This window comes from Sciurus carolinensis, chromosome 3 (genome assembly GCF_902686445.1).
Source record: "Sciurus carolinensis chromosome 3, mSciCar1.2, whole genome shotgun sequence".
In the NCBI taxonomy this organism is placed as follows: Eukaryota; Metazoa; Chordata; class Mammalia; order Rodentia; family Sciuridae; genus Sciurus; species Sciurus carolinensis.
In genome coordinates this window covers 147,894,508-147,997,772 of record NC_062215.1, presented here as the reverse complement: position 1 = coordinate 147,997,772, position 103,265 = coordinate 147,894,508, and the positions used below count along the sequence as shown (strand labels likewise).

At 39.9% G+C, this 103,265-nt stretch overlaps 1 protein-coding gene across 1 annotated transcript; it reads right to left on the bottom strand.

The window, feature by feature from the left end:
• Positions 1-10,038: 10,038 nt before the first annotated feature.
• On the bottom strand, positions 10,039-79,992 carry LOC124980255 (aldehyde oxidase 4). The gene is made up of 35 exons (XM_047545630.1): positions 79,935-79,992; positions 79,250-79,303; positions 75,915-76,011; positions 73,325-73,433; positions 70,532-70,658; positions 65,475-65,536; positions 63,151-63,234; positions 62,497-62,577; positions 61,249-61,393; positions 60,913-61,005; positions 59,033-59,188; positions 51,540-51,626; positions 50,392-50,501; positions 48,140-48,324; positions 46,280-46,442; positions 44,135-44,227; positions 43,273-43,442; positions 42,837-42,951; positions 42,150-42,272; positions 40,427-40,523; positions 29,440-29,564; positions 27,430-27,563; positions 26,317-26,404; positions 25,918-26,004; positions 25,535-25,726; positions 24,066-24,293; positions 22,218-22,313; positions 21,564-21,692; positions 16,952-17,026; positions 16,108-16,160; positions 15,638-15,752; positions 15,385-15,451; positions 13,174-13,358; positions 11,234-11,401; positions 10,039-10,092 (listed from the first exon to the last, which is right to left on the bottom strand). Exons 1-35 carry the CDS (start codon positions 79,990-79,992, stop codon positions 10,039-10,041), a joined length of 4,005 nt encoding a protein of 1,334 aa, XP_047401586.1.
• Between the last annotated feature and the right edge of the window lie 23,273 nt (positions 79,993-103,265).

Genomic DNA, 103,265 nt, shown 5'->3' with positions numbered 1-103,265 from the left:
CTCAGGGTTGCTCAGAAGTAAGTGGTAAAGCAGGAACTAAAAGCAAGATCTCCTGGCTTAAAATACCTCTAAGTATAAATAGAGACCCTTGATCAGAAGAAAATATCATGCTTGATTGCTCTGAACATCTCCAGTGAGGTGTCTACAATAAAACCAAGCACTCATTGTTCTTTCACTGAAGTATGCCCAGGACTTGGTGTCGTAGGTTAGTGAAGCAAGTAGATGCTCCTGGTTTCAGGAGAGGTGGCAAGAGCTCTCTGTTCCCCATACTTCCTTCATGAGGTGATGGAGCCCCATTACAGCAATTCCTTTTTGCTAAGAACACTCACTGCATGACAGTGTGTCAGGCCAGAAACTGCAGATACCTGGTGTCCTCCTAACTGGGCTAATAGGGAAGATCTCTTTCTCCGTTGGTTCAGATAAGGTTTTAGCACCTTTTCCACTAGAGAGGTATTCCAGAAAATACTCCTAAAATGGAGTTGAAGCTTTCAAATTTTTTTACAATTCTAATGTCCAGATCCTCAGGCACACTAGGCCTAGTGGACACAAGTGTGTATGTGGGTGTTTCACATGTAATGAAATGGCTGAATAAATTAACAACAGGTTCATGAGAAGTTGTGAATCTGGTGTGAGTGAGTTAGGACCTTTGAGTTGGCTTTTTTGATCATGTCCCTCCTGCTCAAAAACCCCCAATAGCTCTCTGTGGCCTGGAACATAAGGTCCAAACTCAGCCTAACGTGCGAAGCCCTCCACAATCTGTCCTTTTTCTGACCTCAGATGCTCTTGCTCTGCAAAACAAAGCAAAACTCAAAACAGCTACACACACACACACACACACACACACACACTACACACACACACAAACCAAATAAATCAAAGCAAAACATAGCAAAAAATGCTACTCCAGCTAAACTTCTCTTCTGCTTAAATCTGCATTTCTCTACTTAGAACCTTCCAGTGCCTCCCATTGCACTAAGCAAAACCCTGCATACCTGTCCTGGCAGACCCATGAGGTTAGTTCTGAAATAGGGCTCCACTTTATGATTTGAATATAAACCTTGCTGCTCCACCACTGGAGGATTATTTTAAAACTGACTTTTTTTTTTTTTTTTTCATTCCTCTTCTTCCTCTTCCCCTGACTGAGGGGAAAACAAGGTGGACATTCTTCTGGTCCTAAACCATCTATCCTTCTGTTTCCTGCTCACCTGAACAGAGAAACTTTGGACCTGGAGTGGGAAAACAGCTCTTTTAAGAATGAAGTTGAACATTAATCACATCTACTGATAATATCTGGAAAACAGCCCTTGTGTCCACCTTTCTAAAATCCTCTCTTCCCTTTACCTAGCAGTTAGGATAGTGGCCTCCACGACGAGTCTTGCCTTTCTCCTTTGCTAGAAAAGCAATAAAACCTCTTTTTCCTTTTCTCAAAACCTTGTCTTTTTATTGAATCAGCATCGGGGACAAGGACCGAGCTTTCAATACCAGCCTGCCTGTCTTCCAGCATATCTTCCACCACACTCTCCTTTGTTTGTCTTCTCTGCCACGTTGGCCTTTTTTCTGCTTCTGGAATATGCTAAACTCCTGTCCCAGGCCTCTGTGCATGTGATTCACTTCATCGTGACTTCTCTTTTCTCAGACTTTGGCATGGCGATGCCTTCTTGTTATTTGGGACCAGGCTCTTCCCTGATCGCCCAATCTCAAGTAGCAGCCCCGCCACTCTCTTCTCCCACTTGGATTCATTTTTATCCATAGCACTCTTTACTTGCTGACATGGATGTTGTTTACCTTTGTGTTTTCTGTCCCCACCAGGATGGGGGATGATGTGACTTTCAATTCACTGTGGTATCCCTGTGGCCTGGATGGTGCCTACCACAGAGTGAATACCCAATAAGTGTCTGTTGAATGACTAGAGATGGTCCTTCCACATCTGCAGTGATGACACTCCTGTCCCTGCCGCTGTGATTGCCCTGCCTCCTTATCCACCCTCAGAAAGCAGCTCCAAGCCTCCCGCTTCTTCCTCTCAGTTCCTGCAGAACCACCAATTGAAACTTCGCTTTTCATTTAATAAATCTCTGATGTGCCACTAATTAGTTTCTCATACTTTCAATCTTTGTCTCTCATTTTCCCAACTAGGCAACAAGCTCTTGGAGATCAAAATAGCTACTTGCATCTCCCATAGTGGCCAGGGCAAATGACAACGTGTTCATTGAAGGGGTGAGTAAATACTTGACTGATGACCCAAGATACTTTAAAAGAAGGAGACATTAGTGATCAGCTAATAGAAACCTCTTTTTCCTAGACATTGTGCATTTGCAGACTCTGCTAAGTGTCAGAGTGACAGGGAACAGTGAATCTACCCATTTCATTTCTCTGAAGTGTTTAAAAGATGACAGCAGGCAATTAAACCTTTATACCTTTGACAAACACTAAACAGAGAAACTAGCCTGGTTTGGGGGACAAGGATCAGGCAAGTCATCTGAGAAAGACACATTTAGGCCTGAAAGATGAACAGGAGTTAATTTCTTCAGGGTTGAGTCCAGAGGGGAAGCAGGCAGAGGCGGACGGAGGTGGGCGTGGGGAGAAAGGAGCATGTGGAGACACAGGCCTTTTCTGTGGTCACTTCCATTTAAGGGAAGATGACATCGGACTCGGACTGCTTTTAAGGGTCCACAATCTGTTCACCACCTCGTGCTTCCCTTTAAAGGAGGGTAACTTGTGCACACAAAGGGCCCATAGTTACTGCTGGCAGGAGCTGGGAGCCGCCGGAGACTGGAAAGCATAAACCATGGTGCTCCCAAAACATCTACTGGAAAATATCTCTCAGCAGCGACATAAAGCACAAACATTTAGAGTAGAAAAACAGTTCTGGAGAACTAAAGTTGGATAATGGTATTAGATTTGAATTATATAAAAGTACTTTGGATTAGGAAACCAAATGCATTAATTGCTGGGAAACTGAAAACTGATCCTGAGTTGCTTTTGAAAGTTGTTTTTCAAATTTATTTGGGCCAGGAAACCTTTGAGTGAAATCTTGTGAAGTGTAAACAGATGAAACAAAAAGGTTGCTGCTCTAGCTGAGGGGATTGGGAGCGAGGTCTGAAGGCCTCTGGCTTTCTTTGCTTTAAGAAACGCCCAGGGCTCTGGGGAGCTTAGCTTGGAAACCATCCACTACAGAGTGAACAAAAGATTGTGGAAGCAAGGCAGGACGTGAGAGGTGGTTTCTGCCAAGTCCTGGGACTCTCAGATCTTACTCAAGACAATGGTCAAAAGCAGTCACTTTTGTTTTCTTTCTTTAGCTTTTTTCTTTAATGAAAAAGGAAGACCAAATTTCTTCACTTTAAAATGGATTATTCCAGTGGGCCAGAGAAACTCCTTATATGTTAACAGGTGCTTGGATGTTTGTTATGAAAAAGGACTTAGGATTTACTGTTAGCTGATGGAAGAATTAATATTGGTGTCAACTACCCTCCCCAACAATTCAAACAAAACTTCCTTCTGGAAAAAAAAAAAATAACACATTCTGCTCACTGATGTCAACAGAAAAGTACTGGCAGTGGGCTTTGGTGTCACTGGGGCGCTGCTTTCTGTGTTGAGTTCTTTGAAACCCCAAGATGGAGCAAAGGTAAACAGACAGACAGTGAGCACTTTTTAGGACCTTGAGGGTTTGGGTGGATCATTAAATATTCATGTTTCAGACCTTTCCCTCTTCACTCTTCGGACAATGAGGTCCCTTCTCTTCCCTTCCTGGAAACTTTTTACATGTGGAAAGTTGGACACCAGTGAGGCCCTGGGCTCTCTGGGAGAGAGAGATTCTTTCCCATAGGCTGAGGGAGTGCCTGGAGATCAGCAGCCTGAGAACAGTGAATCTGGAGAAGAGCTTGGTCCTTGGGTGGGGGTGAAACATGGAGAGAAAGCTTGACATTGGTGTGATTAGGTCAGTGGTGCCAAAGGCGGTGCCTGAGCCCTTCCTGCCCCTGAGTCTGGGTGAGTGTGAGAAGCAGGGAGAGTCCCAAGGCTGGTGGGCTTCCTCCCCATGCCTCACAGGGCCCTGGCAGCCTTCCTACTTCTACCCTGCCTGGGGTGGGAATGGATTAGGACCATTCTTTTTTCTACAGCCTGTGGTTGTGGCTCTTAGGGTACTCCAGTATCTAAGCTGAAGCCCAGTGAGCTGACAGATGCAGAACAAATTTAATGGGCCTTTTAGAGAGCCTTGTGTACCCAATGTGATCTTATTTGGGAACCGGATCTTTAGAGATGTAATCAAGTTAAGATGAATTTATAATGGATTGGGGTGGTGCCTGAATCCAATGACTGGTATCGTATGAGAGAGATGGAGATTTGGAGACAGATGGATGCACAAGGAGGGAAGATGATCTTGTGAAATGGAGGCAAAGATTGGAGTGATGTGTCTACAGGTCACAATGTGGCAGGGATTGCTGGCCACTACCACAAGCCAGGAAGATTCACAAAGGTTCTTCCCTTGAACCTTCATAAGAAGCTTGATACTTTGATTCCAGGTTTCTAGGAATAAATTTCTGTGGTTTTAAGTTATGCAGGTTGCTTGGGCAGACCTGGGAAACTAACACAGGTCCCAGAACCAGAGGCAGGATCAAGCAAAACAGAGAGGACATACACCTAGCCCCAGAGAACCGTTGGAGGAGAAAACTGTCAATCTGAATTTAAAAAAGGACATTAACTGCAGCCCCTGAAACACTTTCTAGAGTAAAATAGACCAGCTAAAGAACAGTTCAGTAGATGAGGATGATCATGGTTGAAACCCAAATTAATGACCTAGAAAACAAAGTACAGGAAATATGTCTTTGCACAGAGCAAGATAGCAGAAGAAGAAATCATGAAAGGCAGGATGAAAGACTTGGCACCAAATGCAATCCACCTCATGCTTGAGTTGCAGAGTTAGGGGCAGATAAAGGATAAGCCATCAACACCAGGTCAGATAACATGTAAATTGAGAGACAGTTTACTGTGGAAGAGAATGGAAAAGATTTAGACTCTATTGTTGAACAAAGAATCAGGTACAAATGGATTTATAGATGAATTTTGTATAATCATTAAGAGAATAACAATGGTATTTAAACTCTCCCTGGAATATATAAAGGGAAGTTCTGCCAAGTTACTCTTATAAATGTAATAATTTCAATACCATTCAAGATAGTAGAGAACACTGTAGAAGAATACCACTTATGAATATAGATACAAAAATTTTAAGTAAAATACTAGTAAATCAGGTCCAGCAATGTATCAAGAGATAATATATCAAGAGAGAATTTCTGGGACACAAGAGTGGTTCAATATTGGAACCTATTAAATTAAATATCAGAATTATTAAATCTGACTTGGAATATTACCTTAAAAAACAAAGAAGGAGAATTGTGGTCAAATCAGTAGATTCTATTAAATTACTTGATAGGAATCAGTAGCCATTCTCAAGAAAAACTCCAAATCACAGAAAATGGGAAGAAACTATGAAATCAGATTACTTAGAAAAACCAATAGCTAATACTATCCTTAAAGGCAAAGGGAAAAAAAAAAAAAAAAACTTTTGTTTTCAATTAAAATTTGAGATTAGATAGGAAACATGAAGAGGAGAAGACATCTAAATGGTTAAGAGCAGGTAAATTGGGAAGGTACAATATAAATTTTAGAAAGTCAAATGGGAATCATAAAGTGCCCTTTCTTATTCTGTAACATATTCTCAGATGTTGTAATAAATGTAACGAAATAATGAAAAAGTGAAATAACATATAAATTTATATAAACATTGGTGGAGAAGGAAACAATCTAGTGATTGGCTATAACATAAATATTGGAAAATATAATGCTCCAAAACATAGACCATGTAAAAACAAATCTCCTCTTCCAAAAAAGTATAGACTCTACTCATGAGACAAAATCTACACAAATTGGAAGACATATAATTTTCTTTAATGCAAAGTTAATATAAAAAGGCAATTCTCTTAAAGGTAATATTTAAATTTAATACAATTCTAATTCAAATACTACCTAAGTTTTTAGAGGTGATTGGATAAAATGATTTTTTTTTGGTATGAGACCAAGTAGCTAAGACAAATTTGAAAAACAAGAAGATCATGGGAGCACTTGCTATGGCATTCATTAATATAGTATTGGTATAAGGATAGATAACTAGACCAACTAATATCATCTAGAGTGCATATGAATTTAATAAATGACAAGTAGGAAGTATCTTATAGAATATTCCTTAGCAAGTGAATGAAATGATTGGACTGATGACTGAAGTTTTTGGACTGTAATTTTTGAGAAATATTAGATATTAAATAGCTATTAACATTAGAAATAGCACTTGGGTATTCCTGTGGTCTTTTGGGATAAATTTATGCTTTCTTACAATGCTGATTCCAGGTCATCTTTGTGGACTCAGGGCATGGGTCTGTAGAGCTCTGCAGATAGGCTCTTTAACATTTCCACATGGTCACTTTTTTATGTGGACAGAGTCAATTTTTTGACTAGTGTCAATTTCACATAATGAAATTCAGGTAAAAGAATTTTCTCTGCAGTTTTATTTGTAATTAATAACAGCACTGGCCAGGTGCAGTGGTGCACGCCCGTGCAATCCCAGTGGCTGAGGAGGCTGAGATAGGAGGATCTCTAGTTCAAAGCCAGTTTCAGCAATTTAGGAAGACCGTAAGCAACTCAGCGAGACCCTGTCTCTAAATGAGGTACAAAAAAGGGCTGGGGATGTGGTTCAGGGGTGAGTTCCTCTGGGTTTAAACCCTGCTACAAAAAATAAATAAATAAATAAATAAAAATAACAGCCCCTACACTCAGTGTGCTGTAATTGAATTTAATAAAATACTTTTGAATGAGTAAGGAAAGAATATAGTAAATCTACGACATGGAATTTCTGAGACAAGTATTAACTTAAAATGGCAAATGTTACATATTATGTATATTATGTATTTCTTTGAATGCAAAACTAATCTTATTTATAAAAGTAATTCATCCAATGCGTAAATGTGATTTGCTCCTTATATCTATGTATGTGATAAATTGACAAATCAGGAAAAATAACTCTGATAGGTCTGGGTGGTAGATGTGGTGAGCTACCTAGATCCCTGGAGGAAGGATTCAGGCCCAGCTGGGGAGTGGGATCAGTATGGGCTTCCTGCTACCTGAATGGGGAGCCCCCTTCCTCAAGGTTGTGCCCTTCCTGGGGCAACTCTGTCATTGAGTGATGCGGTAGTACATTGCACTCTGCAGCTCTGTGGAGCGCTACTTTGTTCCAGGGCTTCCTACTGTGTTCATGATGTTTTGAGGGACTGCATTGCAGTTCAGCTTCTTCTTCTGACTGATTCTGCTTCTTCAACTTTTCTTTACTGGGTGTCAATTTCTAAGAAATGTTCTGCTTCCCAAACTCTGTCTCAGGGTCTGGAGAACTTGACCTGCAATACTATATGTTCTGGGTAGTGTAAAGAATATGGCCAATTTACATCACTGAACATATCAAGTGCAGAGGATTTAAAGATTTTTTTCCTTAAAGAAGCGACATGGATCTCCATGCTGCCCTGCTCCAGTCCTCTTTCTGACCATTCCCAAAATCTGAGCATCTGTAGGCTCGAGGTGCTAAACTGAAATCAAATCCATCCTTACTACTATTCACTCAACTCCATTTTCCTGGTGTCTGTAAGGTGATAGAAAACTGTCCTATTGTGAATTGGTCCAGGAGAAATAAGACATCCTCGGGCCCACAGATATGAAGGAGAAGCGCTGCATATGTAGCACGTGCCATGTAGAATTTCTTTTTTGACAAAATCTTACTAACTCCAAAATAAAGCAGCAGGAATGATAGTTTCTACTAGTAATAAGCACTAACAGTTTTGCCCAGAGTTAAGGATCACATGCTTTTATCTTTGAGAGTCCTTGATCATTTGCTGAATCCACTGGTTAAAAAATTACATCTCTGCAATAACTTTAGAATTAGAGAGACAATGACGTATGTTTATCTCAATCAATAATATGGATTAAATGTGTAACATAATTAATACTATAAATTAGTAATTTCATTTTAAAGGCATAAGAATATTAATCCTGTGTTTGAAACTTGCTATTCTTTAAAAATGCTTCCCATCTCAATTCTTCCAGTTAATTAAATACCATTTTAATTATCAGACTTAATTTTATAAAAATGCAATTTCTGTGTTACCAGAGACCTCAACCCTTTAGTCTATGAAATATAATAGTTTTGTAATTAATTTGTTCATGACAAATGTGTCTTCCTATTTCATTGCCAGAAAAACATAACAGTGACCTTATTTTTTGTTTTTCTATCTTATGTTTTTGTGTGTTAGGTTCCATGCAATGTAGATTATTGCATGAATTCAAGTATACACTTTAGTGTGTACACATGTGCACATGTACATACACATACACATGCTTCTATTGGAATAAGAGACACTGGTCTGTGGTCATGTTCTTTGGAAACAAATTTTTCTACTGCTAGTCCTTTCTTCTGATTTGGTCTCTCACATGTATAAGCAATTGCTACACATTTACTCTTCCACCACAAAATTACATTAATAAATTAAAGTATACAGAGTTTGAATAAATACAGATCTTTAATATCTATCACAATGATCTCTGACAAGTGATTTAGTTCTTGTATTTGTGTTTTCAAACCTCACAGGGGACTAAAACCTTATCTGGCATAAGACTGCATTTCTGCAGGAAAACGCAATGTAAAATAACTAGGAAATAACCAAAAAAGACCCTTGAGGATTTTGTGCCCCTTTGATGACAAAAGGAAAGTGGTTCTGATTTCATCTTTCAGATGCTAATCTAAAACAGGGACTCAAGAGTGATTTGATATAATTTTCTTTTACTCAGTGTGATGTTTCAGGTAGGAAGATGTAGTACCATGTACATGGCTCATGGTGGGTAAGAACCAGTTGGAGGCTTTGAATGGTGCCTTCGTCTTAGTATTGTGCTGCAATAACAAAATACCCGAGGCTGGATTCTTTATAAAGAAAAGAGGTTTATTTTGACTTACAGTTTTGGATGATTGCATCTTGTAAGGATCTCTGCTGTGTCACAACATGGCAGATAGCATCACATACTGCGAGTTTGTGCAAAGGATCACACGGATAGAGAGGAAGCAAGTGAGGAGGGGCAAAGCTCACTATTTCTTAGGACTGGCTCTTGTGGAAACTTGTCTACTCCTATGAGACCCAATCCATTCCTTGAGGTCAGAATTATTCCCTTCACACTAATGACCCAATAACCTGCCACTAGGCCCTTCCTTTTAAAGGTTCTACCACCTTACCACCACCACACTGGGGACCAAGCTTCCAGCACATGAACCATTTGATGACAAACCACATCCAAACCAGGGCAGCTGCTTCTTCCTAAAGCCCCTTCTAAATAGGTCATATAGGAGTGACAGGAGCCTCAGGACTGTGGTGGACTTGCAGTGCTGGGGACAACACTTGACCACTCACAAGAGCTGATTATGAGCATTTCTTCCAGTTCCACATTTAGATTCCTAAAGTGGTGGCTTGGAATTTGCCATTGTGGGAATATTTATACCATGGGAATTGGAAAGCACTGTAAATCAGGGTTTTCCCCATGTGAGCTGGTTATTTTCAGGAGGCATTGGCCTTGGGGGAACCCAGTCCTGATAGTTTTTGGTGTGGATGATTTTACCAAGCTTTGAGCAGATTTCTGAAGAATAAAGCATGAGTAGTCTCTCTTGAGTTGTTCCAGGTTAATGAAAACCCTACCATGTTTTAAAATCATGATGATATAGATATTCAGGATGATAAAAACTAAAATTAGAATTATACTTTCATTATAATTCTGTTTCATTATACTTCTGGTGAAATCCTAAAATGTAATCATGCAGGCACCTAAATCATAGATAATAATTTGAAAATGCTAAAATTATCTTTGACAATCAGGAGTCAACCTATATTTTGCTGTGATTTGAGATTTTTTTTTTTTTTAAAGATCAATCACATATTATTTCATTTTCTTGAAAACACAAGATTAAGACACCTGGATGGACCAAGGTGTAAATGTTGAAGGGTCATCTCTGGGAATCTAAAAAAGATCAAAAAAAGGAAGATAATTGTTAATAAAGTTTTATTACATGGAAAATATAATAATTTAAAGATAAATAATGTATTTTTAAAAAGGGAAAAATCAAAGTCTGTTTTATCCTTATTAAAATTATGTAATTTTCACATTTGTTTCAATTCTTGAATCATAAACCTTCTTATCCTCCTAGACTTATGTTTGGGACAAGATGAATCTTACTTAAAAGCCCTGTAATTTCCAAAGCATAATGTGCAACCTAATTTTATATGACAGACTCATGCTGTAGTAAGCAGTTCAGTAGAGGAATACCTTCTGATGATGATAGTTTGAAATATATTTTTAGCAGATGGCAAATTAAACTGTATTTTATTAGTGTGTGATTGTAAGGCAAATCAAGTTGTGTCCAGGTCCCTGATATTTTCATTTAAATTATTTTTCTTAGTTTACCTAACAAAGACATTCTGCATAATGACCAGATCTGATAGCTAGTAAATATAATTTGGTTATTGAAATAATCAAAATGCCATACCAACTGCATTTTGATAAAATGTTTAAAGAAGCAACCTACCCATTCATCTTCTATTACCACTGGCTCAATATACTTTTGTTTTATGAAACAATTAAATCATAATTTGAAGGGATTTGCACACTTTGCAATTGCTTTGAAGCATATTGGAAGTGGTAAGTGGAGGCAAAATGAGACTTTTCAATTTAAAAACTGAATTTTTTTTTTTTTTTGTGAGAGTTGAACTCAGGGCACTTGACCACTGAACCACTTCTCTAGTCCTGTCTTTTTTTTTTTTTTTTTTTTTTTTGTGCTGGGGATCGAACCCAGGGCCTTGTGCTTACAAGGCAAGCACTCTATCGACTGAGCTATCTCCCCAGCCCACTCCAGCCCTGGCTTGTATTTTATTTAGAGATGGGGTCTCACTGAGTTGCTTAGTGCCTTGATTTTGCTGAGGCTAGTTTTGAACTTGTGATCCTCCTGCCTCAGCCTCCCGAGCCACTGGGATTGCAGGCATGTGCCACCATGCCTGGGTTAAAAACTGAAATTTTTAAAATTTAATTTTGTTGTGGTTATCAAATCCAAACCAAGAACCTGAAAACCCTTGTAAGGGGCAATTATGGCAGGGACCTCCATTACCATTTCAGTAAATTGATCCACACAAGTCATTCGAATCAATTCAGGAGTTGCTGGGCTACTCATGGCAAAGGTCTTGCTCAACCCCCTCTCTCTGCGGGCAGCAGTCACTGCGTCATATATGGCAAACAATACAGAGGACCCCAAGAACATTCCGGCCTCACCCAATCCCTGAGAGAGGTACAAATGGCAGTTAGAAATGCATGGATCTTTAAGGATTAATTTATGCATACATACACACATGCTCACCTCTTCTGGCTTTATCAGTCCCAGAGTGGAATGCCTCTGGATTGCTGGGTTGAACTCCCCCACAGCAATTCTTTGGGTGTGGGGGCTCCTGAAAGTAGCTGATGAGAATGTCCCAGGACACCAGGATATCTGGCAGTTAAAAACTCCTGTTTTCCCTCCCAGGTGAAGTCCTGAAGACCAAAGTCCCTGCTGCCCTCTCAGATACTCCAATCCTGGCTTTGGGCCATCGTGTTTTAACTTAAAGCCAAAACAAAATGACCACAATCTTTGTAAGATGGGCTTGGGGACAGTGACATGGTTGCTTCTTTGTGGACTTTTTTGGTATGTAGTTAGATGGGCGTGAATTAACATTATATTTTGAATGATTCACCAATGCTGTTTTGTTCTGATATTTCTTCTTTCTTTCCTCAGGGTAGTCTGGTCTGTGCTTCTTGTCTGGGGCCTTGGTGGAGGGAAGCAGACAAAGGTGTTTCCAGACTTTGGTTATCAAAAACCAGGTTACTCTGAGGAAATATGGAAGGAGACAGAGGGGCTGGTGGGGGAGGGTCCTCTGAGGTGAGGAGGAGGTCTAGTAGCAAGGTGCTGAGACCTTGAGCAGGGTCATGCTCTGTGTCAGGCTGGTTTTTAGAGGTGCCTTTGGCCAAAGTCTGGTGGAGAAGGGAGACAGAGGCCTTTTAGGCAGGAAATCTCGTCTTTCTCCCAGCCCTGACCTATTCCTAGGAAATAAAGGGAAACCCCCAAAACCTGAAGTTAAAGTTGCCACCTGTCTGGCCAGATGTGGGCTCAGAACAGAACTCAAGTTGGAGAAATTGTCGTTTTTACACACTTATGTTCAAGAACCCTACTGGCCACAGGTGTTTATTGGCCAGTTAAAAGCCATGTCCTCTAGGAGGCAAGGAGCCAACACCTCCGTATCAGTGACTATTAATACTTGAGAGCAGAGTCAGGGAGCAACTTGGCTGAAAGCCCATTTGGATTTTGAGACGGGAGGGTGAGGATGGAATTGAGGCTGTGGGACAGGTGGGAGGGGTACAGAAAATCAAGCTCTGGGCTGATGTCATTTGCCTGCAAGGTCAGTTTATCTCCTGGTGGCACTTAACCTAATGAGCCAAGATGTTCAGCTCCTCCTTGACCTTTCTTATTTGATTTAGATTTCTTTCATGTCTCAAGAGTGAAGAGGACGCAGGCTTCTGGAGATGATGAGCAGCACTCGGAGAGAGCTTGTTTTCTTTTTTTGGGATTTGCAATTCAAAGGAACAAACAAATTCAAAACAGTGCTGGGGAACATTCCAAGAGTTCTTGAAAGAGGGAGTTTTTAGGAGGTTTAATTTGTGTCTCCTCAAATTCATATGTTCAAGTTCTCATCTCCATTGCTCAGAATGCGTTTTTGCAGATAGGGTCTTTAAAGAGATGATTAAATTAAAATGAGGTCACTTGGGTGGGCTCTAGTCCAATGGTGTCCCTATTGGACAGGAAAACTAAGGACCCAGATGGGAACAGAGGGAAGGCAATGTGAAGAAATAGGGAGGAGAAGGCAATCATCTACAAGCTGAGTAGAGAGGACTCAGAAGAAACCAACTCTGCCAACATCTCAATCTTGAACTCCAGATTCCAGAAGTCAATCTGTTGTTTAAGCCACCTGGTATTTGGTTCTGGTGGACCTGGCAACTAATACAGAGGTCTCAAGTTCTTACCTTGGATGAGTAGATGGCAATGGGGTTTCGGGAACGCACCAAAGTGACATAAAATTCTTCTGGTATCTCGGTGACGGTGGGAATTTTGTAGTCATCTGGACCCCGAGAATGAAGTACACCTTCTGGGGAGTATTTCAGCTCCTCTATGGTATAGAATCCCATGCCCTGGATAAATGCTCCCTCAACCTATAGTCAGAAATTTCATAGGTGAGATTTGGATGATATTGGTTGAAAAATTATCCCAGTATGAAAGAAAATCAAGCTCTGTACTACAGGGAACCATTCTTGCACATACTGCAATGGACTTTACAAAGGGTTCTTCAGGAGCAGATGCTTCCGCCTTGCCTGGTCTTATCCTCAGGTACCCCATGTACCTGATGCTTGCCCAAGTTCCAGGTAGTTTCTCAAACCCACCCAGTTCTTTCCCACTTCCAAGTCTTTCTAAATGCAGTTTCTCCTGATTCTCTTCACCCCTGCCCACCTCAAATTCTCTTCCTGGCAAACTCCTATTTACTCCTCCTCACCCATTACGTTCTAGGTGAAGAATAACCACTCCCTGGAGCCTTTTGAATGTTCTCCTAGTTGGCTTTAGCAACTGCTTCTTCTAGGCTCACTGCATTTTGAACACATCCTTATCCCCATCTCCCTCACTATTAAGCATACTGAGGCCTGGTCTGCTTCTGTTCTATTCTCAGCACAGTGTCTCATACATAGATTTCTCAATAAATGTCTGTGAATTAGATAGAAAAGAAGCTACCATTAAAGGAGCATGAACTAGAATGATGGAGCCGGACACGATAGTTGATTTTACTATCTGGATTCTTTGCTTCCCTTTATAAACTACTGCGGTGAGTAGATCAATGTTAAACAAGGTGGGTTGGAAGAAATAACTGCATTCATTAAAAGTCATATTGTTTTACTTATAAATTATTATGCTTTGAGAAAAAAGGTTCCTTTCAAAGGGAGTGTCTGTCTGGAAGTTATAAAAATTGAAGGAGAGTTACAGCTTGAGTTTACTGAAACTTCAAATTTTGGAATAAGGTAAGCACATTTAAATGCTACATTAGGAAATGACAATATCCCTAAAGGAAAAGATGAGAGCCCAGGGATTCAGTCTAACACTTGTGTTTTCCTTTCCTTTTCTGATGGGGCAAATGTAGGATTTTTCCTAATCAGAGCATCTCCCCTTTTCCTTTGCAAAGGTAATAAAGAGGCAGGAATAAGCTGGGAGAAGGGGGAAAGAAAAGGAGAGGTGGACCAGGGCCTGGGGCTAGCTATAGTTCTTAAAATTTATGTATTTAAGATCCACTTTGGGTACAAATTTCAGTTCTCAGGCTAGCAAAGTTATGATGGTGCAAGACTGAGCCTCAAGTGAGCCAGGAGCCCAAATTTCCTAGAAACACTATAGTTGCTTTGGCTACAGAGAGACTGAGGACCACAGTTTGAGAAACACCAATGGGCCAACAAAATTATTCCTTATAAAGTCTATTGGTCAAGCTAGGTAAATTGGTCCATTAGGATTTAGAATGGTGGGATGTGATTGGCAGATGAAAGCACCACATATCTCTCAGGGTTGGATGCCAAGATACTCAGTCTCCAATTGCTATTGAGGTCACACTAAGGACCAGTCACCTTGGCCTCACCTGGGAGCTGGTGAGCAGGTCTGTGGTGGGTTGATGCTCTGGTCTGCTAGGAAAAAGCAGAGCTGCCCCAACAACTGGGAAAGTTTTAACTCTAAGTTTAAAAAGACTTGAGTGAGTTAATTTTATTTGTTTGTGAGTTACGAATTAGAATTAAATTTAAAAAAAGGGGCAAAATTGTGCTTAAGCATTTTTTCTATTTTGTTTTCCCAAATTGTGCAATGTTTAAATTCAATATTAATATAAGCACTAATGTAACTTAATTACTATGGATCTGTATAAAGTTTTAATTATGAACATAATGTTCATTGAAGAAAAATTAGGAAGTACAGAGACTTACAAAGCAAAATAAATAATATATATTCTTGTCAAATAGACATTCATTGTTAACTTTTTCTTGAATTTTCTTACAGTATTTTATCTATCTGTGGGTGTATGCAAATGTGCATATATATGTGTAATACATAATATATGTTGCATGAACAGGGTTTGGATGATACTGGAGAATTGTATACTGAATGAATTGCTGCTAAACAGGATTGACTAAAAGTCCCTGTGGGGATGATACACATCTGTCCAATATCCAGGGCTGGGTTTATGCTGAAAGCAGCATCCATGAAGATGTCAGTTCTAAGGAGCTGCACCAAGAGAAAAGATATAATGGACAATATAATTTATTTAAAATAGGTTTTTTACTGAAGTTGTATATCTGTCCCTGGTTATTCCACCTAGAGGATCAAGTTGGTTATTATTTACAGCATAGGAAACGTATCACTGTTTGTGTTGACCCTATAAAGATGGTACATATAAATGTCGCTTTTTACCTTATGACCCCCAGTCAGACAGTCAATTTCAACCTCAGAACAGGATGCTCCATAAACAAAATATGGATATGCATCACCTTCCTCCTTCTCCCAGTCCATATTTGTCTGGTAGCCTCTGAGAAGAGAAATCAGAAGTCAGGGAGAAAAAAAGTACTTTCCCGACTATCAATCTGGTCACCTGGCTGTGTGGGGTCCTGGAGACCACAAGGCAGAAGACTGAGGGCCATGCCTGCAGGCTGGAGTCCTGTTCCCCCTTCTGTTGTAAGGGGACTGTGGTCAGAGCTATAAGAGAATTGCTGCAAACTCAGGAGGAGATGGACTGGTGTTTGCCCTTCCCCAAGGAGGCTCTGGATTGTTCCCCTTCCCCCAGTCATCTCCTTCCCCACCCCCAAAGATCCCTTGACTACAGGATTAACACCCACCACACATCACCCCTGCCCAAGTATAGCCAAAGTAATAACATTCTTTACTTGAAATATCCAGTAGCTGAGAGACTGATGGATTCTTCAAAAGCTTTTGCAATCTGAAAGAAACGATTAGTTAAAAAGAAAATATAAATTTAGGGAAAGTAATTAAAAAATGCCATCCATTCTGGGTTTGTCTCTTGTTTATATGGGGCTCCGTGCCCATATTTACCTGGAGTGAGACTCAAGACTGAGTGTGAGGTATGGGTCACAATTTACTAGGGAGGTGCTTAAAGTATCAGAGAGCTGTACTATTCAAACTGGGATGTGTAAAAATTTTACTATATTTTACTTTTTTTTAAATTAGGGAGAGAAGTAGGTTACATATTTATGTGGTTAGGTATTTAGGTATGTACATAGGATATATAGGTATGCATGTATATATTTTCACCCTGCACTGACTTGATATATAGTCTCACTATAAGATTATGTCATCTTCCCTGCAGCTAGGTAAGCAATAATATTAATAATGATAACTGTAATAACAACTATGAAAAGTAGAGCAATCCTTGGATCTTATCATTGCTGTTTTTTCCATTGCACAGGCGAGAACACCAAAGCCCGAGACCCTTGTCCTGCTGCCATAGAGACAGCACAGGGGCAACAGTCCCTGGAGTTTTACTTCAGAGCTCATGCTGCTATTATGCTCTATAAGATATTAGGCTCTAAAACAGAATCAGACTGCAGTGAACCTAGGTGTCTCTTTCACCTGAATTGTAAGATAGAGAAGTAAACGCTAACACCTAAGAATTCTTGAATGGTTACTACCTGGCAGCCCACACATCCATGACTCATACCCATGTGGGTGTCCTTGCCTTTTTCTGACTAGGATAATAAAAGGAACACTTACCCATTCTTCCCATTTTCCTTTAGGGTTTTTCCTGATGATGGGCTGAAGACGGGCCATGAGAATCTGGCAGGCATTCTAGAAAGAAATGTTTGAAATTACATCAGAAATAAAAGACAGAGGGAATAGCAATATGTTGGTTATTTAAGTCACTTTTGATGGAGCCTGCCATGTTTTTGAACTTGCTTCCTTACTCATGTAGGAGGATTTCTTAAATTTGAGAAATATGTGGAATCTTTTCAAAGGAAAAAGATCTTCTTGTGAATTCTACAGTGTTGACTTATTTTTATTATAATGTTTAAATATATGTTAACATAAAGCTAAGCAGAGTCTCCTTGGAGTTATAGCTCTTTTGTAACCATAAAGCAAAACCAAAATGACAGATCATGCACACCAACCTATATACTAATAAAATTCAAAATAACAACATGAATTTAAGTGAGAGATGATGTGTTGGAAGTTAAATTGCCATTTGGAGTGTGGAAGTATTGACTGCTAAGGTGCAGGTGCTTTTGAGTCCAACATGCTTACTCTGTGCCAGTGTGAAGGATCAGTTTTCTCTCCACTCTTCTTATTTAAATGGCCATGAGATTTTCACTTGTACTTTATGTCCTGTCATCATCTACTTTCATTGGGCAGGAAAATGTCATTCATATATGAAGTCTATCTCTGCTGTTTCTTTTTTTTGTTGTTGTTGCCTTGACTCAAGGTAGTTTTGGTTCCAAATGTGGACAAATATAATCATGATATTATTCCACTTATACTTGAAATATGTTTATTTTAATTTTTGAAAGATTTCTATTGAAATGAAAATAAAAATTATTGAGGTAGTTTCTTGAACTTTTACACCTGATCCCTGGGAGTCGGTAGATTCCAGCTTGGCTTCCACCTTTAATTCAAAGGTGAGTCCATTTGTATCTCTGCTCTTTCTTACTCATCTCAGTCTTAGAACACCGTACATGCCTCCTCTTGGCTTCTGTTCCTTCTTTTCTATCATCTTCTCTTTGGAAAATGGTCTATGGTTTCTCGTGCATTGGGGAGATTACTGCTTTCATAGATCTTTGTTGGTCCATTCAGCTTTCAATCACTGACCTCATTACAAATGGATGCCTTCCAAGAGAATGACTTATACAAGGCAACCTAACTCCTAGATTCCCCACATCTGTACAAATATCAGATCTTCTTCCCATTATCTTACTCTTGTTAGGTTGGTAGTTTAGCCATGAACAGGTGGGTAGTGGGAAGGCAATGAAGGGCAGTAACTTACAGGAAGGACATCAGACAGAGTCATCAAGTCTGTAAGTCACAGGACTGGGAATAACAGAAAACTTTGTTAAAGCAGACAAGCATCAGGAAAATGGGTTCTGGTTCATCAAAACTCCTCAGACAAGTTAATTATAACCCCTTAAGGAAACTATTGTTCAAGACTTTATCTCTTGTGACCAGGTCTTCATAACCCTCCCCTGTATCCAGGTCATCACTACCCTTACAAAGAAAGATTGCTGAGGGTTATGCAAAGGGTTAATAAACCACCTAGGGGTGTATGGGAAATTGAATCAAGAAAAGAATGGACCCGAAAGCTTTAAAAACTCAGACTCTGTAAGAGCTATGCTGTTCTCTGGAGGTGACTCGTTCAATACCTATATGGTGTGACCTTCTATCACTCTCTCTAGTGAAGTTCTACCTGTTACAACTTTCTTGAAATCCTCCCTGCCACTATAGAGCCACATGGTGGCCCCAGCTCAGCCGGTCTCCTTGGCAACACCCTGCCCACCAAACTCCTCTGCATGACTTTAGAGTCAACAGTTCGTGGGTCTCCTATGATAAGCTCACCCTTAATTTAGTGAGATATTGCAGTGAAACTTTGCCATTCTTTAGTGACTCTGAACTTCTTTTTAAAAAATTATTTCATGAACATTATTAATTTATTAAAATTAACATTGTTATGAACACATAAGGAAAAAATGCTCCCTAAAAGATGAACTGTTACCCATCATTAGGACAAAACTATTTTCAAAGGATAGGGATACAGGAAATAGTTTCACAGTTCCGTTTATATGTCCATGAGATCAGTGTCCATCTATGTCTGGGTCTCTGCAGTGCACACCAATCTACCTGCCAATAAAACTCAAATGAGGAGTGGGCTCCCATGGATGAGGAGGCCCAAGAACATCTCCAGTGGCCCCCTGGATCTGTATGAACTCGGTCCTCCCTTGTTGGCCAGTGATACAGCCCAGTGGTGCCTTCATTTTCTGTAGGTACAGCAGCTATGGCAAATTTGGCCCTGAATCTGGATGCCTTTCTAGGCATTCTTTCATGTCCACTCTTCTCCTGCCCATGGCCCTCAGGATGGCATGAGCAGCACAAGAGTCCCACTTCAATATGTTTTCTTCTGAAAAGATGTGAATGTCACTGAGGCCTTGGACAACACTTGTGCACGCAGTCCCAGCTGCCTGGAATGTGCTCTTTTCACACACAAGCCAATGCAGCCTTGATGGACTCCTTTCCACTTGGGCTAATGACTGCCGAAAAGTGTGTGTGTGGGCTCCACCTGAGGGCTGGTGTTCTCAGGCTGCATCCTACCGCCCTTCTTTCAGAGATGGCAAGCTCAAGTGAATGGATGTTGGTTCCCCATTTAAGAGAGGACCCAGTAGCACTGTTTTTCCCACCCAAAGGAGTTTAGATCTTGTGACACAAAATCTTGGTCAATAATGCCCATCAGGGGCATCCTGTCTGGAATGTCATCAGCATCACTTCAAATGATGACATGCCAAAGGTCACAGGGAATAATTTCCTGGTTAGATTCAATGTCAGCAGAATATTTTGTATACTGATAAGTCGAATCCATGAGATCCACCACACTCCCCAAATATCCTGTGGGATGTTGGTCTGTTATGAATCCAGAGTTGAGTCGGGAAAGTCAACATCATGATGAACGACCTCTGATATACTTCAGATGCCTGCTTGTTATCTTTAAGGTCTTTGCTAAGAAGCTCTGATGTTTCTTTCTCTATTGAATATAACCTCAAGGTAATTTCTGCCCTAAATCACCTCAAGCCTAGCATGAGAGGCTTCAAGGTCACTCAGAGGATCTGATAAGGATCCCTGGAACTTGGAACTAGTTTATTTCTGAAGAAAAGTCTTCTGGTGAGAAGCCAGTGCAGCAGGGATGGTACTGGGCTAGATTTTTTTTCTAATTAATGCATTCTCTGTATTTAACCACTCCATTTTAAGAAAAAAATTTAGAAATTAATGGAAATTTAAAATAAAATTAATTTTCTCCACTTATTGCATCCATTGCTTTGCGGTGTTTAATATTTAGTCATTCTCTATTTCTGTGAACATAAGTATACAAATGCTTATTCACTTACCTAATCTGTCTACTATTGCTTTTAAATTAAAATTATTCAGGATTTTCTATAAGCATTATTTTATGGCTATTTCCTAGACTACCATATAAAAGACTTTGGATTTTAAAAGAGTTTTGGGGTTCTGAATATGAATGACTTCATCTTCTTCAGTCCTACCCAGCCAAGTGACAGTCTCTGTACATAAAGTGTGGAGCCATCAAGGTCTTTACAGTCAGCAGAACCTCAGCTTTCATTATATTTCCTTTGAAAGTCTCATGCGGTTATTGGTTGGTGAAGAATCTAGAACCATTGAAAGCAGTGGATCTTCATGGGCCTTCAAACATCTACACAGTCAGCTCACCATGGAAATCCAAGGAAGAACCGCAGAAGGTCTGAAGGGCAAGCAAATGGAAATTGCCACTCCCTCCCACCAAGAAGCACCGCCTGAATGTGCTGGACACATTGCTGCCCAAGTCAGATGGTAGAGGCCTGTGTGTGGTGGGACTTCTGCTCCATATACTTTTTCTACATTTTTGAACTTCAGAAGAAGAACTTAATTTTGTCTCAAAGGTGGTCTGACAATATTTATGTGGGGTGGGATGTGGAGTGCAACATCTCTCAGACTCTGTACCTGTAGAACTTTTATTTTTTCACTGAGCATTTCATGGGACCACTATTCAAGGAGCCAACTTTGAGAAGTCCTGGTCCACATGATATAGGGGCACATTTGTTAAACAGAAAGCTTCCCTTTTCAACCAGGTGTTTGTCATGTTGGGGAGATGGTCTCTGTGGGTGACTACTGACCAATCAATAGTTTTCTAGAGGTTAGGGGGTGGCTATAGGTAGGTAGTATAGTAGCTTTTGTAAGATTTCTTTAATCTGCCCACTTCTGTGAGATGGGTGGTATCTGAATCTCAGTTATGCAGAAAAAGAAATGGATTCTTAGGGAGGTTAATTGCCAGACCTGAACTCTCCAAGAAACCAAGGTAGGACTGCACTACATTGCTCTAGTGGGCTGGGATGAGAGAAGGGAGAGATTGTTTTATCTGAGACAGAGGGAGGCTGCTGAAGGGGTAGAGTGTGAATTATAAAAGATAGCCCAGAGCAGCAGAAGCACCAAATTTGTTTGGGAGTCTCTGCTCCACCAGCAATTAGCCCAGTGACCAAAAACTTAACCTCTTTTGGCCTTAGTTTCATCTTCCATAAAGAAGGACAAGGTCCCCCAGTGCAGACCTTGGGTGACCGAGAGATGAAAAAAGAGTCACCTGTACAGCCTTTCCATTGATGTCTGTCCCCATGGACCCAGCTGTGAAGACGGCATTGGGCACTGTGATGGTACTGGTTTCAGACAGGTGTATGTATGATGGGGGGATGTTCAACTCTCGACTAGCCACCTGTCAGAGGCAAGAGAGAAATGATTTCACTGACTTTACACCCACCTCTAAGTGAGAAACCTTTGCATTCTTTTCATAAGTGAGTGTTAACCCTGGTTGGCTGTCCTGCCATGATGACAACAGTTAAGCTGGGTCTTAAATGGCACCACCAGTGATACTGTTCTGTTTGGAGACATGTGACCAACCCACCAGTCTTGCTGTGCTGCTGTTTATACAAGTTTTGTGGAAGTCATATGGCAGTGTGGTCACTCTGGGACACACATTGTCGTTCTAAGCATTTGCTATGAAGATTTACAGTATTTATTTTTGAAACTGGAGCTACATTTTTCAGAAAATACATGATTCTTTCATATGGAGGAGGAGTAATATATTTTCTCAATTTCAACATCTACTTCCCTCACTCCACTGCATTTTTTTGTTCCTGAGGTTAGGATGAGTGCTAAAATTGACTTGTGCATCTAGTGCTTGACTTGAGTCTGTAGGGTGCTATGCTCTCCTACAAGACAGACCATGGACACGTCTCACCTGGATCATTTTGGTGTGCAGACCTTGTCCCAGTTCACAGCCACCATGAGTCAGCAAGACAGAGCCATCTAGATAGATGTGGACCAAAGCGGCTGCCTGGTGAAGATAATTGTAACACTGTTTGGAAATTGATATTGACACATGTCACAGTAAGTTTAGACAAGGACATAAAATGCTGGTTCTTCCAACTGAAGAATTCACAGAATTTGCATGTTTCTCCAGGGACCAGGAGGCATGTCGAACAGTTCTGCAGGTCACAGAATTTTTCTTGAGATCAATCCCCATTGCACTCTAATGCACGGCCCAGGATCCTGCACTTACCTCATTGGGACCCTATCTCTGTATCAGTGCCTCTGCCCCTGCCACAGAGCATTAAAATATCAACTAACTCATCTCTTCCATCTCTTGGATATGATCCAGTCATCTTGGAATCATTAAGTTCTCTACAGGAATGTTAAACTGTGTTTTTATCTCCCTGACACTGTAACAAGAGTGATGGATGACCGTGTGCCTCCACAAAGTGTGTTATATTTAGTGATGATGATTGTGTAAGTATCAAGTAGGATGACTTTAATTGATGGGGCATATTACAGACCAGAGGTGGGATGGTGAGTCATCACATCATCTGCAGACATTTAGGATAAGACTTCAACATAATTTGTACAGTCATATCCAGAACCATTATTATTTCACGGGTGAGGATTTAGTTTTAGAAAAGCAACATCATCCACCACGTTAAATTAATACTATTATTTTGAATACCACTGGTGTTTATAGTATTATTTTTACTTACTTCGCAAATATGTGTTTCATAAATGGAAACTATAAGAAGCTTATTCTTTGTTTTGTGGTAATACATAGTTAACAACAAAACAAACAATTTAAGCAACCATGGAGAATCCACAAGGTTTTCTCCTTAAAGGCAGCCTGTGTTATTCTTGTTTGAGAAATTCTACCTGGGGGATGTTGAACACCTCTTCTGGGGCGGAGAGTGCTCCTGGCCTTCTTCTGAATTCTTTCCATTTTGTTTCCTACCTTGTAAGAGGACTCTGAAGAAGTGTGCATGCAGGAGATAATTTTTGTAAGAGACAGCAAGACTATACTTCACTCACACCATAAAGGGGGGCTGTATGCTTTTCTTTGCAAGAGTCTGGTTATGGGGCATTCAGAGATTAATGGGAATAGATACAAAAATAAAAGACAGAATCAAAAATTGAACCCCATGAAAAATTGATTATGGTTAAACTTAAAAGGATAGTCCAGGGGCTGGGGTCGTGGCTCAGTGGTAGAGCCCTTGCCTAGCATGTGTGAGGCACTGGGTTTGATTCTCAGCACCACATAAAAATAAATAAATAAAACATAGGTCCATTGACAACTAAAACAATATTAAGAAAAAAGAAAGTCCAGTAGTCACTGAACCTCAAGATAGAAAACTTCAAGTTTCTGCATGAGCTGGGGAGCTGTTTGCGCTCTTGCTTTTGAAAGCTCTGCCTTCAAATGACCCTACTGCTCTCTAAGAAACTAGGAAGATTTCTTTCTCTCACAGACTTGAATTTGACTCCCTACCCAATACCCATGTTTGGGTCCCTGCTACTAAAATCAGGCACCCCTGAGCTAGACAGTATGGTGATTGTTTTCTGAGGTCCCTAATACCATGTCCTGCTAGATCTGCCCTGATACCCATAATCCCCATCCTTGTTTAAGCCTATTCTGTCTCCCATTAAAGGAAATTGCCCCAGTTTCTTCTCTGTCTCCAGCAGGAAAGACCCCTTCTTGTATATGATTGCCTTTTCCAGAGGCCAGTCATTTGGAACAGGGCTTTCAGGAGAACATCTCTCCTCACCTCACCTGATTGTAGTAGGCTATGGGGACCCCAATGGTATACTTCATGGGGACAGCAGCAAGCCCTCTCTTCTTCCAGTAATTTTTTTGGTTAAATTCTTCTGCAGCCTGTTTCCTAGCATAGAATGAAGATTTCTCCAGACACTCTTTCCAGCATCTTCGCAAGGGTTCAGGATTAAATGTCTGCTTGTGCGCCGTTTTGCTAGTTCTCTTATACATGTTTATTTCTTTAACCTGAAAGATGATAAAATAAAATGGATTATAAGGATGGATGCTTGTTCCATATGTGAAGTATGCATTTTTGTTATATGTCTGTTTCAGAGAAAATATTTCTTTTTAGAAATTTTTTTCTTTTCCCCCCATTTTTTATTGGTGCATTATAGTTGTCCTCAATGATGGGATTCATTGTTAGATATTCGTACATGCACACAATATAGCAGTACCATATGACCAGTATTATACCCCAGTATTCCCCCTTTTCCTTTCCTCTTCCCTCCCCTGGTCCCTTTCTGGTCTTCCTTCAATTTTTTTATTTGTTCTTTTTAGATATACATGAAAGTAGAGTGCATTTAAAAAAGAAAATTATTTATGTGGATATAAATATGCAAATGCAAATGTATGGGTATATAAAATTGACAAAACAAAACAGAACAGAAACTACTATTGAACACTTCATATGCTCCAGGCATGAGAGTATTTGTCTAAGTGTGTTTATTTCAATTAACTTCATGATAACCCTGAGAAACAGTAGGCACTATTATTAGCCCTGTCACAAGTTTGTTAGTGGTAAGTCAGAATTCTGATTTCAAGTCCTTTTACTCCTACACAACATTGCCTTATGTCCTACTTATTTTCAAATTAGCTCCTCAAAGTCTTGGCTGTGGTTAAGTTTTTGCACAAATGACTCTAACATTCTACTCTATTTCTGCCCTGGGGTAGTTTTACACTGACTCTGGGATTGGTTTTGTGACTTGCCTTGGTCAATGGGATAATACATAGTAAGGCACACTGAGACTTGAAAAGTACTTGCATGTTGGGGCACGCCACGTTCTTGCTGCTCTTGGGAACTCTGTGAACACTACCAAGAGAATGAATCTGGGCTAGCCTACTACAGGATGAGAGACTATGGAGCAGACTTTCCAACCTTCCTAGGTGAGATATTCCCAGATAAACCCACCAGAAAACCATCAGACAAGTTAGTAAAGCCATCCCAGACCAATAAAGCTCCAGTTGAGCTGACCTAGACCAGAAGAGCTGTCCAGTTGACCCATGGAATCATGAGAAATGCTAATATTGTTTAAAACCACTTGGTTTTGTGATTGACTTACTACAAGAACAAAAGCTAACTGATACATGGTTGATATATTTCATTTCTTAGAAACCACACAGAGGCTGACATAATGCTATGTGCTGGTGTTTAAGACATATTTGACCCAATGGAGCCAGAGTTTTATTAGGGAGTTCTGACCGTTTACCTCTTCTGGGAGTAAGTTACATTGAGATGCTATGGCATTTATGTAAGCTTCTACAACCACTGTGGCCTGAGGGAAGCCAAATCCTCGAAAGGCAGTGTTGGATGGTAAATTTGTTTTGCAAACTCTACCCCGGCACTGGAAATTAGGAATATAATATGCATTTTCAGATTTCAGCACAATGAACTCCAGCACCTAGATTAAAGCAAAACAAAATAAAACAAAATTTTACTTCTGTCCAATATTCAAAACCTTTTCTCTAAATTTTATTTTTAACATAAACCCCTTAAGAATTTATCTAATGCGTAAGACAAATATTCACACAAATAAAGCATGGCATGTATAGCCCCACTGGAAAGCTATGGAAAAGCATATGTCTCACTCACTAACTCAGACTCATCAGGAGTGCATCCACCATTGACGTAATATTCAACGTCAGCAGCTTTGATCACACCATTGTTCATGAATCCGATCTGCAAAGTGATAGCAAGACAATTTTCTCAACCGTGCTTCTTTGCAACCAAACTATGCTGTACACAAACACCTCTGATCATAGTCATCCACCCTTACCTAGCTTATACACGTGGTTAGATATGACAGACACCAGAGGAACACTAAGGGGGAGCCCAAGTTGAACATGATCCAGACAGAAGGTTCTGATTAACTTTAGGCAGCATCCAAATATCCCTTTCCAGTGGTAGGAATGTAATAACTGTCTTTATTATTGATTGGTTAACACAGGACAATGTCTTAGCAGCTTGTTAAACTTGACAGCTCTCACTCACTTTGTATTTTCCAAGGAGTGGGTGGCGGCCAGCAGTTATCAGCATGTCATTACCGCGCTCTAGGATGAATCTGATTGGGCGGCCAGTCCTATGGGAAATGACTCTGTTAATATGCTGGGCACTTCATAAAGTTGTAGAAACATAGAGATGGGGAAGGGAACTTGAAGTAATTTAGCTTAGTGGGGTTTTATTTTTCTTCCTGTTTTGGAGATTGAACTCAGGAGCTTGCACACGCTCAGCAAGTGCTATATCACTGAAGTACACACCCATCCCTTTTTAAGTTTTCTTTTAAGACAGGGTCTAAGTTGCTCAGGGTAGCCTCACACTTGTGATCCTCCTGTCTTAATCTTCCAAGTAACTGGGATTACAGACGTGTGCCATAATGCCTGGCAACTTAATGGTTTCCAGTGGGAGTAGTAACACGCCTTCTGGTTTAGTAATGTCTGAATATTTACATGCTGCAATGATCCATGCTCAGCAATTATTAATGATTTTCCCTTTCTTTCTTTTTAAAGTTTACATTAAAGAGTCGTGTGATCATTTTGAAATTATGTATTTAAATAAGTTTTATTATGAAGAATTTCACTTGAGATAATAAGAGGGGCATTAACATATTGCCATAGGTGAGAAAGTTTGAGATCCAGTGGTCTGTCAAACTTAGTCTCCCTTGCAGACCTCCCTTTCATAAAATGTCTATCAAGAGCTCTGGTTCCTGATGGAATGTTTACAAACTCTATAAACCTGCTACTTAGAAGACAGCCTTTTCTACTTTTGCAAAGTTCCGAGAACTTTTTCTTTTTGTAGTGATAAGACAAGTTTGTCCTGAGTGGATCTTAGTGAACTTTGGTAGTTACAAGGTTCACAATCACGGCTACTCCAGGAACTGGTTATTCCAACAGAATGAGGCAAAGGCTGAGCGAACATTCCCAGGCAGAGCAGAGCCCCTTGTTTATTCCATGACAAGCTGTGTGTTTTCTAGGACTGAGGTTTTGACCTTCTTTTCACTCAGCCAGCTTCAGTAGCGTTGAAAGCTGAGCTGAAAGGTTGGAAGGAATCACAGGTCATCCATGCCACTCAGAATGCTGACATTACATAGTGGTCACTGTGACTTACTTATTGGCAGCTACAGCACTGATAGCTCCCAGAAGAGAAGGCTTGGTCACTTTCCCTCCAAATGCTCCTCCAGCTCTTTTCATGTGGCAGGTGATTCTACTCCTTGGGATGTTGAGTGCTGCAGCCACATATTCCTGCAAGAGGTAAGTTCCCAGGGTCACATAAATGCAATTTAATAGTTTACTTTCTTATCCATGTATTTCCTCTATGCCCATTAAAAAAGTTGAGTAATTCAGCAAATAGTTATATTTATACAGTGTGTAACCATCATCATAGTCTAATTTCAGAACATTTTCAGTATCTCCAAAGGAAACTTGTATTCACTAAGGAGTCACTCTTCATCTCTTACCAACCTCCCAACCTTAGGCAACCACAAATCTAGTTTCCATCTCTATAGATTTGCCCGTTTTGGACATTTCATATCAATAGAATTCAACAATGTGTGGTCTTTTGTGACTGGCTTCTATCACTTAGCATAATGTTTTCAAGAGTCATCCATGTTGTAGCATTTGTGATTTTTCATTACTTTTTATGGATAAATAATATTCAATTGTGTGGATATATCAGATTTTGTCTATTTATTACTTGATGAATATTGGATTGTTTCTACTTTGGGCTCTTATGAGTAATGTTGCTGTGAACATTTGTGTTTAAGCTGTTGTGTGGACTTGTTTTCACTTCTCTTGGGTAGATAGTTATGGAATTGCTGGCTTATGTGATCACTTCATCTTTAACATCCTGAGAAACTGCCAAAGTGTTTCCCAAAGTGGCTGTGCCATTTTTCATGCCCATTAGCAATTTTTAGAGGTTCCAGTTTCTCTACATCTTTGCCAACATGTGTTATTATCTGTCTTTTAGATTATAGCCATGCAAGTGGGTGTGGAGTGGTATCTCATTGTGGCTCTGATTTACTTTTCTCTGATGACTGATGCAGAGCATCTTATCATGTCATTATTAGTCATTCATATTTCTTCTTTGCAGAAATGTTCAGTCAGATCCTTTGGTGGAACTGCTTTTGATGCTGACCTCCTAGGTTCTGAGCCATAGTAGGTTGTGGACACTCAGTTTCCTAGTAACCCCTGGATATACCTGCTGTGTGGAACTGACAGATGGTAATCTAGGAGGTGTTGGTGGTGGGTGGCAATGGCGATCTGAACACATGTACCTTATCCCTTAAAGCCCAGTGCCAAAGACCTCTAGCTAAAAGGGACCTCAGGGATCTTTATTACCTCCCTCAATTTACAGAAAAGGATTTTAATGCCCAGCAACTTTCAAGAGATCACACAGTTACTTAGTGGTAAAGCTAATATCTCCTCACTCCTCCTCCATCCACTTTAAAACTTGCAACTGTGGAGGTCACAGCCACATCTCCTGCTCAGAATCAGTGACCTCAACATCTCATTTTGCCTGAATAGCAGCTGGTAATGTCTTCCTCCCTGGAGCCACCCCTTCAGGACCTTCAGCATCTCCTCTTAGTGACGCTTGTGGCTGTGATTTTTAAAGTACCCTCTTGCACCTGACACTGTTGTAGGGCAACTCCATATTTTGAAAACCGGGACTATCAGGATTTTTTTTTTTTTCACTTCTCTGAGTGCAGCAATGCTTTGTATCTCAAGCAGCAGCACAGGGCTTGGATTTACTTGCTACTTACTGAGGCTGAAAATGCCTTGGAATTGCAATTGCTCTATCCATGCACCACCAATATATGAGAATGCTTATATAGAATAGCAATACCAATGACACACAAAGGGAAATTAAAGTACAGTACTAAGGATTTGACCTCCCTGAGATTAAGTTTTGCACTATCAATTCTTGTGAGGGAAAGACAAACCTTTTTGCTGGCTGTTGGAAGGTAGCTAAATTTCCAGATCACATTGAAAGGTATTTATTCTATTTCATTCACACTGGATTTTAGCCAGTGTCAGGGGTGCACATTGTTCAAGGCACAAGAGTGAGAGGAATCACATCACATGATCATTTAGAGTCTCACTTCCAACAATAACCTGTTACCTGCACATGTGTTGGGAACTGTGTTCCAAGGTGTAACACCATCTCTTTATCTTCTGCTTTTGGTATAGTCAGGATTGTTTGTGTTTCCATGTAAAAATGTTCCTGTCCTTCCACGTGGACCTCACCTGTAAGCATGAATGTAGGACAATGTTAAGTCACAGGTCCCAACTTGGGCACTCTGGGTGGCATTTTGTTTATAAAGACCAAGTTGTTTTATCTTATGGAGAACTGGACTCTACATCATTTGGTTAAAACACTTTTTGTGATACTGTTATGGAAAGTTCAGTCCTTGCCCCTGATACCAACCAGTAAGGAGGACACAGTTTTGAGAAAAAGGAAAAAGAGGTTTTGTTGCTTTGCTAGCAAAGAGGAAACTCAGGGGACTCCTGTCCCAGAGGCTGTGATTCTACTCATCAGCAGGAACAGGGGGCTTTTATAGAGGTGATTCAAAGGTTACATTCCACATATTGTCTGTTGGAGTGGTAATTCATTTGTTAATTTGAGACACAGTCTTTTCTGAGATCTTCTGGTGCCATTCCCAAAGTATGGATTACTTTGTTCCTACGGTGGGTGGGTGTGTACTCAAGGACAGGTAAATCTGCCTAAAATGGGAAAGAAAGGCAATCTTGTTTCCCCTGAGATTAGAAAGGGGAAGAGATTAGGGAGGAGTAGGGAGAGAGGAAGAGAAAGAAATATGTTCATTTAAAAAATAAGTTTCAGTAGCAGAGCACCAAGGGCTATATTCAAAGCATATAGCCACTGTTAGACTACTGTAAGACTACTGCTTATGTCCGACCAGCTGAGTGACCTTGGGTAATTCACTTTGTCTCTCTGGGCCATCAGTGTAGCAAGGTGGTTTGATCTGCGATTTGCTGAACTTGGGAGCACACACTAATCTGCTACATATCCAGGTCTGGCCATCTCCTTGCTCAGTGAATTTGGCTAAGTTATGTCCTCAGCTGTGAAATGGGGGAAAATAATAATATATACCCTTAACTGGTGACGCTGACAGATAATGAGAAACAGAGGGGAATAAGTTACTTGATTATGGATGTAAAGGTTTAAAATTGCAGAGCTGAGGTTGTTCTCAACCCCGAAAGCAACCTGATATTACTGGTTTTTGTGGCCTTTTTATCTTGTTCAGTACATCCTTATCAGTTTGTAGACTGTACTAAGGGAGTCATTTGACTCTAGCTTAAATACTGGAAGACAGTATTTTTACTTTATAATTACCTAAAAGATCCCTGTGCTGTTAAAATAAGTGAATTGCTTTACCAAAAGTCAAAGGATTACTTAAAAGTATTTCTCGGGACAACAGAATGTGAGTCAGGCAAAGGCCCCTCCCAACCACAACAAAAACACGAAAACAACAAAAACCCGCTAACAGAATATATATACTGAGTTATTTTATTACTTTTAATTTTCTAACAGAAGAAAAAGTTTTATTGCATATGCATATGGAGGAAGTTTGCCTGCAGTAATGAAACAAAAACCCCAAAGAGGTGGTCAGACTGAGAACTTATGCTCCATTTTAACGAGGGGAGAATACAATCTTTGAGAAGTGACGAGATCAACGAGCCTTTAAGGGTGATAAAATGTGGGAAGATAAACATAGGGGGAAAGCTAATGGTCCTCCTAGGTTTTAATCAAAGGTAAAAATGGAGATAAAGTCTATTTCAGTGTGGTTGAGTGCCCACATCCCTCTCCAGACTGACCGAATCTAGAGTTATCCCTCGATCGTTCTGCCCTTCCTGGTGTGAGGGAGGAGGGAAACACCTTCACAAAGGAAACACATGCCTTTCTTCTGGATAAATAGCAGCAAAGTGACTCCCCCCCCCATTCCTGCTATTTCTCAATTGCCCTCAGCTCAAAATAATCCTAATGCTAGCGTGGCATTATTTTAAACCCAAATTTATATACTTAACAATGACATAGTGTTTGTAGTATGCAGGTATTTTTCTAAGGCTTAGCCCTTCACAGATGATCAATTCATTTGATCCTCAAATCAATCCTATGAGCCAGGTATTATTATCTCCATCTTGCAAATGAAGGAGCTGGGATATAGAAAGGTAAAGGAAGCCATCCAAAGTCACAAGAGCTGGGGTTCACACCTGGTCCCCTGGACTCCAGGGTGCACACTCTTAGCCACTAACATGTCTTCATGTTAGCATGCTCTGTGACCCTAAATCATTTCTGCCAAAATTCCCTTCACATTTCAAATTTCCCACTTTGTGCCAACATTTTGAAATCCCACAATTGCCCAAATCCCAAATGGTACCTTGTCAATCACCTGTCCTTTGAGTGAGAATAAAAATGAAAAGACAATGTACCATGGTGCCCAAAAGCATGGGACTTGGGGTCAGCCTGAACCAGGCTCCACTCCTGGTCCTGCAGTTAACTGGATAGAAGACCTGAGCCAACAATTTAACTTTTATAAGCCTCAGTTTCCTGACCTTTAAGATGAATCTACTGATTCGTTCCTTCTCAAAATCATTTTCCTCCCATGTTAAATAGTAAGCAGTAAATGCTTAGTTACTTAAGACAGGTTTAATAAAAATGCTGATTTCTTAGGTTTATCAGAATTAAATAATGTTGTACATATAAAGGGCTTAGCATGGTATCCAGCACAGTAAGTACCTGAGGCATATTAGCTGATGTCATTATTGGAGTGAATAGCTTTCACCCAAAACTCATAACCTTTGTGAAAATCTCATTTAATGTTTTAAAAATAGAATTGGTGAGAAATTACAGATCTTTGGCATGGTTGGTGGATACTTTAAAACCCCTGAGCATCTCTCACCAACTTACCCATTGTTCCTAAGTGCTATTCTGAAGTAGAGAATTGTTTGTATAGTTGGAAGGTAGTTTGCAGTTTCTGCTTAACCAGAACGATGTTAGGAAACAAGTTTCTATTCTCTGCCAGGTTTTAATGAAAGATAAAAATTTATAGCACTTGCCATTCCAGTTATTTAGAATCGGGTCAGAGACTCTGTACTGTTTTCTCTCACCAAAGACACACAGCAATTCTCTTTAAAATGACAGTTGTGAATATCAGCCTTGGCCATACATTAGAATCTCAGGGTGAGTTTTAAATATATATCCATGCTCTGACTCTATTCTCCATGATTCTGTCATCATTGGTCTGGGCATGATTCAGGTATTGGTTTTAAAAAAAAATCATACCAATGAGGTCTTAGTGCAACAAGTCAAAACAAACAATAGAATCAAAGATTGAAAAAGATAGATAAAAGTTATAAGATTAAATACATAGAAAATTCAAGAGATTCTCCAAAACTATTAAACTAGCAAATGAATTTAACAAAATTGCTAGATATCCAATCGATACAAAAAATTCATTGTTTTCATATTCTAGACACAAGTAGAAAATTAAACAAAATATCACTTATCGTAGCATCACAAACACTAAATACTAGGAATAAATATTAAGAAGGACATGCAAGATCTCTATACTTAAAACTACAAAAATTACTAAAATTAAAGAAAACCTAAATAAAAGGCAAGGTCTACTATGTTCATGGGTCAGAGGACAGTATTTCAATTCTGTCAATTAATATATAAATATACTGTTATAAAGAAATCTCAGACAAAATTCCAGCAAAATCTTTATGGATGAAATTCAATTTATGTGTCTTCTATTTATAGTTATTGCTTGTTTTTGTGTTCACTGAGAAATTTTTGCCTGTCCCAAGGTCATGAGGATGTTCTCTTATGTTTTTCCTAGAAACTTGATTGTTCCAACTTTTACATATAGGTCTATGATCTTTCTCAAATTAACTTCTCTATATGGTATAAGACAGGGGTTGAGATTCCATTTGTTTCATGTGGACATGCAGTTGATCTGGCATCATGTGTTAAACACTGGATTTCATTAAAATCAGGGAGATCCAAGATGGCGGCCTAGAGGAAGACTGCATTTCTTGTTGCTCTGTAACTCGGGATTCAAGCAGAAGAAATACTGTTTCTCTGTGAGGCAGCCCTCACTGCTCACTGATCCCCTGCTGTTTATCCCATTCGTCCACCACGATCACCTGTCATCTGCCAGCATATTGCCTATTTTTTGAGTGCAGATCACTCACTGATACTGCCTATCATCCACCATTTGCCTGTTTGCCTGCCTGTTGCCTGCCCATTGCTTGCCTTTCACCTGCCCATTACCCACTGCCCAATGTCCACCAGCTTATCGTCCACTGATAGCCTGCAGACCAACCTTAGGCTGCCAGTGGATCACCTGCTGTCCGCTGTTACCTGGAAGTCCATTGTCACAGTACCCAAAGATTTGGTTACAGGTGGCTACCATCATTTTGGGGCAATAGCCAGGGCCCGCAGGTTTGCCACTGTGGCTGCTGCCATCTCAGGGCATGGCCACCCTGCTCTGGGGACTCAGGCCAGTGCATGGAGATACATTGGGGTACCTGCAGGTCTGGTTGCACCCAAGGTCTTTCTGTTTGGTGTGGTACTAGCTACCATCTGGCTGCCTCTTTGCAGGGTCACTCCTTTGTGTGAGCGCATGCCTGGTGGTCTGTGTGCAGGTGGAAAGGGCATTGAGATCTTGGGTAGCAGCAAGACAGGGTCTGGGGAAACTAAAGTCCAGGTCCATCAGATTGCAGTTGGGTTTGTGTGGGCCAGTCTGGGTCTGGCAAGCCTGTGGAAAGCCAGAGACTGAGGGAGTTCCCCAAGGGGAGCACAGGCTGAAGAAACTGGATAAAATTGGGCTGTCTCCAGTTCAGTGAGTCTTGGAGTGTGCAGGGATAGAATGGAAGGGGCCAGCTAAAATGGGTGGGAGACTGTAAGAAGGTTTGAGGGCATCTTGCTATTAGCTCACCCACCCAACCAGTCCAGCACCCACTGAACTGGAGCTAACATTAAACTTCAGACAACCCCATTTATCAGTGGAGGGCAAGCTGAGAACATTTTTAAAAGTCAATGAAAGCAGTCATTCAATTTTCCATTGAAACTTTCTGCCTTTTTTTTTTCCCTTTTTTGCCCACTGTGTCACACCTCTACCATCTTTGAATCCAAATATTTTTCATACATCAATTTATTGAGGAATGGAATGTCTGAATAGTATATGACAGTTTTGTGTTTTTTTAAAAAAAAATCTGTACTTTTTTTCTCTCACCTCCCTGTTTCTCTAGATTCTCTTTCTCACTTCTCTCATACTAACAGCCAACCTTTATTAATTCATCCCTTACTCTTACTATAAATTTTTACCTCTATCTTCTCTCCCTCTCCCTCATAAACATCACATCTTACACTACTTCTGTTCCCTCACTGTCCATCATTTAAAATGGTAAACCCTTTTAGCAAACTTACTGTTTATATTGTAGAAAATAATTTAACACTTCATTTCTGTCTATTGTGACAAAACCATGAATGCCTTAAGAGGAGCCATTTGGTGTAAGGTGGTATATCGTTTGCATTGGGTGCTGTTAATACTGGTCTACCCCTTAAAGATGAGGTACGGAAAGCCTTCAGGGACACTAAAAGAACAGGGTAGAACTGTACTGCCTCAGCTCCGTACCACTAGATGAAAAGACACACAAACAACATGAAAAACAAGGGGAAAAAATGCCTCAAACAAACCAAGGTGTCCCAACAATAGAATCCATAGACAACACAGTAGAAGAAATGTCAGAGAAGGAGTTTAGAAAATACATAGTTAGATGGATCTTCAAAATAAAGGATGGAATTAGAGAGAAAATACAGGAAGTGACAGATCACTTCAATAATGAGGCAGAGATTATAAAAAGGAATGAAGCAGAAATCCTCAAAATGAAGGAAACAATAAACCAAATTAAAAATTCAATGGAAAGTATCACCAATGAACTAGACTACTTGGAAGACAGAACATCAGACAATGAAGACAAAATATATACTCTTGAAAACAAAGTTGACCACACAGAGAATATGGTAAGAAACCGTGAACAGAACTTCCAAGAAATATGGTATAACATGAAAAGACCAAATTAAAGATTTATTGGAATAGACAAAGGCAGGGAGATACAAACCAAAGGAATGCACAGTCTTTTCAATGACATATCAGAAAACTTCCCAAACCTAAAGAATGAAATGGAATATCAAGTACAAGAGGCTTACAGAACCCCAAATGTACAAAATTATAGCAGACCCACACCAAGGTACATTATAATGAGAATGACAAACATACAGAGTAAGGATAGAATTTTAAAGACGGTGAGAGAAAAAAATCAAATTACATATAGGGGGAAGCCAATTCAGATCTCAGCTGATTTCTCAACCTAGACCCTCAATGCCAGGAGATCCTGGAATAACATATATCAAGCTCTGAAAGAAAATGAATGCCAATTGAGAATTTTATATCCAGCAAAATTAAGCTTTAGATTTGAAGATAAAATAAAAACCTTCCATGATAAACAAAAGTTAAAAGTATTCACAATCAGAAAGCCTGCACTATGGAACATTCTCAGCAAAATATTCCATGAGGAGAAAATTAAAAAACAAAAACAAAACAAAACAAAAATAAACAAGGAAAACCTGCGAAGGGAGGAAGTACACTAAAGGTCAATCAAAGGAGAAACTAAGTCAAGTTAAAAACCAAAAATAAACCAAAATGACTGGGAGTACAAATCATATCTCAATAATAACCCTGAATGTTAATGGCTTAAACTTATCAATCAAAAGATAGATTGGCAAATTGGATTAAAAAAAAAAAAAAGACCCAACAATATGCTCTCCCAAAGAGACTCTCCTCCCAGGAAAAGATATCCATGAACTGAAGGTGAAAGGTTGGGAAAAAACATATCACTCACATGGACTATGTAAATGAGTAGGAGTTTCTATGCTCATACCAGACAAAGTGGACTTCAAACCAAAGTTAGTCAGAAGGGATAAAGAACCATGTATCATACTGCTTAAGGGAATCCTACATCAACAAGACAGAATCGTAAATACTTATGTCCCAAACAATGGAGCATCTACATACATCAAACAAACCCTTCTCAATTTCAAGAATCAAATAGATCACAACACAATAATAATGGGTGACTTTAACACACCTCTCTCACCACTGAATAGATCTTCCAAACAAAAACTAAACAAAGAAACTATAGAATTAAATGATACAATCAATGATTTAGACTTAACAGACATATATATAGAGTATTTCATTCATCATCAAGCGAATATACTTTCTTCTCAGCAGCACATGGATCCTTCTCTAAAGTAGACCATATGTTATGCCACAAAGCAACTCTCAGCAAATACAAAAAAATAGAAATCCTATCCTGCATTCTATTAGATCATAACAGAATGAAACTAGAAATCAATGGTAAAATAAAAAATAAAAGATAGAAGCTACTCCAACACCTGGAGACTAAATAGCATGCTATCAAAAAATGAATGGATAAAAGAAGACATCAAGGAGGAGATACAAAAATACTTAGAAGTAAATGAGAACACCAATGCAACATTTCAAAATCTATGGGATGCTATGAAGGCAGTGCTAGGAGAAAAGTTCATTGCATTGAGCTCATATATTAAAAGAATAAAAAGTCAACAAATAAGTGACCTAACAGTACATCTCAAAACCCTAGAAAAAGAAGAACAAATCAACACCAAAAGCAGCAGAAGATAGGAAATAATTAAAATCAGAGCTGATTTTTCATAGGGAAAGCATTTGACAAAATACAGTACCTCTTCATGTTCAAAACGCTAGAAAAACATTGTAAAAGCTGTCTATGCTAAACCCAAGGTCAACGTCATCCTAAATGGAGAAAAATTGAAAGTATTCCCCCTAAACACTGGAACAAGACAGGGATGCACTCTTTCTCCACTTCTATTCAACATCGTCCTTGAAACCCTAACCAGAGCAATCAGACAGATGAAAGAAATTAAAGGGATACTCAAACTGTCACTATTTGCTGACATCATGATTCTATATTTAGAAGATCCAAAATATTCCACCAGAAAACTTCTAAAACCCATAAATGAATTCAGCAGAGTAGCAGGATATAAAATTAACACCCACGAATCATTGTGTTCCTATAAATTGTGATAAATCAACTTAAAGAGAAATTAGGAAAACTACCCCATTCACAGTAGCCTCAACAAAAATAAAATGCTTGGGAATCAATCTAACAAAAGAGGTGAAAGACCTCTACAATGAAAACTACAGAACACTAAAGAAAGAAATTAAAGAAGACCTTAGAGGATGCAAAAATCTCCCATGTTCTTGGATAGGCAGAATTAATATTGTCTTTAAAATGGCCACACTACCAAAAGTATTACAGATTCAATGCAATTCCTATTAAAATTCCAATGACATTCTTCATAGAAACAGAAAAAGCAATCATGAAATTCATTTGGAAAAAAAAGAGACCCATAATAGCCAAGGCAATCCTTAGCAAGAAGAGTGAAGCAGGAGGCATCATACTACCAGAACTTAAATTATATTACAGAGCAATAGTAACAAAAATGGCATGGTATTGGCACCAAAATAGACATGTAGACCAATAGTACAAACTACAAGGCACAGAGATAAACCCATATAAATACAGTTTTCTCATATTAGACAAAGGTGCCAAAAATATATATTGGAGAAAAGATAGCTTATTCAAAAAATGGTGCTGGGAAAACTGGAAATCCACATGTAACAAAATAAAATCAAACCTCTGTCTCTTACCCTGCCCAAAAATCAACTCAAAATGGATCAAAGAATTAGGCACCAGACCAGAGACCCTGTGCCTAACAGAAGAAAAAGTAGGCCCAAATCTTCATTATGTCGGCTTAGGACTTGACTTCCTTAGCAAGACTCCTAAAGCACAAGAAGTAAAATTAAGGATCAATAAATGGAATGGATTTAAACTAGAAGGCTTCTTCTCAGCAAAGGAAACAATCCACAATTTGAAGAGAGAGCATACAGAATGGAAAAAAATCTTTACCACATGTACCTCAGATAGAGCTCTAATCTCCCAGATAAAGAACTCAAAAATCTTAATACCAGAAAAAAAAAACAAAAACAAATAACCCAATCAATAAATGGGCTAAGGAACTGAACAGACACTTCACAGGAGAAGAAATATAATCAATCAGTAAACATATGAAAAAATGTTCATCATCTCTTGCAATTAGAGAAATGCAAATCAAAACTGCTCTAAGATTTCATCTCACTCCAGTCAGAATGGTAATTATCAAAAATACAAGCAATAATAAGTGTTGGTGAGGATGTTGGGAAAAAGTTACACCATACATTGTTAGTGGGACTGCAGATTGCTACAACCACTTTGGAAAGCAGTATGGAGTTTCCGAAGAAAACTTGGAATGGAACCACCACTTGACCCAGCTATCCCACTCCCTGGTTTATACTCAAAGGACTTAAAATCAGCATACTACAGTGATGCAGCCACATCAATGTTTATAGCAGCTCAATTCACAATAGCTAGATTGTGAAACCAACTTAACTGCCCTTCAACAGATGACTGGATAAAGAAAATGTGGTACATATACACAATGGAATATTACTCATTCTTTCAGAAGAATGAAATTTACAGGTAAATGGATGGAAACCGAGAAGATCATCCTAAATGAAATAAGCCAATCCCAAATAACCAAAAGTCAAATGTTTTCTCTGATAAGTGGATGCTGATCCATAGTGAGGGTTGGGTAGGGAAGAAGAATGAAGGAACTTTGGATTGTACAGAGGGAAGTGAATGGAGGGGTAGAGTGGGTGGAGATGGGAAGAATGGTAGACTGAGACAGACATTATTACCCTATATACATGTATGAAAAATATTTTTTTAAATAAAAAAATAAAAAATAAATAAATAAATGAAAGAGAGGAAAAAAATCAGGAAAAAGTAAAAAGTACCATACAGAAAGTGAAATGATAATTCACAGGCTGAAAGAAGATAATTGTGGTACCCATAATCAACAATGAAGTTGTATCAAAAACATATAAAATATATCAATCAGTAAGTAAATAGATTATTTATTATATTATCAATTACAATAATAAGCGACTATATAATCATAGGAATGTGATATAAAAATTATAATTTAAACTTTTGAATTTAAAAAATTAAGAAAAAACAGGCAAAAGACTAGAACAGATATTTCAACAAAAAGAATATAAAAATAGCCCATACACATATAAAAAGGGTACAACATCATTAGTCAATTAAAGAAATCCAGTTAAAACTACAAGAAAATACTAGTACTCATCTACCTAATTAGATGAAACTACAAAGTAGTTTCATCAAAGTAGTAGAATTCTTTTAATTGCTAGTAGGAATAAAATTGGTATGACTTTCATTGTCTTTTAAAAATATTTGGCATTAACTACTAAAACTAAACATGTAAATATGTTATTATTCAGCATTTCAGTCCTGGTATATTTCATTAGAAATAAGTGCTTAGGTTCACTAAAAGACAAGTATAATAGTATTTATAGAAACTATTCATAATGATCCCAAACTGATAAAAAGGAAACTCAAACATCTGTTAACAGCAGAATGGATAAATAAATTGTGGAATATTTGTCCAATGTTATGATACTGAAAAATGAAAAAGAACTACAGATCCATATAGCAACATGGTAGACTCTTAACATAAAATGTTAAGTAAAAGAAACAGGCACACAAAAGATAATATTAAAAGTTTCCATTTATGTGAAGTTCAAAACAGATAAAATGAATCTACAATGATAAAAGCTAGAATAATATTTTGAAGGGTTACTAAGACAGGACATAAGGAAGAATTCTGGGGTGTGGGAAATGTTCTGTATCTTGATGGGGGTGAAATTTACATAGGTTTATACATATGTAAAATTCATCAAGCTTTAAATTCACCATACATTTTAAATTGTCATTCAACAACTACACTAGGATAGAAAAGCCCTGCCTTGGAATTTCAGCTTCTCTCAAACCAGATGACTGAAATTAGTCTTTGATGTTAGAAGTTCTGTTTACTGGTTCAAGACAACTGTACTTACCTTCAATGATTTGGTCAACATATTTAAAGGCATGCTCTACATTTCCTTGCTCAATTTTTTTCTCAGCAGACAGAAAAGAATTGTGCTCTAGGGCTTGCTGCATTGGAGAAACAAAAAAACCAAAACAATTTTTTATTTGTATCCTAATAAACGACTAGTCCTCCATCAGAATCCCAAGCTTCTACTCTATCAGATAGATCTTTACACACTGAGACAATTGGAGCCAAAACAGAGTGAACAGTCAGCAGAAATTGGATTCAAGTGGATTACAGGAATTTATTGGTGACTCACTAATCTTTTTAAGGATCTGGAGAAGAACTGTGGATATAAAACTCTATTAACATGGTCCCACCTCTAGACTGTGGAGTGATTATCTGAGTCAGCTTAAGATTCCAACTCTGGGATTAGGGAGACTCACGGTAAAAAGAGGTCAAGGAGGGGTAGGCTGGGGTGGCAGAATGCTCAGGATTGGCCTTGTATTGGCTACCTGAATTGGGTCCAAAATCATTTGAAGTCAAAGACTCAAATCAAGTGAGGGATCAAAATGAGGACAAGGACAGACTGGTTGGGGTACTGGTTTTCTACGAGGAAACAGTGGGAGATGAATTTGGAAAGGTAATTGAGTATGGTGTGGGAGTTAGACCTTATGTAAGAGACCCTGCTGAGTAGGAAGGTGACCTGCTGAACTTGGGGGTTCGGATAAGTTAATAGGGCAGAAGAGGGGCTGAAATGGAAGACAAGAGACCCTTTCAGTGGTTATTCAGACAATAAGGTGGTGAGGATGGGGCTGAAGGACAGAGAGAAAGTGGGAATGAAAAGAAAGGAGAAGTAAGTGGTAGTTACAGGATAATTGGAAACATTTGGACTTGACAACTGTTGGGAAGAATGGGAGGATCAAAGAGGATGTTCAAACTGCATCCTGCTTAGGCATCTACCTGTCCATCTATCCCTCCATCCCACATCACCCAATGCACATGTATTGAGCACCAGCTATGGGTTTAACACCTGTAGGCACTGGAGATACAAAACAACACAGCACATCCTTGCCCTCTTTAATAACAACAACAAAAAAAATGATAACTAACATTTATTGATGGTATCTCCAGGGGTTCTTCTAAGTATTTTACTTGGATTCTCTCATTTAAACCTCACAAAGTTTCCCATTTTACAGATGAGGAAACCAAGGTCTAAAGAGTTTTAAGTCACTTGCCAGGTTTTCATTTCATTGCTATTGAGAGGCTATTAAATGGCAGAGTATGATTATGAATCCAAGTAGTTTGTTAAGCAGAGTTTGTGCTTAAGCAACAAGTGGTCGGGACCCAGGACCCAGGAATACAGGAAATGTTAAGATGTTTAAGAGTTCCTGGGTGCTCTAGGTTTTCCCATGGACTAGCTTTGTTTGTGGGGTCACGAGGGCATTGCTCTGGTGTTGCTGATCTGTATGCTCAGGCAGGCTTTGGTGAGAGGCCTCAGGAGAAGTGGGCACAGGACGTTTCATTGCCTTAGCACCTGCAGAAGCACTTGTGGGAAGAAGGGTTTAGATGGGAAAGTGCTCGGGATTCGGTCTTGAGGTGCTGATTATAGAAACCTTTCTCTAGGACCACAGATAGCACTGAACAAAGTATATGTGGGGCCCAGCTTATACTATTTTATACTCCATGACTGAATTCTGCCCAAAGTACACCACCCTAATCTTGCTAGAAATGCAAAGGGGTCAGACTACCTCTATTGTGATAATCCTTGGTTCTGTGTCTTCGTAAGTCATCTTCACTTTTTTAGATGCTTCTTTGGCATGAGCATAGGTATCAGCAGCCACGGTGCAGATGATCTGACCCACGCAAATGACCTGTGGGAAAGTCACATATTGTTGATTACCTAAGAGCCTAGACTCATCAGAAAGGAATCACCATTCACACTTTCTTACAGTTACCTGCTGGGTTTTCAGGTCAAAAAGGAAGATCATTTTCTACCTAAGAGAAGAAAATGTAAACCAGTGACTTGACTGGGACTTAGGGGACACAAAAATTGGATGCAGAGCTTAACTGTCTGACTTTTAGGATCTGCCTTCTGCTGTCCCCCCACCCTATTCCTCATCACTCCTGCAGCACTGGGTCCTCTGATCCACGCAACCTGAAGGTCTGCTTGCTTTCAATGTCTCTGCTCTGTGTTGCTTCTCTGCCATTCACGGCTATTCAGAGACTTTCCTTGATAAGATTTACAACTTCTGATCAGAATCTCAGAGGGACCCCTGATTGAAGAGAGAAGTGGAGAATCAGGGAAGTGGAGGGGTCATTGGTTTCCAGTCTTTGTGGTGTGAATGTAAATCTGTAGATGTTACAGCTACAACTGATAATCATTTTGGTCTTTCCAGCAAAGGGTTTGAATAATAAACCACACACAAATCACACACCTCATTCTGTGCATATAAAATCTCTCCATGATGGTTATTATCCCCTGGAACATCCTCTGCTGTGATCACATCAGCCACACCTGGAAGTGACAGGGCTTCTGAAGTATCAATTGATCTAGGAGGGAAAACATGAAGGTAGATATTAAAGATGCAGGGGTAAATTCACAATATAAATGATTTCTCAAGTGGAAAAAATGTATAATGGACATCATAACTAAGTCATGGACCAATCGTCTATGTTGAAAAATATTAGTATTTAGCAGGTGTTCTAACTCTTGGTCATAGTTTCCTTTATGATTGCTTAAAAATGAGATTCCTATCCAGAAGAAGAAAATGAATATTCTAAGTTGACTTAAATATGCAATAGGCTCTCAATTTGAATGTGAAACTGTGAATGCATTTTAGTAACTTATGGGAACTTCTTTTGTTTCCTTACATGATCTTCGCATGAGCTCTGGTGCTGGTGACTACAGCAAGGAAGAGTTCCTGGTCAAGGGAGGGCATGTCATCACAAAATACAGCTTCCCCTGTCGTATGTTTAATGGCTGATTGGTGCATAACTGGGTGACCAACTGGATCTTGTGGGGATTGGTAGGGATCCACACACTGTTAATGAACAGAGCAAGTTATTTTACACTCTATGTACTCTCATGCCCTGAAAATTTGGTTTGATTTATCTGGATTACTCACAAGTGAACAAAGAAACAAACAAAAACTATAGGTAATTAAATATCCAGATCTGTGGATCAGGTTAATTAGGATACATGAGTACTATGGTAAGGGATATAGCTGGTTAGAAACCCCCCATCCCCCCCAAAAAGAAGACATCATTCCTATCTTCAAGGATTCTGCAATCTCATTGAGGCATCAAAACATACAAACAAACAGACATTAAAATATGGTGGACTATTTCATGTGACAATAAAGAATAATTCACACAATTGATAGGGTGTAACGAAAATATCTAAGTTCCTGGGAGATTCAGAGTCATTGTCATGAAGCAAGGTTTCTAGAGGCAGTAAATGTTGAGTCAGGTTTTAAAGGATGGACTGACATTGACCAAGTAAAGGGGGAAATTTTAGGCAACAAAACTGAAAATCATGGAGAAGAGAGATTCAGAACAGAGTTCCTTGAGTAGTCTTGAATGAAAGCAGAGTAGCTAAACCAAGCAAGTTTTGTGTGGGTGACATCAGCTGGCTTTTGTAGACTCTGTATTTACCAGCAATAAATTTATAAAGGGCAGATGTGTACCTAACACATACATAGACAGATGAAAAAATAAAACCCTACCCACTAACCTGGAACATCTGGATTCCTTGTGGTGTTTCTATGGGGAAATCTTCTAGAGCACTCTGGAACTTTTCCGGGATATCGGGAAACTTCTGGGGATCCTGCAAAGATTATTTCACATTTAATTTTGCAATCTGAGCAACTAACATGGAAAAACATGTAAAAATGGGGTTATCCAATGTATTCTCCAAGATCTTAGATTGCAACTCTGTTAGGAGAAACAGAGTTCTCTAAGCTTGTGGCCTTTGTTTGAAGAATAACTACTGCATTCACTTGTGCACACAGAAAAGTAAGGATGTTTCCAGGAGCCAAGACTTTCCTTCTTGAGAAGGTCAATCTCTCTCTCTTTTTTTTTTTTCCTAATTTTAGTTTAATTATTATTATTTTTTAACTATTGAGACAAGGTATCACTAAGTTGCTGAGTCTGGCTTTGAACTTGCAATCCTCCTGCCTCAGCTCCCGAGTTGCTGGTTTTACAGGCGTGTGCCAACTGTCAGGCTGGACAAGTTGAATGAGTGCAAATATGTGCACTTCTAAATGAAGGCTGTGCTTTCAAATCTAGGCCAATGTTCTCAGCGTGAATCTCCGGGAAGCAACTGAAGAATGAGCAGTGCTTAATTTATAAGGATGTTTAATTTTAGATTATTTATGATAGTGAAGAAAATGGAATTAAACTAAATATCTAACAATAGGGAAGTGACTCAACAAATCATGGCACATTCAGATGCAATATTCTGCAATCATGAAAAATGGTTTTGTAGAAGTGTTTTTATTGACACTGAAGAAATATGCATCAGGGAATATATAGTTAAGCGAAAAAAAAGGGCTACAAAAATTTATGTATGCTTCCAATTTAGTAAAAAAAAAAAAATTGAAAAGATCAAAGTGTATATTCCAAAATATTAATAGTGGTAATAGATTATTGGATTACAGTCGATTTTTAAAATTTTTGCTTCTATATATTTTGAATTCTTCTATAGTGCTAGAATATATAATAATGTGCAATATACAAGAGAATACATAATAATGAATAATAGATAAAAATAAAACATTTAATAAATTATAGTATATATTTGTATACAGAATATACTATATAATACATAATAGAATATATAATAGTGTATAATATATATAATAACAAGATAGATCAATAATATTTAGCATAGGAAACACTGCTGTGTAGACCATTTTAAACTAGACTGGGTAAGAAAAAAAATAGTTAACAGAAAATTTGAAGCAACTTAAAAGTCTAAAAATAAGGAATGGATCAAATAATGGCATAGCCATCCATAAACACATCATGAATCATTCTGTCATGACGCCATTGAAAAATGTTTAATGACATTGAAAGATGTTCATATTACTAAGCAAAATAAGCAAGCAAACTCTATTGAAGAGTTGTTAATACATACACACATATACACATAAAGAAGGGTTTAGAAGGATGTGCACTAAAATATTAATAGCGGTCAAATAAGGGTGATGAGGGTCATGAATTATTTTTTTCCTCCTTTTAGATTTACTCCCTTCCTTCCTTCCTTCTCTCCCTCCCTCCTTCCTTCCTTCCTTCCCTCCCTTCTTCCTTCCTTCCCTCCTTCCTTCCTTCCTTTGCAGCACTGGGGATTAAATCCACTGGTGATCTACCAGTGAGCTACATTCTCAGACCTTTTTTTATTTTTATTTTTTAATTTTGTAAGTGGGTCTTGCCAAGTTGCCCAGACTGGCCTTGAACTTGTGATCCTCCTGTCTTAGCTTCCCAAGTAGCTAAGATTACATTAACTCACATTTTCCAAGTATTTAAGTATTATTTTATACAATTTCTTTTTTAAATAAGGAAAAGGTATAATTTACCCACTGAAGGCTTTTTACCATTGTTGGTCAACTTCTTATCACATTTTAGCACTGGTCACTCACATCATAGGGCAAATGGAGTATAACAAGGCTGACTCCTTCAGGTGTTGGGGATGCAGGAGGGGCGACGGGGGAGGAACCAACAGGGCCCAGAGGCAGGGCTGGAGGCTGGGAAGCACCACACGGAGGGTGCCACGCCAGGTGCGCTCAGTCTATTATTAAAACCGGGCAGGAGAAGGTCTTCCTTTGAAGACCCATGCTCAGGATAACAAGGGACCCAGAGACCCAGAGAAATCACTTACCATTTTGTTCAGCCCTTGCCGCACTTTGAGGTAGAATTTGAAGAGTAAGCTGATGATGAGGGTGCGCCGGTATTCCACCATGCCACCCTCAGCTGCTGGGGGAATGTGGATCTCGTCCAGGACCCAGCGGCATGCGTCACTCAGCATCTCGTCATCCCACTGTCTACCAGCAAGAACGCAAACATTTCACAGAAGGGGCAAAGACGGTGCTCTGATTTATCATCTCTGGAACTCATGGTGAGATTTGGTTGCCATTATGGTGGTGTAGGAAGATGAATTCCCTTTTTTTTTTTTTTTGTCTTACAAGAAACTTTACTTTTTTTTAATTGTACACAAATGGGGTACAACTTTCATTTCTCTGGTTGTACACAAAGTAGTCACAGTGTGTGCTCATACATGTACATAGGATAATGATGTCTGTCTCATTCCATTATCTTTCCTTCCCCCAGCCCCCTCCCCACTCCTCATTTCCCTCTACACAATCCAACGTTCCTCCATTCTCCTTTAAGAGGTGATTAAATCTTTAAGAGGAATTAATGCAGTCAAGGGACTGGATTAGTTACTGTGACAGTAGGTTGATAAAAGGTAAGTTTGCCCCTGTGTCCTCTCTTCTGCAAACACCTGCTTGCTTGCTCTTCAACTTTCTGCTGTAAGTTGGAATGGAAAGAAGCCTTTGTGGGTGATATGCTCTTGGACTTCCAGCTTCCAAAACCATAAACCACCTTTCCTTTATAAACCCCTTCCTTTATAAATTACCTTTCCTTTATAAATTATCCAGTTTCAGGTATTTTGTTATAGCAATAGAAAGTATACTAAGACAGATAGATACTAAACTGATAGGGCAAGGAAAGATGGAGTAACCATTTGTGAGTGTGTGTGTGTGTGTGTGTGTGTGTGTGTATGTAGGTACTGGGGATTGAATCTGAGCTCATGTGTACTAGGCAAGTGCTCCACTATGGAGCTATAACACCAGGTACCTGTAGTCATCTTTGAAGTCTGAACAAAATATTCTCAAAATAATTCATTAGCTTTTTTAAGCACCTGATGCAGGCACTCCTAAATTTTCCTTACTGAATTCTCCTTCATTATTGTTTTTAACTAAATGAGTTAGGAATATTGATTTGGCTTAAATAGCTCAAGTGAAAAATAAAAGGTAAACAAAACAACAAAAGCACTACTAAATCAAAGTCCTGAGACCTGGAACCCTGTCTGTCTTTTCCTCTGCTCTATCTGTACTAGACCAGGGTCCGGCACAGAACACCAAACAAACATGGTAAATGACCAAATTATTGAAGATAGTTGGAAATATTTCACAAATGAAAGTTTGTACAGAATTGTTTTGGAAGCATGGATTTATTTTCATATCTGAAAAACCTGGCATTAAATTTTAGTTTTTGACAAGGAGTGTGATGGGTTACATTTGTTGTAAAAGTGCAAGTTGGAAGAACTTACTTTCCAAATGCTAGAAGTCATGAGAATGACAGAAAAAAGATAATTTGACATTTTTAAAAAAAATATTTCATCTTCTTTAAGTGGAGTAAGATATTTTCAGATGTCTTAAGTCCCAGTATTGGAGATATTTACTTATTTTACAGGTTAGTTACTAAGAGGTATCGCCTTCTCAAACCATGTGATTTGTGCATAAACTTTACTAGAGCAACTTGCAATAAAAGAATAGTTTCATCTCAAGGCTTGCTTTTGGGTGGCTTGTATTTTCTGTATCCATTTCTGCAGTGCTTAATTTTTTTGGAGGATGTCCACATGCTTAAAATGAGGAAAAAAATTCCCGAGTACAATTTTTATTAAAACATTAAAAACAGAATGGCCCAAATTCCACGTCCCAGACGTGCAATGACTTACCTCCCAACAAGCTGTCTGCAGGTTTGGCTTGCAGACACCACAGTGGGGCCTATGCTTCCGAAGAACATCTGGAGGTCCTGGATCGTGTTTGTGTTGTCTTCAAATTTCATGCTCATCCCAGCATTGACAATGGCAAAGGCATTCTCTTGACGTTGGGCCAGCTGCAGTCCCGACACAAAGTGCCACTGGAGATAGAGAAATGCTCCAAAAACTTACGGCTTATCGCCACTGTTCTGCTGCACGGTGACAGTGTGGGTGATGACTCATAATGAAAACCATCCTGTAAGTGATCTGCGCTCTCTCATAGGCACTGTTAGTGACAATGACAATTTGACTACGTGAGTACTGTCCCATGTACTCCATTTGTAGTAATATTGTAATATTTTCAATATACTGGTGAGGAGGCAGAGTGTAAGTCACTTGCACAAGGTGACTCCATAGTGGCAGAGCTGGGGTTCCCGAGCTGTCTGGCTCCAGAATCTCTGCTTATCCTCTGGGCTCTATTTCTTTCAATTCTGAATTGCCACCTGTGGCTTAGGCAAGTGACTTACACTGTTTGCATCCTAATTTTCTTTAAGATGAGAAATTGGGTTGGGTCAGATGGTGACTGGGGGCTGCTGTTGGGATGAGGGGGGAGGAGGTGCCTCTCAGACCCACGACCACATTTCAGTTGTATCTGTTTTAGCTTTGCATTCTCTCCAAATTTCATTTAAATAAAAAGAGTTCCTACTTAAAAAAAAAAAAAAAAAAAAAAAAAAAAGCTGAAAACCACAGGAACACATGGTCTCCAAAGTTCTTTCTAGGTCTACAACTGCCATTCTAGGTCAAATCTCATTTTTAGTGGCTGAGGTGGGGCAGCCTCTTGTGGCCAGCATCTTTGTGGGGTGGGGGAGAGATTAAGTCCTGCCACCTGGAACTCTGCAGGATTAGTAATGTTTGGTACCCTGGCCGTAGAAAAGAGTTTGAGACACATGGGTCGTATTTACTCTACTGTGGTATTTTCCATTCCTGCTGTCACTATGCTCATTACCATTTCCCACCTGAATTACTGCCTTGGCCTCCTCCATGCTCATTCAACCCTCCGTCTTCCCCCAACCAATTTATGCTCATTCTTTCTATTGGATCAATATTCTTAAAATATCTCTTTTATCTAAATTTTACTTTGCTTTAAGCCTTCAAATGTGGCCACCTGCTAACACAGGTAAGTCCTTGTAGCAATTGAGATGCTTGGTGATGGAGCCCAGCCTCCTTCCCCGCCTCGGCTTGCAGGCTGCTCCAGCTGCCCTGCTCCCTGCCGCCCAGCTCCATGTGTTTCTCCTCTCCGGATTGGCTGTCCCATGGATTCAGGTCTATCATCTTTTATGCTGACCCGACTGCCTTCCCTCCCTTTGCACAACTCCAGGACAAGTCTCTCTGTCACCAGCTCTCCCCCTACAAGAACTACTCCAGTTGTTTGTCATTTCCTGTCCCAGGCAATTGGTCTCCCCCTCCCCACCCTACCTTTCAAGCCCCTCCTGTTAGATTAGAGACTCTGAGGACAGGACCCCATGACTTTTCACTCTTGTAGTATCTTCCAGATTGAACACCTTGCTGTGATACGGAGTAGTAGATGCTTAAGACAATTTTATTTAAACAATTTGGTTAATAAATGTTGATTGATTTTGAAATACCTTTGTAATAATAAACTTTCAGTTTGTTAGAAGTTTCCCCTAGCTGATGTTGACTAGGTACTCAATCTTGGCTGAGAGATTTCTCATCTGAAATCAAAAATTCTATTCAAATGAAAGACTCTGCTTTTGTAGGGCAGATGTACCCTTTAGACCTAGAAATAGGGCCCAGGATACTCTCAGGAGCCCATAGAAATGTTTTATTCTTAATTTCTTTTAAATCAAAAGAAAGAAATTAATATAATAATAATAATGTGTATAGAGTACTGAATACAGCCAGGATTATATTCACCTTTACACAAACACAATCTTATATATATATATATATATATATATTTATGGAGGAAGGGAGCCCATTAAGAAAAAAATGCCCAGGATCCATGAAAGTCATAATATGAAAGAAAATCAAATGGCCATTTGGGAATTTGCCCCCTCCCATCCCTGTGAGAGACCCAAAGTCTCCCTGAAGCAGCTGGTTCTGAATAGGGGGACCATTCCCCCTGAAAGCCTGTTCGCGGCTCAGTTTCTCTACCCAGGGCCAGCAGGGCTTCAGTGGGGCTGGGCAGCGGTTCCAGGAGCCCTCACCTGTGTAGAGTAGGGGATGGAAATGGACAACACGATCTCTTCTGATTTCAGGTTGGCCTCTGGTGCTCTCTCAAGGAAAGGGCCATTTAATGGAATTTGCCTTTCTCCTTCTGTTAAGGAAAATGGCCTTGATTAGGATGGACTTTTTCACTGGAGAATACACAGCAAGTGGCAGATGTGATGGACCTGTAGGAAAGACAGCATGTAGGCTGGGAGCCAGAACAGAGGGGTCTAGTTCCAGCTCCCAACCTGGCTCACTGAGGCAAGTAACAGAAGTTTTGGGGCCCTAGTCTGCATAAGGATAGGGATGGAACTGATAAGCTGAGGAGTCTTTTCTGGTTCTTACAGCACATTTCTACACCACTCACAAATTTTGTCTTTAAGAAACTTTAAAGTTATTTGGAAATGATCTACCACAATGTATATATTTCACAAATGGTAAAATTAGGGTCCAGAGAGGTTAAATGACCTTTTCAAAGTACTAGAGGTAGAACTTTGGGCAGAGACGAAATTCCTGATATATCAACCTTCTCTTTCATTGTTTACATATATGGGTACACACACACACACACAAACTTTTCCTTAAATTTATCATATTCTCTTGAGTCACATTTTAATCAGAGAAAACTCTTATATACCAGTAGCCCTATGAATAATTTGTTTTTATTTCCTAAAATTTAAATCCTTTTCTTTCCTGAAAGTTCAAAGTGTCTGAATAAGGGGAGAAGTAATGAGCAAAACATTCCACAAACTTCATTTAGTTTAAAATGAAATTCTTATAAGAAAAATTGCCATCTTTATGAAACTCTGGAATGAAATATGCCCTAAGCTTTTAAAACTATGGAGAGATCGCCCATTAATATTTTTCTTCAACTACTTTGATACTGTAATTTCAACTGCTCATACCTTGGTCAAATATTTTTTAAAAAATTGTCAGGTACAATAAAGTATCCAATTTACAAGATATAGAACCTCTGGAGAGCAGATCAGCTGATCACAGTCTCATCCTTAGGTTTGAGGCAATGTACACATAACCTTATGAAGCTAAGTTAAATATTCTTGGGTCCCCAGCTAAGAATTTACAGCCAAAGTTGCATAACAGGCAGTGGTTAAGTGTAAAGTTGAGTACCTGAAGTTTGGCCTCTTACCTTTAGATACCAGATTGATGGTAGCATTTCCTGCTGCTAAAATGGGATTTAGGTCAGAAAAATTAGGCCGGCTCACCACATGTCCTCCTAAAGTCTAAATAAAAAGGATGGTATTTAAAAAGATGCACTTAGTTGTTTGACAAATAAGGAATTATGTATACAGAGGCCTTGTGTAAGTTTTTAATTCTCTTCTTTGCTTCCCAGAAAGATCTGCCAAAATTTGGAGGCAGCTAAATAGATTCAGACAACATATGCAAGATTCCCATTCTTGACCCCATTTTGAGAAAATATTCCTCTTCTGTGTGCTAAAAGGAGGACTAATTTCCTTGAGGACTGACTTGAATATGCATTTGTTTTTGGAGACATTCCTTCATAGGCGTGTTTACCTACGAAGAGAGATACAAAGGGAAAGGAATGGGAATTTGGGGGCTGGTGCCAGCTTGTTAGGGTAAAGGGAGGGTTTGGCCAATGGGGAGAAAAAGCATCAGAAAACATGAAAAGGGTGGAGAGACTGCAGCCCAAGTAAACTAAAAAACTGGGATATGGAGCATTCACATTAGAATGCCTGTCTTGCTGCTGTGAAGTAGAATACTTCTCTGTCACCTTGAATTTCAGTAAAGGTTGTTCCACGTAGACTTGAATGGGGGCTCTCTGAGGACTTTGGGGACAGGTTGATATTGAGAGGAGCAATGCTATTCAGAAAAGGGACATAAGATGCAGAAGGTGAAAACACGGGGCAGATTTTGAGGATCAGCAGAAGGGCCAGAGACAAATAGGAGAAATGCATTGACCCCTGACCCCAACAAATCCTGCTGATCTACCTGCTGTATGTGGAATGGGAAGTGGTCTGAATCAATTTCTCTTAAGTTTTTTCCCCCTATATATATATTTATTTTTTTGTAAATTTTAATTTTTATTAACTGATTATTATAAAAGTAACATATTTGTGATCTTGAAATTATGGGAAATTATGAAAAAGTTGAAATTAGGCATATTTCTATCACCTCAATATGGTCTTTTTTTTTTTTTTTGGGTAATGATGTTTATTTTATTTTTCCCCTCCCCCCCACCCCTCCCACCCCTCTTTTCCCTCTACACAGTCCTTCTTTCCTTCATTCTTACCGCTCTCCTTAGCCTAACTCTAAACCTAACCCTAAACCTAATGCTAGCCCCTCCCACCCCCCATTATATGTCCTCATCCGCTTATCAGCGAGATCATTCGTCCTTTAGTTTTTTGAGATTGGCTTATCTCACTTAGCATGATATTCTCCAATTTCGACCATTTGCCTACAAATGCCATAATTTTATCATTCTTTATTGCGGAGTAATATTCCATTGTATAAATATGCCACAGTTTCTTTATCCATTCATCAACTGAAGGGCATCTAGGTTGGTTCCACAATCTGGCTATGGTGAATTGAGCAGCAATGAACATTGATGTGGTTGTATCTCTGTAGTATGCTGATTTTAAGTCCTTTGGGTATAGGCCAAGGAGTGGGATAGCTGGGTCAAATGGTGTTTCCATTCCAAGCTTTCTGAGGAATCTCCACACTGCTTTCCAGAGTGGCTGCACTAATTTGCAACCCCACCAGCAATGTATGAGTGTTCCTTTTTCACATCCTCGCCAACACCTATTGTTGCTTGTATTCTTGATAATCGCCATTCTAATTGGGGTGAGATGAAATCTTAGGGTAGTTTTGATTTGCATTTCCCTTATTACTAGGGATGTTGAACATTTTTTCATATATCTGGTGATTACTTGTACATCTTCTTCTGTGAAGTGTCTGTTCATTTCCTTAGCCCATTTGTTGATTGGATTATTTGTATTCTTCGTGTAGAGTTTTTTGAGTTCTTTATAGATTCTGGAAATTAGCGCTCTATCTGAGGTATGGTTGGCAAAGATATTCTCCCACTCTGTAGGCTCTCTCTTCACATTTCTGATAGTTTCCTTTGCTGACAGAAAGCTTTTAAGTTTGAATCTATCCCAGTTGTTGATTCTTGCTTTTATTTCTTGTGCTATGGGAGTCCTGTTAAGGAAGTCTGATCCTAAGCCAACAAGTTGAAGATTTGGACCTACTTTTTCTTCTATAAGATGCAGGGTCTCTGGTCTGATTCCGAGGTCCTTGATCCATTTTGAGTTGAGTTTTATGTAGGGTGAGAGATAGGTGTTTAATTTCATTCTATTGCATATAGTTTTCCAGTTTTCCCAGCACCATTTGTTGAAGAGGCTATCTTTTCTCCATTGCATATTGTTGGAACCTTTGTCTAGTATGAGAAAATTGTATTTATTTGGGTTTGTGTCCATGTCCTCTATTCTGTACCATTGATCTACCTGTCTGTTTTGGTACCAATACCATGCCGTTTTTGTTACTATTGCTTTGTAGTAGAGTTGAAGATCTGGTATTGCAATACCCCCTGCTTCGCTCTTGCTACTGAGGATTGCTTTAGCTATTCTAGGTTTTTTATTCTTCCAGATGAATTTCATAATTGCTTGCTCTATTTCTGCAAGGTACATCATTGGGATTTTAATTGGAATTGCATTGAATCTGTATAGCACTTTAGGTAGTATAGCCATTTTGACGATATTAATTCTGCCTATCCAGGAACATGGGAGATCTTTCCATCTTCTAAGGTTTTCTTGAATTTCTTTCTTTAGTGTTCTGTAGTTCTCATTGTAGAGGTCTTTCACCTCTTTTGTGAGATTGATTCCCAAGTATTTTATTTTTTTCGATGCTATTGTGAATGGGGTAGTTTTCCTAATTTCTCTTTCTGAAGATTCATCACTTATGTATAAAAATGCATTGGATTTATGAGCATTGATCTTGTAACCTGCTACTTTACTGAATTCACTTATGAGTTCTAAAAGTTTTCTGGTGGAATTTCCAGGTTCCTCTAAATATATAATCATGTCATCAGCGAACAGGGATAGTTTGAGTTCTTCTTTTCCTATTCGTATCCCTTTAATTTCTTTGGTTTGTCTGATTGCTCTGGCTAGAGTCTCAAGGACGATGTTGAATAGAAGCGGTGAAAGAGGACATCCCTGCCTTGTTCCAGTTTTTAGGGGGAACGCTTTCAGTTTTTCACCATTTAGAATGATATTAGCCATGGGCTTAGCGTAGATTGCCTTTATAATGTGTAGGAATGTTCCCACTACCCCAATTTTTTCTAGTGTTTTGAGCATGAAGGGATGCTGTATTTTATCAAATGCTTTTTCTGCATCTATTGAAATAATCATGTGATTCTTAACTTTAAGTCTGTTGATATGGTGAATGACATTTATTGATTTCCGAATGTTGAACCAACCTTGCATCCCTGGGATAAAACCCACTTGATCGTGGTGCACTATCTTTTTAATATATATTTGTATGCGATTTGCTAAAATTTTGTTGAGAATTTTTGCATCGATGTTCATTAAGGATATGGTCTGAAATTTTCTTTCCTCGATGTGTCTCTGTCTGGTTTAGGTATCAAGGTGATATTGGCTTCATAGAACGAGTTTGGTAGGGTTCCCTCCTCTTCTATTTCATGGAATAGTTTGAGAAGTATTGGAATGAGCTCTTCTTTAAAGGTTTTGTAGAACTCGGCTGAGAACCCATCTGGTCCTGGACTTTTCTTTGTTGGTAGGCTTTTGATGACCTCTTCTATTTCATTGCTTGAAATTGGTTTATTTAAGTTGTGTATGTCCTCCTCGTTCAGTTTAGGTAGTTCATATGTCTCTAGAAATTTGTTGATGTCTTCGAGGTTTTCTGTTTTGTTGGAGTATAGATTTTCGAAATAGCTTCTAATTATGTTTTGTATTTCACTCGTGTCTGTTGTGATGTTTCCTTGTTCATTCCGAATTTTAGTAATTTGAGTTTTCTCCCTCTTTCTCTTTGTTAGTGTGGCTAAGGGTTTATCAATTTTATTTATTTTTTCAAAGAACCAACTATTTATTTTGTTAATTTTTCCGATTGTTTCTTTTGTTTCGATTTCATTGATTTCGGCTCTGATTTTAACTATTTCCTGTCTTCTACTACTTTTGGTATTGGTCTGCTCTTCTTTTTCTAGTGCTTTGAGCTGTAGTGTTAAGTCGTTTATTTGTTGATTTCTACTTCTTTTTTTGAATGCACCCCATGAAATAAATCTTCCTCTAAGTACTGCTTTCATAGTGTCCCAGAGATTTTGATATGATGTGTCTTTGTTCTCGTTTACTTCTAAGAATTTTTTTATTTCCCTCCTGATGTCTTCTGTTATCCATTCATCATATAATAGTGTATTATTTAGTCTCCAGGTATTGGAGAAGTTTCTGTTTTTATTCTGTCATTTATTTCTAATTTCAATCCATTATGATCTGATAGAGTACAAGGTAGTATCTCTATCTTCTTGTATTTGCTAACAGTAGCTTTGTGGCATAAAATATGGTCTATTTTAGAGAAGGATCCATGTGCTGCTGAGAAGAAAGTGTATTCGTTCTTTGTTGGATGGTATATTCTATATATGTCCGTTAAGTCTAAATTGCTAATTGTGTTGTTGAGATCTATAGTTTCTTTATTCAATTTTTGTTTGGACGATCTATCCAGTGGTGAGAGAGGTGTGTTAAAATCGCCTAGTATTATTGTGTTGTGGTCTATTTGATTTCTGTAATTGAGAAGGATTTGTTTGACGTACGTGGATGAGCCAATGTTCGGGGCATAGATATTTATGATTGTTATGTCTTGCTGATTTATGCTTCCCTTAAGCAGCATGTAATGTCCTTCTTTATCCCTTCTGACTAGTTTTGGTTTGAAGTCCACATTATCTGAGATGAGGATGGATACTCCAGCTTTTTTGCTGTGTCCGTGTGCATGGTATGTTTTTCCCCATCCTTTCACCTTTAGTCTATGAGTGTCTCTTTGTATGAGATGAGTCTCTTGCAGGCAGCATATTGTTGGATTTTTCTTTTTAATCCAATCTGCCAGTCTATGTCTTTTGATTGATGAATTCAGGCCATTAACATTCAGGGTTATTATTGTGATATGATTTGTATTCCCAGTCAATTGACTCATATTTGTTTTTGACATGATTTGGTTTCTCCTTTATTTGGCTATTCCTTTAGGCTAGCGCCTCCTGTTGCTGATTTGCATCGTTGTTTTTCATCTCTTCCTCATGGAATATTTTGCTGAGAATGTTCTGTAATGCTGGCTTTCTTTTTGTAAATTCCTTTAGCTTTTGTTTACCATGGAAGGATCTTATTTCATCGTCAAATTTGAAGGTAAGTTTTGCTGGGTATAAGATTCTTGGTTGGCATCCGTTTTCTTTCAGGGCTTGGTATATGTTGTTCCAGGCCCTTCTAGCTTTTAGGGTCTGGATTGAAAAATCTGCTGATATTCTTATTGGTTTCCCCCTGAATGTAATTTGCTTCTTTTCTCTCGCGGCCTTTAAAATTCTGTCTTTATTTTGTATGTTAGGTATTTTCATAATAATGTGCCTTGGTGTGGGTCTGTTGTAATTTTGTATGTTTGGAGTTCTATAAGCCTCTTGTACTTGGTTTTCCATTTCATTCTTCAGATTTGGGAAATTTTCTGTTATTATTTCATTGAATAGATTGTTCATTCCTTTGGTTTGTTTCTCTAAGCCTTCCTCAATCCCAATAATTCTTAAATTTGGCCTTTTCATGATATCCCATAATTCTTGTAGATTCTGTTCATGATTTCTTACCATCTTTTCTGTTTGGCCAACTTTGCTTTCAAGATAAATAATTTGTCTTCAATGTCTGAGGTTCTGTCTTCCAGGTGTTCTATCCTATTGGTTATGCTTTCTATGGAGTTTTTAACTTGGTTTATTGTTTCCTTCATTTCAAGGATTTCAGTTTGGTTTTTTTTCAGTATCTCTAACTCTTTATTGAAATGATCTCTTGCTTCCCGTATTTGGTCTTTTAACTGTTGATTGGTGCGATCATTTAATGCCTGCATTTGCTCTTTCATCTCCTCCTTCAATGCCTGCATTTGCTTTTTCATCTCCTCATTAGCTTCCCTGATCGTTTTAATTATGTACATTCTGAACTCCCTTTCTGACATTTCTTCTGCTGTGCTGTCATTGGGTTTTATTGATGTAGTATCTAGGTTTGTTTGGGACATTTTCTTCCCTTGTTTTCTCATATTGGTCAGTTGTCAGTGGGACCCTGAGATATTGCAGTTTTCCACTATTGGCTTATAGTGTCCCAGTAGATTTCCAGTGTATCACCTCCCAGCCTTCAGTAGCCTGATGTCTTGGAGGAATCTGATAAAGCAGCTCATCCGAAGAAAACTGCCCCTAGCCCCCTACTGGTTCCACGGTTTGGAACTGGCTCTGTGCGGAAATGCTCTCACTGTGGGCCTGCACCGTGCAGCTGGCCGTGTGGGAAGAGCCCACTGCCGGAGTGTGGAAGGCTACCTTGGGAAGACTCTAGCTGCCCTGCCCGGCTCCGCTAAGCCACCTCTATCTGGGCCTGCCACCCGGGCTGAGTTTTACCCAGTGGGCAGACTCACCCGTGGCTCTATTTCAGTCCGAGTCTCTCAATGCCTCCCCCTCTTAACTCCTGGGTTCTGGAGCGACCGGGGGTGCAGTCTCCCTCTAGGCCGCCATCTTGGATCGCCCCGTGAAGAGAGCCCGCAGCCGGAGGGGGCAGAGCTGCCTGAAGAGGTCTCCGGCTGCCCTGCCCTGATCCCTGAGGCTGCTTGCAGATCGAGGTTCTCCGCTGGTTCTTTGCCGGATTACACTGTGCTGCAAGGGCTCCGGGACTCGGAGCCTGCTCTGGTCAGAAAGGCTCTCACTAGCGGGCCAGTTCCCTTCCGAGAAACTGGAGAAGCTGGCTGTATGGGCGGGGCCCACCGCCGGAGTCCCCCCTATATTTTTTATTGGTGCATTATAGTTGTACACAACAGTGAGATTTGTTATATATTGGTACATGCACACAATACTATATAATTTGGCCAGTATCTTTCCCCAGAATTTCCCCTTTTCCTCTCCTCCTTACTACCCCAATCCCTTTCCTCTACTGATCTCCCTTTGATTTTTTTTTTTTTTTAAGTCTTAAATAACAAGGAAATCCCAGTAAGCTAGACAACTTGAAGAGTTCAAGAATGCACACGTGGGAAACACATATTTATAAACTGACCTTGATGCAAAGGCCTAAGAGGAGAACCAGCCATCAACAAGCAATTTGGAGGCATATTTCATATACGGTGAGAGCTGGACAGTACCTTAGAGAGAGTCCATTTGGTTGGACTTTAATTTCCCAAATCAAGAGACAGTGGTTTAAAGAGATCAAATGACTTTTCCAGGATCTTACCATGCACAGGTAACTGGGACAAGAATTTGGGAACTAGTATCATAATCTTGTTATATACATTCCTCATTTGAACACACCCACCCACACTCATATTGAAGAGACATGTTCAACATTGACTTAGGATTCCTCTTCAACGTAACATTGGTTAAAATGAGAGAACTGTATGACTGTCCAGAACTGTGACTTATTTTATCTAATAGAGAACCTAGAGCCATGTTCCTAATCTGGGCTCCTGCCAGAGTCCTCAGATGCTTCAGGAGGGCGTGAAATGTCTTAGTCTTCTCCTTTGGTTGTTCCGAAACAATAAAATGTAAGGAATCAGTCAACTGGGTCAGGCTGTATCCAGCACCTATGGTCACCCCTGAAAATAAGATAGTGGAATATAAGCTTAAGTGAACTTTAACAAGACAGGACTGCAAACAGTCCTTTTCAATATGTCCTCTCTTACCTTTCTAGTTTCTTAGAATGACTCCCAACAAATACAATAATTAAAGATATTTCTAGAAATCTGCTTTACCCTCAAATACTAAGCAACAAATTCCTTTTCTCAGTCATGTACAGTCATGTATGCCATAGACTTTAGCACGTATCAAGCACAAATAACTGAAACTCAGTACTTCATTTACTTTTCCTAAATAAATTGATCAAATAAGGAAATTTCAGTCAAGGTATTATAAGGTTTTTTTTTTTTTAAAGCTCATGAAGCCTAAGTGGGAATTGACCTGAAAAATGTCAATTGCCCATTTGTCCTTCTGTAGTCAACTCTTCCTACTGTTCTCAAATCAAAAAGATAACAGGAATAGATGCCTGCCCATACCTTGAGTCAATTTTATTTGCAGGTATGCTTACAGGATATAATTTAAGTAGTGGTGTCATCTAGTTAATGCATCCCAGTGGGGGCAATATTGCCCCTAAGGGTGTGCAAAACTCTCCTTTTTGTTTATGAAGCACCAATACACATACAGCACATAAAAACACACACATTTTATGTGTGGTATTAAAATTTCATGGAAGGATGGTTAGGGAAACAGTGCTTATTGTTCCTTGGAGGGACAACAGTGAAGAAAAGGTTGAGAAACACCAATTTGGGTCTGCAAGCTTTACCTCCTCCCCACTCCCCACCACACACTAACCAGATACCTCCTACACCTTCCCCCAACCTACTCTTCTACCTGACTGGCCTCCCTTGCTCCATCTCTTCCTGTGAGTCCATTGATATAGACTTTCCAACAGATAAAAAAACGAATAGGCAGACTGACTTCAGAGTGGCAGGTCAAAGGGCCTAGCAAGAAATTGTCTATTTGATTTCTGTTTCTGGTGAGAACCTTGTTTTATAGAATTTTTAGCTCTGATAGCCATTGTCATCCAAGTGTTTAATTTGAGTAGTGGATGGTGGGATGTGTTTTTCAGAGAGCCTTCTTTAGTGCATTAGGTGAAGCAAAAAGACCTGGGATGGAGCCTTGACCTGTATGTGCTGGCTGTGTGATGTTGAGGAGTTACTTAGCCCTTTGATTCTATACCTTCTGTAGGGTAATAGAGATGCCATGGCTGCCTGCTATGTCTATCTACCTCTCAGAGTTGTCATGGGTCCAGAGATAAGTCATGGAAAAGCACTTTGTAAATTGTGAAAGAGTGTAAAAATAGGTTTGTCATTCACAGTTACACTTCAAATCTTGTGGTGAAGATGTGTGTGTGTGTGTGTGTGTGTGTGTGTGTGTGTGTGGATATGGGATGAACCTTGAGAAAATGTGTGAATCAGACAGTAATGTGTGACAAGAACCTTTCCTACTGGACAGCAAATGTCCCCAGTTTCTTGTTTGGTCAATCTCTGCACACCTGGTGAGCTACGTGGCATCTTCCTACTATTATGGTTCCTATGACAATGTAGTACTCAGTGGTGCAGCTGAGTCAATCCATTTGAAAATGCTCACAGAAGACACAGGGTAGATGCTCAGTCAATAGCTTTGAATGAATAGATGAAGTAAATTGTTCTGTGAAATGCTCAAGATTCCCCAGTGCCTGTGGTTGCTTCCTAACAGCCCAATAGCCAACAGTTATATCTTATTCATGAAAGAAGGTACTTACCATCATCTGTGGTGGTTACAAAGTGTAGTTCTGGAAGCCCAAGTGGAGATATAAAGACAGGATGGAATTCATCTTTGAACTTAATGCTGGGTCCTTAAGAGGAACAGCATTTCAAGTAATCAGAAAAAGAAGAAAATGAATGCTAATACATGTCTGTTACTGATAAGCCAGAATGAAAATTGTGACCCACATAATTTATTTGCAAAAGAAAACAACAAAGCATTCTACAGGACCATGAGTATCCTTAACAATAAACAAAATTGCACTTAGGAGGAGTTTCAGAAGAGCACAGAATTTAGGTTACCCGCTCAAAAGAACAGGGGAGCAAACACTCACCCACTGTAGTGTTCCCCATGATGAGTGGGGCTTTCGGGAAATTGACTTTCAGCTCCAGAAGGTCATCCAGGGACACAGGGGTGATCCAGGTAGTCCTCTCCCCTTGGAATGTCAGCCTCCTCTTATTTGGATCTTCTGCCATTCTCTGCAGAGAAGCAAAGGCAACACACTTTCAAGCAGGTCACTTGAACAACAGTATCCACTGCTCTGGGTGTCCAGGAGGGCTGCATTTTAGCTTTCTGAGGAGACCCAGCTTCTAGGGACCACCAACGAGTGTTCTGTTTGAAGCCATCAGATCGGTAAGATCCAGGTAGGCACTGCTGAAGAAATATCATGACAGGTGTCCACCAACTACTGGACAGAGAGTGGCCTAAACTTCATTCGTATTTGTGAAGTGAGTGCGAAGAGGAAACAGCACAGTGTAGGGAAGGAATGGTTCTTGACCTGGAACTAAGGTGCCAGGCTTCCTGCTCTAGTTCTGCCCAACTGTGACTCAGAGGAGACTCACCTTTGGGGATGAGATTTTCTGCTGGACAAGAATTGTTCATAGGCAAAATTATCCTTGAAAAGCATCCCTTAAATCACTCAACGGGAATGGCATAAATGGATTTTCTGAACAACTCTCTCTATGTCTATATTTAGATATGTACATACAGATAGCTACACTTAAGCATATAATTTTTATTATTAGATTTGTCCTCAGGGTGCCCAAGTTCTCCCACTCTGAGGGGTGTGTGGGGATTGAGACCTTCTGAAGCCAGTGGAATTGACTGTCTCACGCTCTCTCCAGGGCACAGTGCTGGAAGAGAGTGGCAGACACGCTGCACTATGTAGTTATTTTCCCTTTCTCTTTCCTCCACTGAGTTGAAATCACAGAAAATAAATGGAAGAATAGTATCATCCTGTTATTCTAAGTGTCATTTGATTCATACTCCACTGGTAAATGACCTTTAAGATATCTCACACTGTACCGGCGACCTTGGGTGAGTCACTGTACTATAACCTAAGGATCTTCAGTGGATGGGATTCAACCAATGCGTCTCTGAGACCCAAACGTACGACTCTTCTAAGCTGTCTGCTTCGCTTATGTATAGCAGAGCTGAATGAGCCCCTAAAAATGTTTTTATGCTCCATTATCATGGTGGACACACTTCCAACGTTTAATGTTAAAGCTCAGTAATTTCATAGGTAATACAGAAAGGCGGATACCACAACATATTATGAAACAACAGAAGTAAAGTATCTTACTATCAGTTCAGGAGGGAATATAGGTTCCTGGGATGGGTCCAAGGTCTGGAATTCATCTTCATCATATAGTTTGGTACATATCTCAACAAAACAAAACAAAACAACAAAACAAAATACAAATGGAACTTCAGAGTTACTGAGAGAGGTACCGGGAGGTTTAAGTGTGAGACTTCAGAGTCAGGACCTCTTCTCTGACACCCCGACATAGAATGAGGTGCCAGAGCCACAGGGCATCCTCAGTGGAGTTCTTCCCACCCTCATAGGACCATGGGGTGATGTCCCTGCATGTTTACTAGACTCTGATTTTCTTCCTTTGGTGTCAGAAATTGGGTTTTCGATTTGGTCCCAGGAATTATTTGCAGGTATTTTTCTAGCAGGAACATGAGGGTGCACCACTGCTTAGTCCCTCTTAGTGAGAGGAATGGGGCTTGGTTGCTAAACTCAGACTAAGCACAGGAAGTCCTGATGCCTGTGTGACCAGCCTTGTGGGAGTCACGATCCTTCTCATTTCTGGAGCTCTTTAAGGCTTTTGATGACCTGAATGCACTTATTTTGGACTTTACTCACTCACATGAACACAGAACTTGAATATCTTTGGCTTATGTGGGTGTTTTTCAACCAATCCCCGTTGCAGCGGAAAAGCCAGATACTTACTTTTTCTGGTATGATCACAAAAGCCCTTTCGTCTTGATCCATGCAACATTTACCGGATCCTTTCAGCTGACAAACGCTTGATTCCTTAGGAGGTAATGCAGTTTAAGTCAAATTCATTAGTTGATTCTTTAGACACCCATCTTAGTATCTGGAAGGTTAGAGAACATAATTAGAAATTATGAACAATTACAGAAAATAATAGGTGTGGGCAACTCTACTCGGGACGGAGTCCTGTAAACAGTGCCATTTCGATCTCTGGAGAGGGCAAGGTGTGAGAGGCCCGTGGAGTCAGCCAGTGGAGGCTTCTACTGGAACTGAGATACATGAAGCATAGTTATAAGGTGGTAACCAACCCAACCGATTGCTTTTTGTCATCTTAATGGCGATATATCTTGTATCTTTAATGAAGTCCTGGAAGACAAACTGCCTTTACATCTTTCTACACATTAATATAAATAAAGTCTGAGTTTATGTGTATTTTGTTGGGGTCTTTTTGAATTATTTGAATGACTCAAATACCCAAAGCATTTAACATTAATTTTTAGAACATTTCATGCAGAAATGTAGAGTTTGGGGCCTGAATTCATGTGTCAGTTACTGTAACAATTGAATGTATCATTCCTGTTTTCCCTTTTCACTGGGCAAACACTGCTGAAGGGTTCGTGGCAATTTAGAGATGCTGTTCTTCATACATAAGTCAAGGAGAACTGGGTCTAGTTCCTGCTTTAACAAATACTAGTGGGGTTAAATTAGGATTATAAAACCCATCTCCAAAAGGCTTTTTAGATTTAAGTATTAGAGAAGTTGCATACAGTGCCTGACATGTAAGAAATACTGCCAAACTGGCAGCTGGTATTCTTACTTGAAAGATCATTTCTACAGAATTTAAAAGGGATTTGGATTTTGTGGCAAACTGTACACAGTAAGGAACTAACTCGAAGTGGTTGAATGTGGGACCCAGAGCGAGAGAGAGTCTAAATATCTATATTTGTCTCTATCTTTATACAGATTTTTTTTTTTATTTGTCACCAGGAAAATAATCACATAGTAATAGGTTGAATCAGACAAAGAATTGCTGTTTTTGTAGGTCAAAAAGGATAGTATGTCAGCCACTCATACGGTTCAACATAAAAAGTATCCAACCCAGGAATTAAAATGAAATAGCCAGTAGTTTGTAGAACTTGAAATTGTTCAGTACTGGCATAAAAATACATCTTTTAAAGATTTTATATTATTTGGAATGAACTGATGTACCTTGAATAGTTTTTAGCAAAAAAAATTACATAAAATTAATTTTTGCCATAAAAAAATGGGTCCTGGAAAAAACCCCTACTGAAAACTTTTCAAAATACATCTTCTCTTGACATTTAAGTTTCTGAAAAAAGATATTTCAAAACTACCTGCTCCTGCATACACTAATTCATTTTTTTTCCAGCTTCCTGTGGTTCCTGTTTCTTGGCCTGGAAAGTGATCTGGGTTCCTTGCTCACTGCACTCTTCACCATCTGGCGGCTATGATTCTGGCAATCCTCTTGAAAGTGGCCTTGTCCCCACATTTGCCACACTGGTGCGGGCGGTTATTCCCTCCTATGTGGGATATCGCGCTAGTCCACGCCTTCACTCCCAGCATGCCTCAGTCTTATCCTATCTATAAGCAAGTGCCAAATTTTTTCTTCTTCTCAGTGTGTTACTCCTGAGTGGAGAACAATGACTGCACATTGATTAGCAGCTTTACATCTACATTCTTTAGCCCCAAACAGAATCTTTTAAATCCTTAATATTTAGTCTCATCAATTTCTTACCTGAATTTTGGACATCTTTCTTTTTCCTACTTCCATCCATTTTCTTACTTGGAATTTTCCTAGACCTCTCTCTAGCCTTCGTTTCTAGCATTTCCTTTAGGACCTAGCTCAGAACTACCCTTCTCCCTCTGTATCTTTTCTTCCCATTTATTAATTTTCTTAAGTTAATGTTCCTTCAAAATTTATATGCGTATATTGGATATACTGAGCTTTAAATATCTTGCTTTTCAATTATGCTTTTATTATTTCTATGCTTTTCTTTCTCTAATAGAGCACACATTTCTTGAAGTCATGGACTAAATTCTGTCTGCCTCAGGAAAGTGACCAATTTAAGGATAAAAACAAGACAGATGTTAACTCTTTATTTAAAAAAATACAAGCAGTGGGTGTTTAACAACTTTCAGTGATTAGAAAAGGTAACATAGGGTTATTTTAGAGATTACTGAATACCATACATTATTCTATGCAAAAGATCATTAATGTATTAAGTCCACAGGATAGTCTTTTTTTTTTTAATACTTACCACACAGAAAGTTTTCCCACTTTCTATAATTGGTCGGTATCCAGTACATCGGCACAAATTACCTGATAAATAAGGGGTAAAGTTTTAGAGATTAATATAGAAATATATTGCATATCTGTACTTCAAGTTTTCAGTGGAATATTATATTAGTATTGAGATTCTTTTTTTTTGCTCCCTAAAAATAGGAAGATTTTTTAGAAAAAATGTTTCCCTTGGAAAAAATAGATCTGTGATTACATTTTCTTCCTGAAATAACCACAGAAATCACCATAGTTTTCCTCAATCCTTTCTGCTTTATTTCCTGCCCCTATCTTCAGTTGTGTGTCTGCCATCCCCATATCACCTGTGTGTCCCTTCGTCACACCTTTCTCTGGCAGTCTCCTAGGGGAAGACCACCTGGAACTGCTATAGTCTGGATGTGTCCCCCAAAGATCCATGTATTAACATCTTGGTCCCCAGGGTGGCGCTCTTGGTAGGTGGTGGGGCCGTTAGGAAGTGGGGTCTAGTGGGAGGTTCTTAGGTCATTGAAGGTGTGTCACTGAAAGGAATTGTGGGACACTAGGCTTTTCCTCTCCCTCTTTGCTTACATAGCCATGAGATGAGCAGTTTTCTCTGCCATGTGCTCCTGCCATGGTATACCCCTTCACCACAGGCCCAAAGCAGTGGGGCCAATTGATCATGAAAGAGAACCTCCCAAACTGTGAGCCAAAATAAACCTTTTCTCTGGATAAGCTAATTACCTCAGGTATTACAGTAATGGGAAAGCTGACTAACAGAGGCATTGTTCTTCCAGATCCCAGTCCCTGTTTTCTGGGGTCCAGTCAGAGTTGCACCCTTACCACCTGAATCCTGCTGCAAATCTATTATCAACTATGCTGGGATTACTTATGTATGTGCCTTATTTCCCTTATTGGGTCTTAGGTTCCTGGAAAAGGGAAGGGTTGACTTGAACATTCTCGAACCACCCAGAATAGTACAGTCAGTTTTCAATAGGCATTGTTTTGATCAGTCAACATTTCCAAAGTATGGTGGAAAGGGAAACCATTATCTTTTTAAAAAGTATGTTCAACTTTTGCATAATAACTTTTGCATAATATTTATGAAGAGGTCTTAATAACATGGTAGCACTTCTTATGCTATACTGTTAAAATATAAAATTGTACATATAATAGTTGTAAGTATTTAGAAGAAACAAAACTTATGCATAAAAATGACAGAAGAAATACAGAAGTATTTGACAGTGGTTGCCTGTTGGTGGCAGAATTATGAATGGGTTTGTCTATGTCTTTTAATTTTTGGGACACTTTCACAATAGAATGTATTATTTTTGTACTAAAAAGTATGTTTCAAATTATTATGTCCAATTGTGGTTTAACAATTTCAGAGGGAGTGTGTATGTGTGGATAGGGCAGGTTTAAATTCCTACAAGAAAAGTGCTACTTCCAGTGAGTCATGAGGAAAGTTGGGCTATGGGTTCCCCTGGTCCTCTTTTCTAGAGTAAGACTAATTTAAGAAGAAGCTGTATACATAAGAATGGCTGCAGACTCCATAGTCTCTCTTTTTGCTAAAGAAGAAAAAACATAGAAGGATGTGAATTTAGAATTCCTCTTTTGAGTAGAGGGAAGGAGCTGAAATTTCTAGAATATAACTACATAGTATGAAATAGAAGTATTTTGGAGATAAGTGCTCTATCTGAATGCATGTGGAAAAGATTTCCTCCCACTCTGTACGCTCTCTCTTTACATTCTTGATTGTATCCTTTGCTGAGAAAAAGTTTTTTAGTTTGAGTCCATCCCATTTGTTGATTCTTGCTTTGATTTCTTGTGCTTTGGGAATCTTATTGAGGAAGTTTGATCCTAAACCAACATGATGAAAATTCGGGCCTACTTTGTCTTCTATTAGGTGCAGGGTCTCTGGTCTAATGCCTAGGTCTTTGATCCATTTTGAATTGAGTTTTGTGCAGGGTGAGAGGTAGAGGTTTAATTTCATTTTACTGCATATGAATTTCCAGTTTTTCCAGCACCATTTGTTGAACAGGCTAGCTTTTCTCCATTGTATGTTTTTGGCTCCTTTGTCTATTATGAGGTGACTGTATTTATGTGGTTTTGTCTCTGTGTCTTCTATTCTGTACCATTGATCTGCCTGTCTATTTTGGTGCCAATACCATGCTGTTTTTGTTACAATTGCTCTGTAGTATAGTTTAATGTCTGGTATTGTGATATCTCCTGTTTCACTTTTTCTATTCAGGATTGTTTTGGCTAGTCGAGGTCCCTTGTTCTTCCAGATGAAGTTCATGATTGATTTCTCTATTTCTATGAGGAATGTCATTGGGATTTTAATTGGAATTGCATTGAATCTGTATAGCGCCTTTGGTAGAATGGTCATTTTGACAATGTTAATTCTGCCTATCCAAGAACATGGGAGGTCTTTCCATCTTCTAAGGTTTTCTTCAATTTCTTTCTTTAATGTTCTGTAGTTTTCATTGTACAGGTCTTTCACCTCTATTATCTCCAAAATTTATAAAGAACTTACAAAACTTTACAACAAAAATACAAAGAACCCAATCAATAAATGGGCCAAGGACCTGGACAGACACTTTGCAGAAGACACACAGGCAATGAATAAATATATGAAAAAGTGTTCAACATCTCTAGTAATTAGAGAAATGCAAATTTAAACAACTCTAAGATTTCATCTTACTCCAATTAGAATGGCTTTTATCAAGAACACAAACAAGAATAGATGTTGGCGTGGATGTGGGGAAAAAGGCACACTTTTACATTGCTGGTGGAATTGCAAATTGGTGTAGCCACTCTGGAAAGCAGTATGGAGATTCCTCAGAAAACTTGGAATGGACCCACATTTTGACCTAGTTATCCCACTCCTCCGTTTATACCCAAAGGACCTAAGATCAGCAAACTACAGTAACACAGCCACATCAATGTTTATAGCAGCTCAGTTCACAATAACTAGATTGTGGAACCAACCTAGATGCCCTTCAACAGATGAATGGATAAAGAAACTCTGGTATATATACACAATGGAATACTATTCAGCCATAAAGAAGAATAATATTATGGCATTTGCAAATAAATGATGGAATTGGAGAATATCATGCTAAGTGAAATAAGCCAAGCCCAAAAAACCAAAGGCCAAATGTTTTCCCTGATAAGTGGAGGATGATATATAATGGGGCTGGGGATGGCGAATGAAAGAATAATTGGAGAACTTTAGAATATGTAGAAGAAAATGAGAGGGAAGGGAGTATGAAAAAAGGTGGAATGAGACAAACATCATTGCCCTATCTACATGTACGATTACACGAATGGTATGAATCTGCATTGTGCACAACCATAGAAACGAAATTATGTATCCCATTTGTGTACAATGAATCAAAATGCAGTCTGTAAAAAATTAAAAGCCAAATTAAAAAAAAAAGAAACAGAAGTATTGAAAAGGTCATAGACATCTCTCTGATAAACTGTAAGTAAGCAGTAAAGGCTGGAGTGAACCAGTATCAGGGCTTTTTGTTTGTTTTTGTTTTTGGCTACATAATCAGTGTTAGCTCTATAGACTGCATTAAAGGCTTGCTGAGGAAAAGATAACTGCCCATTATAGACTTTTTTCTAATGTTAAGAAGGAAAAAAATATGGGAATTCAAAAATTTTATTCCCTTAGTCTTGAATGGAAAAGACTAGAGTAAATCAAGCAGTGATTTATGTTGGTTGCTCATTTTAGAAGTTATGAGCCTGCGTTAATTACATTTCTTTGAACTTTATTTTATATTATTATTTTTCTTAGAATATGAACATGAAGGTTATCTGTGTGGCTAATCTTTTTAATTCTAGAAAGAGACAATAAATGGATTATGAACAAAAATATGTTATCTACACCTAGAACAAAGTCGTCCAATTCATCCATTTAGTCATAACTGGACAGCATCATCTCTTTCTTGGTGGTTATTATGTGAATCACAGGCACAGAATCAGGGAAGGTATACTCTATCTCTGTAAGATTGTCTCATAGTCAGATAAATCAACAAAAAGGACAAATCATAAGATCTATGCTTTTCAAAGTTCTCAATACCTCATTAGTTGCTAATTATTTCACTGAACAAAGATTGTCAAATGCTCAATTCATTCAGGTTTGGTTAAAATTATACTTGAGATCATCAACCCATGTTTTAACAGCATTTAACCAAAAACCAAAAAATTAGTTATTAAGTGATAAGGGACAATATTAGAGGATACTTTTATGCCATTTCCAATAACATTTAAATTGAATTTCCATTTAGTTTTATTCTGCATCATTTCATCCATAAAACTCAGTTTCTGTCCAGGTCTGTTTGTTGAAAAGGACAAAGAACTTTTCTATAATACCCAGAAGTTTACATTGATAGTTTTCTTCTAAGAATTAGTGACCAGTCACCTTGAAAACTAGTTAGTGTTGTTATAGAAAACTGCATTTGTCAACATAGATTTCTCAGGTAGATAATTGTATTTTTTCATTTAAATTCGATAACTATTTTGCTGTATGAGATTGAATTGCTAAGTTTGTTTGATAGATAATGGTTTTTATGATCTCATTGATCTTATTATAATGAACCAACCATGGCATGAAGATATAAAGTATCCAAAAAGTCTTTTCTTTTTGGAAAATTAATTTTAGTAAGTGATGTTAATGAATGATTCAGACAGATTAATTAAACAGAAAAACAGCAAAATTTTCTTCTTCCAGCTTACCCAAATTTCAACATTTAGAAAAGATCGTATTAAGTGTTAGTCTGTCTGTCGTCTTTGAAGAGTGATGATTGGCTCCACCAAAGGAAGAGTATGAGGAATTCAGGAGCACTCAATTCCTGGCATCATTGCTGCCAAATGAAGCAATAATGCTCCCCTTTCTAGAAATACTTTGGTCAAGACAGGTACTAAGGAAGCCAGGAGCCTGGAACCACAAAACTGCGACTCTACTTCCTCCCATGAGCCAAGGTCTCCATGTCTAGCTCCCTGAGCACTTTTTACCCTGGCTCCTGCCTGCACAGGGCCAAGATTACTCACCTCCAAGAGCCTCCATTATCTGCTCAGGTGTTGGCTCTGGGTGGTTCCTGAGTAGCGTGTAGATGGACATCACCATTCCTGGGCTGCAGAATCCACACTGTGTGCCGTGACATTTGGCGAGTCTTTCCTGGGAGGCAATGGTACACCCACTATTTATGCTTCAGACCTCTCATTTCCCTCCTTTGTACCCTAATCAGCAGTAGAAATTGTAGATTCAGTTTCCCAGAAATAATTGCAGGTGAAAGATAATCCCTGGAGAAAAAGGTACATTCATATACACTGCTGTTGGGATTGCAAATTGGTGCAACCACTCTGGAAAGCAGTGTGGAGATTCCTTAGAAAACTTGGAATGGAACCACCATTTGACCCAGCTATCCCACTCCTTGGCCTACACCCAAAGGGTTTAAAATCAGCATACTATAGTCACACAGTCACATCATTGTTTATAGCAACTCAATTCACAGTAGCTAAATTGTGGAACCAATTAGATGCCCTTCAGTTGATGAATGGATAAAGAAATTGTGGTATATATACACAATAGAACATTACTCAGCCTTAAAAGAGAACGAAATTATGGCATTTGCCGGTAAATGGATGAGGCTGGACAATATCATGCTAAGCATAAGCCAATCCTGAAAAACCAAAGATCAAATATTTTCTCTGATAAGTGGATGCTGACACATAAAGGGAGCGGGTAAGCGTAGAATGGAGGAACTTTGGATTGTGTAGAGAGGAATGAGGGGAGGGGAGGGGACCGGGGGTGGGAAGGACGGAAGGATGAGACATACATCATTACCCTATGTACATGCATGATTACACGGATGGGGTGACTCTACTTCATGTACAAGCAGAGAAATGAAAAGTTGTACTCCATATGTGTACCATGAGTCAAAAATGCATTCTGCAGTCATGTATAACTAAATAGAACAAATTTTTAAAAAGATAACCCTGGAAGGAAAACACTTTATATCTTAAAATCAGATGCGTATTATTTTTATCCTCAAGAAGAGCCTAGTAGCAAAAGTATTAATTTAGACACTTTGCTGTTTGGATCCTGTGAAATAGGAAGTGTGGCTTGGAAGAACAGCTCATGTGCTTTGGACTCATTCTCATGTGAGATTTGGTCCTTCTGGAAACTCCTTAATTGTGTGAATTTGGGTGATTTACTAGTCTTCTTCATCTTTAAAGTGAAGATAATAGTATTTACAGAATAATTATAAATGAATGAATATGTGCAAATCATCTAACACAATCTCCGGCAAACCATTTGCATCTCCTTCTCCATTAATACTACTGAATTTTTGATGAATCAAAGGACATTATCTATATGAACGTTTTAAAAACTGTAAAGTGTTGTTTAGTAGTGTTGTGCTATTCATGTACTTTACTTTATGCAATTCAATGTTCTACACTCAAATACAACCAAACAATGAAAAAAAGAGAGATGACAATTTGCTCTGCTCCTTTCAAAGACGTTTGCCATATGACGTGGTTGGGAGATGTGATTGTGCATCTGTCCTGTGTACCTCTCACAGGCTGCTCAATGGGCCGGCTCGAGTGTGATGTAAATGTTTTCAAATAAATATTTTTCAAGGAGCACGACTCTTGAAATAAAAGGCAAACACCTCATTGGTGGCTCAACTCAAAGGACGTTGCTCTGACGCAAGAAGACAATACGGCTGTTTGATTTACTGCTACAAGGCAGTTGCTTCAGATGTGGCACATAAAACTGACTGTAAACGTGCCAGTAAAAGTTTAACAACTGGCTCTCTGGGGGAAAACAAGCCCTGATTTATATCTTCTGCCAATTTTCATAGTATAACTACTTCTACTTCCATGACCTATATTACTTTATTAAATTAGGTAATTGCAAGTTTATATAGTTTGATTTAATAATGGATGTATTTTAAGACTGGCTTGTGAAATTCCTGCATGCTAACAATTCGCACTCACAAGCCTGTACAATCCTGCTCCGGGGCATTGCTGAACAAATCCCACCTATGTACAATCAAGAACTTGAGAGAAAGAAATCTGACCTGTGTAGCAGGAAGTGTTTGCATAATTAAGGTGATAAGCCAAGCATGGTACAAGATCTTAAACAGAACACAAAGCCATTAAGTTTATGGCTGAAAGACATGCACTATTAGCAAGTGTCCATCAAAGGTAATGAGTTGTCAGCGGAGCCTGTGTGTTTCAAGAACATCCTTCCAAGAGAATGAATCTCAGGGGAATAGACTCTATATAATCTCCTTTTCCTACATACTGATTTTAAAACTCACCCCTGGCAGAAGTTCCTCTTCTAGTATGTAAAAATAACTTTGCCATTTCTTTAAATAGTTCTCCAAATTTTAGTCAACACCTCGTTATTTTAGTTGTGTTTTATTGTGCCATGGTGTATTGTTACTTCTCAGATGTCTGGAAGCATTTGTGGTATTCTTACACCTGGTTGGCCTCCCTATCAATGAGTTCAATGATTCTGAAATGTAAGGGGCAAACTAGTGTCTTTTAAATATCTCCAGAAAGGTCTCATTTTTTTCTCTTGTCAGATTGGATCTTTCTTTTCGTTTAGGGCAAAGATGGGGCTGAGAAAGTTTCTTGGGTTAAGATCTATTAAAATCAATGAAAGAATCTTTAAAAAAAAACCCAGAAAAGAGCCCTAGCAATGAAACACTGAATGTTACAAAATAAGAGTTTAAAAGCCAAAAGGAAGTCAAAGTTGGTGACCAAATGCGAGGCCACTAGCCTGGAGTGGATTCCCATACCATCAACTGGTCCCAATCATTGTGTTCTTACCTGCACAGGGTGAATCCTGGTTTTGATACTCCCTACACCTTCCACGGTGGTGACAGCAGCTCCATGCAGAGAACAGATGGGCACCAGGCATGCCGTCATGGGATAATGGCTACAATTGAATTATGTAAAGAGAACATTCTGGAATCACAGGAGTAAGTGACATTTGGGGTATGATTTCAGTGCAGGAGAGTCACAAGACTGTATTTCCCTGGGGATACAAAGCAGATTAGCTAAAGAGCCATGCAATTCTGGATGTGCTCAAGAAAGGACTTACATATAGCTGGTGCAGAATGGTAGAGAGGAAAGAAAAGAAAACGAAGGCTTTCAAGGACTTCTAAGAGACTTCCATTCTCCCTCCTGTTTCATTTTTTCTCATTGTAGGGAAAGGAAGCCAGAAGGTGGTATGTTGACTTCTGTGAACCATCATAGAGAAGATTAGTTCAGTGATTCTCAACCATGAGAAGTTTTAAAACATACAGATACTCTTGGTGTGTTCAATTAATTCAGAATCTGTGGACTGGGATCAACTAGTGACATTTAAAGCTCCTCAGATGATTTCAATGTGTGGCTGAGTTTGAAAGGCACTGTTTCCTGCCCTTGTCTTGGCCACCTCTCCCATACTAGTGTCTATTTTAATGGCATGGCAGATCTGGTGAGCACTGGCGTCTCATCTCATTGGTTGGGAACGGGGTTCAGACTTCATTAGCTAAATTGAGATAGGACTCAGATCAGGTATGGGCAGTGCCCCTTCTCAGGGAATGATTTTCCTACCCAGGCCCAGGGTATGACTGCCATTCTTCTGAACAAAAACCTGGTGGCTCTTTTGGTTCCATCATCCCTGCAAATCATCAAAGCTGTTTGGAAGTCACTTCGCTTACTGGTGAGACCCTGGAAGAGAGCTTGGTGTATAGAGCTAGGGCGGACCCCAGGCACAGTGGGCCACAGATCCATTTTTGGTTTTTATGTCCTCCAGTTCCCTCACTCCTGAGATTTTCTTCCTCTTGGTCTTTTCTTCCTCTTCAGTTTCTCTCCATGACACTCCCATGCTCCTTGCTGTCCTGTCTTATCCTCATGCCTTATCTAGGGAATGGGGGCATGCGTTCTCTTCACCTGCCAGCCGAGACTGCTCATCTGTATCCACATCAGTCTCACCTCCATTCAAGGACTGGTAGGTGAGGAATCCATCCTCCTCCCCCCTGTGCTCTGGATCCCATTTACTCTTGACCTCTCAAGGACTTTCCTTGTCCTCCATTGTTGTATTATCCACTTGCTTTCCAGGGTCTCATTTCCCTAAATTCTTGCATTTAGAAACAGAGGCAAGTGGTTGCTGTAATGAAACAAAAAACAGACACCCAAACTCATGTCTCTCTCTAGCATTGACCCATCTTTTTTTCTCCTTTCTTATTCAAGTTTCTTCAAAATCTCTCCACCATTTCCTTGTCTTCCAGTTATGCCTGTGGCAACTGGACCTCAACTTCCAGCTCTGTCTTTCTGCCAACCCTGCCCTGGCAGCAGTCTAGCGTTCCTGGGTCACTCCCTGGTGTTCCGCACTAGTGACCACCACTATCTTCTTGGAACCTTCTCCTTTTGATAGTCTTCCTTCAACTCTGGAGACTCTCTTTTGGTTCACCGTGTGGGGTTCTTCTTTCTTTGCCCACTGTCCTTTATGTTGTCCTACAGCGTCCCATACTTATACCCTCTCCTGTAGTTCCCAATACCTTTCAGATGACATGGGATGAAAACCTGCCTTTGCCACTCACTGGCCCATGAAACCTGAGAAAGTTATTTGCCTTGGTTTCCTGTTTTCAAAAAATGTGAGTGAAAGTAATGTCCATCTCAATGTTGTTTGGGGAACTAAATATGATCATATATGTAAGCTACTCTGGACAGTGCCTGGTAATAATAAGCGTTTAATAAAGGTTAGTTATTTTCATTAGCATTGTCATTGTTAGTATTGATGACATAACACTAAGTTATAAGCTCTAGATGAGAACTCTAAGTAACTGAACTATCTAGAGTTCTGCTGGATGGTCCCTCTGAGGTGTTACCCCATATGCAATGTGTCTCTAGATAAACTTATTCTTTTCCAAGTTCTCCAATTTGTGAAGCCCCCACTCCAAGTTTCCTAAGGCAAAAGCTTGGCAATCATGCTAGACAACTCCCCCTTCACCTCCACATTCAATCAGAGCACAGATTTACATTTCTAGATCAAGTTGATGACCTAGCTTGATTTGAGGAGTCATTCAGCACTTCTGAGTAAACAACTCCTCTCAGTGAGTTGAGGACCTACATCTTCCAGCAAGACTATCACTTCTTTATGTTAAACCATTCTTGCCTGACACATACTCTGAAATCTCCTATTCAAAAGCAAAGCGAATATTTCTGCAGCAATAGAGAGCAGAGTCCTGAGAGACTGGTGCGTGGGAAAATATATTCTGCCAGAAAGAACATCTGTGGGAAAGATCTGGAGGCAGCATGAGTGTCCTAGACACCTGGAGGGAGGTGGTAGGGCTGCATGGCTCACAGTGAAAGTGAGAGGCTCCACACCCTTGCAGAGGCCACAGCCAAGACAGGCCAGCACAAAGGATACTGGATCTTCTTGGTCTTGGGGTTGTATCTGGACACCATCACTGTACAGGCGCCACAGCCTCCTCCTCCACAGCCATATTTCGTGCCTGTGAGGCGGACTGGGGGGAAGGGAGTTAAGGAAAAGGGAGCCCCTGGTTGCTCTGGTTTTTACATTTCTCTCCTTTGGAGACTGATAACAAGCAACACGTTTCTGTGAGTCTTGTATCAAGTTGGCTGGTTTCCTGCTTATAATCTTTTTGCTTATGAATGAGTTCATGGACAAAAGGTGAGAAAAAATCCTGAGACCCACACTGCCTTATCTGAAACCTCGGGTCCAGATGTATTTCCAAAGATAATCATTTTCAGATTTTTGGAAAGGTAGTAATAACCCAGTGTTCCCAAAGGGTCTAGAGCAGCCCCTTGTGATCAAACATGGATACTTCTGCAGTGATCCATATGGATTTTTTACACTCATAGGATACACAGAGACCTCACATCTGTTGGGTCAGAGTTTGCATCCAAATGAGTTGTGAAAAAAGTCCACCGTCCAGAACTTAGAGTTCTGGACAATGGATTCAGAACCCATGTGGTGTTATTGCTGTGGAGTGATGGAAGGAGTTTGTGTGTAGAACTTAGAAAAATCCTCCCGTGAGCTTTAACTTTAACTTTAACATTGCATTACAGCAATGTAATGCTTTTACTTTCTTATGGGATTATTTGAATCAGTAATATCAGCAATCACTGGGAATCTTCTTCCTATAAGACATCTGCATATTTTCACAAATAATATATGCAAATCTCCTACTTTAGTTCTACTGGAATTGCATCCAAGAATCTATTGGAATTTGCATGGAACATTTTCTGGGTGAAGTTTAAAAAGGATTTCAAGGGTGGAGCTTATAATTGGCTTGGGTGGAGGCTAACACTCATTTTCATCTTGGAAATGGCTCTGGGAGAGGTAATGCTGGGTCAGGATAATCCTGGTGGTGGAGTAAGGGGAAGTTCTTTGCAGCAGCCCAGATAGGCCTGCTTTGTTCTTTAGTTCCCACCTGAGCTGGCTAAGCCATCTCAGGGCTGGCAAGCCGGACTTTCCCTCCAGGCAGAGGGTTGAAAGGGACATGGCTCCACCTTAGTTGAAGTGTTCCATTGAATAGGGCACCAAAGGCAGGGAAACCCTCTCCTACTGCTTTTGGTGTCCCGACATTTCCAAATAAAGAATCAAGTGCTGTCTGGCTCAGTGATGAAGGTCACTTTTCACTTCCTCAGAACTTAAAACAATCTGTGACAGGCACTTTTTAAAGTTGCCCTGAATGGAAAATGGAAAACTGATTCCACCAGCAGTTTTGTCCTTTGGATGCCACAGTAGCTGCTTTGACGGCTCCTCCCTCACCCTCTCTGGGAGTTCTAACCGTTCCTTCCACAGCCTGTAGAGTCATCCTAATGAAGCCAGAATTAAGGACAGGTAGTTAGTGTAGAAATAGGAAATCGGGTCAATTCGAGGAAATGAAGCAATGAAGCCATCTGCCTCTGGAAGTTGGAGATTGTGCCTGGAAGAATGGAATGTCAAGGATCTCCGGAGCCCATTGATTACCAAATTTACCTGCCTTTATCAAGGACTGCAAGCAAAGAGCTGCTAATTAATGACCCCTGGCCCTTACCTGCCTGAATCACCTTGGCCCTCCCACTGCCCATGGCTTCTCACTTAGTGCAAAACCAGGCCTAGTCATGTAGGCAGGAAGGAGAAATAAGGGGGGAGAGAACTGGAGAACAAAAGAGACTTTAACCTATAAAAGATGTAGGGTGCTCTCACTTCTTGGAACTTTAGAACATCAGCCATGGCTCCCTTCTTCCTGCCAGGAGAAGTCTGTATTATTACCTTTAAATAAAACCTGCTTAATATGCTTGCCTTGGCGTGCTTCTCTAGTGTTCAATCTTCAACATTAGAAGGAGCAGAACTCGTCACCGGTAAACGGCGGTATCACTAACACTCATCATCAGGCAGGATTGCCAGATAGAGCACAGAACCTTCAGTTAAATTGGACTTTCAGATAAACAATGGAAATATTGAGCATCTCCTATGCATTCAGATTCAAATTTAAGGGTGTGCTGCATTTTTAATATGACTAACACAGCAACCTTACTTAGGTCTATGGACTTAGTTTGTTGTTTGGTCCTTTATATGGAGGGACTTTATATGGAGCTTTATATGGAGTGCCCCCGAGACCCACAGCTCGACAGTATATCCCAAAGTTACCCTGACACTAAGTGGGCAGCTGGTGTGCATAGGGGTTGTGACATCAGCCAGACCTTTGCTTCAAGGACCTCACTGCTTATTTCTTCTTCATTTGCCATCACATCCTCCCATCCCCACGTCCAGGTCTTCATAACCCTCAGGATAGACTGCCTTCTGATCCTCAGAAGCACTGTACTCTCTTGCCAGTGACTGGAATGCCCTTGGCTCCAAGTTCCATTTGCCCTGAAACCTCCTGCTTGACCTGGTCCTCTCCTTCCCTCCCCATGCCTGGGTGAGTGCCCTTCCCTACGTGCAATGACATGATGCCCACCCCACTTCCTCCGTGCAGCTCACAGCAATCTCCTTCACCGGACTGAGGTTACATCTATCTGGCTTACTCTGGAAGACCCAGTGCTTGATAAAATTTAATTTTATTATAAGAAGCATTTTCAGAACTGCAAGCCATATCAGGGCTATGATGAAGGGCAGGTGAAGGACAAATGTTTGTGTGTGCTTCTAGGACTCTCCAAGTCCTCGGTTTGGTCCTAGAGCCAGGACCTCATGGAGATTAAACAACTCTAATGTGCTGCACCCTTCTTGCCCCAAGTAGCCTTGGGCCATTCAGCTGGGCTGCATCATCGGGTTCTGCAGATCAGATTGCTTAAAACCAGGCTGGAAGGTGCTGACGGAGAAGGGACACAGAATCCACTGGCAGGTCTGGGTGGGGCAGCAGCAGTGTTGTGGTGATTCAATGGGAAGTTGTGGGTCTCTGAAGGGATCCTCTGACATTGGGCAGGGAGGGAGTGGAACAGTGAAAGGGAGGTGCAGATGCTTCCAAATTTTGCTCTTTGTGTGACTGTGTTCTATTTTGGGGATGACTCCTCAGCAAGGGCCTAAGTCAGTATGAGATCCTAAAGTTTTTGCAATGTGGATGACATGATTTAAAGGAAAAATTATAAAATTATATATATGTCCTATTGATAGATGTGTTCTCTGAACTCCAACTAGACTGTACAAATGGAAAGCAAGATCATGTATTCAGAACAAATCCAGGTGACTTTCTCGATAATTCTTACCATGTTCACATCTTAATTCAGATCGATTACAGTGCAACAAAAGGATACGAACTTTCCTCAGGTAAAACAGCAGATTTACTTCAGGATCAGCATTCTTCTCTACTACCTATATTGTGAAATGGGAGAAGGGAGATTAGGAAGATAATACTGACATGTTATGGCAATTCTAGCCATTGCTCTGAGGGCACATTTTTGTTGTTGGTGGCCTTAAAGGAGAAACATGACAAAAAAAATCCTTTACTACTTGGAACTAGAATTTTGAAGATATAGTGCATTTTCAGATGTCTGAATTTTCCAATGTACGTGATGATTATTCAACCCCAACTTACCTGGAAAGGACCCAGATGGGGAACGGATACACAGATTTCAAAATTGACTCAGATAACTCATGAACACAGAAAGTCATAAAAATGGTTAGACAGAGAAGACTTCCTAAAACCAGGGCTTTTGATTCCCTACTTCTCTTCTAGTTCTCTTGTCTCCCAGTGAAACAAAGGTGCCAAGGTGTGAGGGAAAGCAGAGGAAAAAATGAAAATCAAGTAGAACCCCCGTGTTTTAAAAATTTAGCACCATTCAAACTACTGACCCACATCCAAGTTTATACCACTACGTATGACGTGAAACAGAAGACAGAGGTTAAGGAAATAGGAAATGAATGGCAGCATCACAGTAGGGAGAAAGGCTTGGATTTTAACCCTGTTATAGGAAAATTCATGTTATTCATATCAAGAACTTACCTTTCTTCCATTCACAAAAAAGATCAGCTCATCAGAATTGGAAAGGGAAGGCATTATGCCAAAAAATAAAAATTTGCCCCCACCAGGACAGAGAACTTTCTTTTTTCTTTTCTTTTTTTCTTCTCTTTCTTTCTTTTCTTTTCTTTTTTTTTTTTTTTAAAGCAGATATGTTAGAGCAGGAACTCAGATACCACAGGCCCTGGGGAAGCTCAAGCTGGCAGCAGACTGACGCAGGCTGATTTATAGCCTCGCTGGCAACTCCAGCTGCACCAACCAGGGCTCCTGCCTGCCTGCCTACCTGCCTGCCCACAGGCACTTCAGCAGCGCTTGCTGTCCCTGTCCCTTCGCGCCCAGGAGTGCATCAGCTCAGTGCCTTTGTGTGTCCACTTTGAAATCTAAGACTGTTTTCCCCAGTGAGATGGGTTTGAGGTCAGGGACTGATGAATAAAAGGTGAGTTTTTAACAGGATATTATTTATTTAAAAATGAAGCAAGTTACAATTCAATACAGCACTATCAACACTAATGAGACTTTATTTTGTTGTTTTTTTTTTCTGGAATGAAAGAGCAAAGAGAGATTCTACTGTGGGCACAATAAAAAAACCTCATAAAAATAAGCCTTTAACACTCGATTGTAACAACCCACAGGAACATTTTCTCTCTTTAATCATTTTTGCGCTCACTTTTTAAAATTTAAGTGTTCAAGACATCAAGTTATTTTGAACCACTGACACGTACGTAGACTTACCATGGATGGGAGGTCTTCTAGGGCTCCTTTCATCCTACAAGGGCTCAGTCAAGTATTGTCATCATCTTCATTATACAGATGAGAAAACTAAGGCACAGAGACTTTAAGCAACTTACCTAATACCACACAGTCCATGAGTGGCAGGATTGCTCTGGAGTCTGTATCTTTAACCTCCTTCCTGTGTTGCAGATGGAAACTTGACAGGAAATGAGGCCCAGGAGTAGTTAGTGACCACATTATGCTGGGAGGTTGTGGAAGCATGGTGGGGATTTGCAGAGGCTTCTAAATAGGTTGGGAAGTGTTTGGAGGGTGTTGAGCTGAGGGTGATAGGATGGGATTCAAGTTTCAAGAAGACCGCTTTAACTATCGGCTGGGGAATGAAGGGTGGGGCAAGTGTGAGACAGATAAGAAGTTGTGACAGTGGCAGGGTCAAGAGATGAGGAGGCATGGACTAGGGGGAGGGTGGGAGGTGGTAGGAAGGGCCCAGACGTACTGGCAGATTGGACGTGGTGTGGCGGTAGGCAGAGTCGAGCAGTTGGGTGAATGCAGTTGTTAGCACAAAAAAGACAGGGCAGGATGCAAACCTCACGAGTCAACTCAGCTGTTTATTCAGGAACAGTTTCACACTGGAAGAGGGGATGTGGGGATGAAATGGCGCCCATGGACCCACTTTCCTGGTGGAAAAGGAGCCCTTGAACAAAGAAAGAGACTGGGTTTACACAGGTTATTTTGAGGGGTGGTCTAGTGAGCATATCAGTTTCTTTGGGCTCTCAAAGAGCTTTTTTGAGTCAGGGGTCTGTGGGCAGTGTCTGGAGGAGATTAAGGCCTCCTTGAGAAGTTTACTTTAGGGGTGATAAAAACCTCCTCCCTGTCTGCACCCCGCATCTGGAAAACATTTGTCTTGGGAGATGAGGGTCTTCGGTGCATGATCTTCTTTTTCACTCCCTTTTCTCAGGCCACATTATCTTGGGGATTTTTCATTCTCCATATCTGTTAGCAACTGTGTTTCATATCCTAAATTCTATTTGAGCATGTTAAGTTTGAGATGCCTTAAAAGATGTGCAAATGGAAATAATGAGTGGCTGTTGAATATTTGAGGCTGCCTTCTTTGGGAGGATTCCCAAAGAAGAATTTCACCTCCGAGATTGCAATTCAGTCTTCCTCGAAACCCCGAGTTCTGACCTCGCCAACTGGTTCCCAGCCTCATCCTCTCTGAATGCTCAGAAGTTTTGAAGGATGAATAGGAGTTCAGCAGAAAAACAAAGAAAGGACATTTTTAGTAAAGGGAACCACTTGTGTGAAGACAAGAAGGATTTAAGTTGCATATTGTGATTCTGAGATTTTCAAGTAGTTTATTCTTACACATGAATTGTATGGGAATGTAAGAGAGGAATATGAAGATCACATAAAATAGTTGATTCATTCAAAATATTTGTTATTTCTTGACAAGATTCCAGTTTCCCTAGAGCTTACGACTGTGTGTATATTCTGAGAGAACTGAGAAGTACTAGATGAAATGTCATGTATTCCTAAAGTGGCAGAATAACAAACAACCAGAGAAACAAGGTCACTTTAGGAAATGGTTAGTAATGTGATAAACTGAGTAAGGTGATGCAGTGTGACTTAAGAGACTAGTTTTGGGTAACCTCTGAGCTGAGCCCAAAAGGACAAGCCCATCAAGGAAGGTGGGAAGGAAGCAGCAGATCAAGCCCCAAGGAGGAAATGAACTTGGTGTGTTGAAGCAGAAGAAAGGAGGAAAAGTGGAGAGGAAACCCAGCAAGGTAGAGATGGTCAGGGCAACAGAGGAGCCAGACTGGGGTCAGAGTTCGATTTCAGTTAACATTCTCCAAGAGACACAGAGATTGGAAGATGTAGCAGCCTTGTTTATGGCTTCCGGACTGTCTCTCTTGGTTCCCAGATGAGTGGGAACAAGGAGTAGCTGGTGCTTGAACCCAGGGCCAGAACACTTACTAGGGCTCAGGGTCCTTTGTTGGAGGGTGGCCCAGTTGTGGTTCTCTGAGAAGGGTCCTATGAGAGGAGTGAGATGCGGGTTCCTCTTGGCATGTTTAGCTAGACTCCCCCTCTCCTCTCGGGGACCCACCTACCTGTGATTCCCGTCTGCCCAGTTCCTCTGTCTCCTGCCTGGCTGTGTTGAACCTGGGTGTCCCCTCAGCATCACTGATATTTTCGCAGTTTCAGCATCAAGCCTCCGGATAGATATTTCCTGGTGTCCAGCTCATTCATTCTTTTTTTTTTTTGCGGTACTGGGGATCGAACTCAGGGCCTTGTGCTTTCGAGGCAAGCACTCTACCAGCTGGGCTATCTCCCCAGCCCTCATTCATTCTTTTCACAGACTTCCACATGGCTAAGCATCGTTCTTGACACTTTTTGATTCCATTAGGTTGAATCTAAATGAAGATTTCACCGTCTGAGGAGCCTCGTGCCTCAGTGAAGGTGAGTCTTTTTGGTTCTTTGGGGTCTTCATTTTTGGGTTGTGATCTTGACTCTAATGGCTGTGTTGAAAGCCTCCTTGATGAACTTCTCTTTTCCTTGTTTGTCCTTAAACCTGATTTCCCACATGATGATTGAGGTCATGCATTTAAAATACAAATTGAAATACGGGCATGTCACTCGGAGGCTTTAAATGCCTTCTGTGATTTGCCCTAGGCTTGGAAGAAGATAAAGATGCTACCATGGCTCGCCTGGCCCAGGGGTCTGGATCCCATGCCCCTGCAGGCTCTCCATCCCACTTAAATGCTCCTAGCACAGGGCTTCCCAGCTTCCCTCGCTCACCCCATGGCCCACCGACCAGCCTTATGCATGCTGTTCCCTGGCATTGTCTGCTGCAGTTCTTTCCCCAGTTAATGCCCTCTTGTCCCTCGGGGCACAGCATTACTGACTTCTGTAAGAAGTTGTCCCTGATTCCCACCTGATGTTATCTCACCGATCCTTCATTTTTCTTCTCAGCAGGTAACAAAGCCTGCAATGATATTTATGTGACTACTTTTCTGCAATGCCAGTCTTTCCTTGTGTGTCAGGGTCTGGATCTGCTTTATTCTCTGTCTTCAAGGTCCAAAACAACAATAACTACTTTCCTTCCAACTTCATAATAAACTGTAGACAAAAGGCTTTTAAGAATGACTGAATCCATACTGTAAGGAGATCTTGAATGAGGAATATTTTGCTGAGTGTTTTGCTATCAATTTCCTATTCTTTGATAATAAACCCAAGTGTGGAGAGATCAACCTATGTTCTTTCTGGACCCTCTTCTGGGTGGTCCATGTTCCTATGATTCTCTGCGATGAGTCCCACTCTTCATAGTTCTGGACTTTTACTTAAGCACTTTCTGAAGAGAGAGTCTTTATGTACAAAACCCTTCTCCATTGATTTCTTTTTTAAATATAAATTTTTAGTTATAAATGGACACAATACCTTTATTTAATTAATTAATTTATTTTTATGTGCTGCTGAGGATCGAACCCAGTGCCTCACATGTACTAGACAAGTGCTCCACCACTGGGCCACAACCCCAGACCTCCTCTCCAGTGACTTCTAATGAAGTCTCTGTGACTCTCCAATTTGCTATGCAAATTTCTGCATGACTGTTTTACTTTTTAATGAAAGGACTGTGTGATGTTACAACACTATCTCACCTGAGCATCCTGTACCTGTGCTCTCTCAGGTAGCTGCATTTTCTCTGCAGAGCCAGCATGCTCTGTGACTGTGCACTGGTGAGGACACCTGCATTTTACAATAACAATAAATGTTAATTTTCACCAAGTGCTTACTGCGTGCCGGGCACTCTCAAAGCCTTAACTCATTTAATCCTTGAAGCAAATTAATGGGAAAGGTACTATTAGAATCCTCATTGATCCTGTATAGATCAAAACTGAGACTTGGAGAATTTGAGTAACTTGTCCAGGGTTGTACTGTAGTGATGGAGCCAGGATTCAACTTCTGGTAGCATGGTTCCAGTGTCCTGGCTCTTAACTACTATATATCAGTGTCTCCCTGTGGATTTGTTAATGCCATGAAATTTCTGGGCAGTTTCATTTATTAAAACCTCCACTGGAAGACAAAACTATTGAGTACCCATCTCTTCCCCTGTTCCAATACCAAGTATGGTATTGTAGGGAGTTAAATGGTGGGTGTATAGAATTTTCTTTGACTGTGAAGTAGAAGCTACCTTTGCCACACTGGGTTTCTCAGGTGGGACCAGTGACTTTCTGTTTGGCAAGGAGGGAAGTGGCAGACACACAAGGCTGGAAATGTTAGACGTTTTGAAGTTGATGACTGTGTATTTATCATGTGACACAGTCCTGGTCATGATAATAGTTCAAAGACAAATGTTGAATGAAGAAAATAAAGCAGTGCTGGGTAGCTCAGTTTGGGCTCCTCACACATTTTCTACATTGAAATCCATTCTTTCAATTTAACAGAAGATAAAAAAATAATTAAAAGATCTAGGCATGACATCAGATAAAGATGATTCAGTCTCAAGTTCAACACTTACACCACCAAAGCAGATTAAATTAGGCCATCACAACCAAGGAGTAGCTGGATTTTCTCTGAGGATTCTCTCTGGTGCTCATTTCTTCTGCTACTCTGTCCCCCTCTCCCTGCCCTGCATCTTTCTGGTCTCCTGACACTTGTCTGGCACGTGGTGCCCTATCAACAATCCAACCTGCTGTCAGGCCAGTGAGCCTCTGCTCTGTCCAGCCACAGGGTCTTTTTACTTCCTCTTTTAATTTGTGCTTTGTTTTCATTATTTTATTTTACTATTTAACGTCATGTCACATGCATATATATATTTCCAGTTTGTTCCTTATATCATCTTCTCCTTGCTTTTCCCTTTAAACAGACTTGTGTGATCACAATAAACTTGCACTGGAAATTAATGATAAAAAGATACACAAAGGATATATCACCATGGGTAAGTTTTAAAATTGAGATTTCCAATTCTTTAGGCTCAAAGAAGGAATAAAAAGAGAAAATATAAAATTTAGAAAAATAAAAGACAATGAAATACTACATATATATCAAAAAATCTATGAGATGCAACTAAAACTATATTCAGGGTGAAATTTCATAGCTCTAAATGTTTTTTCCTTATTGTCAATTATATTTGCTGGATTCTTTTTTTTTTTAATTGAAGATATTTATTTTTCCCATCCCCACCATCCCTCCCCTCCTCTCACTCCCCTCTGCATAATCCAAAGTTCCTTCATTCTTCCCTACCCACCTCCCACTATGGATCTGCATCCCCTTAAATGTTTTTATTAAACTAGATTAATTTAAAATAGAAGAACTGAACTTTCTGCCCCAAAAAGGTAGAAGAAAAACAAATCAAGAAAAATTAGAATAGATACAAAACCAAAGCAAAAGTAGAAAAAAAATTAAGAGAATGGAAAAATAGTAGTATTGAAAAACAAGATCAAAAAATTTCTTTGTCTAATAATAAAAATATCTAATAACTGTCACTAAAAGAAGTAAAATTCAAATAAAATTAGAATAAGAACTGAGATATAACCATAATGTTCTACTTTATGTCTATAAAAATCATTTCACATACTACCAAATTTGTAATAGGACAAATGCACTTTAATGGAAAAAATAATTGAATATTATATATAGGTACCATGGGAAGCAAGTTTACCCCAAAAGTAATGACTTCCATGTAGTGTGTTGCAGAGGGCTCTGACTCAGGAGGCATCCTTCCTAGGGGGATCCTTCAGTATTCTTTCCCTGATTTCCATATCCAGACATTTTCCTTTGACCCATCCACCTTGGACTTTTTCCCAGTCCTCTCTAATGGTGTCATTGGTCTCCTTTCAGCCTTAATATTTTTCCTTCATCAAATCCAAGGATTCTTCTACTGGAAGTTCTTAACCACTTGGCAGTCAGTTTAAGAAGGTTAATTTCTGTGTGGTTTATATATGTGGGTATGTTCATGAAATATTAGACACAGTTCCTGCCTTCAAGAAATTGACAAGTGCATTTGGTGATTCAATAAAAGTTACAAAGTAAGATTAAATGCACGGACATAAAGTTGCAGAGACGCTGTGAGACTCGAGGGGAGCGGAGGATGTGGAAATGTAGACTAGAAGGTGACATGCAGATATTGGCCATTATTGTGTGTTATTTTCATTGCTATAGTTCCAACAAAATGTGCTGAGAGCCTGGATCTGGATGGTGTATACATTGCCTCCCTAGTTTCCTATTCCTGCTTAGCTTGCCACCTTTTTTTCTCTTCACTTGTCACACAAGTTGCTCCTACGCTGGAAACGTCAGGTAGGAGAGGGAGGAACACCCAAAAGGGAAGGGCCAGAGGGAATGAGTGGGAATCCAAAAAGGATTTACCAAAGTGAGTGAACTTGTGACGCCATGTGCAAAATCAGCATGTTGACAAGAGGGGAGTGAAGGGAGGGGAAGGGGTATGGGGGAAGGAGCGACAGTTGAGTGAAACAGACATTATTACCTATGTACATGTATGACTGTGTGACTGGTGTGATCCTACAGGATGTATAATCAGAAAAATGAGCAATTACACTCCATTTATGTATGATCTATCAAAATGTATAAATGCATTCTACTTTCATGTCCAACTAATTAGAACAAATAAAAAAATAAATAAAATAAATAGAAGGGAGACCAAGAGAGGAGAGGAAGAGGGCAAGGGGAAGGGAGGAGGGGAGGGAAAGGGAAAATTATGTTATGTGCATGTATGAACAATGGCAATGGACACCACTATGATGTATCATTATAATGCATGAATACAAATAAAAGAAAAAAGAAAAAAGTTTGTATACATAAAAATTAGACAAAAAGAAGTCTGCTATTGTGCAATTGTTCAGTATTTAAACACCTGCATTAGAATACTCTAGATTACATTACCTTTAAATATGCTTTGAACACTGAAAATATTTTTTAAATTTATTTTTATTGCAAACAAATGGGATACATTTTGTTTCTCCTTACATGAAGTAGAGGCATACCATTTGTGTAATCATACATTTACATAGGGTAATGGTGTTTGATTCATTCTGTTATTTTTTCCTTCCCCCCACCCCTCCCACCCCTCTTTTCCCTCTATACAGTCCCTCCTTCCTCCATTCTTGCCTCCCTCCCACCCCCCATTATGTGTCATCATCCACTTATCAGCGAGATCATTTGTCTTTCGGTTTTTTGAGATTGGCTTATCTCACTTAGCATGATATTCTCCAATCTCATCCATTTGCCTGCAAATGCCATAATTTTATCATTCTTTATGGTGGAGTAATATTCCATTGTGTGTATATATATATATATTTCGCAGCTTCTTTATCCATTCATCTATTGAAGGGCATCTAGGTTGGTTCCACAATCTAGCTATTGTGAATTGAGCAACTATGAACATTGATGTGGCTGCATCACTGTAATATGCTGATTTTAAGTCCTTTGGGTATAGGCTAAGGAGTGGGATAGCTGGGTCAAATGGTGGTTTCATTCCAAGTTTTCTAAGGAATCTCCACACTGCTTTCCAGAGTGGCTGCACTAATTTGCAACCCCACCAGCAATGTATGAGTGTACCTTTTTCCCCACATCCTCTCCAACACCTATTGTTACTTGTTTGCTTGATAATCGCCATTCTAATTGGGGTGAGATGGAATCTTAGGGTAGTTTTGATTTGCATTTCTCTTATTACTAGAGATGTTGAACATTTTTTCATATATCTGTTGATTGCTTGTACAACTTCTTCTGTGAAGTGTCTGTTCATTTCCTTAGCCCATTGAACACTGAACCTATTGAGTGTTTATATCTTTTGAACCTAACCATTGAGTGCAGGTACTTGGCCATTTTCACCTGATCAGATTTATTTGGATCATTAAATACAATTCATCCTCATTTGAATACAGTCAAAAAAATTCAATGAAAAGAAAGAGGCTAAACACTGCTTTATTGGCATTTTGGTGGCAAATCGTTCCATACTGAACTAACGATAACAACTGAAGATATTTAAGATAGCACCTTAAATATGTCACTTCACAAACTGCAAGCAAAGAACCATGAAATCCTTTCTGTTTTCTCAGTTTTCCTCAGAATAGGAACGTTATGGTTTAGGTATTCATCTTATGTATAAAATCAGCAAAGAAGTACTGCACACAAATTGAAAAATGCTATATCGATTAATTGAATTAAATACCATATTTTTGTTGATACTCCAGAAGCATCACCAAAACGTGTATAACACATTTTGTAAATATGCGAGTTTAAGAATTACCTCTAATTTGCTATCTATTTTATTTTATTTATTATTTTTTTTGTGTGTGTGCATCACCTTTTTTTAAGAATACATCATTAAACTAATCAAATACTTAAGGGTGGGAAGCAGAGGCTATAAAATAACAAGCCTCAAGATTTTATGATAAAAGTGGATGCTCACTGAAACCATATTTCAGGAAGACAGCTGGGAAAAATGAGTGAAAAGGCTCAGCAGGAAGAAATCCCAAAACATTGTCCATGGTTCTCTCTGCACTTGGGTTGTTTTAACCAGAACCTGGCTCTGAGTTCAGACAGTCTGGATGGAGTCCATTTCTACTCTGGGAATTGGGCAGCTTCTGGCATCAAGCCTCCATTTTCCTCTCTCTTACGGGGCCCCTTGGGAATCAAGGGCCCCCAGTGTGCCCCAGTTTCAGGATTCTTCCATCCCAGCCTCTTCATGCTAACAGCAAAAACTTAGAAACAGCCTCCAAAGGCCAAAATCTGCTGGGGTTGCCCAAGATGGGATTAGGTCATTTGTTTCCATCAAACTTTGAAAACAGGAAAAAGACAGGGATGTCCTCTTTCACCACTTCTATTCAACATTGTCCTCGAAAATCAATCTGAAGTCCGGTGATGGATGCAGAGCAGAGCGTCTGGGCAAAATGGAAGGTGAGGCTGTGTCCAGGGGGCACTGGGGCATCAGATTGTGCTCCACTTGCTTAAGAGACAGTGGAGGAGTCCATCCCGAGTCACGGCACCAATGTAAGAAACCCACGAAAACTATGCCGGACACTGCTATCTATTTTAGATAAGATGTTCCTATTGGGACTTCCTGACCCTTTAAATCCATAAGAAAATTAATTTCTGTTCTTGAACCCCAAACATTAAGGAATGGGATGAATCAAGGTTGGCTTAGAATCAGTTTGTGGAATCTAAAAGAAAAATTCAGAAAAAGATTATGAGAGAAGGTTTAAAAATACTTAAAACTACTCACATAATTAGCAACAAAATAGTTTCTTTTTAAAAAAGACATTTAATCTATTTATTCTTTAAGGATTATTTCACTTGTATAAATGATTTCTCTTTCTAAACAGAAATTCATTAATTTTTAGATAAACAAAAAAGAATTTCTAATTCTTTGACAAACCAAAACAGATTAAATTTACACAACAGTCTAGCCGAAAAGAAAAAAGAGGATTTGTTTTGTTTTGTTTTTAATACAGCACTAAACATTGGGGACCAATATGTTCAAATCATGAAAAATATACTGATTTGAAAATCTTTCTTGATGTTTAATCTCCCATTTTAGATCTTCCAACATTGGTAATGTTTTCTATGTGGCCTTATTAGCACGCATAAACTGCAACCAGCTCAGAAGCAAAAGTTCTTGAGCTTAAGTGGGAAGTAAATTTTAATCAAAATTGAAACAAAGAAATAATGAGGGACAGAGAATTATCTTCAGATGCATCAAATTTATGCATAATAATTATTTGAAAACTTGTAAAGCCAGTTTTAAAAAAATGGCTTTACAAAGAAATAACTCATAAAAATCCATGTGAGCTTTTTTTTTTTTTTTGAAGTTCAAAATTAAGTTTTTGCTGCTAAGGAAAGCTAAAATAAAATTAAATTAGCATAAAGTCATCTTAAGTTTAAAATGAATCATTTTTAGTTTCAAAGAACAAAAAGGTATGCAATCTTTGAAAATAAGCACCCACTGGCATATGGAAACTAGAAAAGGATTAAATATGTAATAAGAAAAGAAAGACTAAACACACCAAGTAAAATCGAATTTATATTTAGACTATTAAAATTTTCTTTTAACAATCTTTCTTTTAAATAAGAGAAAATTTAAAGATGGATAATTTGATTTCACTAATATTCAGGAGGGTCAAAATTTATCTAAGAAGTAAATTTATATTTATTGCATAAAATAGAATTTCCCAAATTTTTTCAGTATGTGTCTGTTCTGACAAACCAAAAAGCACAAGATGACATGTTCATAGTATAATTAGTTTAAAAGACATTTTTTTCTTTAAATGTTTTAAAGGAGCATGATGAAGAGTCATTCAGAGGGCCTTTTGCATTATTAATCATATTGGTTTAGTTGGGTGGGTTATTTAATTTAAAGCAGGTGTAACAAGTTTGCAAAATTCCAGTAAAAGAATTCTCTGTCCTCTGTATTTTATGGCTGAGAATCATTGGCAGTTTTCCTTCTGGTGATACATACAAGCAGTTACAGCAGATACAGAAAGATCACAATTTTGCTGTCCAAGTTCAATATTGCTTGTTTTTGATACTTTTCAAGAGTGAGGATTTGATTTCTAGTTTTCTAAATTCATTTTCGGCTGCTAGGAAAAGAAGATGCCTATAATCTGTACACGGACTATTCTAGGCAGCAAGCAGACAGATGAGTCACAGGGTTCATTCAGTTTCTTGAGCTAGAAAAAGCATTTAACAATGCGTCAAACTAACTCAGCTCACAGAAGCACTCACCACCACCCTGAGCAGCTCAGCTCCTCACGCCATATATTCTTTAAGTTCTTTACCGATTTCCTAGGTCTAGCCCTACTGCCTAGTTCTGCTAGAGCACAACAAACCAGCACTTTAAAACTCTGGACACCCTGTGCAGTCATGAAATACTGCATCCAAGATTCAGGGAGGCCAGGCTGCCGGTGATCCAGTCCTCAAATGAACCCTGGCACATTTTGTCTCTGTTTCAATTTCAAGGGCGAAAACATCCTATTGTTCCACTTGTGGGAAACCAGGCGTGTTTCAGTGAAACTCTTCACCTGTATAGAGCAGACACTAGGGGAGGATGCATCCATTTCTTGAAAGCATCATATACATCCCTTTGTATTTGCATTACGTTAAGACAGATAAATTGTATAACTGGATTTACTGAGGTTTTTTGAAAAAGTTTGACAGGTGGGTGAAAACCATTAAGTTATTTGAAACCATTTATATAAAGGACACTTTACAGGATAGATTCCTTAAAACTTTCCATCTTTCTTTGCCACTAGGGTGCTTTCCACACTGGAGCTACTGGGGTCGAAACATATTTTGTTTTAAATTCTTCTGTTTGTCTCCAGAGCACAAAGATAAACGCCATCACTTTCGTCTTGCAAGGCTCCCATACAGGGAGAACTGAAAAATCCGTGCTGCTGGACTTTGTCGGTCACTGTCACCTGCGTCCCTGGGTTGCGAGGTGGCTGCGCTTGCGGACCCGCGTTGCGCTCAACAGCCATAGGATCCCCGCGAGTCCCTTGGGGCCACCATGTGCAGCGGGGCTGAGCCGACCTCTGCCAGAGCCCCTACCCGGGAGCAGGATCCCTCCCTACCCGCGGTTTTCCCCAAGCTGGGTTCGGGGCCAATGGAGGGGGCAGGGGATGGCCACGCCTTGACTTTGAGAAAGCGAAATTTCCAAGTCCCGGCGTGGGAGCGGCGCGTGGCTTGTTGGAGCCTCAACTAAAGTTCAGGGCAAACTCGGTACTGCGTTGGTGGCGAGATGCTGGGTGCACGACGCTCTGGCAGGTTTGGAGCCCTCGGCTGGGGCGCATCTGAGCAGGGGAATGCCTGGTTGGAAAAGGCCATTTACTTCAGACCAGAGCTGTTATTCTACAGGTTTGGGCGCAGTGGCCCCTCAGGCAGGCAAAGTTTGAATCTGTGCACATTTTTACTTCAAGGTCACCAAGATGTATCCGCTGCCCACTCACCCATTTCTTGTGACCTCCCTTTCCTCTTGTTTAGCAAAGGGCTCCACCTCCTATCCTTGCCATACTGTCGTGGGTGTGGAAGCCAGCAAGGGAGTGGGGGGCCGGCAGAGGGGTTTTCTGGGCTCCAGGAGGCCCCTGAGCGCTGCTGAATTTGGGGCCATGACACCGGGGGCCTCTTGTTTGCTGTGCCTTTCTGCCCGTCAGGGTGACAGTGGAGTGATTTTCAGGCCAGTTCGGATTTAAGTAGGTGTGCAGGGGATGGGGTGGGGGTGGGGTTCAGGGCCTTTAAAATCTCTGACCAAAGGGAACATCCTCGCCAGTGCAGGTGTCTTGCTCTGTCTGAAGGTACCCAGAGTGCACAGAGTCCCGGGACCCCAACCTCAGTTTCAAGGTGTTGGGTGCCCGCTGCCTCTCTCAGATCTGCCTTCCCATTTCCTGTTCCCCACCCTGCTGGTCTTGCCTCACTCCTTCCTCTCTTTCTGCCTTCATTTTTTTTTTTTCTTTCTTCTCTCTCTCCCTTTCTCTCATCCTCTGTTACATTTTTCTCTTTCTCTCCTCTGTGTAATTTTACCCTCTGGTGAGTTTTATCCAATTTCATGTCTCTAATTACCAATTTGCACTCCTGACTCATAATCGGTCTACAGTGCAGACCTCTTGCCAATCCGGAATTAAATCCTTGCTGGATAAATTCTTTGGCTGATTATCAGGCTCTAAATCTAAAAGTGAATTTGCCACCTACCTTTAGAAACAGCTCCACCTCTTCCCTAGCCTATTTTTGTTGAAGTGGCTTCCATCCTCCTACTCTGCCTGAGCACAACCTTTCTCCTCATCTCATCTTCTCCACCCCATCCAAATCAGATAGCAGGTGTGGTGTGGCTTAAATCAGTCTTTCCTCTTTATTGTCACTAGCATGGTCTTGCTCAAGCCTTTGCTACCACTTGACTTTTACAGAAACTTCTCAACTGTTCTCTCCCAAGCAAATTCATGTTATGCAACTGCCAGATTAAGCTTCCTGATTATGCCATTTCCTTGATCAAATTACCTTCAAAGAACTGCCCAATTTGTAGAATAAAACCTGAAGACTTTAATTTATATTTGAGTCTATTTGTGTTCTAGTCCAGGCTAGTTTTCCAGTTTAATATCCAGATTTCCCTCTTTGAAGTCTACTTGGTAACCAAACCAAATTATTTGTGCTCCAAGACATATCCAGTGCTTCCTTCTTTGACACCCTCATTTGCATTAGCTTTTTCCTTTCCCTGACATTCTTTCTCCCTCACGTCCACTTGTCTAGATCTCAACCATCAGGTGGATGTCATGTCCTTCTCCTCCTCACCTTCCTTAGGCCGGCATTTATGCTGTGTCCGCTGCAATACTGTCTACTTGTGTTGGTTTCGTTAATAGTGAACACTAGCATTTATTCTGCTGTTCCCATGTGCCCTCACTGTTAAACAGTTTTGGAGCTAAGCTTATTTAGCACTCCTGAAGACACAACTGGACAGGTATTTTCTCTATTCTAAAGATCTAAAGTAACAGGTCAAAACTTGCCCAAGGTCACATGTAGAGCTAGTTAAGTGGCAGTGCTGGGATTCAGATCTAACCATCGGATTTCAAAGCCAGCACATCACTCTGATGTTTTCAAATTGGTCAGCATTTTGTGAGTGTTCAAGTTCAAAGATGGAAGCAGAAATAAAACAGGTTACTTGGTCTAAAGAAGTTAGCCACCCAGCTGGGGAAACACTTTGGATGTGTAAACAGCTCTCAGTTCTTCATGCTGCCTCAGTGTGCTGGTCCCAGCGCTGGATGGCTTGTGTAGTAACCACCTGTTTCCATTGTCTGCCTCTCCACTGGACTCTGAACTCCCTGGGGCAGGAACATGTTTTCTGCCTCAGCCCAGTATAATGTCTCGCATATACCAGGTACACAGAACTTACTTAAAGTAACCCAAACAGATGAATAGAAGGGGGTGTCCAGAAGACAAATATAATAATAGCAGGGCAGATGTGGACTTCTCAGTTGGATTGGGGTCATCAAAAGGGTTCCGGGAGGCAGGGCGACTTGAGGGATGAATCAGGTTCAGGAGTACTTTCTCTTCCTTTCCCTCCCCTTCCTTCACCTCTCCTTTTCCCTCTCCTCTCTCTTTCCCCTTCTTCTCTCCCTTTGTGTACTTTTTAATTCTCAAACTTATGAAAGTTTATTTTTAAGAAATAAGAGAATTGATCTCCTACCCTGGCTCCCCATAGCCCCTAAATCACTTCCAACTGACAATGCCTCTAAGTCTAGTCATTTTTTTCCTCAGGACAAGATACAAAAGGGATTGTCCACAGTTAGCAGTAATCTAATAGAACTGCAATGTGAGCCACAGGTGGAAGTCACACCGAAGTTTTAGAATTTTCTGGTAGCCGCATTAAAAAAGTAAAATATGTTGCCATGGTTTGATGTGGTTTGTCCCCCAATGTTTCTTGTGTTGGAAGTTTGGCATCCAGTGTGAACGTAGTAGCTTGTGTAGAACATTTAAAAGGAGGGGCTTAGTTGGGATTCCTTAGGTCTTTAGAGGCACTAGTTTCTGAAGGAAATACTGGCTTCCTGGAGTTAGTTCTCACAAGAGCCAGATGTTAGAAAAACCTGAGTCTGAACCCTGGGCTTCTCTCTGGCTTCCTGTTTCGAGCTGTGATCTTTTCTTCTGCAAGCTCTCTTACTATTTGTCATAGGGCCCTAGCCTAAGCTGATACTATGCTGTTTGAATGTTCAGCCTCCAGAAGTGTGATTTGAATAAATGTCTTTTCTCTATAAAATTAGCCTGTCTCAGGTATATCATTATAGTAATGGAAAACTGACTAATACACATGTAAAATTAATTTATAAAGCGTTAACCTCAACTCAATATATCAAAATATTATTTCACAATCTTATCAATGTAAAATTATTAAGGAAGAATATTATATTCTTTCTCTTTGGTAATGCATCTTCCAAGTATAGTGTGTATTTAGCACTATGACATATCCCAATGTGAATTAGACTTGCTTCCACATGTGGTCACATGTGGCTCATGGCTATGGTACTGAACAGCACATTTGTGGAGCCACAGGTAGGGCTGCCCAACCTTCTCCAGGTCATGTCACATGCAGGAAATGACAGTATTGTGTAGCACACCTGGGGCAGTGGGGAAGGTTGGTTGTGACTGAAAGTTGCTAGCATTGACAACGATCAACAGTTGGTCTACTACAACCCTTTCAGGCCCCAGATGGGAAGGAACAATATTCAACCCTTCAAACCCTTTGATAAATATAAAAATCCTATAGCTTCTAATTTGCAAATTCAAAATAGGTAAGTTTCATTTCCCAATGAAAACATTATATTCATTGGGACTGTGAATTACTTTCAAGTTGACATCTGTCCTCTACCCCACATGCACCAAGAAGCCCTGATGGGTCACAGAGATTTGCAGACAAGGTGGAGGGTCCCATACTATGTCCGTAAACTGATCCACATAGGCCATTCAAATCAACTCTGGTGTGGCTGGGCTGTTCATTGCCAAAACTGGGGTTAGGCCTGTCTCCCTGCAAGCTGAAGCCACAGCATCAGTTGTGGCAAAGAACACCGAAGACCCCAGGAACATTCTGGACTCCCCTTGGCCCTGGGGGAGAAGGAGACAAAATTAAAAGAGAGGATTTTTAGTAAGCCTAGCCTAGGACATCTGGCCCATGTGGTGTTGGGCGTGGGTGGGGACACTGACCAATGGACTGAACTGATTTAGAAGAGCATCCAGAGGGGTCCCCTCCTCTTCCATTCCTGCAGCATCCAGCTGTGGGTCACTGCGGAAGCAGAGTGGGATCTCTGACCTGCTCACAGTTGTGACTTTGGGTCTGCCCACAGCCTGGGCCATGCAGGGGGTGGCAGATGTTGAACAAACTGACCACTAGTTGAGCATGTGTTGCCTCTGCCTGACAGTCCCTGTCTCTTCCAAATCAGTGCCTACCTGGGCTCATTCTCTTTTCAAGATGATGGCCTTTCCAACTGTCGCTCAGGGCCAGTTCCAGGACAGCTCTGAGCTCTGCTACAGAACTTGGTTTCTGTTTGTATAAGCAACTGGCTGGTCCCTGAAGGACTCTGTTTTGGAGGCAGGTAGGCCAGGTGGTTACCCCAAAGCTGACCAAGATTGCCAAATGGTGAGAGACTGGCAGAGGCCTGGTGTGCTCATGTGAGGGAGTCATGTGGGTGCAGCTGGGGAGGCTGGCCACAACTTCAGGTAGTACCCACAGTTCCTTTTTTATTTTTTTATTCTTTTTTTTTTATTGTAAACAAATGGGATACATGTTGTTTCTCTGTTTGTACATGGAGTAAAGGCATACCATTCGTGTAATCATAAATTTACATAGGGTGATGTTGGTTGATTCATTCTGTTATTTTTTCCCCTTCCCCCCACCCCTCCCATCCCTCTTTTCCCTCTATACAGTCCTTCCTTCCCCCATTCTTGCCCCCCTCCCTAAACCTCACTCTAACCCTAAAACTAACCCCTCCCACGCCCCATTATGTATCATCATCCACTTATCAGCGAGATCATTCTTCCTTTGGTTTTTTGAGATTGGCTTATCTCACTTAGCATGATATTCTCCAATTTTGTCCATTTGCCTGCAAATGCCATAATTTTATCATTCTTTATGGCTGAGTAATATTTCATTATATATATATGCCACAGTTTCTTTATCCATTCATCAACTGAAGGGCATCTAGGTTGGTTCCACAATCTGGCTATGGTGAATTGAGCAGCAATGAACATTGATGTGGCTGTATCTCTGTAGTATGCTGATTTTAAGTCCTTTGGGTATAGGCCAAGGAGTGGGATAGCTGGGTCAAATGGTAGTTCCATTCCAAGTTTTCTAAGGAATCTCCATACTGCCTTCCAGAGTGGCTGCACTAATTTGCAACCCCACCAGCAATGTATGAGTGTACCTTTCTCCCCACATCCTCGCCAACACCTGTTGTTGCTTGTATTCTTGATAATCGCCATTCTGATTGGGGTGAGATGGAATCTTAGGGTGGTTTTGATTTGCATTTCTCTTATTACTAGAGATGTTGAACATTTTTCCATATGTTTGTTGATTGTTTGTAGGTCTTCTTCTGTGAATTGTCTGTTCATTTCCTTAGACCATTTGTCGATTGGGTTATTTGTAGTCTTGGTGTTGAGTTTTTTGAGTTCTTTATAGATTTTGGAGATTAGTGCTCTATCTGAAGTATGATTGGCAAAGATTTTCTCCCACTCTGTAGGCTCTTTCTTCGCATTGCTGATAGTTTCTTTTGCTGAGAGAAAGATTTTTAGTTTGAATCTATCCCAGTTGTTGATTCTTGCTTTTATTTCTTGTGCTATGGGAGTCCTGTTGAGAAAGTCTGGTCCTAAGCCGACATGTTGAAGATCTGGACCTACTTTTTCTTCTATAAGATGCAGGGTCTCTGGTCTGATTCTGAGGTCCTTAATCCATTTTGAGTTTAGTTTTGTGCACGGTGAGAGATATGGGTTTAGTTTCATTTTGTTGCATATGGATTTCCAATTTTCCCAGCACTATTTGTTGAAGAGGCTATCTTTTCTCCATTGCATATTTTTGGCCCCTTGGTCTAGTATGAGGAAATTATATTTATTTGGGTTTGTGTCCGTGTCCTCTATTCTGTACCATTGATCTACCTGTCTATTTTGGTACCAATACCATGCCGTTTTTGTTACTATTGCTTTGTAGTACAGTTGAAGTTCAGGTATTGCAATACCCCCTGCTTCATTTTTCCTGCAAAGGATTGCTTTAGCAATTCTGGGTTTCTTATTCTTCCAGATGAATTTCATGATTGCTTGTTCTACTTCTGTAAGGTACATCGTTGGGATTTTAATTGGAATTGCATTGAATCTGTATAGCACTTTTGGTAGTATGGCCATTTTGACAATATTAATTCTGCCTATCCAGGAACATGGGAGATCTTTCCATCTTCTAAGGTGTTCTTTAATTTCTTTGTTTAGTGTTCTGTAGTTCTCATTGTAGAGGTCTTTCACCTCTTTTGTGAGATTGATTCCCAAGTATTTTATTTTTTTCAAAGCTATTGTGAATGGGGTAGTTTTCCTAATTTCTCTTTCTGAAGATTCATCACTTATGTATAAAAATGCATTGGATTTATGAGCATTGATCTTGTATCCTGCTACTTTACTGAACTCACTTATGAGTTCTAAGAGTTTTCTGGTGGAGTTTCCTGGTTCCTCTAAGTATATAATCATATCATCAGCAAACAGGGATAGTTTGAGTGCCTCTTTTCCAATTCGTATCCCTTTAATTTCTTTGGTCTGTCTAATTGCTCTGGCTAGAGTTTCAAGGATGATATTGAATAGGAGTGGTGAGAGAGGGCATCCCTGCCTTGTTCCAGATTTTAGGGGGAATGCTTTCAGTTTTTCACCATTAAGAATGATATTAGCCATGGGCTTAGCATAGATGGCCTTTACAATGTTAAGGAAAGTTCCCACTATCCCTATTTTTTCTAGTGTTTTGAGCATGAAGGGGTGCTCTATTTTATCAAATGCTTTTTCTGCATCTATTGAAATAATCATGTGATTCTTGACTTTAAGTCTGTTGATATGGTGAATTACATTTATTGATTTCCTGATGTTGAACCAACCTTGCATCCCTGGGATGAAACCCACTTGATCATGGTGCACTATCTTTTTAGTATGTTTTTGTATGCGATTTGCTAAAATTTTGTTGAGAATTTTTGCGTCGATGTTCATTAAGGATATTGGTTTGAAATTTTCTTTCCTCGATGTGTCTCTGTCTGTTTTAGGTATCAGGATGATATTGGCTTCATAGAATGAGTTTGGGAGGGTTCCCTCCTCTTCTATTTCATGGAATACTTTGAAAAGTATTGGAATGAGCTCTTCTTTAAAGGTTTTGTAGAACTCGGCTGAGAAACCATCAGGTCCTGGACTTTTCTTTGTTGGTAGGCTTTTGATGACTTCTTCTATTTCATTACTTGAAATTGGTCTATTTAAATTGTGTATGTCCTCCTCGTTTAGTTTAGGCAATTCATAGGTCTCTAGAAACTTGTTGATATCTTCGAAATTTTCTATTTTGTTGGAGTATAGATTTTCAAAATAGCTTCTAATTATGTTTTGTATTTCAATCGTATCTGTTGTGATATTTCCTTGTTCATTCCGAATTTTGGTGATTTGGGTTTTCTCTCGTCTTTTCTTTGTTAGTGTGGCTAAAGGTTTATCAATTTTGTTTATTTTTTCGAAGAACCAACTATTTATTTTGTCAATTTTTTGTATTGTTTCTTTCGTTTCAATTTCATTGATTTCAGCTCTGAGTTTAACTATTTCCTGTCTTCTACTACTTTTGGTGTTGGTCTGTTCTTCTTTTTCTAGGGCTTTGAGCTGTAGTGTTAGGTTGTTTATTTGTTGAGTTTTGCTTCTTTTATTGAATGCGCTCCATGAAATAAATTTTCCTCTAAGTACTGCTTTCATAGTGTCCCAGAGATTTTGATATGATGTTTCTTTGTTCTCATTTACCTCTAAGAATTTTTTAATTTCCTTCCTAATATCTTCTGTTATCCATTCATCATATAATAGCATATTGTTTAATCTCCAGGTGTTGGAGTAGTTTCTGTTTTTTACTCTTTCATTTATTTCTAACTTCAATCCATTATGATCTGATAGAATACAAGGTAGTGTCTCTATCTTCTTGTATTTACTGACATTAGCTTTGTGGCATAATATATGGTCTATTTTAGAGAAGGATCCATGTACTGCTGAGAAGAAAGTGTATTCACTCTTGGTTGGATGGTATATTCTATAAATGTCTGTTAAGTCTAAATTATTGATTGTGTTATTGAGATCTATGGTTTCTTTGTTCAATTTTTGTTTGGAAGATCTGTCCAGTGGTGAGAGAGGCGTGTTAAAATCACCAAGTATTATTGTGTTATGGTCTATTTGGTTTCTAAAATTGAGAAGGATTTGTTTAACATACATGGATGAGCCACTGTTTGGGGCATAGATGTTTATGATTGTTATATCTTGCTGATTTATGCTTCCCTTAAGCAGTATGAAATGTCCTTCCTTATCCCTTCTGACTAACATTGGTTTGAAGTCCACATTATCTGAAATGAGTATGGATACTCCAGCTTTTTTACTGAGGCCATGTGCATGGTATGTTTTTCCCCATCCTTTCACCTTTAGTCTATGGGTTTCTCTTTCTATGAGGTGAGTCTCTTGCAGGCAACATATTGTTGGATCTTTCTTTTTAATCCAATCTGCCAGTCTATGTCTTTTGATTGATGAATTCAGGCCATTAACATTCAGGGTTATTATTGAGATATGGTTTGTATTCCCGGTCATTTGGTTCATATTTAAAATTTTATTTATTTATTTATTTATTTTTTGACACATCTTGGTTCCTCCTTTATTTGACAGTTCCTTTAGGATAATTCCTCCCTTTGCTGATTTGCTTCTTTGTTTTTTATGTCTTCCTCATGAAGTATTTTGCTGAGAATGTTCTGTAATGCTGACTTTCTTTTTGTAAATTCTTTTAGCTTTTGTTTATCATGGAAAGATTTAATTTCATTGTCAAATTTGAAGGTAAGTTTTGCTGGGTATAAGATTCTTGGTTGGCATCCATTTTCTTTCAGAGCTTGAAAAATGTTGTTCCAGGCCCTTCTAGCTTTTAGGGTCTGGATTGAAAAATCTGCTGATATCCGTATTGGTTTCCCCCTGAATGTAATTTGGTTCTTTTCTCTCACAGCCTTTAAAATTCTGTCTTTATTTTGTATGTTAGGAATCTTCATTATAATGTGCCTTGGTGTGGGTCTGTTGTAATTTTGTGTATTTGGAGTCCTATAAGCCTCTTGGACTTGATTTTCCATTTCATTCTTCAGATTTGGGAAATTTTCTGATATTATTTCATTGAATAGATTGTTCATTCCTTTGGTTTGTTTCTCTAAGCCTTCCTCAATCCCAATAATTCTCAAATTTGGCCTTTTCATGATATCCCATAGTTCTTGCAGATTCTGTTCATGATTTCTTACCATCTTCTCTGTTTGTTCAACTTTGTTTTTGAGGTTAAATATTTTGTCTTCAATATCTGAGGTTCTGTCTTCCAGGTGTTCTATCCTATTGGTTATGCTTTCTATGGAGTTCTTAATTTGGTTTATTGTTTCCTTCATTTCAAGGATTTCTGTTTGGTTTTTTTTCAATATCTCTAACTCTTTATTGAAATGATCTTTTGCTTCCTGAATTTGCTCTTTTAACTGTCGATTGGTGCGATCATTCAATGCCTGCATTTGCTCTTTCATCTCATCATTCAATGCCTGCATTTGCTCTTTCATCTCATCGTTTGCTTCCCTGATCATTTTAATTATGTACATTCTGAACTCCCTTTCTGTCATTTCTTCTGCCATGCTGTCGTTGGATTCTATTCATGTAACATCTAGATTTGTTTGGGGCATTTTCTTCCCTTGTTTTCTCATATTGTTCAGGAATTAGTGGGTCATTAAGATATTGCAGATTTCCTCTATTGACTTATAATGTCCCTGAAGATTGCTAGTATATCCCCTCTTATCCTTCAGTAGCCTGAAGTCTTGGAGGAAGTTGATAATGCGGAGCTCCACGCTGCCTCTCTAGGGGTGGTGACCCTCAGGTGGCGTATATTCCCTGCTAGTGGGCAGAGGTGCCTCCACTTGTTGACCAATGGTCATCCAACGGGGAACTAGGCTGCGGGCTGAGGCAAGGCCTGTTTGTGCCTGTGTCTCTGGTTTTACCGTCCCTGTGGGAAAACCTCTCCCGGCAGGGAAGACTCACTCGGTGGGGACGTCTCGCTGGTCAGTTCCTCTCCTAGAGGTTCCCCTCAATCTACAACTACCGCCTGGGCTGGGCTGTCTTCCTCTGCAACGATCCCAGGGGCCCGGACCTACCTCCCGGGCCTGGGAGCCTCACCCTCTGCAGGCGAGTCTCCTTAGGCTCTCCCAGAGAATCTGCCCGCAGCCCTGGAAACTTCGCTCCGCCCCTAGGCGTGTCTCTGTGCGGCTCTTCCAGCAAGAAGACACCTAGCTCCTGGGACCCTGCTCTGCACCTAATCACCTGGCTATGCGGCCCCTCCTCTGAGTTGCCACCTGGAGCCCTGTACAATAGCTCCGAGACCCAGAGACCCGCCACACACCTCCTCCTCCGGACAGCCGCCCAGTTTCCGACGCAGTCACTAGGAGTCCAAGCAACTCACTTCGCGTCTCCTCCTCCCGCCAACCTCCCGTAGCCCTAGGCAGTCACTCCAAGTCCAAGTGACCCGCCCTGTTCCTCCTCCTCCTCCTCGGGGTAGCCCCCCGGGTGTTCAGGAGCGGTGGCTCCGAGACCAAGCGACCCACCGCGTTCCTCCTCCAGGCAGGCCACTGGTGTTCAGGAGTGGTCGCTTTGAGTGCAATCAACTCACCACTCGCCTCCTCCTCTGGCAACCGCCTGTGGCTCTGATGCAGTCACTCCTAGACCAAGCGACCCACCGCGCTTCTCCTCTTCCTCCGGGCAACCCCCCAGTGTTCAGAAGCGGTCGTTCTGCATCCAAACAGCTCGCCATGCAGCTCCTCCTCAGGCAGCCACCCGGAGCCCCAGTGGTT

Coding starts and splice junctions, on each gene's coding strand:
- LOC124980255 (XM_047545630.1), bottom strand. CDS start 79,992: ATGCCTTCCCTTTCCAATTCTGATGAGCTGATCTTTTTTGTGAATGGA. Junction 44,228..46,279: donor GGCAAGGGCTGAACAAAATG/GTAAGTGATTTC, acceptor TAATCTTTGCAG/GATCCCCAGAAGTTTCCCGA. Junction 43,443..44,134: donor AAGGAATCCAGATGTTCCAG/GTTAGTGGGTAG, acceptor GTTCATTAACAG/TGTGTGGATCCCTACCAATC.